Genomic DNA, 142,853 nt, shown 5'->3' with positions numbered 1-142,853 from the left:
AGGCACATGAGCTACAAAGTCTTCCAGAGACTGGGGCTGGCTGGCTCAGGACACAAGGGCCTCTGAGGACTGAGAGGGCGGTGCTGTGCAGTTAGGATCCCCTCCCACAGGAACTTGGAGGAAACTCCAAGGTCAACCTCTTCTTACTCACTGAGCAGATGGGAGACGTTGGCTCAGCTAGAGAAGCTTCTGCAGGAAAATGAATATTCCATGATATTTACTGTGCACCTTCTATCTTTCAAAGCATTCCCAAACATCTTCCCCTTAAGCTAGAAAACCATCAGTATGAACAATATACATTTGTATAGAGGGGGACACAGAAACCTAGAGAAGTGATGTGTCTCAGTATCAGTTAAAACAACTAGTGACAGACAAACCAGAACTGGAACCCAAGATCTCTGATGTCAGATCCCTTATTCAACAGAGCCTTCACCCTTACAAGTCTCTTCAGACAGCCAGGCAACCTTACGATTCTGCCCCCAGTTAGGCGGCTTCTGATGTGTGTTCCATTTCTTCATTCCTATTGTAAAATACCCAAAGCCAAGTATGTTATCAAGAGAAATTTATTTAGCTCACCGTTTTGGAGATCCAAGGGTATGTGCCGGTATCAGCTTGACTCTGGTGAGAATCTTGTGGTGCTTGGCATAGCATGGGAAGAGTGTGTGTAAGGAGTCCTCATGCGCCAAGACAGGAAGTCCCCCGCCCCAGAGAGAGAGGGTAGTCATAAGAACTACACTAACTCCCACTGAGGGTTGGATCCCTAGTGACCTGACCTAGGCTCCATTCCATAAAGGTCTGATGAGGACCAACTGTCCCATTTATGAGCCCTGAGATACCTCTAAGCAACCCTCCAAACTAGTACTGGGCTTTCAGTATTGGTCCTAAGATCCACCAGACTGTAACCCAGGGCCCCAAGATTCTTTTGTCACAGGTCTCTGAGTTAGAGATGGCTGTCATGCCTTGGAGCCCCTTAATTCTGAATTCCCCTAGTGTTGAAGATGGCGGGTTCACGAGATGCAAGGGGCCAAGTGTTCTGAAGTCCCTTGCCACGTGCAGCAGCCCCATCTCACTGCCCTGCAGGAAGCCACACCAGGAGCCAGAATAAACTTTGACTGCATTGAGCAAATGAGACACGGAGCTGATCTGTTGCTGTGGTGTTACTTTCCTAACCGATGAACAGACCTGTGCTCTTTGAAATGGGCTGTGGCTGTAGCAAACGCTGACCAGCATCGGTTGGTGGTGAGCAATAAGGAAACACAGCTGGGCTCGAGTCGTGACAAACCCTTTGCCAACTGCCCACCTATAAACACTTGGAATCTGGAACTTGTATGTTTGAGGAAGTTTCTAAAAAATGAAGTTCTCTTGCCAACCCAGAATATTCTCTCCACCAATATTCTCTCCACGCATTCAATACACAGGACTGACCCTGTGTAATTTGGTAAAAACGTTACAGAGACAAAAAGAAATCCTAGCCGTGTTGTGTTTTTGTTTCTGTGACCAGTACATGAACAGACCAGCTGAGAGGGAAAGACTGGCTTTGCTTATGGTTTAAGAGGGCCTGGTTCATTGTCACTTGGTCCTGTGTGTTGGACAGAGAGCCCATGGTGACAGGAGCCCAATGTGCATGACAGCTGTTTGCTTCATGGCCAACCAAACCAAGAAAAGAAGATACTGTCTATTGCTGGCTTTTTCTTTTCCCACTTTATTATATCCAGAATCTTAGCCCATGGGATGGTCCATCCACATTTAGAGTGGGTCTTTCTCCTCACTTAATACTCCTGACTGGCTTGCCAAGAAGTGGGAAGGGACTATGGCTGCTCCTCAGCTTCTCTGTTCTTTTAGGTTTTATTCTGATTTTTGACTCCTGGCTTTTATTGGTAAGATTAATTAGATTTGTGCTTCATCTGGCGTCCCACATTGGGTGCCATATGAAGACAGAGCTTTCCTATTCTGGAAGCTGCTTCCAAAGTATCACACAGAGGCTTATATTAATTGTAAATTCTCGGCTGATAGCTCAACTAGCTAACTCTTACACTTAAATTAACCCATAATTTATATCTATGTTTAGTCATGTAACTTGGTACATTTTCTCAGTACAGCATTCTCATCTTGCTTCTCTGCATTTGCCGGCAACTGTCTGGCTCCACCCTTTTTCTTCCTGTCATCCGTAGTGTTGGGTGCCCTGCCTATACTTCCTGCCTGGCTACTGGCCAATCAGCATTTTATTATATAAATTTGAGTGACAAATCTTTACAGTGTGCAAGAGGATTGTCCCACAGCACTGAAAGGCCTTTCCAGACACATTCAGATATGTACTTTATGTCTTCCGGCTGACTCTAAACTAGTTGAGTTGACGAAGATGGTTAGCCATCACACCCTCATCTCTACGGCCAGGTAGATGCAGCCGACAGCCCGGGCATGCTCATGGATGAGGCATGAGGACCCGGCAGCATCATTCGCCATGTGTGCTTTCACAGCTTCCCCAAGTTTGCCTGATAAGCAGCTGCCAGAGCACCCAGCTGAAATGCCCTGGTGACGGGTGATGGGATGCTGGAATCGCATGGCTCCAGAACCTGCAGAAAGACCGTCCTGGGTAAGAGGTTTATTTCACCTTTCAAATGAGTCGTTCAGTTGTCAGAGCTTTGTGAATCTGTGTGACGAGCTATGTAGTTCAACTTGCCTTTGTTTCCAAACCCACACGTAGCTGTCCCTGTCCCAAACAAGGACGGTACCTAGCAAGTCTTACATACCGTATCTGTCCTGGGCATGCTGTAGGGACTTGTCAGGGTGAGTACAGGCTTCTGGGGCCCAAGGCTGGTAGTGCAGAAAAACAAAGCAGTGTTAGAAAGTAGAATACTGACTTTTAGTAAAGTGTGGGTCTTAAAGTAATTGAAATCACTAATTCAAGCTAGACAGGCCAGAGTTTGGGCCAATTTCCCCCAAGGCCCACTTGTTAAAGGTTTGTTTCTAGTTTCACGGTATTATTGGTAGGACTTTAAGGCATGGGACCCAATGGGAGGAAGTTAGGTCATTGAGATGTGCCATTGAAGGGGATCTTGGGACCCCAGCCCCTTCTCACTTTACTTCCCCGCCACTGTGATGCGAGAAGCTTGCACAGGTGCCTTCATGTACTGCCTCATCGCGGGCCCAGAGGAGTGGGGCTAACCTCACGCAGAAGCCTCCGAAACTGGGAGCCCAAATGAACCTTTCTTCTTTATAAGTTGATTGTTTCAAGTTGTACTAGTAATGAAAACCAATTAACATGGGCCACCAAAGGCTATCTATGGCAATGACAGTGGGCTTGTTAGAATGGCCCAATATCAGTCTAGAAAATATAAGGCTGAAGTCCTTGTGGGAACCCCACTCTAGTCCTCCTGGGGAGCTGGCTTGTGTGGAAGGCATGAGCTCAATTGGTTTGTTCTTTTCCTTTGATGGTCACATCAGAACACTTACAGGAGCCCTCCCTTGTGTAGAGACAGCCTGCTTTTCCTCCAAGATACCTAACTGTACCCCAAATCTCTGGATTGGTTGATGGGGTGGTGGATGCTTCTCTGTCCTTCTGATTTTATAGTTTAGGCTTTACAGAAAAGAGAGGAATCCTTTAGAACACTGAGCATGATACGAGAGAACTGGGCTAACCAGGGCACAGGACATGGTCTCAACCCATCTTCATAGCTTGCCAAAGGAGAGTGCAATGCTTGCCTGTGGGGTGCCTCTCATCTCCAGCAAGGCTCAGTGGAGTGTTAACCCTCCCAGGAAGAGCACAGGATGGACGGATGGACCCTTGGAGTCTGATTTATCTGTTTCACTTTCGCAGAGGATGGTGTGTGCGCGCAGGAGCACCCAGAATGACCTGCCTCATTTCTGAATGACAGTGCTCTCAGGCCACGTGGGCATCCCATGCATCACAAGAGGACCCAATCTCTTTCCTTACCGTCCATAGCTTCAGTGGAATCCACCTATCCTCAGGTCCCCCGCAAAGCTGGCAGAGGAAAGCCTTTTGTAGCACCTTGCGCTAAGAACCCGTGCATGTCAGGAGACCGGCTGACGGGACCAGGTCTCCTACAGCTGTCATTGGTCGGGGAGAGGTGTTCAGAAAGGTCTCACTCTTTAGCCTAAGCTGGACTGGAACTTGCTGTGTAGTCCAGGCTTGTTTTGAGCTCTTGGCAGTCTTCCTTCTTTGGCCTCTCAAATGCTGAGATTAAAGACATGAGTCCCCCATGCCTGGCCTCTAACACATCTTGGATATGCCACCTGCCCAACATGGTGGGGACCAGTGAGGGTGCTTTGAAAGCCCTCCTGGGATGATCTGGGCATGGTACAGAGGGGCCGGCTATAGATGGCCCAGCTGAGGTCTCTTAGAGCTCTTCTTGGTCCATTAGTTTCCTTTGTGAGGGAGATGAACCAAAGTTATTCGTCCATATTAGAAGTGGGTTTTTTTTTTTTTTAAGATTTATTTATTTATTTTGTACACAGTGTTCAGCCTCCTTGTATGCCTGCAGGCCAGAAGAGGGCACCAGATCTCATTACAGATGGTTGTGAGCCACCATGTGGTTGCTGGGAATTGAACTCAGGACCTATAGAAGAACAACCAGTGCTCTTAACCTCTGAGCCATCTCTCCAGCCCTAGAAGTGGGATTTTAAGTGCGAGGGCTGCCCTGCCCTTTAGAAATGTCGCTGTTTTGCCCAGGTGACTTGTAGAGGCTGTGAGCTGCGAGGCCCCGGGTGGCTTTTATTTTCAGAGACATTTTAGTTCCCTCAAAGTCTAGTAAACCCCTATTTCTCAACTTTTCTCTGTTGCATGATAGACACAGACGTTTATCAGTGAGCAGGTTTTGTCAGTGGTTAGAGGGATGGGAGACAGGGGCACAGCTCTGTTCTGTCTCCCATGACAGCTTGAGAGCTGGGAATTGAACCTATGTCCTCTACAGGAACAGCCAGTGCTCTCAACTACTGAGTCATCGCTACAGCCCCTAAATTAAAGATTTTAACTGATGGTTATTTATGATTCAGGCATGATAAGGAATGAGGCAATTCCTTATTCTATGAATTGCTTCAACCTTTGAAGCTTTGTTGTTCTTTTTTCCTCATTCTTTATCCTCTTTGTGTGAATTTTTCAATACACAAAGAGGATCACTTGCCCTTTCTTCTGCTGGTTCAAATCTGAGTTGTGCTTGTTCCAATTTCAGTTACTGGACTTGTGTGTGTGTGTGTGTGTGTGTGTGTGTGTACTTGCGTGTGCGTACATGTGTGTGTTCTGAGACTGGAGCTCACTGTTTGGGCTAGACTGGCTGGCAAACCCCAGGGATCTGCCTGCCTCCTCTCTGGCACTGGAATTATGGGTACACACCACCACATCTGACTTCCGCGCAGGATGAGGGAACCGGTCCCAGGCTGTCATGCGGGCACAGCAAGCTTTACCCACTGAGTTCTCTCTCTAGCTCCCACACACAGTTTTTAATGTTCATCTTTTCCTAGTCGTGGCTTTGCCTGGGGTTAATACACCTGACTGGGAGACAATTTGCTAGCACCCAATGCCAGCTTTGTCCCCCTTAGTTCCTAAAGGCTTAGTTCCTCTTTTTCTCGCATCCTCTACTTTGGGATAAAAAAATAATCTTTTTGGCAAACTGCTGGACCAATCAGCTATCTATAGGTGAAGAATGCAGAGAAGACAGAGCTGAAAGTTGCCCTGAATGCCAGTATGCATGTGACATCCATGCATCTGGATCCTTATAATGACCATGGCCTGAAAGCCCTGGGCCAGCTGCTGCCTACCCTGAAGAGAGTGCTTCACGGTGATTCCCGTGTTCACAGTGCACAGAGATCTGAAATTCTCAACCCCAAGATGTTTTAAACAAATGGATGCTTTACTTCAGATTTTAAGTAGAAAAACATTCAAATTGGAATTTCAAAAGCATTTTTTTTCTAGAAATAATTATTTATACTTAACTTTTAGTAATCCCTTCCAGCTATTGATGTGTTCTCGGTAGAGCCAGCTTGAATTATTATTTTTTTTTAAATCCTTGGCTGACCGAGTTTGTGTGCAGTGCCTGCCACGCTCCGTTCCAGACCTCGGCTTCTCATCTTGACTCATATGCCACTTGCGTGAATGGTGCTGCAGATCTCCGGTGTCCTTTGTGGAGCTAGTGTCTGAGACAGCCTCACGTTGCCTTCATGAGCTTCATGTGATTGCTGTCCCAGATCTGGGCTTCTGTGCTGGCGATGAGCAGCGAGATGCCCTGTTTTATTTCTTACTTTTCTCATGGCTGTGACAAAATGGCAGGCAGAAGCAGCCTCGTGGAAGAGGTTTCTTTGGGCTCCTGATTTCAGTCTGCCATTGCGGGAAGGTGGAGAGGAGGTCACGGTGACTGTAGTAAGTGGCAGAGGTGCCTCACATTTTAGCAAATCAGGAAACAGAGCTGGGATCCAAAGTAGGGCCAGGTGATGATCCTTCATGTCTCTCTTCTGCTGTGGCCCACTTCTCCAAGCTGTGCCTCCCATCCAAGAGCTCTACAGCTCCTCAGGCAGCACAGCTGTCAGCCACGCCTGAAGCCCTTTTCCCCATGCAACCATCCTGCAAGCCTGACAAAATGAAGTTTAAAGATTCACTCAGTCGCCGGGCGGTGGTGGCGCACGCCTTTAATCCCAGCACTCGGGAGGCAGAGGCAGGCGGATCTCTGTGAGTTCGAGGCCAGCCTGGTCTACAAGAGCTAGTTCCAGGACAGGCTCCAAAACCACAGAGAAACCCTGTCTCGAAAAACCAAAAAAAAAAAAAAAGATTCACTCAGTCTCTGTTGCATTTGCATAAATTATGAGCAAAGCAATTGTATCAAGTCATATTACACATCAAAATAACCAGACTGCATCCTAGCAATTTATGTTCTTATCATTAGTGATTGGAGGTTTAGCCCCCCCACCCCATTGGTAGAAACAAGTATGTTGTGTCACAGAGTACAGCGGAGAAGAGCAAAGACGGCCCCACGAGAGTTAAGTGCACACATTCACAGCTCATAAGAAGAAGGACACACACACTTATCATTTCCATCTTCCTGCAATGGCTTTGATTATGTAATGCTGAGTTTGTTTCTTGTGAGTTTTTGACTGGAGCTATTTGCCATCTGTGAAAGGCCAGCTCTGTTCTTCCTGGTTTATCCGCTGCATGGAATACCAATTTCTGCCCTTTCCCATCCGCCAGCTATGTTCTTGTATTTAGAGTGTGGTTTTTTGTAGGTAACTTATATTTCAATCTGGATTTTAAAAAAAATCCATTCATCTACTCCATGCTTTTTGATTACAGTTTAATCTACTTACATCTCCAGTAAGCAGTGTATGTTATAGACATAGCTTAATGGTAGAGTGCTGTTCTAGCACGCCCAAGGTTCTGGGTTCAACCACACACACACACACACACACACACACACACACAAAACCAATCAATAGGGAAGACTTTTCTATTTAATTATTTTCTGTATCTTGTACAGTTATTATTGTTTCTCTTTTCCTCTTTTCTGACTTTATGCTTTGATTTTTTTCCCCCTTTGAAACATGGCCACACCAGGTAGCCTTGACTGGCCTCAAACTCACAAACTGCCTCTGCCTCCTGAGTGTTGGGATGAAAGGCATGTACTACCATGTCTGCCCTGATTTTTTTTTTTTCAGTGACAGTTTGATTCGTATCCTTTTTCTTTTCAGTATCTTCTAGAGGTATTTTCTTTGTAGTTTCCATGATGACTGAGGAGGAACATTTTCTATTTATAACAATGTCTCTAAATGGATAACTTAATTGTATTTTTAAATTGTGATCCTTTATATTTCCTGCACACTTAGTTATGAGTGGCACAGATCACATCCTTCCATGCGCTTGTACCCACTGACAGTTTTGTAGCTATGGTTACTGTGTTCTTCTATCTTTTAAATCCTACGTGAGAATTAAAACTTGTTTGGCTGCACGGTTATCATGTTGCGGGAGTCTGCACTTGTCTATGTATCTCCTTTTAGTGACAAGCTTTCTCTTTTCATCTTTGTGTGTTGTTCTCTAACAGACGTTGATCTCAGCTTGAAGACTTTTGTATACCAGGACTTGCCAGGCAGGTGGTGATGACAGTGCCCCAGCTTTGTCTGTAAGGGACAGGCCCTCCTCCTCTCTCTCTCTCTCTACATCAGGCTGGCCTCCACCTCCAGATCCCCCTCCCTCCACCCACCAAGGACTGGAATAGCAGGTGTGTACCCCCACACCTTTTCCTCTTCTGCTTTTGAAAGTCTTATGTGGTGCAGTGTTCTGGGCGGAACTTTATTTTCATGAGGTGGGGCGGTTGCACAGAATGCGGGTGAGGTCGGGGGACGAGCTGTGGGAGTTGGCTCTTTCCTCCCACCATGTGGGGTCAGGGGTTCAAACTCAGGGTGCCAGGCTTGGCAGCAAGCGTCTTTACCTTGATCCACTTTACCAAGCCTCTTATAACTTCCCTGTAGTGTTCTGGCTTGATCTCATCTCTGGCAAAGCAAATCTTAACTGGTTTCTGAATTTCCTGTGCAAAATTTGGATGCATAGATCTGTAGATTGTGTTAATCCTGAGCCTCTCTAGAAGAATAAAGGAGGGGTCTCCTGTCATCTTGTTAATTCACCCCATTAGGTACAAAGGAAAACCCCAAGCATCCCTAAAGGACAGGCCTACTGACTATGCCCAAGATGGCATCCTAGGCTCAGCCTGGGCTGAGTGCTGACAGGAAAAACAGAAGGATTGCTGGTGGATTCTGTCAGCATCCCTGAGGAACCTGTGAAACAGTTTCTGTCAGAGATTACTGGGAATTCAAGGTCAGCGTGGGCCAGAGAGCCTGTCGAGAAACTAAAACAACCCAGACAGTGGACTATATTATACAATCCTATTTTCATGTCTTAAGGTTTTGCACAAGGCCTTCCCTCTTGCAGAGATTTCAGTGCAGGCGGCGGCATTGTTAGCTGCAGGTGTTGTGTGATTGACAGATCTCAATTACTCATTCAGCCTGCTAAGTCCCACAGGAGATCAATAGCAGCTTCCACCCGCCCCTCCCCCCAGCACATTCTCTTCTCTGTGCACTGACCTTCCCCACCTCAGAAACGGAGTAAAGCAGCCTCTGTCCTTTTGTCATCATATTATTTCATATTTCCCAGGGGTTCTCTGCGCCACACGGGCCAGCATTCCTTTCTTGTTTACAGCTGTGTGGATCCCTCAGACTAGATACGCCGCTGCAGTTTGAATGGATGCTCGAGTTGCTTCTGCCTCTGGGCTATTGTGAATAAAGCTGTAATAAACACGATTTTGCAAATATCTCCTCTAGATTCTAATTTCACTTCCTTTAAATAAGTGCTCAGAAGTGGGGTTTCTGGACCATATGGTAGTTCTATTTTTATTTTTTCAGGAGACTCAATATGCTATTCTATAGCAACTGTATTCTCTTTCTTTTCAGCCCACAGTGTGCAAGGGCCCTATCTTTACATTTTCACCAGCTCTAGATGTCTTTGTATGTTTATAACACCCACATGTGGATCAATAACTCATTTTGACTTGCGTTTCCTGATGGCTAGGGATGCTGAGCATGCTTTCATGAACCTCCTGACCTTTGAGCAGCATCCCTAGAGAGACATCTACCTGTTTGGCGCTGTTTGTTTTTGCTTTTGAGGTTAGTGAGTTCTATCCAGGTTGTGGATGTGAAACCTTTGTTAAGTTACATGACATGTATATTTTCTCCCGTTCCCATTTCCAGCTGCTGACTGTTCCTGTCGCTGCTCTGAAGCGCTGTGCTTTGACAAGGTCCTGTGTCTGTTTTTCAGTTTGTTTCTCGTGCTTTGTCACATTAAAGTTTCACTGCCCAGGGCCGGGTGGTGGCGCACGCCTTTAATCCCAGTACTCGGGAGGCTGAGAGAGGCGGATCTCTGTGAGTTCGAGGCCAGCCTGGACTACAAGAGCTGGAGCTAGTTCCAGAACAGGCTCCGAAGCTACAGAGAAGTCCTGTCTCGAAAAACAAGACAAAACAATAACCAAAACAAACAAACAAAATTCACTGCTCATTCTGACACCATGAAGCATTTCTGCTACCTTCTCCTTGAATCTTAATATCTTTAATTGATTTTGCACTGATTTTTGTATTGATGTGAGATGATAGTTCATCCACCGCCATTATTTTCCGTGTTCAATATCTAGTTTTCCCAGCCGCATTTGTTGAAGAAACCTTCCTTTCTGCATTGTGTCTTACTGACAGCTTGCCAAGGATCAGATGCTTATTCATGGGTTTATTTCAAGATTTTGTCCTGTCCCATTGGCCGATACACCCACTTTCACGTCGTTATTACGCCGATACCACATCGTTTCATGTTAGAGCTGGGGACTGCTCTCTCCTGGTCTGGCATTGAACCTGGGGTCTTGATTTCCATAAACAGGCACTCTACCAGTAAGCTACATCTTTGGCCAGACCCTTCTTTTACATATTTATTTATTTAGTATTTATGTGAGTGATCATCTCAGGCATGCCGGCTCACATTACACGTGGAGGTCAAGTCTTTCCTTCTTCCATGTGTGTATCAAGGATTCAACTTAGGTCTTCAGACTTGACAGCAAATATCTTTACCCACTGAGCCAACTCACATCCACCTTTTATTTATTTAATTTTTAATCCTAAAACAGAGTTGCTAAGTTGACTAAGCTGGCCTTGAACTTGCAATCTTCCTGCCTCTTTCCTCCCAGGTAGCTAAAATTTCAGGTCAAGTCAGGAAATGTGATTCTGATTTTCACAGATTATCCTCTGACCTCCACACATATGCTATGGCACATGTATGTGAGCCAGCATGTTTGTGCCACGGGGGTGACACTTAGGGACATTATACTAAGTGAATTAAATCAGCCACAAAAGAAAGGCCTGTGACTCACTTGGGCAGCTCCCCTGCATAGCAAATGGTAGTTGGTACATGGCACCCTGCTTTGTAAAGACTGTGAAGGCTAAACATAACCACTCCCGGCTAGTTTGGAGCCTTCTGTGGACAGAAATCTACTCCCAGTGACCTCACCCTCTGCTGCTCTGGGAAGAGAGTCCACTTGAAATGAGCCACTTTCGCCTCTCTGACCTCTAGAGTAGGTAGAGGCTTTCCTGTGTGGGTGATTCTCAGAGTCACCCACACTGTATCTGGTGACTGATCTCTGATGTGGTCTGTGCTAGTCTCCCCTGGCTGATAAGGTTCCTGAGAAGGCGGTTAGTGACAGCGAGGCCCTCTAGAGGAGCGGTTCTCAACTTCCTAATGCTGCGACCCTTGAACGCAGTTCCTCACGTTGTGGTGACCCCAACCATGCGGTTATTTTCGATGCCACCTCATAGGTGTAATTTTGCTACTGTTATGAATCGGCTGATATTCGGCTGATCTTAGGTGCCTGCAAAGAGGTTGTCTGACCTCCGAACCCTCCCGAAAGGAGTCATGACCCACAAGTTGAGAAACAGTGCTCTGGGAGGATTTAGGCCGGTAGAGGCTGCTTAGAGGAAGCCTCAGATGCCCCATGTTCCCTGAGTACCCCCAGTACAAAGGAATCCACACAAGGAGGTGCTGTGTGTGATGTGTGTGATGTGTGTGATATGCCATCTCTTGCCCTTGGCAGCTATCAGGAGCATCCTTCTTCCTGGGCGCAGGCTTGTTATGCCCAGTACTTCCTTTACAGATGTAAATTACTTTCTCAAAGGATTTCTCTCTCTCTCTCTCTCTTTTTTTTTTTTTTTTTTTTTTTTTTTTTTTTTTTTTGGAGAGCTACTCTCAAAATAACCCTTTACCATTGCCAGAAAAGACAGCAGCAGAGTGCTCCAGTCTCCTGCAGCCATGAGATCCTGGCTCTGGAGCCCACACGAGCTTTCCGCACATTTGCTCATGGATTCCCTGGCTCTCCCAGCCTTCGCTGGCTTCCCCCAGTTTTCCCACCTGTCCTTCGTGTTTGGTTTCATTTTGGTTCAGTATCTATGCTTTGAAAGGATAAAGAGTTCACAGGTGACCTCAATGCATTTGGCACTGGAACCCACACCTGCAGCCACTGGCATCCGTCCATGGTGATGCAGACGTGTGGTCACTTTTGTCTCAGCAGTGAAGTAAAACTGGGGCAGACAGAGTGAGCCTTTCAGTTAAAAGGGAAACGGGGTGCGGGAGGAAAGGGACAGCACTGTTAAGTGAGATCTAGGCTGCCCCAAATCAGGGCATGGAATTGGCCCTTTCTTTGGTTGCTGGACAGGGGCGAGGGCTGGTGATTTCCTGCTAATGATAAAGGTGGTGTGTGTGTGTGTGTGTGTGCGTGCACACACATGCGTGTGTGTGCGTGCTCGTGCACGCACGGGTATGTGTGAGCATGTACACACATTCATGAGTTTGATAAGGGAATGTGTGTGCCATGACACAGATGTGAGTTCAGAGTCCGACACTTGAGGATTGGCATTTTGCCGCGTGTGTGTGTGTGTGTGTGTGTGTGTGTGTGCTAGATCCCCTGGAACTGCCATGTAGGTGCTAGAAATCAAACCCAGGTCCTCTGGAAGAGCAGCCAGTGCCATTAACCACTGAGCCATCTCTCTGGCCCTGGCACCTGAGGTTTTACACTTGTTTGAGGCAGGGCCTTGGTTCTTTTGATGACCCACAAGCTTCTGGGGAGTCTCCTGTCTCCATGCCGCCCCCTCCACACCCCATGGGAAGCCAGGACTACACTCTCCAGCCTTTTTTGTGGTTCTGGGAATTCTAACTCGGGTCTTCACACTCACCTGGCAAGTTCTTTGACTGTGTGGCCTCAGTCTCCAGCCGTGGGGGTGGTGTTTTAAAAGAAGTTTCTTATATGTGAAGAAATGTTTTTCCCATGTAAGATACAGACAGAGCTGAGGCCAGTTTGCCTTTGGGGACCTGTGGCACCACCTCGCCCCTGTTTGGTTTTCGTCATCGTGCTGGGAGTAGGAGAAAGCTTTAAAGGACAGATCCACTCACACCACCACCTAAAAAGACTGGGGCTTAGTTCTGCAGGTAGCGAGGTGTTAAAGCCTCCGAGGCTCTCTCCATCTCTTGTCCCCACAGGTGACCTTGCTCTACCTTAGTAGGACAGTGACAACACAGCTTCCTAGACCCCTAGCACTGCAAAGTAGGATGGAAGCAAAGGGGCATCATTCACAGGGCTCTGCCCGGGCTGTGCTTCTCTCCGGCTCAGTGGGCAGTCATTTAAACATGGGAAACGTGACATTGAAGAGAAAGCTCAGCTCTAATAAAAGGACAGGCCTGGTGATGAGGACAAATTGTCCACTCTTCCAGCTGTATTTAAGAGAAAAAAGTATCAAAATTTGTACAACTCTATCCTGAACAATCTGTCAATAGTGAACAAATCCTGAGATTGTGTATTCTGTGTTTTAATACAGAATTTCTTTCTTCTTTTTTTAAATATTTATTTATTCATTTATTTATTATGTATACAGCAGACCTCATTACAGATGGTTGTGAGCCACCATGTGGTTGCTGGGAATTGAACTCAGGACCTTTGGAAGAGCAGGCAATGCTCTTAACCACTGAGTCATCTCTCCAGCCCCTCTTTCTTCTTTTTTTAAAGATTTATTTATGAGCTGGAGAGATGGCTTTGAGGTTAAGAGCACTGGCTGCTCTTCCATAGGTCCTGAGTTCAATTCCTAGCAACCACATGATGGCTCACAAGCATCTGTAATGAGATCTGGTGCCCTCTTTTGGCGGGCAGGGATACATGCAGACAGGATACTGTATACATCACAGTATGTATGCCGTGTTCTGACTACATGTATGCCTGCATGACAGAAGAGGGTGCCAAGTCTCAATATAGATGGTTGTGAGCCATCATGTGGTTGCTGAGAATTGACCTTGGGACCTCTGGAAGAACAGCCAGTGCTCTTAACTGCTGGAGCATCTCTCCAGCCCCCTAATACAGGATTTCTAAGGGGGACATGAGCTGGACTAGACTTCCAGGGAGGCTGGGCCACCCCCAACCCTAACAGCACAGAATTAGGAATTGAATGTGGCTTAGAGCTGGAGTGAGTGCTTAGCAGTGGGGGAGGGAGGGGGAGGGGTGTCTCCCACTCGAGCTTGCAGAAGAAAAGGAAGTTGGAGCAGGAGAGATGGCTCAGCAGTTAAGACCACTGGCTGCTCTTGGCAGAAGTCTTGGGGTCAATTTCCAGCACCCACATGATGGCTTGCAACTGTCAGTAACTTCAGTCCTAGGGTGGTGCAGGAGAATTGTCTGTATTCTGTCAATCATGTTTTGAATAAACGCTGATTGGCCAGGCAGGAATATAGGCGGGTCAACCAGACAGGAAGTAGAGGTGGGGCGATGAGAATAGGAGAATGCTGGGAAGCAGGAAGCTCCCTCCACACTCCTGCACAGACCACCTAGAAGCAAGATGTAATTTGCCCTGCTGAAAAAGGTACTGAGCCACATGGCTAACATAGATCAGAATAACGGGTTAAATATAAGTGATAAGAGCTAATATGAAGCCTGAGATAATGGGCCAATCAGTTTTATAACTTATGGAGATCTCTTTGTGATTTTCTTTGGGGCTTGCTGGCTGTGGGGTATCGGGTGAGCAGAAACCTCAACCAGCAGGCCCCTCATGTTACACTAGGGGATCTTGGGTTACTTCCCAAACGTGGGAAGGCAGGCTGTCATTACAGTGTGCCAGAGAGTGTGGAGGACATAGTGGGCTCTACTGCCAGGGCCTCTGATTCTGTATTTTTGAGGCAATGCAGAGGAGGTAGGAAATACTCCAAGTTGAGCCTATTTGACTTGGGAGAAAAACACCCAATAGCAGGTTCACTGGGAACTTCCTGGACAGAGGACCATCATTTGTGTCGTGACCCTGCTCAATGGTCTAAGTCCCCAGAGTCCAGGCACACTGGCCACAGAAAGGACAACGGAGTTAGAGAACCACATGGTCCTAACTCTATCCTGAACTCAGAGAAGCCTCAGGAGGGGGAGATGTTGGCTATTTCTCGGACCAGCTCAAATATCTGCATACCTTCCAGCCTAAGTGAGAACAGAGGCTGCGCAGATGGACCCTGGAGGAAGCTTCATGACCTGTGCCTCTGGCCACGGGGCCAGCCAGGGAACCTGTGATTCTGTGGGGAGAAGGCAGAGCCCAGTGAACACTGGAGGCCTTGCATCTGCAAGGGGCACTGGATACGCATACTCTTTCTCTGCACTTCCTCCTCCACCGGAACATGTGGATGGTCATGGGTCCCTGGAATGGTTTGCCCCTAGGGAGCAGCCAGCACAGCTGCTCCCCTCCTACAGTACTGACAGTGGTCTTGCCTCTCACAGTCGGTAAGCAGAGTTTTCTCCGCGCGGCTACATCCACATCCCTCTCACTCAGGGGTTCCTCTCATGTGGGTTAGGGTCCTATCCCCACAGTGACCTGCTCTCTCCCTCCCACTCTGAGGAGGTTCTGCCTCTCCTAGTCCTTACCTTTGAAAAACTACACGTAAGGGGAGGTTTCCTCACTAGCGCAAGGTCACGCATGCGCCTTTGCCCAGCTGCCCTCCATCCTTCAGAAACTCGCGCAGTCTGTGCTCCGGTCTGTGCAGCCGGTGGTGTCCTAGTTTGCCTTCTATTGCGTGAGAAAGACCACAGCCACAGGCAGTTTAGGGAGGAAAACATTTATTTGGCAAACTTGTCCTGATCCCACAGCGAAGGGACGCTAGCCCACTCGAACATGTGACTCTGGCAGGCCTTGCCCTCCCCCATTCCCTCTGCCCTGCTAAAAACCCTCAGATTACATTCCTAAAGCCAGACACTGAGGTCTCTTCCCTTATTTTGCCACTTCCTCCTCCTGAGGCCGACTACCAAAGTCCAGCAATCAGAAGCCCCCTTAGGTCTGCCTAATTAACATTCCCAATTAAAATTAAACCCCTCATTCTAACACGGGGTTTCCCCTTTATAAACCGTTTGCCTATGTGCTACGAGTGTACCCCTCTATCCAGAGGGACATCCCTGCGGGACAAATGCCCCTTCCTCCTTTCCCTTGTCTCCTTCCCCTTCTCCCTTGTCCCCTAGCTCCTTTACCATCGCACCCCAGCCCATTCTCACACAGACTTCCCCTTCTCCTCTTAAGACTCACACCTGAAAGGTCACTTGTTGCTGTTTTCTGCCCGAGTCAGAAAGCAGCCACTTCAACTTTTCATTCCTGCTTAATAAAGGATCTGTGAAAACAGTGTTTGGGCGTGGTTTGTACCTAATCTGGAGTCCTCAGAGGAAATCCCCACTGTTTGGGGGTCTCCTCATACAGTCCTTCACTGAGGGAAACCAGGGCAGGAGCTCAAATAGGGCTAGCAACCTGGAGGTGGTAATTGAAGCAAAGACCGCAAGAAACGCTGTTCACTGGCTTGCTTCCAGGTTCCTTATACAGCCCAGGTCCACCTGCCCGGGTATGGCACCTGCCATAGTGGGCTTGACCCACCCACATCAGTCATCAATGAAGAAAATGCCCTATAGACTTGTCTGATAGAGGCAGTTCCTCCATTGGGATTCCCTCTTCCCAGATACTAATAGGTGTGTGTCAAGCTAATGGAAAAACTGACCAGCACACAGTCATTTCCTTTCCGGATGCTCTGAATGAAGTCGCCGTGCACACCCTCGTGCACATCTTTAATGGAGGTGAACGGAGAAAACATGTGGAGATGGCTTTTAGTCATCTCTTCAGGCCTCAAGGCCCCGTGGCAGAACCTGTGCAGGGTCACATGACCAGGCTATGCAGTTAGGAAACAAGTCTGGGTCGCCTGCTGTCGCTCTTTTGCTCCACCCACATAGAAAGCACAGGCCACGGGCCAAAGACCTCAGGGCGTCTAAGCAGCTGGCAGTGGGCAGGCTGAGCAGCTGAGCATGGCTCCCTCTAGCGTTACAGTCTGGTTCAGGCCTCAGGTGCCTGGAACAATTAACAGCGCTCATTCTGAGGTCTGAGATCCTTAGGATCCGACGGATCTTTGATGAGGGCCTGAAGTTTCTGTTTTCTGGATCTTTAAAACCTTTTTATTATTTTCATTTCATTTATTTTATGAGGCTGGGACTTACATAGCCCAGGCTGGCCTTGAACTTGCTTTGTAGCTGAGGGTGAACTTGAACTCCTGAGCCTCCTGTCTCCACCTCCCAAGCTCCAGGAATACAGACTTGGGCTTCCACACTCTGCTCCTTTATCCTCCATTAGCCAGCCCCACCCACTCTAGTCTCCTGGCACCGCCCTCCTCCTGCTTCGGCTCCACTCTGGTCCAGCAGCCTCTTCCTGCTGTCAAGCAGTGGGCTGCCTTGTTGCTTTTTCATCTTGGCACGATGACTGCTCAGCTGCCGCTGTCACCTCTACCATCGCCACTGCTCTCGGTGGCCTCTTTAGCTTCTTTGTGTTACCACCGCGGTTCTCACTACAGAAGTCAAGTGAAGATCACTTATGGCGTCTTTAGAGGAAGTTGGGTGTCTCCCTGCCAACTCATTGGATGAACAGGGTTATATAGCCTAAGAAGGATGTTAGGGCCAATCACAGCTGTGTGTTTGGACCAATCACATCCTGACTCTTAGGCTAGTCTCGGCAGCCCCTCTGCCAGACCTCCTAGGGAAGAACCCTCCCTCTGACCAAGGTGGAAATAGTTGCAGGGTTACTTAGACATGGATTTGGGTCGTGATGATGAAACACTGGGAAGAGTTGTTTCAAACAGTGAGGACTGGGCTGTGCCTTTGGGAGCAAGGGCAGTCAGTTGTGGTTGCCAGATCATTTTCTCAAGGTGTCCCTGCAGTGTTCCAGATGGCTGGTGCTAGCGTAAGGGTAGCCTGCCAGTCTGCTCGACCTCTGGTCCTTTGGCTTAAGGCAGCCATTACAGCCAGGGAGAGCCAGACAGTTGCTGATCGGGGAGTCCAAAGCCCTATCCACACTCGCTGCTTCTTTACAGGAGAACCAGCATCAGAAGGAGCGCTCACAATATAAACAACTCACCACTGATGTGAATAGGGATTTTAAGGGTGCTTACAGCCTGCCCAGTGCCCACGGATAGATAGATAGACACCCCCCCCCCAACACACACACACACAATATTTCATGGAGTCCATTTTGTGCTGTCCATATACTCTTGTTCAGGGCCATCCATTGGTTGACCAGGAGCCACGCCTTTAAAGAAACAGACTCTCCGTCCCCCAGAAAGCATCAGCTGCCAACAGTACCTCAGCTGGAGGTGGGGGCTCATGAGAAGTCCCTCTCCATGCTAGAATGCCGACTGGCTTGATCTTGTGCAGCCACAGCCACTGTATGCATGGGTGCAACAGTCCACAGACACTGTTTCTCTGCTGTCCTCCCCAGTCCCCTGAGCCTTGGCGGGAGTGTCATGTAGATGTTCCAGGTGTGGCTGAGCCTTGGCGGGAGGGTCATACAGATGTTCCGTGTGTGGCTGAGCCTTGGCGGGAGGGTCATACAGATGTTCCGTGTGTGGCTGAGCCTTGGCGGGAGGGTCATGTAGATGTTCCAGGTGTGGCTGAGCCTTGGCGGGAGGGTCATACAGATGTTCCAGGTGTGGCTGAGCCTTGGCGGGAGGGTCATACAGATGTTCCGTGTGTGGCTGAGCCTTGGCGGGAGGGTCATGTAGATGTTCCAGGTGTGGCTGAGCCTTGGCGGGAGGGTCAAACAGATGTTCCGTGTGTGGCAGAGTGCTCCAGCCACTTACTCTCCACACTCTGATTAGCTGTGAGTTTTGTATTGACTTCCACCCAGTGCAGGAATTTCTCTGCTGAGGTCTGAGAACTGCACTGTGGGTATAGAGACGTGAATTGAGAGGGCAGATGAACACTGTGTCCCATTAGCAAAATCATAGTAGGTTCACCACTATGAACTGAACCCTGGTCCTAACCCACTGATCCATCTCTTCTGCTTCATTAGTAAATAGTTCTAGAGAAAAATAAATGCTGGGACGGAGCCTGTAAACATCTGTTACCCTGCGACCCCAGGACCCATTTGCCTTTTTCCGTTTACACAAGAGCATCAGTTCCTCCAAACCATTGTGCTCTCTCTGTCTCCCCAGCCCCTCCCCCCCCGTGTGTGTGTAGGTTCCCACAGAGGCCAGAGGTGTCCGATCCCCATGACCACAGAACTGGAGGTACAGGCAGCTGTGAGGTGCGGGGCATGCATACAGAGAGAGTCCTTTGCAACTGCTGAGCCATCTCTCCAGCCTTGTTTTCCCTTTCTTGAAAAACCCTCCTCCATTTTAATACTTTTCTGTGTGTCCCTGGTAAAATCTTGGGATTTTGGTGAGTGCCCTGGGGCCCCAGAGCCACGCTTTTAAAGTTGGGGCGTGAAGGGTGGGAGCCACGCGGCTCACTTGCTTTGTCCCCGCACTCGCTTTCACCTGGGTTGGTCACGGACCCAGGGCTGCGGGTCCCAAAGCACTGCCACATTCGCGGATCTTCCCTGGCCCTGTGCACTCATTGGCATGCCCCAGTTTTCCTTATGCCTTTCCGGATGCACAGCAGGACGGCAGGGACGCGCAGGGCGGCAGAGACGCAGGGCGATGGGGACACAGACGAATCTCCGACTCACCACTTCCATGAGTGCTGTCCCCTATAGACTCAGAATGCTTCCTCCCGCTGGTTAACTTGGGTCCCCACTTTTAGTGCATTATTCCCCAACTGCTCTCAGTTTTCCTATCCATTTAGCATAGACAGTCCTATTCCAAGAGTATGGAGAGAATTTTCCAGAAAAAAATACACTGCCTTGAACACTGGATACAATGAAAACAGCCTCTCCCATCTGAACTTTTAACCTGACGATTTTAAACTCAAAAAACAAAATACAAAGCTATTCAGATAATACAAAGATATTCACTGAGTCCAGCAGATGAATTCTTGAGGTGCTGTAAATTTTATTTTACGTGTGTGCAGGAGCCACATGCATACCTAAGTATATTTGTATGTGGACCATGTGCATGCAATACCCAAGGACACCAGAAGGGGACAAAAGAGCCCGTGGAACTGGAGTTCAAGCCCGGCTTCAGCTGCCAAATACGGGTGCTGGGAACTGAACCCAGGATCTCTGGAGGAGCAGCCAGTGCTCTTAACTACTGAGATATTTTCCAGGACCGGGTTGGTTTGTTTGTTTATTATGTATTTTTGAAAGCTTCTTATGAAAGAAACCGCTTTTAAAGAAGGTAAAGAAATTCCTTTAGATATGCTCTGAGTTGGAGGCCAGCTTGGTCTACAGAGTGAGTTCCAGGACAGACAGGGCTACCTAGAGAAATCCTGTTTCGAAAAACAAAAGACTATTCCTGAAAAAAGGAATCTATAGCAACCCAGAGAGACCAGAAGAGGGCATCAGATCCCCGGGAACTGAAGTTACAGATGGTTGTGAGCCATCCATAGGAGACACTCTATGTAGGAAGGAAATCATCATTAAAAATCTATGTATCTGTATCTCATGTTAAATCTCATAGTTTGATGAAGTTTTTTTTTTTGTTTTGTTTTTTATCCTAGGCCCCGTGAATGTTGTTTTGGGTAAGCAACATTTTAAGGTTTTATGAAACGTTCAATAGATCCAAAGATATCATTTAGTAGATTTTAAGATGGTAAGAGTACCTCAGTTTATGAGTGTGTATTTATTAGGCCTTTCAAAATATCCAAAAACACATGCTAATGGTGCTGGTTAGGAATTTGCCCTTCGTGAAAATTCGGATACTTTGTGTGCGATCTCTGCACTAGCATACGTACGGGTCACAATCGGGACGAAGAAACAGCACCGAGAAATACTAGTGTTTCTGTTTTACGACTATTCCGCGTGTTGTTCTTTTCTCAAAGAAATGCTTATTTGTATAGCTAATAAAGCTGCGCGCCTTTCCTGCTTGTTCATCTAGCCGTTCGCTTGGGCATCGCCCAGTTTCTCCTAGGGAAAAAGGGACTAAGAACCAGAGCCGGCGCTCGAGTGCCCGCCGGTCCCCGTCATCCTGGACCGGCCGCCCCGGGCCCGGTGTCCCCGATCTCAGCCCTCCCGGATCGGCCGCCCTGGGCCCGGGGTCCCTGATCTCCGTCACCCCGGACGGGCAGCCCCGGGCCCGGTGCCCGCCTGGTCCCTTCACCCCAGCCCCGCCACCCCGTGCCCTCCGCAGAGGCGGCCGCCATCTTACAGGGCGGGTCCCGCGGCCTCCCAGCCGCCGTCAGTCGGGTCCCCCGATCCCACAGTCCCCGGGCGCCCCCTGCTCCCGAGCATCCCTCAGTTCCTCCTCGGCGCCTCCTCGCTCGTGAGTGTCCCCCGCGGGTCGCCGCGAGAGGCTGAAGGGGAAGAGCCAAACGTTTGTCGCTGCCTGGCAACCGGGCGGCCTCCGCGCGGCGGTTCTGGCCGGCGCCGCGGGATTCCGAACCCCTCCCCTGCATCCGTGAGCGCTGATGCTCTACCCCGAACCCCTGAGCCCAGGAGCGAGCCGGTGGAGCGAGGCCTTTAGCGACGCAGAGTCACTAGCTGACTGTGACCTCGTGGCGCAATGGTAGCGCGTCTGACTCCAGATCAGAAGGTTGCGTGTTCAAGTCACGTCGGGGTCAGCTTAGGTTATTTTTTCCACTTCGCCAACAAGAATAAAGTACAGCAAATCCTTAAAGACGAAATTGGATTAGTAGCGGATTAAATCGTCTTTCTTACACCGTGAAAGACAAGCACAACTTTTTCTCTTCTTTGAGATCGTGAACACCCGAACGCTCTGCAAAGCGATGATTCCCGATGACCGACAGGAGGCGCTGCTGCAGCAGCAACTGAATCGAGGTGGGACCTTAGGGAAGGTGCGCTGACTCAGCCTCAATGGTCAGAGTCCTGCCTCGCCCCTCGGGCTGAACCCCCCACCCCCAGATTTCCTGGACCGGTGTGAGCCATCAATGATGAACCTGTGCTTTAAGATAGATCTCTCCCTGTTTGCCTGGAGTTTCATTTTCTCTTGATCTCGCGATGATCATCTCTCGGGAGGTCATGTCTTCAACATCTGTGCCCATCCTAATCCCTACAAGTCCATTTACAACCATGAGACCTGGATGTTTTTTTGTTAATGGCTTTGTTTTCATTCTCTTCCTCTCCCGCAAGATTGATGCAGAAAATAAAAGTATGCTGCATCAAAATTATAAACATGAAATTGAGTTCTTTTATGTAAAGTGCTTGGAACCAGAACTGTATCGGATTTTTATAAAAACTTTTGGAATGTAGACTGTCTTAGGGTTACTATTGCTGTGATGAAACACCATGACCAAAGCAACTTGGGGAGGACAGGGCTTATTTCACTCACAGTTCCATATGACAGTTCATCATCAAAACTGCTGGGGGTAGGAACTCAGGGCAGGGACTTGGAGGCAGGAGCTGATGCCGAGGCCACAGAGGTGCTGCTCACTGGCTTGCTCTCATGGGGTATTAAACCTGCTGTCTTAGAGAACACCTGCCCAAGGTGTCTCAGCCACCATAGGTCAGGCCCTCCTCCACCAATCATTAAGTTGTCTTACAGGCTTGCCTACTGCCTGTCCGCACGCAGGCATTTTCTCTATTGAGGCCCCCTTCTCTTGGATGCCTGTAACTGTTTCAAGACAACATAAAACTAGCCAGGATATTGATACACATGTAATTACATATTTCTAAATTGAAACTCAAATTCAAACATAGGATCCACTTACGTTTCATACTAGGATCCACTTACGTTTCATACATAATCGCTATGTTCACCTGTCCTGCAAAGCCAAGGTGTAGAATTTTTGGGCTGACCTAGGCATCATGTCACTGGTCAGAAGGTTTTGGATTCTGAAGCATTTTGGATTTCCAGTTAGAAAGAGTCAAGCTGTAAGTAATTTGGTACTGAAATGTGTATCTGTACGTAGAAGTGAATGGCGACTCTGTTGTGGTGGCAGGAATATAATCCTAGTTCTTGGGAGGATAAGGCAGGGAACTGCAAGCTCAAGGCTAGCCTCGGCTACCTATCAAGATCTCGTTTCAAGAAAAGGAGTGGATAAGTGCATAAAATATACTCATAAAGTATAATTAAATGTGAAGCTTCTCAGCTTCTATTCAGATTGCCAATTCTAATTGCTCATTGAGTTCTATGATTCTGTTTAATTTTGGTATATGATATTTTTATTTATTTGCGATTTTTTCAAAATAATGAAGTTTACCATAAAAAGGATTATGCACACCAATCCTAGGACAGTGTATCACGTCAGGGAATGAGGAAGAAGAGACTGTGGTGTGTGCAAATGCTCTTTCTTACCAAAAGGATGTAGTCTTCATGGGGTCATGGAAAGTGACTTCTGGGGCTGGAGAGATGGCTTGGCTGTTAGCAGCACTGGCTGCTCTTCCAGAGGACGAGAGTCTGTTCAAGTCTCAGCTTTCACACTGCTGCTCACAACTGCCTGTAACTTCAGTTCTGATGGTTTCAACACCCTCACGCAGACATACGTGCAGGCAAAACACCAATGCACATAAAATAAAAATAAATAAGTAGTTTAAAAAAAAACAAGTAAAATAAAAGATAGCTTAAGTATGACTCACTCAACTTGTCTGACAGAGGCTTACAGAGGTGGAGATAAAGTCCCTCTGGATGAGATGTCACCCTTACATCATGTTGTCTAGCTTTCTCATATAGAAGGCTTCAGACGAAACTTACTCATGATAGAATTTAAAAGACAAGAATATTGAGGGGCTGAGGAGGTGGCTCCCTTGGCAGCGTGCTTGTGTGGCATGCATGACATGCTGGCTTCTGTTCCCAGACAGGATTAAAGTGGGCGTGGTGGATGCCTCCCACAAAGTCTGAACTGAGAACTTACAAAGATCAAAGGAGACAGAAAATTTGAGTAACTGTTGAGATCATGAAAATAGAATGAAAAAAATCTAAGCCTAAATTAAATAGTTTCTCTGAGGAAGATGATAATAGAGCAGGGGAGGGGCAGCATTCATGGAAGACAACAGGAGACCAGAGATGGTGGTTTGTTGCTTTCAGGCCTGACAATATAGAAGACCCTACTCTGGAGAGGTCAATGTATCTTAAGCCCGATATAAGACACCCACCCCCACATTCTGCGGTTTGCATGAGAAATGTCCCCAACAGATTCATGCATTTGAACACTTGGTTCCCAGTTGGAGGTTTTAGAGCCTTTAGGAGGAGGCAGTTCCTTGCTGGAGGAAGTATGTCACTTGGGTGGGCTTTAGGATTTCATGGTCTGGCCTCACTTCCCGTTCTCTCTCTCCTCTCTCTCTCTCTCTCTCTCTCTCTCTCTCTCTCTCTCTCTCTCTCTGTCTTTCTGCCTCCTGTCTGTGGATGAAATTGATCACTGTGCTTCTGACTGCCAGGCTGGCCTCGTGCTCCTGCTGTGATGCTTCCCCTGCTATGATGGACTGTGTTCCCTCTGGACCTCTCCGCTCAAACAGACTTCCCCTCCTCGAAGTAGCTATTACTTGGCATTTTATCACAGCACCAGAAACATAACAAGACACCGTGTAATGGCACGGTGCAATAAAGAAGTATTTTTAAAACATTGCAGATTATCTATAAAAAAAAACTACACAACTATAATTTGACTGAAACAGAATTATTGGCAGCAGCAGAAATGGGAACCAGGGAAGCTGTTCTCACAATTCCTAAATGCTCAAGGAGAACAATTGCCACCCTAGAACCTCAAGAACAGAGACGTTTGACTGAGAGGGTGGTGCTTGCCTTTAATCCCAGAGGCAGAGGAAGGTAGATCTCTGTGAGTTCAAGGCCAGCCTGGTCTACAGAGCAAGTTCCAGGACAGCCAAGCCTATTACACGAAAATATACTGTCTTGAACACCCCCCGCCCCGCCCCTCCAAAAAAACAAAATAGAGACATTTGGAAACAAATATACCTACCACACCCCTTCAAGACAGACTGCAATGGACGTGATTCAGGAAGGAGAAAGATATACAGAAGTTCTGACTGCTGAAGGACTGGTGAGCAAAGGAAATGCAGACTCCATTAGATGAATGCAAACAAGTGAAATACTGAACAAGAATAGCAGGCAATCAAGAACAAACATAACTTAGAAGTAAAGATGTGCAAGGGAGTATATTTATCAGAAGATTAGACTCTTTGCTGGGCTTAGATGGCATCAAGTGTGTCAAAAGTAGGAAATTCACATCGCAGAGATAAGGACTGGAATGAACCTCAGTTGGTAGAGTGTTTGCCCAGCACGCACCAAACCTGTGATCTATCCCCACCTACACACACACACACACAAGAATAGAGGTAGCATTTGTAACTAATTAGTAATTGATTGGCTGACAAAACAGTTAAAGTTCTTGATAACCATGCCAGAGCCAATCCTCAAGAGTTATTCCTTGGGTGCTGTTTGCTTTGCTTTCTATTTTGGGTTTATGATTTTTTTTCACATTTTTACGTATTATTTTGTGTGTCTGTGTCACGCATCAGTGAAGACTGAGGACCCATAGGCAACATTCTAGGGCATATTTGGGCATGATTTTTTTTTTCCCAAGATGGTTCCTGTGGGAGCGAGGGTACCCCTGTATCAATGAATATTCATAATATTCATGACAGGAGCACAGTCACACCAAGGACCCCAGCGCCCATGGGAATAGCAAGTCCTTGCCCTGCTCTGGCAGGGATGTTGACAGTGTGTGCACAAAGTACCTACTACAGTGTCTTCCTCCTTGAGAACCATGGTAGGCACGTGTGTTTACTTACCCAGCCATGGTTACCGGATGTTGTCTGTCAGGGAATTAAAACCAGGCACAGGCTGGAGGAGACACAGCAAGACTGAGGCCGTGGCTGTGACGTGTTTATTGCAAGCAACCAGACTTTTATACCCTTATCAGAAACAGAATATCGTGGCGATATCCAGGATCAAATACAGTTGTAGTTGCTAGGATACATTGAAATTTGCAAGCTATACAAGGTACACAAGACCAATTGTCCTGACAAATTTCTGTATGCTTCATTGATATTTATAAGGGAACATACAGAGAAATGCAAAGTAGCCTAAACGCTTCATTGCCTGAGGGGGTGCCTTGGTTTCTCAAGAACCAAAAGGCACACCGCGCCCCAGGAGCTACAGACTCTAATCTGTAAAACCTATGACACACGCCTCTCAAGGCAGCTAGGCCAGGCCGACTTCCTGATTCCCTACAGACGATAGCCTGAGCCTGCTCCCCTGCAGAGATCCCCTACTGAGATTAGCTGATCCACCTCCTCCTTCCACTGTGTGTAACAAACCCGCTGAGTTTCTCTGATGCTGGTGTCTCTATCAAGGAGCAAAGCACAACCAATCCCAGCTTCTCTGTATGTGCGTCTGTCATTTCTCCATTCTCTGCTGCTCCAGTCAGATCAACCGCCCCCACCCCCCACTACCCAACAACCAGGTTGCAGCGGGGTCTCCTGGACTTCTAGGCAGAAGCCCTCTCTGCCTTCTCAATAGCTGTGCTCACAGGCTCATGCCTCTGAGCCTAGCCGAGTTTTGGGCAGAGAGGAAGTGTAGACTCAATATGCAGCCCCAGGAAACCCAAGCAGTCAGAAAGCCTTGATGAGACAGGAAGAGAACAGTCTTAATCTACAACTGAGCAGCTCAGTTGTAAGTATCTGCAGGAAGCCTTGAGTGAGTGATGTCCTCAGTGCTGTGTATAGTTCATATGAGCACAGCCATGTCAAGGACCTTAGCCTCAGACTCATGGGAAAATGGCAAAATCTTTCCTCTGGATGCAGTTCAGGGGGATGGCAAGACCTTCTGTGTGCAGATGTTGACAGAGTGTGCAGAAAGTGTCAACTGCGGCTTTCTCCTCCATGATGCTCCCCATAGCTGCTCCTAACTGAGATGAGCTAAATTTGCCTTCTTGTTTGCTGTATATACTAACTCTGCTGCTCTGTTTATTTGTACGCTGCAACCCCCCAGCTCCCTGTTCTTCTGTACTCAGTAACCCTGCCTCTCTGTTGAACTGTCTAATAAACACACCGAGCTTCAGAGCGCCTGGTCCACCTGATCCCAGTTTTCCTGTGTGTTTGTCTTTTCTTCATTCCCTTGCTGCCCCAGTCAGGTCTAGGTCCTCAGCGCTGTGCAATTATGTAAGTGACATAGAATAGGACATTCTTGGAACAGGAAGGAGCCCAGAGAAAGGCCATGTAGACAGAGACCTCCTCTGTAGGACTCTGGGCAGGGCACTGTGTCTGGCTTCTGCATACCATTGGTGGCTTCCTGTCCCTGGCCTTGTACCCTGCCTTCCTACTGTGATATCTATTGTGCGATAGTCTTTTTGTACACTGTGAAGATGTGTCTCTCCCAAGCACCTTCTGACTGGATGAATAAAGAGCTGAATGGCCAATAACTAGGCAGGAGAGGATAGGTGGGGCTTCTGAGCAGAGTAGGAGTAAGTCAAATGTCCAGTATTGGGCAGAGGTAATGAGCCAAGTGACAGTATGTAGGTTAATATCAATGGGTTAATTAAAGTTTTAAGAGCTAGCTGGGAACAAGCCTAAGCTAAGGCCAAGCTCTCATAATTAATCAGAAGTCTCCGTGTCATTATTTGGGAGCTGGTGGTCCAGAGAAAGTCTGACAATACTTGGTGCCCAATGCATGGCACATATATCCACACAGGGCCTGAGAAAGCTGAAAAAATAAAGTTCCAAACATAGAGCTGGACATGGCTTCCTAGTAACCGAAGTCTCTCAGGCGGTCCTGGTGCTCACAGCATACAGAGGCGTGGCTCCTTTAAGAGGTCCTGCCTGCTATGCAGCTGAGCATTTGAACAATTGGCACTAGGTAGAAATGCCGGCCACAGTTTGGGCCCACCAACTTCCCAGAGCTGGGGCGGATAAATGCGGTTCCTGACTGGCTGGTGGTGCTGTTCTCCTTTAATTCCAGCACTTGGGAGGCAGAGGCAGGGGGATCTCTGTGAGTTTGAAGCTAGCCTGATCTACAGAGTGAGTTCCAGGACAGCCAGGGCTATACAGAGAAACTCTGTCTCAAGAAAACCAACAACAACAACAACAACAACAACAACAACAACAACAAAAATTTGGCTCCTGACTGGTGTCAGCGGGCATGAGTCTGGGCTCTCATAGAAAGGCAAACAGAGCTTCCAGCTCCGTAGTCTAGAACCAGTAGAGTAGCCAGCGGAATCCACTGGAAGTGGGGGTGGAGCCAGTGCCAGCTCCACGCGCTAAGTGGAGTTGCGTGGTAGGTGGTCTGGCCATTTAAGGTTTGGCTCAGGAAGTCAGAGAAGGCTGCAGGCATGCAAAAAGTCAGGTCCAGGCTGGGGAAAAAAACCTCTGAACAAGTACAATATGCTTAAAAATGTACTTAGATGCTGAAGAAAGAAAAGAAAATGGGTATCGGTAGTCACAGAAAAAAAAATTAAAAATAGCCAAATAAGATCTTTTGAAAAAGAGTAAAGTAGTATAAAAAGAATAAACCACATAAGGATGAGAAACATTATAAAGCAGGGAGCCTGGCTCTTATATAGTGCTTTATTAACTTTAAAATTTTTAAATGCTAATGAGTAAAAATACAACAGCTACTAAGAGACATTGGATTATGGAAACTGCTGAATTAAACCAGCCTATATATTTTAAAGATGTCTTAACTTCAGAATGAAAATCAGGAAATGTGTTGTGTTGGGTGGTGTTGCCTATTTTCTTTTTTGAGGGGCCTGCCACCCATTTCCCAAATAAATCACACACAGAGGCTTATTCTTAGTTATGAATGCCCAACCTTAGCTTGGCTTGTTTCTTGCCAGTTTTTCTTAACTTCAATTATCCTGAATTTTCCCTTTTTTTCTTACTTCTGTATATCTGACTTTCACTCTTACTCCATGGCGGGCTAGGTGGCTGGCCCCTGACGTCCTCCCCTCCTTCTCTAGCTGCTCCTCCTTCTCCTCGGTTCTCCTTTTATTTATACTCTCTGCCTACCAGCCCCACTTATCTTTGTTCCTGCCTACCTATTGGCTGCTTGGGTCTTTATTAGGATCATCAGGTGTTTTAGGCAGGCAAAGAATCACAGCTTCACAGAGTTAAACAAATGCAGCAGAAACAAAAGTCACAGACCTTAAAATAATATTCTCCAACAGTTAGGGGAGAGATTATGCCTTTGTTTCTGCAGGAACTGAAAAGCTATGAATTCCATCAAAATTTTTTTTTAAAAAAAGGACGGATTTGACTAAGGGAAACCTTAAAATCTTGGCTGCAGACATGAAGGAAGAAACCAAGAAAACACACAAGACAGGTGACATATATGCTGATCCCTCTACATGGGAACAGCTCTGAGACTCGATGAGACATGGTCAATTTCGTTGGCTGCAGAGTCCTCATGACTTATTACCACATGCCATCCGTTCATATGCATGGATGAAGATTTATACTACGGTTTGGTTATACAGTCCAAATGGACTTATAAAGTTGACAGATGCCTTTTACCTCAGATATAGAACAGAAAATCATCTTCAGCCGGTTTGTACACGCCACACATTCCATACTGTGTTAGTGCAGATATGTATGTTACCTTCAAAAGTTTGTATGTTTTCAGAACAAAAGGACTAGACACCAATGAAAATAAGTAGCCCAGGTGACCCAGCCTCTCAGAATACCTCTGTTGCAGCTCCTCAAAAATCTGCATCCAGAACAACTTCAAAGCTGCTAACTGAGATGGTCCAGCCTCACAGACTACTCTCCTAAGGTCTTCAGTTAAGCCCTGCACTCTCCCATCACAAAGAAAATGGACAATAAACAACACAGTTTAGCTCTCCCAGGACTTGACCATTACACCAATTTTCAGAGGGTTCCCTAAAGATGCTACACCCAAAGACAATAGGAAGTAATTTCAAGAACACAATGCCCACATTCCTGAAAGGTGGGGTGGGTGGTTTTTGATCATTCGGTGGGTTATGGATGTTTGCCATTGTTTGGGGCAGGGGGGTTGGTTGCAAGTTGCTATTGGTCAGGGTCAGGGAAGAAATTAAGCAAAGGAGGTTCGATTCAGGAAACTCCTTCTGAAAATAAAAAAGGGGACATAGGAATGATAGGATGCAAGGGAAGATTTTTGAATATACTTTTATTTATTTATTTTTTAAATATTTATTTATTATGGATACAATATTCTGTTTGCATATGAGCCTGCAGGCCAGAAGAGGACACCAGACCTCATTACAAATGGTTGTGAGCCACCGTGTGGTTGCTGGGAATCGAACTCGGGTCCTTTGGAAGAGCACACAGTGCTCTTAACCGCTGAGCCATCTCTCCAGCCCCTTGAATATACTTTTAAACAAAAAACCAACTACTTTTCTCAAATATTTTACATTGGTATGAATTTTTGTATATTGATACAAATTTGAGGTTATTTTTGTTACAACACACTGTAATGTATTGTACCTATGAAACTCATTTAAAATTGTAACGTAAAGTTCTAGTCCTTGAAGGCTACTATTATAAACTGTTTAGGATAATTAAGATAACAATCAAACATGTGGTCATGTTAGATATGTTTTCAAGGTCAAACAGAGACGTATTTTGGATAGATAGGTGGGTCTTTAAACACTGCAGAGATCTACAGAATAAGGCATTTAAGATGTTTTAAGCCGGGTGATGGTGGTGCACGCCTTTAATCCCAGCACTTGGGAGGCAGAGGCAGGCGGATCTCTGGGAGTTCGAGGCCAGCCTGGTCTACAAGAGCTAGTTCCAGGACAGGCTCCAAAGCTACAGAGAAACCCTGTCTCAAAAAAAAAAAATGTTTTAATAACACAAGGCTTTTCATGACAATAAGATAAATCTGCTCCTGACAGCACAAATCTATTTCAGGGAAGATGATGGGCATTGAAGAACCTCCATATTGAATTTGCTTTCACTGTGGCAAAGTTAGTCACTGGACAAAAAATTGCCCTTGCCTTGACTGCTGATATTATGCTGTTCAAGTTGGACACGCAGGACACAAAAGAAGGTGACTGCCATGCTTTGCCAAGACAAGCTCGGCCAGTCCTTCAAAACTCCTGCTTCATAAGAAAGTTTGTCAGATATTCTAGGCCTGTACGCTGAAGATGGATGCCCCGATGCTGAGGAAGAACCTTGAGTGACTGACTGTCCAAGCATCCAGCTGTCTCTTTAATTTCTTTTTTCTGTTTTTTTTTTTCAAAGATTTTATTTATTTATTATGTATACAACATTCTGCCTCCATGTATGCCTGCAGGCCAGAAGAGGGTGTGAGATCTCATTACGGATGGTTGTGAGCTGGGAATTGAACTCAGGTCCTCTGGAAGAGCAGTCAGTGCTCTTAACCACTGAACCATCTCTCCAGCACCTGTCTCTATAGTTTCTATAGTTTTGGAAATGGTTTGCTCTGTACCTCCTGTTTACTCAGGTAATATTTTATCCTTCTTGGGTCTCTGATGGGGGTTGAAGACAGAGAGAAGATAGTTAAAGTTTTACCATTTTCTTTGTTATAATATTTTAAAAATCTCACAAAAGAGAAGTAAAGTTTATAAGGGTTGTGGGACATAAAAGCTTAAGTTGTTTATTTAAAAAAAATTTAAAAATGTGTAGCCCAGCTGGCCTCGAACTCATGACTCTCCTGCCTCTGCTTCCTTCAACAAATCCTACCCATGTGCACCACCACAACTGGCCTAAAAAATGTTTAAGGTCTAAAAGGATATTTTTAGTTTGATAGTACAAATTATGATAGAAGGTGGTTTAGGTAAAAAATCTTTTTTTTTTTTTTTTTTTTTTTTTTTTTTTTTTTTTTTTTTTTTTTTTTTTTTTTTTGGGTTTTTTGAGACAAGGTTTCTCTGTGGTTTTGGAGCCTGTCCTGGAAGGTAAAAAATCTTTTGACTCTACAAGATAGGATAGATAATAGATTACTTTCTCCAAATTTGCCAAATTTGAATGGACTGGATATTGTAAATATAATTCTTACTTGGTAATTGTTCTTACTGTATATAGTTTTACTGTGTTAGAGTTAAAACCTTCCCTTTTTATTTAGACAAAAAGGGGAAAATGTTGTAGGATAATCTTTTGTACACTGAGAAGATTGGCTTAAAGAACTGAATGGCCAATAGCTAGGCAGGAGGCATAGGCAGGACTTCCAGGCAGAAATAGGAACTCTGGGAAGAAGAGAGGCAGAATTCACCAGAAAGACATGGAGTAAGTTGGACATACAGTATGCAGGAGAGGTAATGAGCCATGCAGCAGAGCATAGATTACTATAAATGGGTTAATTTAAGCTCTAAGAGCTAGTTGAGAATCAGCCTAAGCTAAGGCTAAGCTCTCATAATTAATAAGAAGTCTCTGTGTCATTATTTGGGAACTGGCAGTCCAAGTACAACAAAAGACCTTCTGAGGGGTCCCATGGATAGCCCCCACTTTGTATCTAGCCCAGTGTGTAACTCAATCAAGTAGCACTTCTGTGGATGGTTGATATCATCTGTGCCCTCCGGCTTCCGTGTCGCCCTGGGGAGTGGCAGTAAGTGGAAGAATGTTAATATAAGACGGGTGCAAAGCTTGTGGCAGTGTGGAGTCAGCTCTAGCTCAGAGATTTGCAGAGCCTGGGCAGTCAGCAGAAGCCTGGAGGATTCCAGGGTTGTCACGAGGCTCCCTACCCCACACCTACCCATGAAGTTGTCTTCTCAGCTGGGTTTGACAGCAAGAGGCAGCCTTCAGGGCTGCTGCTGCGCAGAGATTATGGGTCAGCATTCTATTTTTGTGTCTGGTCTGGCCATTGTCCATTTCTATATTTACTCTCTTAGAGGATATTCCCAACTGCGTTCTTACAGGGTCACTGCCAACTGTGGCCTCAATGGAGGCACAGAAGTCACCCTTCCCACTGGTTACACTTGTCTCATGCTGCTGATAGCCCTTGCCTGCCTTCAGGCTTAGAGGTGTCTGCTGTGCCAGCCCAGACTATGTCAGGAGGTATTTCCCGAGATTCAGGCCTGAGGCTTCAACACTGAAGGACTCCAGTATGTAGTGCTCTGATATAGTGGGTGGAAATACAAGTGTCTGGTGTTTCTCTGAGGTTAGGTAATCTGGCAGACACTAGCAGGTCATTAGGATGGGCCTGCTCCTGCCATAGTTAGCACTGGTGCTCCTTCCCTGGTCATACTGTGATTTTTTTTTTCTTGAGGAAAAGAACATTTTATAGTTGTCCCTCCGTAAATACCACCCACCCAAAGGGAAGAAGGTTGCATTAGCAGAGCTATGTCGAGGCCCCCTGAGGGAAAGCTATTTCTTTCCCATAAACTATGGCTATTTTATAGACGTGGTGGCCTCTTAGAAATGTTTTTCTTAGTATATAGTAGTCTTCCAGAATGAGAATGATGGACTTTGTCATGACATTTCGTACATATGTATGGTGCTTTCAGTCACGTTGGACCCTGGTACATTCTTTTGTGAGTTCATCAATTTCTTCTCCCTTCCTCTATTTCACATCTCTGTGTGGTCCAGTGAGGCTGATCAGGGTTGTTTACAAGAACAAGGTGAGCAGTTGCTAATAGGAGCACAGACATCCTTTTAGCAGATACACTACTGAAGAGCACCCCTATCTCCCCCCTTAGCCATGAACTGTCCACAGATCCTCAGGGAGGTGTGGGGCCTCCCATGTGCCTCCCTGCTTCATGACACACTATTGACAGGTTTAATATCATGCAGCTAACACAACGGCTGTCAGTAAAGAGCGCCACATCCTGTCACGCCTGGAAGACAGTGTTCCACAACACTCCACTCCATCCTCCAGCTCCTACATCTTTCTTCAGAATCCCCTGAGCCTCTGGTGGGTGATATGGATGCTTTATTTATTGATGTGTTGGAAAAGAACCCCAAATTTTTAGAAAAAGTTATTCCCAATGTCTCACAGAGAGACATGGATATAAAACACAATAAACTGAACCGGGCAGGCAGGTACACCAGTGTAAACAGAGACTGCACCTTCATTTCCTGGCTTTCCAGACCTGAATAATCATACAGAAACTATGTTAATTACAACACTGCTCAGTCAACAGCTCAGGCTTATTCCTAGCTAGCTCTTACATTCTTAAATTAGCCCATTTCTATTATTTTATATTTTACCATGAGGCTCATGGTTCATCTTTTTCCTTTGGCAGCTACACAGCATCTGCCCGACTCCGCCTTCTTTCTCTCTGCATTCAGTTTAGTTTTCCTGTCTACCTATTTTCTGCCCTGCCATAGGCCAAGGCAGCTTCTTTATTAATCAATGGTAATAAAACATATTCACAGCATACAGACGGGAATCTCACATCACACTAGGGCAGGAAGTTCAGTTAGTTTTTACCCTAAAGCAGGATGGTGACTGTGTCTCACCCCACTTGTGGGAGGCTTGACCTCCCAATATGACTAATTCACAATTGGTGGGAAAAAGAAAGTTGTAATGGAGTCAGATCTCAGGAATGTCTGGCATCTGGGGCTTGGGAAAACAGGTGGTACACAGTGGTTTACAGGATGGGGAATTTGTAGGCTCCTGACCCTCGGTGGACTGACTATTTGTCTTAGGGTTTCTGTTGCTGTGATGAGACACCATGACCACAGCAACTCTAACACATGAAAACATTAGGGATGGCTTGCAGTTCAGAGACTTAGTCCATTACTGTCAGGGCAGGAAGAATGGCGGCACGCAGGCAGACATGGTGCTGGAGAAGGAGCTGAGAGTTCTACATCTGGATCAACAGGCAGCAGGAAGAGAGAGTGGCAATGGGCCTGGCTTGAGCATCTGAAACCTCAAAGCCCACTCCCAGTGAAATACTTCCTCCAACAAGGTCATGTGTTCTAATCCTTTCAAATAGCATCTCTCCCTTTGAGCATATGGGGGCCATTTTCATTCAAACCACCACACCATCTTTGATTGAAAAAGACTTCCTCATAGTTAGGCATCCAATGGCCACTTATTCTTAGCACATTGGCAGTTACAAGTCTCTGTGGTTAGGGCTGCCTACTACAAGAAGAAGCTTCTCCAACTGTGGCTGATACAGCACTAATCTATGGCCATAAATGTAATTATTTAGAAGGCAATTTAGTGGGCACATTGGGACATGCTGCTGGATTTATTATGCTAAAAAATTCTTTAAAATTTATTCTGTTACCTGGAGGAGAGGCTGTGTCTGTGGGCTCAAGTCTGTGTGTATACCTCCCAGGCTGGGGAAGCAGGGCAAGCAGCGGCAGCCAGGACCTGGAGGCTGCTCAGTTCGAGCCTTCTGAACTGGCTGCTCAGACAGAGAACTCGGGGGTAGCTCACCTCAGTCTCTGGGATGGGCAACTTTCTTACGGGGACCTTAGGTCCCGGGGAGTTGCATGGCTACACCTGAAGTTTTAGGGCAGAAGTCCCGGCTCTGGCTAGCCCCAGTGGGCTAGGCTCAGGCTCCATCCTGAAAGGAGACATGCTATGATGAAAACAACAGGCAAGGGATTTCATCCATACGACTAGCAAGGAAGAAGAGACGAAGTGGTGTCCTGGGGTCTCAGGTCCGTCTCGCGGAACAGTGAAGGCTGAGGTCTCGCTGATGGTTGTTTTACTACTCGTTCTGCAAGGGGGTCCGAGGAAGTCCTTATTGCTTGAGAGGCGCTCGTCCTCAGGAGGTGGATGCGCCTGTTGTCTGGTGTAGCCTCACCCTTTGGGATAATTGCCCTCACAGGGAGAGTGGGCTGTCAGGGAAGGCTCTGCTCTTCATCTGGGGTCTGCAACAGGATTGTGACTGATGCCTTAGTTCTCCTATCTTTGTGCCCTCAGACCGGAAGGGTGAGGTAGGTTAGCTGCCCCTAGTGTCTAGCGTGATTAACAAGCGCATGTGCAGTTGAGCAGGAGACGCGAAGTTCGGAAGGTACGCGATGAAGACAGAGGGGCCGGCCTTTCCTCCCGCTTTTAGGGACTCGTGGGCCGAGTGAAGGGGCAATGCTTCTAATAAAAGCAGCTTCTAAGCACTTGTTTATACAGCCGGCTCCAAGCGTGAGAGAAGGGGTCAGACTCACATCCTTGAGGTGCTTTCCTTCAGGAGGTTAAAATTCTCTAAGACGAATATCAGAAAGAAACCGAGTGACTGCTCCTCTCTCCAGGGTGGACTGACAGGGCCTGAGAACAGAGGCAAAGGGCCCGAGAGGAACCTAGACGGCTAATTTACAGCGCATACAGCAGGTTATGGAACTAGATAGAGAAGGTGTTTGCAAAAACTAAACTGAAGGGCAGAAGCTCACACACTGCCGGACTCGGCAGGCAAGGGACATGCCAAGGTGGCTGCCTCTGAGCCCCAGGGGGCAGACTCGTTTGATTGACTCTTGTGTATGTTTTCTCATTTTTCTCCTGGAGATGATGACGAATGGGGGTGGGTGTGCCGACTGCAGAGTGGATGGCTCCTTTCTAAACTTAGTTGCTGCCTCTGATTTATTGTGTGACCCTGGACAACTTCTTTACGTTTGCACTGCCCAACTTCCTATCTGGATTATGGATGCAATAATGTTTCCGACCTTAAGGGTCCAATGGGAGAGCACACTGACTCTGTTTGTGGAGAGTAAGGTGACAGCAGAGATTCGCCCAGCCATCTTTGCCATTCTGATGCCACTGCCATGTCCAAAGCTAGGTCACTTAGTAACAGAAGGTTCCATACACCCCAATATACACCCAATATACATACATACATGCATACTGTTCAATACACCCACAACTTACATATATAATACATACATACACACTCATACATACATATATGCATACTATCCCATAATCCCCTACATACATACATGCTCCATATACCCACAACATACATACATATATGTTCCATACATCCCCAACACACATGCATACATAATGTTTTATACTTCTCTAACGTGTATTAAGTGTTGCATTTCTGTAGTGCCAGTTACTTGGTAAGTTGAGGCAGGAGGATCATTTGAGTACAAGGGTTTGAGACCAGTGTAGGGAACATAGATATAGCCGAGCTTTTGTCTCAAAAATCAGTGAATAGGAAGGAAGGCTGGCAAGGCTCAGTGGATAACGGCACCTACCACCAAGACTGGCAACCTGAGGACCACAAGGTGGGAGAAGAGAACCATGCCCTCCAGTCGCCCTCTGACTCTATATAAACACACACATACACACCCAAATAAATAAATGTAATACAATCTAAACATAAACCAAACAATCCCCCAATGACAAAAACTAAACAAATAAAATCCTAGAAATGAAAAACATGTACTTGAGAGATGGAAGACCATGGTGAGTTCAAGGTCAATCTGAGCTACATAAAATCCAGTCTCAGACACATAAGATGAAGAACATTCAGAAATTGATACTGAGAAGAGACTGAGAATGCCCCGCTGTCAGCATGACGTCCTGCCGCTGCTGTGCTGTAGATGGAGCTTTCAGACCTACAGCAGATTAAGGTCCCAAGACCAGGGCAGGCAGCCTGACTCTCATCAGGCGAGATTTTGACCACAGCTAGAAGAATACATTGCGAGAAGATAGTGTTTTCAGCATCTGGTCCCCGCCGGCATCGGAACATTGCAGAAGGTGTCAGGGGAGTATCGAAGAGTCAGAGGACAGGATGAAGGCTGTGACATGTTCTCTAAATGCAGCAAAGCTCACAAGACCTGCAGTTACCCACAGTGGGCCTGCCGGAGACTGGTCCTGCCAACAACACGTCACGAAAGGAGAAGAGGTTCACGGGGCCCACCCCTTACTGCTGAACTACTGGTTATTGATAAATTCCGGGAGAGGAAGAACCATCATCTTCAGTGGTGTACGGACTGCCGAGTCCGACAGACTCCTACTGATAGCTGACCCAGGATCACATCCTTGGTTTGTGACTCAGTGGGTCACAAAGCAAACACATGAACGCAAGAAAGGTATGCTTGAAGAAGAGGAGGAAGCATGAAGGAGAAGATAGGGTAGAATGTCATTGGGTCTTATTTACTGTGTGTCGAATTAATAAAGAACAAATTTAACTAACTTTAAACAAGCGTAGATTCAGCCGGGCGGTGGTGGCTCACGCCTTTAATCCCAGCACTCGGGAGGCAGAGGCAGGCGGATCTCTGTGAGTTCGAGACCAGCCTGGTCTACAAGAGCTAGTTCCAGGACAAGCTCCAAAGCTACAGAGAAACCCTGTCTCAAAAAAAAAAAAAAAAAAAAGTGTAGATTCCTTACAAGTAAAAATGCAGTCTACCAGCAGAGGGCGAAAGTGGCATACCAAAGTAGGTAAGGCCTGGAGCATCACCCCTACTTGCTAGCGTAGCCAGACCAGGCTAGCTTTTGAGCTCCTGCCTCAGACTCCAGTGCTAGCCTTACAGGCATGAACTACCACATCAGCTTGTCCATCTGCTCTTATATGTTGTACTCTCTTTCCATCAGAAACGTTGGTTTGGGGTTAGAGAGATGACCCAGCCGCTCAGCAGTTCTGCAGTTCTGCGCTTCCACTCTATCAGGGGACCTGAGTTCGGTTCCCAGCGCCCAGGTCAGGCATCTCACAACCGCCTGCTCCAGGAGGTCTCTGAGGGCTCTGACCCTGTGTACATCTGTACTCACGTGCACACAACCACATACATGTGCACATGCACAAAGTTAAACACGATAGAAATAAGCCTTAACAATGAATTTGGCTTAGCAATCGTGACCCCCCCCCAACACACACACCATTTGCTAATGCCAGCATCCCTTCTGGTTCTGAGGTATATTCTGTCTCTTCAAACGGCTTTTCCTTTGGGTTTGCCTTGTCGCTTTCTTGGAGAAGTGGCTGTGCTGTGGATAGGGGAGTGTTGTTTGATGTCGGAGCCATACAACTTCAGTTCCAGGGACCTGATGCCCTCTTCTGACCTCCCCTGGCACCACGCATGTAGGAGGTGCACACCTGTAGACAAAATGCTCATATGTAAAATAAACAAATCTTGAAATAAAAAGTTGCTGGAGTTTGATTTTTTGCTTTTCACTTAGGATTAAACGGTGATTTCTAAGTTCCATGTCCCTAGGAACCAGAAGGCCACAATGACCCCACATGCACTCTCCTCTAGCTGCCCACGTGACAGCCTGCCCATCATTCTCTGACCAGCCTGAAGGCCTTGCTAGCATGCAGGCTCCAGCCCCCGATCCCAGTGAGAGGATGGTAGGGAAGGGAGCGCCTGCCCCGCCACTATGCAGAAGCTGGGTTTCAACCACTGAAGTCTAGTTTTAGATGAGAGCCAGTTTAGGGAATACAGGTTGCTAGCATTTCACGCACACATGGACTTGACTGGATTTTGTCACTTTACCCTGTATGTGTGTCCCCACACTTTCCTTTGTCCTACGCGGATGGAAATGGCAATTCTGTCCACTTAAGCCCAACATCCAGAAGTCCCATGTGGCATAGCACGTCTTCATTTATGTTCTAAGCCACCTAAGTGCACCACGGATGCTTAGAACAGTCCATTACAGAATAGAAAACACATATGCAGAATAGTGAACACACACATGCCAGTGTTAGAAGCTTGGTCCCAGGTCCCTATGGTCCCTGGCTTCATCCTGTAGAGAGACCTGGGGAATTTGGGAGGTGGGGCCTAGAAGGAGGTCCCTGGTCGCTGGCTGTGTGACTCTGAAGGGAGTTTGAGACTTCATCTCTTTTTTTATTGCACACGGCTGGCTCATGGGTGATGGTGATATTTCACCTCGGAGCCCAGTGCTAGCTAAACAGGGACTGGAACCTTTAAATCCACGAGTCTAAAGTGTTTTTAAGAGCGTTTTATTTATTTAACATCTTTTTTTTTATCTTTGTGTGTGTGTGTGTATGCTGCATGTGTGGGCGTGTGTTCACATCTGTGAATGCAGGTTCATGTGTGACATACCTAGAACGTGGAGTTCAGAGGAGCACTGGGGTGTCTGTCCTCATCTTCCAACTTGTCTTTGGCAGGGTCTCTTGTCTGTGGCTTTGTACACCAAGTGAGACGGCTCATGAGCGGTTGGGAATTCTCTGGCTCCACCCCCAATCTTCTGGCTCCACCTCCAATCTTCTGGCTCCACCCCCATTCTTCTGGCTCCACCTCCAGTCTCTCTGCAGGAGTGCTGGGATACAGGGGGCACCGCCACAGCCTGCTTTTTGCTTTACAGAGGTTCTGGGAATCTGCTTCACACAGGTCCTCACCCTTGTACGAAAAGTGCTTTCCCCACTGAGCCTGCTTTTTGCTTTACAGAGGTTCTGGGAATCTGCTTCACACAGGTCCTCACCCTTGTATGAAAAGTGCTTTCCCCACTGAGCCTTCTCCTCGGTTCCTGTGCCTTTCTGCAGTGACAGAAGTAGATGGGTACAATAGGAAGCTTAGCTTCAGACGCAGCAGAGTTTGGGAGACTCTGGCAAGTCGGCTGCTATGCTGGTGATGGTCTCTGAGTCAGAGGACCTGGAACTGAAAGAGCAGGTGAAGGTGGACAGGGTGGCACACACATGGAAAAAAATCTCACCACTCCAGCGGCTGAAGAAGCAGGATGAGTTCCAGACCAGCCTGGATACACGGGAGCGAGGGTGGGGGGGTGGGGGGGAGTGGGGGGGTGGGGGTGGGCGGGGTGAGGGGTGGAGGGGTGGATGGGGGGGGTGAAGGAGTACAAGTACAATACGTGTAGTCAAAAGACAGAATCGGAAAGAAGGGGAGGAAAGACCCACTCTCACGCAATATCTAGTGGAACATCTAAATTCTAACCGCGAAGGGAATATCATATACCCACAAAGAAGAAACAAAGCAACCTGGGTGAGAGAGTCAGGAGGAAGAGCAAAAGGCAGGTCTCAGAAGGCTGTGGCTATACTTCCGTTAGGGACCGTGACAGATGTGGAATGCTACCAAGTTGGTAAAGTGCACGTGGCGACCACCACGGTGTGGAGGCACCTGCAAATCAAGCACTTTGGACCTTGAGATAAAAGAAACAGACAAGCAAACAGAGTAATGGGGCTTCTGAGGAGAACCAGCTTCAGCACCAGAGATAGCCTGAGGGGGACTCTGAGAAGAGGAATCAGAGCCCTCAAGGCCTAAGTGTGACTGGTTTCTTATCTCAGGTTTCTGTGGCTGGGAAAGGTTCACAGCACAAGACTGCAACCAGGCTCCGGGAAGCGGTGGGAACCGGATATGTGGTCACCAATACCCACGCTCATGTGAACTCACTTCCCCAGGTAAGAAATTCCAGCACCCCAAAATCAGAGCTAGAGACTCCCAGGCAGTCCACAAGGTGTCTGTGGGGATACAGGGAGCTAGGGGCTCTGTGTCAGAGCATTGTCTGGTCTAGATCCTAGCCTATCGTTCTCATGGTCACAACCCAAAGAAATTGGAATATTCCTGTATGCTGTTGAGATTCGGTGCCAAAAGCCCACTCAACTTTTATAATTTGGACATCTGGGAATGTGTCGAGACTTGCACTGCGAGCAGAGGGCCCAGCGCTGGAGCAGACAGCTGCCCAGCAGGCTGTTTGACTGGCTGCCACCTGGGTGAGTTTCTGGAAGCAATTTGGCTTGGCAGTCACTGGTCCTGTGTTTTTCACCTTGTCTGTGTGGATTCTTTCTCTGTCTTACTTTGGAGATCTGTTTCTCAGGAAAGTGTGGTTTTATTACTTTGTTTGTTTGTTTGTTTTGTTTCTCTGACTGACCTGGAATTCTATATCTAGAACAGGTTGCTTTCCAACTCATAGAAGCTTGCCTGCCTTTGCTTCCCCAGGGCTAGGATTGAAGGCATGCCCTACCATGTCCAGCTGTTACTGGAGTGTGTTGGATAAAAGCCAACAAACTAGGTTCAACCATCTGTCCCCAAATGACGATTTAAGAATTTCTCAATAGTGAAAGAAGATATTGGCTGAAGTTCAGGTTTAAATGGAACGTGAGAGGTGTGGGCAGGTCCTGTCCATCATGACCCATTATGGTCTCTCTTCACATCTGTCCTGGTGCTGGTCTGACAGCTGGAAGGAGGGGCACAGCTGTCTCTTTTTAGAGTATCTCTCTTCCCATCAGGTTTGGGTTGCATAGATTGATATATTTCCCTGTCCATGAGTGTGTAGTGGACCATTCCAGGATCTCAGGTGGGCAGGGGGCACCAGGGACAAGGGGTTTAGCTCGTGTACTTCGGGATCCTCAGGGGTGCCTCGGTTTGGTTTTCGTTCTTTCTGTGTTAGTATCAGGTCCTGCCACATATATGAAACATGTTTTTCTCTCCCTGAAGCTGAATGCTGTACTTTGGTGCCTGTAGATCAAGGTGAGCATGTGAATTTGCAAAGCTGCCTCTCTTTTTGTGTGTATCAAGGAAAAACCTCCCCCTCTGCCTGAGATTAGAGATTTGTCTGTCTGAGAGGCCTGTTTCTTTCTGTCCCTCTCCATTTTGTGAATATCCTGACTTCGCCTCCTTCTGATGTCAGCCTCTCCTGGGGCTCGGAGCGTGGTAGGAATAGGCATATGGCTAGGCATGGCATAAAGCCAAGGGTGGCATAAGAGCCCTTCCTGTCTAAGAGTCTTTCTTAGAAACAAGGAAACCTGTTCCAGAAATATTATTTTTTTTTTTGCCGGTTAAATATTTGTGGTTAAAATCAGGCTGTATCTATAAATTTCCACACAGGCCCTGATGAAGAAAATGGGATCATGGAGACTGGCTACAGCAAATGACTTGGTGTGAGAAGAATATTGGGGAATTAACTATTGAAGGCACCATATTTCCTGGAATAAAAGGGGAATTAGAGGAGCCTTTAAGACTTGTCATCTGATACACAAAACTAGGGCACATTGATGTATGGTGAATATGCAGTAAACAAAGATTCGGAAAGTACGTATCATTTAACCTATGGAGACAGTCAATGAAGTCAAGGGAGATGAAGGACCAGGAAGCTGAAGACAGAATGGGAACATAACAAGAGTGAGCTACAGAATAACGCCCACCAAGGGCAACAGAGTCCCCAGAGCCTGGGACCGTGTTACCCTACATGGCGACAGGCACAGGTGGATGTGATCAACTTAAAATCCCGAGCTCTGGCGATCACCTTGGAGTGTCACATGGGCTCAGTAGAACTGTGAGGGCCCTCAGGAGGGCAAAAGGGTCAACGTCAGAAGAAGGAGATGGAGTGACAGAACCAAGGTCAGAACCAAGGTCAGATGTATTTTCCACGATCGATTGCTACAACAAAATACTCGATGCTGGAGGATGTACAACAACAACAAAGATGTATTTAGCTCAAAGTTCAGGAGATTCAAGAACACAGCACCAGCATCTGGTCAGACCTGGTGGGTGCTTTTTGTCTACACTGTCACATAGCAAATGGCATCAGGATGAGAAGGCAATGCTACAGGGAGACGTGGTGTGGCAAGTGACAAGCCAGAGGGATTGGGGGCAGGCTTGCTCTATACAGAACCTGCTGTAGTGGGAACTACCAGGGTTCCTAGTGGGATTATGACTCTCTTCTGAGAGTTACACTCCAATGACTTGATTAGCTGGCCCGAGACCATCTCTTCTTCTTTATTTTAAAAATATTATTTATTTACTTTACATCCCAGCTGCAGTTTCCCCTCCCTCCTTGGCAACACCTCTTAAAGGTTCTGTCTTTGGAAGACTACCACCTGGAGGCCTGAGCTTCCAACACATGATCTTGAGGGACATACAGAAGCCACACTAGCCGGTAACTTCAGAAGACAGAAAACTTTCTATTTTTCTAAAAATCAATTTCCTTCTTAATTTTTATTTTAATTAATTATTTTTTGGCTTTTTGTGACAGTATCCCTTTTTAGCCCAGGTCGGCCTGGAATCAATTCATGGCAGTCCTCTTGCCTCGGCTTGCCACGTTTTTGATTATAGGCACAGGCCACCATGCCCAGTTTATTCCTTGAGATAGGGACTTCGCTGCCTACGCTGGGCCCGAGCTCCTAGGCCCCTGACCTTCCTGCTACAGGCTTCTGGGTACTAGGGTACAGGCACATATTCTCATATCCAGGTGGCTTTGGTTCTTTTAATCCAAATGAGATGAAAAACTGGCAACAGTGAAACATCAAGAACATTCCATGGAGGACACGGGTGACAACCACTGCTCTCCACCCCTCTGCAAGTTAAAACTTCAAATTACCCTAAGAAAATGCAAATTCTGTGCTGGTTTTATGTCGGGAGACCTTGAATTTTCTAGGGTTTATTTGGTTTTGTTTTGTTTTTAACTGTTCATGCCAGCAGCACTGTGTGTCATCTTCAGGAGCTGGATTGATATGGACACATTATTACCAAGGCTGTGAATTCATGTTTTCTTAGTTCGTACCAATGTCCTTTTCCTGTCCCAAGAAAGGCTTGTGACACCACTGCCCGGTGCTGAAATAGAATAAATGCTAAAAATAAAATTATTTACAAAATCCATAACACAAGCCTATGGGGTATATTTTACGGTCGATCATAGCACAAGGGACTGTAAGGATTGCTGGCTGTCACCAGAAGCCGGCAGTGGTGTGCCCCAGAGTTTCTCATATGAGTCAGATTTCTCTGCTGTGAAGTTGTCATTTCCCCTTGCTGTGCCCAGGTCACGTTTAAGAAGCAAGGCTAAGAGGTTTTATCACTTGCTCTTGTATCAGATATTATTTTTAAAATGTTTTCGTGTGAATGTTATCACCAACATTAAAGACTTGCAACATAGAGCTTTCTTAAACCTTCTTATGAATTCTATTTTTTTCTGATGCTGGGGATGGAACTGATGGACTCCCCTCGTGCTAAACAAGCACTGACCATGAAGCTCTCCTGCCAGCTCCCTTTACTGAAGCCATTAGCCTTTTCCCATTTGTTTCTTTGGACAGCCTTGAATTATAAATGTAAGCAGGCCTAATCTCTTCCTTCCTAACATTTACGCGTCACATGTATGCTTCATGTCATAGTACATCTGTGAGGGTTTCCTGAAGCTCCCCAAAGAGCAGCAGCGGCTGTTTCCCTCAGAGCCAGCTGGGGTGGTCATGTCTAAAGCTCTGACCTTTGTTTGCCATGAGAAGGAGCTGCTATAACAGCCGGGCAGCCAGGAGGTGGCACCCGCCCAGCTGCGTATCACCAAAATAACAGGCAGGGAGGCATCCAAGCGCTCTGGGATCAGTGCTGTCTGGAGATTCACAGTCCACATTCTCATCATCATTAACCAAACACAGAAAGTTCCATGAACGCCTGGATCTGTGCCCAAGAAGACTCATGTCTCACACCAACGCTCAGTGAGCCAGAGGACACCCCCGAAGACAGAGATGTTGAGAGCTGTGAACCCCCCAGGTCCTGAATTTCTGATAAACAACTTGTAATGCTTGCAGCTGCTCTGAGCACGAGACCCTCAGGAGTTCCTGATGGCAGAGGAGTGGCTTCTGGTGGGTTTGGCTGGGGTGTGGCTATCAGTTAAGAATCTCTGTTTTTTTTTTTTAATATTTATTTATTTATTATGTATACAACATTCCTTCCATGTGTGCCCGCAAGCCAGAAAGGGGTGCCAGGTCTCATTATAGATGGCTGTGAGCCACCATGTGGTTGCTGGGAATTGAACTCAGGACCTCTGGAAGAGCAGTCAGTGCTCTTAACCTCTGAGCCATCTCTCCAGCCCAAGTGGAGAGATATAAGTGGCTCTGGTACACACTAAGCGGGGCATTCCTGTTTCAAGGAGTCTGACATCAAGATGACTCATGTCTCTGTCTCTCTGTCTGTGTGTCTTTGTGTGTCTCAATCTCCAGCCCCTTGCCCGGTTCATGAACTGGAACTGTGTGATGCACTACAAGTACAGACCCCACTGGGATCAGGAACCAGGGAATGCTGAGAGGTCGCCCTCGGGAATGGTGAGGGTGGATTGAAGAATGGTATGTGCATTTTCATCCCCAGAGATGCTCTGTGGGACACCCTCCGGAAAACAGGAGGCAGGAGGGTGAATTGAAGGCCTCCAAAAGGAAGTTTAAAAGAGTAATATGTGCATTTTTATCCCCAGAGATGCTCTGTGGGATGCCCTCCAGAAAACAGGAGGCAGGAGGGTGAATTGAAGGCCTCCAAAAGAGTAAAATCAGTACAAAAAGATGAGAAAATGACAGAGGATAGCCCCAGAGACGAAGGAAAAGAGTAAATTTAAAAGAGACAGTCAGATTAAAAGGAGTACCCCCAAGAATGCAGCACCCCCACTCAGCAGGAAGCAGCCAGACAGACTGACAATGCCCAAATTCCCTAAAAGATTGTCAAGAAAAAAAGGGAGGTGAGATGCTGGGAGCTGTGAACCCCCCAGGTCCTGAATTTCTGGTAAACAACTTGTAATGCTTGCAGCTGCTCTGAGCATGAGACCCTCAGGAGTTTCTGATGGCAGGGGAGTGGTTTCTGGTGGGTTTGGCTGGGGGTGTGGCTATCACTTAAGAATCTCTATATAAGTGGCTCTGGTACACACTAAGGGGGGCATTCCTGTTTCAAGGATTCTGGCATCAAGGATGACCCTGTCTCTGTCTCTCTGTCCGTGAGTCTTTGTATGTTTCAATATCCAGCCCCTTGCCCAGTTCACAAACTGTATGGTAGCGCATAGAGCACAATAGGCATGGTGCACCGCAAAGAGACAGATGTAGAATTCACTGTCAGGGACTGTGCAGCAGGACATTGATAAAATGAGGGTAGTGTGGGAATAAACTCCAAGAATATGGAAGGAGCATCTTAGTGCCCAGCCTGGGCTTCTGACTTAGAGATTCCCATTTTCTCTGAGGAGCTGCTTCTCTGCTCCACACATGCAGTCCTGGTGAGGGAACCCCAGTTGTGGACACCATCCAACCCCTAGGCACAGAGCTTGGAGAGTAGTTCAGGTGTAAGCAGACTTCAAGACCCCGATTTCCTGGACTAGGTGATTGTTCTAAAAGTAGGCAAGAAATCTAAGGAGGGCCAGTCCCCTCCTCTCTCGTTTTGTGCTAATGGAATCAGAAGAGAAGGGAGAAGGGTCTCAGTAGTTGACCTATAGGGTAGGAGGATGAGACTGCAGGTTGCCTTTACCTGCCCAGGGACCAAGGGGAGAGCCACAGATGGTGTGAAAGGGCAAGGAAAAAACACTAATGGTCTGGTTCGTTTGTGTGCTGGTCTGAATAAGAACGCCTCCCCCATAGGCTCATATATTTGAATGCTTAGTCATCAGGAAGTGGCACTCCTTGGAAAGGATTGGGGTATGCCCTCAGTGGAGGAAGTATATCACTGAGGATGGGCTTTGAGGTTTCAAAAGCCCAAGCCAGGCCCAGAGTCTCTCTCTCTCTCTTCCTGCTGCCTGTGGATCTGTATATAGAACTCACAGCTACCTCTCTAGCACCATGTCTGCCTGTGTGCACCATGTTCCCCACCATGACGATGATGGACCAAACCTCTGACACTCCACGGCAGTCCCAATTAAATGTTTTCCTTTGTAAGAGTTGCTGTGGTGGTGGTGTTTCTTCACAGCAATAGAATACTAAGATGGTTTGTTCTTCATGGTGCTGGAACCTAGGACCTCACACATGCTAGGCAAGTATTCTACTCCCAGTCACATTGATCATGTGTTAAAATCTTGGATTCTTCATGGTTGTAGCTCAGTAACAGGGCTTATGCCCAGCATGTGTGAGGTTGGGGGTGGGTTATATCCTCAATACTGAAAACCAAACCCCGAATCTGGACGCCAAACTCCCTGGTTACCTGAGTGGTGTGGTTGGGTCATTCAATGTCTCTCACAGGCTTTTATATTGAAACCTTGGTATCCTCCTGGTGGCCTCATTTTGGAAGGAGCTAGAAATTAGGGTAACTGCAGAAAGGAGGTCACAGAGGCATGTCCTTGAAGGGTATTCTGTCTCTTTACTTCCTGGCTGTCACGAGGTAAGAAACAATTCTTTCTGTGCAGTGCTTGGACAAGGTTGGAGCCTTCTGAGGCCATGAACAAACAAATCGTCCCTTCCTTCGTCCCTTCCTTTGGTTGCCTTTGGGTTATTTTGTCAGAGCAGCTTGAAGCTAACAGTGAGCTAAAACATTTGTCATGCATGGTCACTTGCATGAAGGGCCTTTGGCACCTCATGGGAATGCTTTGACTTAGACCTAACTCTGTGAGGCAATGCTTGCCTGCAGTGGGTGGTGAGGGAGATGCATCTTGAGTCTAAAGATGAGAAGAGCGAGGTTCTGGGTGGCAAGTTTGTATTTTCTCTGGGTTGCAGGTGTCCCTTGAACCTGCCTATTCCTGCCACAGTGTCTCCTGTCTCTTCTGACTGATGACCATCCAAGAGCAGTGAACACTTCTGTGGCTTGCTTTTATTTCCTGGTAGATGCTATATTCTTTAATGAAATAACTATCAAGAGGGAAAAAAATTTGTAAAGTTCAAACCTCTAACAGAGTGTGTGTTAAGCTGACCGCAAACTGCACAGCAGAGACATTGGACACCCACGACTGCCTGATCCGACCTTTGACTCAGGACTCCGTAAGTCTTTCCAAGCGGCAAATTTCTGAACCTGCCTCTGGACAGCGACAGAGACTGGAAGGTCGCTCGCTGCCCCCGTGAGCTTTCCGTTCACTTACAGCACTTCTACAAACTTCTTAGTCCTGAGTTTGTTCGCCAGCCTTTGGAGACTCGCGGACCTCGGGGTTGCAGGGGCAAGGGGTGCGTCCAAGGTCACAGAGACTGCTACTCACCCAGCCAGCGCTGGGCGGGCTTGGGGAGGCGGCGGAGGGCGGGGACTGGAATCGGCCAGACCTGTGGGTCCCCCTGCCGCGTCTGAGTTCGGGCAGCGCAAGGCCACATGGAGCTCCCAGAGGAGCCTGCTCCTGAGCCGGGAGGTGCGGACGCCGTGCCCGAGCGCCGTGGGCTGAGCCTGCTGCTGTCCGGCTTCCAAAAGGAACTGCGGGCGCTCCTGGCCCTGGCGGGTCCTGCGGTGAGTCAGGTGGCCTCGGCGGCAGGCCGGTCCCCGAGGATTGGGAGCCTAGTTACCTAAGTTGCCGCGTCTGACTTTATTAGTTGGGGACCAGGAGAGCCTGCAGCAGGCCACAGCTGCGCCAATGTGGAGAGCTTGGCGCGCCTCCGCGTGCGCCCTGAAGCTAGAGGGTCCTGAAAGCGGAGACATTCAGACTTGGTTTCTTTGCAAACAAGCGGTGAAGCCTGGGAGGTCGGGCATCTATAGAATCAACCCTGGGGCAGAGTCATGGAGCAGGAAGGTGAACTGTCACGTTGGAATTAGGTTTTCGAAACTATTTGGAATCTAGATCCAATGTCTGACGCAGAGGCATCTTGTGCCAGCTCCTCTCCCACCAAGCACTGTGTTCAAAACCCAAGTTCTTAACCCAGTTCTCTTTGGGGTGGAATGCTCTCATCAGTGGGCTTGGCTTTACTCGTTAGGCAAGGCCTCCTTCATTGCTGTCTCTTAGAAGCAATGTGGGTTTTAAGACCACAGAACGATATCACATGTGATCTTATTCCTGTTCTCTGCCAGTTTGGGGGTTTTCAGTCCTCAAGGGTGAGAAAACCCCTTCACTGGCTAAAAGAATCTGCCAGTGTGTGTCTGAGTGAATATACTATTGGTCAAGAGGCAGTCGTTTAAGCACCTTGGAGCTCCTGAGCGCCGGCATGTGTGACCTCTTGGAATGGCGACCCCACTCTTGGATATGTTGGCTCACACAGTAAGGTGTGGGGTGTGGAGCTGCAGGTCCTCCAGAGACAGAGTAGCTCACAGCCTTCTGCAGACAAAAGCAGCTGGTGTTCAGTCTCCAGACCTGGAATTCAGTTACCTGATTGGACCTTCCCAGATGTGTTAGGGAATAGCATGGGAACACAAGTTCCACCCTCTCCTCTCCAGAGACTAAAGAGCGGCCAGCTTCGCCTCAACGTAATCTCACTTGAGGGGCTGTCAGAAAGACTTCCTAAGAGCCTAGTGTGGTAGCCGTGGCCTGGAATCTCAGTACTTTTCGGAAGAATGGGGCAGAAGGGTTGATCACCCACGAGTTCAAGGCCACCCTGGGCTACAGAATGAGCTCCTGCTTCAGAAATCCAAAAAGGAAAAGAGAGTGGCAGTGTCCGGAGCTCCTGTCCTCTTCTGGTCACCTGATCCCCTCAGGTGACAGAAGGGAACTGGTTCCTTTTCCTGCATGGGAGCATGCATGTATACATGCATGCCATTGATTCCTGCATGGGAGCATGAATGTATACATGCATGCCATTGTTTTCTTACCAACACAATGTGTATCCATTGAAGGGAGAGAAGGAAAGGAAGGAAGGGAGGAATGAAGGAACACTAAAACCAACAGAAGAAAAAAAGGGAAATCTCAGATTGTAGGAGCAGCCAGGTGACCGGATGACTGCTTTGCAAGAGTGCCATCAACATTGGTTTCCCAATCAGCTTAGTCTCTTGTGATGGTGTATGAAGCCCTTCTTGGGTCCTGCACCTCTGTGCCCAGATGCTGGGCATCCCCTGTTTCCCGAGGACTGTGTTTATTGTCTACTGCCCCATCCTCCCAGGCTCCCCTGTAAACAGGTAGGGTGGCTGAGCTAACCTCCTCTGAGCATCTGCCCCGCTTTCTCTCTCTTTACATTAATTTATTTATTCATTTATTGTGTGTGTTGGGGTGGGTGGGGATGGGGATGCAACAACACCAGAGGACAACTTGCAGGAGCTGATTCTCTCCTGCCATGTGGTTCTCAGGCACTGAACTCAGGCGGTTTGGCTTGGGAGGAAGCGGCTGGGCCATCTCACAGGCTGGCAGGATTTTCACTTTCTCATTCACTGACTCTCCTCCAGAGCTCTTCCTAAAATGCTCACTGTAGAGCAGCTGCAGTCCTTTGCACACACGTGTGGAACAAAACAGTGCGAACTGTGCTTAGGCCCTGACTCAGCTGTGCAGTCTGGCCCTTGCGTGGACATCATGCGTTTCCTTCTTTTCACCTTTCTACCCAGCCTGCCTCTGTTCAGAGGCGCGGCCTCAACCTTCTGGCTTCAGGTTCACTGCCCTTCTCCTGTCTGGAAAGTTCTTCACGCTGTGTTGAGTTTAACTTGACACCTCCTGGAATTTTCTTCAACCTCTGCATGTCAGCCCAGCTTCTGGGCACTGACATGAGCTTTCTGCTTCAACAGAGGAAGTGTTAGGGCCGTGGAGACATCGCTGTTACCACACACTGGTCCAGGGGAATCACTGCACTACAGCCAAGGAGACATCGCTGTTACCATGCACTGGTCCAGGGAAGCCCTGCGTTAGAGTCATGGAGACATCATTGTTACCACACACTGGTTCAAAGGAATCACTGCGCCAGCGTCATGGAGGAGATATCACTATTATTACACACTGGTATGGCTGGTTGTTATTCCAGTTCTGGTTCTGTCACATGACTCTGGAGACGTCATCATTCAAGAGAACAAGCTCCTGGTTCCATAAGATGATTGCTCCTACATTTAGGGATGGGAGCATTCCGGTTTCCTTTAGCGGGTAATTACTGTCATGTGAGAGGTTACTTTGTCATGAAGTGCTCAGGAGTGTTATTACATCATCTGCATCTTTTCTGTCTGTGCTATGGCTTCCAAGGTTGGGCGTCAGAGGGAACTCAGACTGGGGACTCCAGAGCTGGAATCCCAAACGCGCTGTGTACTTCAGGAACACTGTTGAGTCAGGCGACTCTGGGCTAAGCTTCCTTGTGTGTACAGGGAAGAATGTCCCCAGTTGATGGCTGTGCTGACATGTTGTTGCTGAGAGTGGACTTGCAGTCCATTGTGGGAGAGGATGAGCCAGGCCCTTCTACAGTTCCTTCACAGTCCACTGGGCAGGCAGTTACTGGCTCTTCCTCTGAGTGCCAGGTCCCAGGCACACCCCACCCCCTTTCTCCTATCTTAAGTTTCAAAGCATAAAGGGTCTTGCTACCAGGTTTCTGTATTGTGGCATGCTGAAAAAGGAGCCATATCACTGGACGAGGAAGGAAAGAAGTGCATACTCCCCCACGGAGCTGCATCCTGCCGCTACATGGTAAACTGTGGTATGTTCGGTTCTGTCTAAGCTATGCCCACTTCAGTTCACACAACAGCCACTGAGCTATATGGGAGAACCAGTCCTTGTCTGGAAGTAGCACGCCTTCCAACAGCATAGCTCAAAAAGCTCTCGGGGATTCCCAAAGTAGGATTGTTGGCCGTATGCATGTTTGCATGGCACAGAGATGGAGAAAATATAGAAATGCAGATTCCTCAGTCCCACAGACCTCCCAAATCAATATGTTGAGGTGGACCAGGGAATATTTATTTATTTTCTTCGAGACAGGGTTTCTCTGTGTAACAGTCCTAGCTGTCCTGGAACTAGTTCTGTAGACCAGGCTGGCCTCAAACTCACAGAGATCTGCCTGCCTCTGCCTCCTGAGTGCTGGGATTAATGGCATGCGCCAACACCACCTGGAGGAACATTTTGAATATCTGCAGGTGACTTACATCTGTGACCAAGTTCTCACTCAAAACCTTGTCACCAAGGGCTGAGAAATCAATAAACTTCTACTCCAGAGCGTTGCTCCTAGAGGTACTGGCTATGTTTAGTACTAACCTGGTAGTGAACAAAGCAAAGGAGCAGAGCTGCAGCCTCCTGAGGAGACGGGGTTAACTGGCCTGGCCTCGGAAAGTGCATCCCACGTGAATTATCCGAACTTAGCTCAAATTCCTGGACTTTTGTGTCAGAGACACAGCATTGTGGAGGAAGTCATAGCCATCATTGGCATGTCGGGCACAAAGGCCTAGTAGTTGGGGATATATTTGCCCTCACGGCGGAGCCATCCTAGGACTAGAGAATTAGACGTCCTCAGTAAACAGGTGCTCTTCATGTGAAGTCTCAGATTCCTCTGCTGTCCAGCTGGGTGATCTCACTTGTGCCTTAACCCCTGTGTTAGTTATATTTCATTTTGATAAAACACCAAGACCAAAGCAATTCACAGAAGAAAGGGTTGATCGTGGCTTATGGCTTCAGAGGGCTTGAGTCCATAACGGTTAGCTTGAAGTACCAAAGCCTTCCACATTCTTCTAGGGAATGCGGTCAGGTTCTTTACAGCAGTAGCCCACTCCTTGGTACCAACTTCTGTATCAGTTACTTTCTGCGATTGTGGTAAACACCATGGCCATAAAAAACACTTGAGGAGGAAAAGGCTTATTTCTGTTTGTACTTCCACGTCACAGTCCAGCGTTGATGGATGTCAGGGCAGGAGTTCAAGCAGGAACCTGGAGGCAGAGCCTGAAGCAGAAGCTGTTGGACAATGCTGCTTACTGCCTTGTTCTCATGGGTTGCCCAACCTGCTTTCTTATAGCACCTGGGACCACCAGCCCACGGGTGTCGCTGCTCATAGTGAGCTGGGCCTCCCGTATCAACCGTCAATCAAGAAAAGGCCCCACAGGCCAATCTGGAAGTGGCATTTCTCAATAGAGTAATTCGTTCTTCTCAAATGAGTCTATCTTGTATCAAATCGACTTAAAACTAGCCAGCACATGCATCGTATGCTATAGTGAAATCGTGTGTTCGTTCCCATGGGTCAACAGTGTCCGTGTTTCTCCGGGGAACTGGACGGGCAGCACCATGTTCTCCCATGCACTAGGGCGGTGGGTGCTCATCCTGACCCCTGCTCTCCTCTCTTTCTAGTTCTTGGCCCAGTTGATGATGTTCCTGATCAGCTTCATAAGCTCCGTGTTCTGTGGTCACCTGGGCAAGCTAGAGCTGGACGCAGTAACACTGGCAATCGCGGTACGTGTAAGACCTTCCACAAAGGCTTTCAGAGCTGTCGACTGTGGCCTCCTGCTGCTGTGGCAGACGACCACAGCCTCGTGGTTTAATCATGCTTTGGGTTTCCTTACAGTGCTGGAAGTCAGGAGTCTGAAACAGGTTTCACTGGGCTAGACTCGGGGTGCCAGCAGGCTGTATCCTTAGAAATTATCGTTTTTAGTGTGATCTTGCAGATTGCCAGGCCTAGTGTGTTGGATGAAACCATCTGTGGAAGGCATGATCTCAGTCTATATCGTCTGGTGTGTGAGTTTGAATATGGGAAAAGGGAACTGTATAGGCTCCTTGAAGTTTGCTGAACTCAGGAGAGGTCGTCTTACCTACACACCAGCATTTCCAATACAAATGAAAGTCCTAATCCAGAATTGGAATGGGAGGGTAGGGTCTAGATCCAAACCAGTATCTGAATCTGAAATTGGGAGGAGCCCCAAACTTTCTTTGTGGTGGATACATTCCATAAAGATGAGGTGATAAGTCACCGGTCTCTGCTAGGGACTGGTAACTGGCCATGCAAGGGTAAGAGTTCCATCAACTTATTTAGTTAGTCATGTGTTTCTTTAAACACGGACTCTGGCTCTTTGCAGGACATATTCCTGTTCTGTTCAGCCCCCTCCTTGTCTTGCCCTCTCCTTTCTTGCCTGGTTTCTAGGCAAAACCTCTACCACTGAGCAACACCACAATTCCTTATTTGAAAATCTGAGGCAATATATAAGTGTATGCAGGTAAGCCTCAAGCAGGTTTCTACTGGCTGCAGTCTTGTGACAAGCCAGCTCTTACAGCAGGCTGAACTCAGCTATTGTCCCAGGTAACCTGCTACAGATTCAGTTCAGAGAAGCAGCTGCATGAGGCCCTTCCATACTACTTCCTGGTTCTAGGGAAGACAGTGAGTGAGCTGGTGAAGAAGTCTCCAGCAGGCTCCAGCTTTGACTATGCATTTGCTTCTGTGTCATTCTTGCAATTCAGGGCTTGACTTGGGGCGGGACACACTGGAGAAATAACCCTTGTCTGAAATGCAGACTGGAAGGGTCTTAAGTTCCTCTGGGCATTTCAGAATACTGACACTTTACCCAGGTGAACATACTTAATCTGAAACTCCAAAATCCGACCCGAGATGCTATGACTTGTCATCAATGTTGAAGTTTCAGATCTCTGAACATTTGGGGTTGTGGAGTTTTGGGTTAGAGATGCTCAACAGGCCCTCATCTCTAGTGGGTAGACTCACCCCAAACTGCTACCGTGTCACACCGTGTTCCTTTAGGAGCTGCTCTGAAGTTGGGGAGCAAGACAGCTAAGACTTCTAAAAAGTGGTGCTACTGTCGCCAGTCTGAGGTTTGGGTGTCCCTCCCTGAGCTCTTGTGTGTCATTCTAGCTGACCGAAGCCGTCTGAGCAGGTGCTCTAGAGGGGGGGCGGCCACACCATGGTCCTGACCTACAGCAACAGAGAATGGTCCTCCATGAACTCATTCGCTGTTCCCTTCCAGGTTATCAACGTCACCGGCATTTCAGTGGGACATGGCTTATCTTCTGCGTGTGACACCCTCATCTCCCAGGTAAAGGGAAGTACACACTCTCGGTGACTCGGCACATCTCTCCTTTGGGGTAGACGGACGAACTCACTACAAGAGGAAGAGCCATGTGCACACAGATGAGGAACTCAGAGCAGCCAGCCCCTGACACCCTTTGACAGCCATAGGCTCGGGTTTCCAGGCTGTCTCTGAAGTGTGGCTAGGGTTCTTTCAGCCCTAACGAAAAGCGTTGCTCCTCGTGACTGCCTTTGATCAGGCAGTGACCGTGTAAAAGTCCTTCCTATGGCTTTCACGTTGGAGTTCGGTGTGGTCCTGGGCATCTCTAATGGAGTCTGCATCAGGGTTATCTGGAGGACTTGCCAAAGCGCAGGTCGCTGCCGCTACCCGGGGCTGTGGGTGTTCAACATCCTCCAGGGGCATAGTATTCCAGCTTGCATAGGATGCTCTTTGACTAGGGTGGGTTATATCTGGATAAATCCGTCCTAAGTAGAAAATACCCTAAAATGAGCATCCATTGACTCTCCCTCACCTAGTGGACATCCTGGCTCAGCAGCATGGAATACAGCTTGGTCCCCTCATGATCCATAATTGGGTGGGAGCTGTGGCTCCCCCTCATGACCCATAAATCAGTGCTGCCCAGTGCCGAATGAGAGGATCACACCCCGCATCACTAATCTGGGGAAGGATCCAAAATAAAACCTCAAGGTTGGTTTCTACCATGCGTGCATTTCTTTTGCACCAACTTGGAGTTGAAAAGTTAATCCAGCCCATCTAAGCACTGGTACTCGGCAGTCCCCCTGGTGTATGTCCCCTCTATAGCTGATCCGAAGTTCCCACATAGATGTTACTGGACAGAAAGCTGAGTCACCGGCACCCTCTGGCTTCTGTAGGTTGGTAGGAGCTGATGCCCCACACTGCGGCCCTTGGTCCAGGTCATGCTTTAGTAGGTCTGGAGTCAGGTCCAAAAATCTGCATTTCTAACAAGCTTCCAGGTGATGCAAACTTGACCTCAGACTAGAACCGCATGGGACCTTCCATATGTCATTGCAGCTCCGGTTCTGTGTAGGATATGTTTGTGATGCTGGGCAGTGCAGGCAGCCCAGCTCTCAATCAGTCACACAGTCCTTCCCTAGAGAGATTAGCTAAACCACCTGCTTTCTAATGAGGCGTGACTGAAGGCTTCTGCATGATAGCTGGGGTGCGCCTTCTGTTTAACGGGTTTCTTTGCCTGTGCTCCCCAGACATTTGGGAGCCAGAACTTGAAGCACGTCGGGGTCATCCTGCAGAGGGGGACACTCATCCTGCTCCTCTGTTGCTTCCCCTGCTGGGCACTCTTCATCAACACCGAGCACATTCTGCTGCTCTTCAGGCAGGACCCAGATGTGTCCAGGTAAGGCAAGGTTGGGGGCAGGGAATCTACTTCTGTAGAAAGATTACACTCAGCCTCCAGGTGACGACAGAAGCCAGACAATCACACCAAGATAAGCTTAAACTGGTCTTGGCTTGTCCTTCCCAGGCAATGATACCTTCTATATCTGGCTTGTGCAACCTGGATACCCTCTTAATACTGACTTCCAGGGTCGAGAGTTTGTGTGGAATTGCACTCATGAACGTCTTTGCTTTGGGATGGCAGTCTGTGGCTTGTTAATACTTAGTGATTTCTGACCATTGTTGGTATTAAAATCACCTTGGTACTATGGATAATTCTCTTGGCCTCCAGTCACCCCCCCCCACCAAGTTCTTAACTGGTACAGGTGAGGTCTGAGGCATCAGTAACTTTCAAATCTTCCATGTGTGAGCTGCCATGTTTAAGACCCACTGACTTAACTGATTAAGACTTTTGAAAAGCACTTGCCACATGCCAGTGGTTCTGAACACACAGGCATTTGACAATAGCTGAAGACATGCCTGGATATCCCGTTGGGTAGAGGGGCTTGGAGTCAGGAAGGCTGAGAGACAGCCTGTGGTGCCCTGGGCAGCTCCCGTAGCTGGGGACTGTCCAGCTTCAGTGTGAGGCTCAGAATCCCTGTCTGAGAGCTTTAGACTGGAAGAAGCAGGGAGCTGAACGAGGGTGCAAGTGGTGGGCTTTGTATAGTTTTCCATTTGCTCCGACAGCCGAAGTCCATTTATTTAGAAGAACCAAGAATGCAGCAACAGTGCCCACTGTTTTGTTTTGTCTCTTCCTGGGAGAGGTGGCCTCTGTCGTCATTTTCACTATTTTCTGTTGTGTAGGCTCACCCAGACCTATGTCATGATCTTCATCCCAGCGCTTCCTGTGAGTTTTCAAGGGGTCAGAGACCCCATTCTTGGGTCCTTGGGTGAAAAGTGGCTGGGATGCCATGAACTTGGTCTGATGTAATTCTCACATGTGACATCGGCTCATCACAGAAGAGGGCTTCTAATTATGTCCCTTAAGGACACACCAGCATTTGTCTCTCAAAGAACAGAAGAAACTCCAGGATGGGGGTCATTGCTTTGACTACTTGCTCCTGACATATCCTTGGGGCATCCAACAGAAGGGTCCAGAATGTGTCTTTAAGGGGTAAAGTCTTGTCCGTCTCAGATCCTCCAAGAGCATCATTATGACCTTTAGACAGTTGTGTGTTAATGTTTAATAACAAGTTGTAGATGGTCAATGAACTGGCAAAGCTAAGTTTATTCAGTTGGATAGAGGGGCTGGATGGTTGCTGGGACTGCCACATACTGGGGGCTTAAACAGCAGGAATGTATTTCCTCACAGTTCTGAAGGCTGTAAGTCCAAGATCACCATGTGGGCCTCAGTGGTTTCCCTGTGGCTGCTATCCTTGGCTCACAGGTGTACCCTATTGTTCCCATGTAACATGGTTGTCTCTTCTTACAAACACACAACTGGGGTTGGAGAGATGACTCAGCAGTTAAGAGTGCTGGGTGCTCTTCCAGAGGACCTGGATTTGATTCTGAGCACCCACAACCGTCTGTAACTCCACAAAAGGGGATCTGACACCTTCATTCAGACATGTATGCAAGCAAAACACCAATGCATGTAAAATAAGAATAAATAAATCATTAAAAACTATGATAAACACACCAATCCTATTGGATTAGAGCCCCACTCCAGTGCCCTTATTTTGATTTAATCACCCTCTAAATCCAGTTGCCTACAGGCCTAGGACTTCTGTGTGTGAGTTTGAAGGACTCAATATGCCCTCATGGTAGCTATTTGCCCTCCTAATTGGCATTGCACTTCTTAGTTCATCATAAAATATTTTCTTTTTCTTTTAACTTTATATTCTGGGGGATAGAGCCCAGTGCTTTGCATGTTAAATGAGTTCTCTATCTCTGAGCTATACCCTCAGCCCTACCCCATAAAACCACTTAAATATGACATTGTTTCATTATCCTACCAAATAAGATGAGAGCTGGGCTATACTAGGATGTCAGTGTACACCCCAGGAGATCATATCTCCCCCTGCCAGACAGGGAGTGGGGGTGCACCTCTCTTGTTGCTGGGATAAAATACCCAACAGAAGCAACTTAGAAAGGACTCGCTTGTAGCTCATAGTCCCACGGTGGTGTGACTGGCTCCTATTAGTCACCTCAGGAGCCCAAGAACGCTTACTTACAGCTAATGCCCCTGCCCCTACCCCAGGAAGCAGGAGTTCATGCCTGTAGTGGAGCCAGGCAGAACCCATGACCCTATATTTCCCACACGTTCCACGACTTCTCCAAAGCAGCCTGCCTACTTGAGGACCACATGCTTGCACACATGAACCCATAGGAGACACTCCACATTCCACTCTTTGGCTTATGTTCATTCCACAGAAGCTGTGTGAAGCCCCTGGACCACAGACACCGCTTGCCCAGGATAAATGAGGTTTTGCAGAGTAGACAGCAGAGAGGGTGGCTGTGGGACAAGCCTGCTATGGTACCCAGATCCCTGATGAATGCTCAGACTGCAGAACTAACTCCTTCTCTTCTCTTGTAGGCAGCCTTTCTTTATACGTTACAAGTTAAATACTTGCTCAACCAGGTAATGTGGACTACTCTCTTTCTTTTGGGGGTGGGCTGATAGAATTGGGGAGACCAGGGTGGAGGGAACTGGCCTGCTTGAGAGTCATTGCAAGATGCTCCCAGGCTTGAGCACACAGGAATTTGATGTGGAGAGATCTCTTAAGTACCATCAAGGAGTGAATGAAGCATTATTCTTGGCTTTGAAAATTTATATCCAGTTCCTACTTGAAATATTAACATTGGCAATGCTAAAGTTAGCATCTCTGTGTTCTTTGGCTCTTTACTGGTACAAGCCTGTCTGCTCCGTAGAGAGCTGAGGGTCACCGTGGCTTGGCTGGGTCTAGGGCACCCACACCTCTTCTCGGTTTGTCTGAAGGCTCCTACTTTCTGAGGCAGAGGGTATAAAAGCTTGTATTGTGTTGATAACAGAGAATAGTCAAGACTCTTCAAACATGGCTAATGGCAAAGGCCAAAGGCTCTGGGAATGGTGGCCTTGACTTGGTGGGGGTGGATTTATGAGGACAGTGTGTGATATAGGGTTGTGGACTTTCTTCTAGAAAAGTCCAAGTAAAGGAGGAACTGGCCACAGATACCCATCACAGAGGCAGGCTTCCTCTAGCATATTTAATAGGGAGGTGTGAACGAGGGATAGGAAGAGGCAGGGAAGTTCCCACTTTCTGGACACTTTATTAACCTTAGAGTTTATGTACTTGAACTAGTTGAACACAGGCGGTATAAACAGCATTTCTGATTGTCCTCCAGGTCCTCTCTTCTCTGTCTAGACTCTTGTATGAACCAGGTAGAATCCTCTGCACTAGGCAGGAGCGCTGAGTGTGGGCAGAAGACACAGCGCACAGTGGCCTAAGAGGAGCTGGCTGGTCTGCTAGGGCCGCGTGCTATATTGACTGGTGATTGGGTTGGTAGAAAACACGATAATTTCTAGTGCAGAGATGAGCATTTTGAAAATGGTGGGCTGAAAAATGCCTAATAAGAAGAAATAATTGCCCTGAAGGAGCAGTACACACGGTGATGGGTGGGCCCTGGAGACTGGGCTGTGGGCTCTAGGAGAGGCAGGAGTGTTTCAGTTGAAGCATACTGCTTGTTTGGAGGAATATACTCCCCTGGAAGAGGGCAGAAGTTAGAAAGGGAGCAGAGGAAAGACAGGGAACATTGAGACCTGCAGCAGAGGAGCGAGAGGAACCGGGCAAGGAAGCGACTTCATTTCTTGTCACTTCAGCAGAATCTTATTTTCCAGGTTCTTTTCTCTCTGCTTACCCTGGTGTCTTTGTTAGGGTTTCTGTTGCTGTGAAGAGACACTATGGCCATGGGCAACTCTTATAAAGAAAGCATTTAGTTGGGGCTGGCTCACAGTTTCAGAGGTTTAGTTCTTTATCATTATGGTGTTGCGCGGGCAGATATGGCACTGGAGAGGTAACTGAAGGTTCTACAACTGGACCTGCAGGCAGCAGGAAGGACAATAACACACTGGCCAGGCTTGAGCACCTGAGACTTCAAAGCCCCCCCCCCCATAGTGACACACTTCCTCCAACAAAGCCACACCCACTCCAACAAGGCCGTATCTTCTAATAGTGCTGCTCCCCATGGACTTATGGGGACCATTTTTATCCAAACCACCACACCTGGGCCCCTCGAAATGCAGGCTGGCAGCTTTTCTGCACCAGAGGTGTAAATCTGACTACAGACTCCCCTCCATGGAGCTCTCCAGAGGCTCACACGGAGCTCACTTGAACTGTCACTCTTTAGCCCTCGTCCTGTCCTGTCAGCTGCATACCACCGGAGACAAAGCTGCAGCTATAGCGGTGTCAGGGGGTCTCACCAGACAAGGGGGAAGCACAAGGGCAAGGCTCTGTGGAAGCAGATGTGGTGTATTGCAGGCCTGCCTGTGATCTCAGCGTGACCTTCAGGGCCAGGGAGGGGAGCTGCTTAGTGCCCTGCTCCCCATGACTCGCTCAGCCTGCTTTATTATAGAACTGGAACACCTGCCCACAGGTGGTACCACCCGCAGTGGGCTGAGCCCTCCCATATCAGCCATCAGTCAAGAAAATACTCCATAGACATGCCCATGGGCCAGTGCGATGGGCAGTGCTTCAACTGAGGCTTCCTTCCAGCTTTAGTTTTTGTAAACTGAAACAAACAAACAAACAAACTGTCGGGCGGTGGTGCCTTTAATCCCAGCACTCAGGAGGCAGAGGCAGGTGGATCTCTGTGAGTTCAAGGCCAGCCTGGTCTATAAGACCTAGTTCCAGGATAGACTCCAAAGCTACAGAGAAACCCTGTCTTGAAAAACAAAAATAAACAAACAAACAAAAACCCAAAACAACAACAAGAAGAAGAACCAGAATCCAGGATGACTTTGAACTCAAGATCTTCCTGTCACCATTTCCCCAATGCTGCCACACAGGCCCCAGTTCTCCCCAAGCCTGCATGTATGTCTGGGCACCACTTGTATGCCTGGTGCCAGAGGAGGCCAGAAGAGGGCATTGGATCCCCCAAAACAGGAGTTACAGATGGTTATGAGCTACTTTGTGGGCACTGGGATTTGAACTTGTGTCTTCTGGAAGAGCGGCCCATGCTTCTACCTGCTGAGCCATCTCACCAGTCCCTCATCTTAAGGTGAGGCAGGAAGCAGGGAGGACATTCTTCCCGCTGCTCCTGCTTCTCAGAGTCAGTCATGAAGGAATCCGCTTTCCATTTCAAAAGAAACAGTTTGACGAGATCCTTGGTCCAGCTTCTGGATTTCAGGTTTGGTGGAGAAAGTGCAGTTTATCTCCAACCTCTTGCAAATGCCACCTTCCACTTTTGCTAATTCCTGCCAGTCTGGGCACAGCAGAGAGGACCTCTGAGTTCCTTCCACTTCCTGTTGACTTCTCACCTCCTACCAATTGCGGTCAGAGCTCTCTCTTACAGCAAAGAGGAGGACCCAGAGGGAGGGGAGAATGGGAAGGCGGGAGGTATCCTCAGCTGACCAACCGCTCCTGTTAAGCCCAAGTCCCCTGATGTTCCACATGTAAAGGTGTCTCCTCGTTCTAGGGCATTGTTCTGCCACAGATTGTGACTGGATTCGCAGCCAACCTTATCAACGCCCTGGCCAACTATCTGTTTCTCCATCAGCTGCATCTTGGGGTGATGTGAGTTGGGCTTCCTCTTGGGCGCGGGGGTGGAGGGAGGACTGCATTAGCCTTCTTCAGGGAAAAGAGAGCAGTTTAGCTGGTGTGGGTGTGGCCTTCTTATGTTCTTTGGAAAGTACTATCAGAGTGTAGGGGATACTGCCCCAAATCGGAGTAACCTCAGGGCCTGTGGTGGAAGAGGGCACAGTGAGGGGTCCATGGCTCCCTAACTCCCTCAAGCCAAAGCAGAGAGGGTGGAGCACAGTGTCCACCCACAGTTGCTGGTCTTCCCAGGGGTTCAGCGATAGCCAACACCATCTCCCAATTTGCCCTGGCCATCCTCCTGTTCCTCTACATCCTCTGGAGAAAACTGCATCAAGCCACGTGGGGAGGTAAAGACTTCCTTTCGATTGGGCTGTGGCTTTTGCCCGAAAGTTAGATATGTTGGAAACCCACCTATTGTACCTGCAGGGTGGTCCTGGGAGTGTCTGCACGACTGGGCCTCCTTCCTGCAACTGGCCGTCCCTAGCATGCTCATGCTGTGCATTGAGTGGTGGGCCTACGAGATAGGCAGCTTCCTGAGCGGTGCGTAAGCTGACGGGAGAATCGGTGGGAACTGGTTGGTGGGAACGGTCTGCCTGGGGCAAGGCTGATATCAGCTGCCCGTCTTTCCCAGGTATCCTTGGCATGGTGGAGCTGGGAGCCCAGTCCATCACCTATGAATTGGCTATCATTGTGTACATGGTAAGTGCGCAAGACCCTGTTGTGTGGCCGTGGGGGAGGCATCCTGTTGTCTATCCCGAGAGTCACACAAAGAGCAAAAGGCATTGGTGGTATTCAGTAATACCATATAAGATGTTCCTGGACATAAAACGTCACCCTGCAGCAGGGACGAGTGATAGGGACATGTAATCCCAGTTGCTCGGAGGGGAAACAGGGGAGTCACAAACTCAAGGCTGGACTTCACCAAGGAATAAGATAATTTCTCAAAATAAAAAATAAAATCAGTGGTAGAGTGTTTGCCTAGTACTCATGAGGTCCTGAGTTCGATTCCTGTCCCCTTCTCCCACAGAATCATCTTAGAACCCGGACAGTCCCTTTATGCCTGGTTTGGTCATTTCTCTCTGTAAGATGAAGGGGGGGTGAGGTGGGCAGAAACCCCAAAAGATCTGCTAATTCTGTCTCTGGCCCAGCTCAGATCCAAAGGAGTTGACTCTGTTCCCACACTGCCCCAGTGCAACGCCCTAGGGGTGGAGGGGTATGGAATAGGTGTCTGGTCACCAAGGTCAGCTATGTGCTGATTCCATCTCTGAACACACTGTGCCTGCTATGTATGTTTATGGGGGACTCAGAAGGATGGGAGACGGGGACTTGGACAGCTATGTGCACACCGTGTTCACAGAGGCGGTACTGGCTGTAGTTACACTGCCTGGGTGTCTGCCCATCAGTGGAGGGATGGGTGGACCAAGTACGTACATGCTCATGGTGGAATGTTGCTCACCCTTCAAAGTGGAGGAGATTCTGACTTGCTAGACAATACATTGCTAAAGGCTTTTCCGTCACTTTGTGTGTCAACCTGAAACTCTGAAGGGCTCTCATATATGCGCGCACCGCTTCAGACAGAGTGCTAAGGGAGGGACCAGGGTGTGGCGCTGTAGGAGGATGGATGCCCACAACACTTGAGGCTCATGCCCAGCACCATGCAAAAAAAATGAACTTTTTTAAACAGAGAGAAAGGGCATTTATAGTTTGGAGAAGGACTCAGCCAGCTGACATTCTACCCTCCATTGTTTATATTTAAAATATACAGGGTATACACACTTCTTTGGTTTTAGTTTATGTTTCAGTTCCCCTGGGGATCCAAGCGTGCTAGGTCAATTCTCCTACGTCTACTCCTTGGGGCATATATTTTTATTATATTTTTAATTTTATTGCCTGTGGAAGACTTTTTTTTTTTCAGATTTTTCGAGACAGGGTTTCTCCATCGTTTTTTTTTTTTTTTTTTTTTTTGGTTCCTGTCCTGGAACTAGCTCTTGTAGACCAGGCTGGCCTCGAACTCACAGAGATCCGCCTGCCTCTGCCTCCCAAGTGCTGGGATTAAAGGCGTGCGCCACCACCGCCTGGCTGTGGAAGATGTTTTTAACCTATACTTCACATTTTTACATTTTACTCACTTCTCATATTTTAGTAATTTTAGTTGAGTACATCTATCAAGGCTTGAAGGCCATGAGCCCATTATCTCTAGTCCAGCCTTCCACTGCCCAATGTTTAATTTATACTATTGTAATAAGATCATCAGCACCTCAGGATACCGCCTGGAACAAATACCTTTATGTGATTTCCGATTTTTTTTCCTGCCTGAAGAAAACAAAACAAACAAAAGATAAATGTTTACACTGCCGGGTAGCGCACACCTTTAATCCCAGCACTCGTGGAGGCAGAGGCAGGAGGATCTCTGTGAGTTCCAGGGCAGCCAGGGCTGTTACACCAAGAAATCTTGGCTGGGAAAAAAAAAATCATAAAAAGATCAGTGCTTACAAGTCTCTATATGTGGTCTTTGCACATCTTGTCCTCTGCTCTCTCCGGGTACAAAGAAGCACACCTGTATTTCTCCCCAGTTAAAAGAAGGCTGCACCCCTTCTCTATAGGTGCACCAGCTGCTCCCAGCACTGCATTTGGAGGCTCCCTGGCTGGCTGCCATCACTTGTTCTAATGATGTTCTCAGTAACTTTCCCCTCTGGCATACAGGAGACACGTCCTGTTAATGTCCTTTAATCATTAATGTCCTTTCATGGGGAACAGGGTCTTGGCCTTTCTTTGTCCCTCTTTTTTTTTTTTTTTTTTTTTGGTTTTTCGAGACAGGGTTTCTCTGTGGCTTTGGAGCCTGTCCTGGAACTAGCTCTTGTAGACCAGGCTGGTCTCCAACTCACAGAGATCCGCCTGCCTCTGCCTCCCAAGTGCTGGGATTAAAGGTGTGCACCACCACCGCCCAGCTCTTTGTCCCTCTTGACTGCGGCCTTTCCCCTCAAAGTGTTACAATTGTTTCATCTTAAGTGCAGCCTCTCCATTTGAGGAGGGAATTCTATGAGAAATTGTGTCGAGTCCTTCTCAGGACACTGTACCAGGAGACGCACCATACGGGCATTAACTAGGGGTATGTGGTCAAGTGGTTGCCGATGGCTTTCTTCACGTCACATTCCTGTCTCCCATTTCTCCACTGTTCCTCATTCTGTGTGTTAGATTTTCCTTAACCCTCACCATAGTTATCCCAACCTGCAAGGCAAACATTCAAGCTCAAATAAGTGATTAATCTTTTAAAAGTTATCATTAGTGAGTCAAGTGGTAAATGTATAGATATTAACGGAAAATCTTTATTGGATATTCACTACATGTGAGACTCTGTTCTAAGTTGGAAGCCTTGTGAGCTCTGTAAAGTCTCCATTATTAGAGTCTTTGTACAGATAGAATATAACATCAGAGGTTCAGCAATTGGCTTAGTGTCACGTCGATAATAAGTACAAATGTGTCAGGATCCAGGCAGTTCGGACTCAGAACCCCCACCCTAGTTACAAGGCAATGCCCCTTCCTGGGATTTTCTTTAGTAACTTTTCTGCTTTATGAATGGAATCTCTCTGTCTTTCAAAACAGACACTAGAGTGGACCTTAGTCAAGCCCACCCTGTATACTGTTCCCCTATGTCCCAGAGGACAAATGTGATTGCGTGGGGGTCCTCCCTCCTGTGACAGAGGCTGGAAACCCTGCAGAAAAGCCTAATTTATTGTGAGAATCCTAACTTGGAGACAGAGGTTCTTCATTAGCCCAGAGCTTCTAGTGAGGCCACAGAGATGTAAAAGTCTTCAGAGCCCATAGGGCCTTTTTAGCCCACACGGTGTGAAGCACAGGCAGAGTCTGTCTGTGGGGTCTCAGTGCACAGTCTTACTGTAATTTCTTTCCTTTTAGATTCCTGCAGGCTTCAGTGTGGCGGCCAACGTCCGGGTGGGAAATGCGTTGGGTGCCGGAAACATTGAACAGGCCAAGAAGTCCTCAGCAGTTTCCTTGATAGTCACAGGTGCTTACACCCCTTAGCCCGAGGCTCCTGGTGCACGCAGGCTGTGCATGGAGCACCCTGACTCCCCACTTTCTGTGACCTCCCTGTTCACTGTGCCCTTTTTTCTGCTTTATCCCCAGAGCTCTTTGCTGTGACCTTCTGTGTCCTGATGATAGGCTGTAAGGATCTCGTGGGCTACATCTTCACTACCGATCGGTGAGTGCTGGGATTTTCTTGACATGTGGAATCTATGATAAAAAAAAAAAAGATTGGGTGGATGTATCACAATGGGTGACTCCCCAGAATAGCTGCATCTTGGTGCGGTGTTCTGAGTCTTTTGCAAGACCAGAAACCTTACTGATTTACTTGAGAAGAACCTGATTACAGAGATAGAGAAACCAATTTGTGATCTGAATCTCAAGCTAGTGGGGACTGTGGTGACAGTATGCTTTCGATGGGCACGATAGTTATGAATTTTTAAAAATTGCTTTAAATTGCTTTTAGTGTGTGTGTGTGTGTGTGTGTGTGTAAGGGAGAGGAGGGGATGGAAGCCAGAGGACAGCTTGCAGGAAGCAATTCTCCCCTTCTACCATGTGGGTTCCGAGGATTGAACTCAGGCCACCAGGCTTCTTGCGCCACCTCAAGAATCCTCCTGTATTTTTTCCTGTTTTAAAGCTTTCACGGCACTGTTGACATTTGCAGACAGAGTTTGCATTGGTTGTTTAGTGGTAGAATTCTCGCCTGCCACGTTTGCAGGTTGGCTGGGCATTCTATTCCCCTAAGTTAAAAAAGTGCTTCAAAATCTGAAAGTATTTGAGTACCATGATACTATAAGTGCATTTGTCAGTTCAGGATTCACAATACTAAATGGGATAAAACAACTTAAAATAGATTGATGCGAGCCAAGCGCTGGGACAGCTAGCTCTGAGAGCTTGTAGCTTAGAGCTCCCAAAAGCTTTAAGATGCCAACCAAGAGCTGCCCCTGACCCAGCGAGGATCAGGTCTGAGCCACGTTACAGCTCTGCACGCCTCCAGAGTGGTAGCTCTATGGGGCGCTGAATGATCTTGGCATGCAGGGGCTCAACACTGTCGTGGGAGCAACCAGGTCCTCCTGAAGTGGGGAGTGGAGTCTTGAAGGCCAGGGCAAGAACAAGTTCCCTTGCCTACGGTTGCAGGTGGAGTTCTGGAGGTTAGCCTAACTGAGCTCCTACCAAGGGGGCCTCTGTCCCAGGTGAGTCTGTCCCAGTGAATCCCGAGGGCAGTTGTCTCTTCTTCCTCCATTGGATTCCAATGCCCCAGAACTCAGAAGCCCAAATGCATAGGGTACTGACTGTGATTGGCTGAATGTCGGTATGAAAATAGGGTCAACAACAGGAGTAATTGAAGAAGAGTGGTCAAACCCAGAGAGGTGGGAAAGAACCCTGAGCCCATGAAAGGTGCTGGAGTTCACAATCAGGTGTGCAGGTCTGTCTCCATAGATACTTGTTAAATAGCCCAACCACTCTGGAGTTCCAGGAAGGAACTGCTTCCTCTTCTTCCTATTCCACCTCCTCTCCTCCTCTTCTTCTTTCTCCTCTTCCTCTTTCTCCTCCTCCTTCTTTTTCTTCTTCCTCCTCCCCTCCTCCTCCTCCTCCTCTCTCTCTCTGTTTTTTTTAGACAGGGTTTCTCTGTAGCTTTGGAGCCTATCCTAGATCTAGCTCCTGTAGACCAGGCTGGCCTCGAACTCACAGAGATCTGCCTGCCTCTGCCTCCCGAGTGCTGGGATTAAAGGAGTGTGCCACCATCGCCCGGCTACCTAGGTGCCCCAGATCTGCCAAACTGCCTGGTTTTTAGAGTTTTAGAATATATTTGTCACAGAGATTAAAGATAAAATTTAGAAATCACGACACAGAACTGATTGCTGAAGAGACAAACCCATTCTGCGCTCTGCAGGGTTTTTTCTTCCTCAGGAAGGCGAGCTCGGATGTTCTTACTGTATGGAAATGTCGTAGAGACACTTGATGTTTGGGATGCCTTTGTCAGTAGTCACCAATTGCAAACTGGCTTTTCCTCCGTGGATTCAGAAAGCGGTTCGGAATCGATGCGGCTGCCTCACTTTCCTCCTTTGCCTGCTTCTCTTTTGTCTTCAGATGGTAGGCTGGTGTTTGCTTTCACAGACTACTCACTTCAGGGCAGGGAGCAAGGCGACCATAAATAGGTCTATTTTTCTTTCTCAAAGGATGGACGTGGAGAATCAGATTGGGGGTTGGGCCAGGCTCAGAGGTATGAGAGACTTCTTGTGCCTCCTGCCATATGAATTCTGTGGAGGGCTGGTGTACTGTGGATTTCAGGTTGGCGTGGGCCTAGTGCCCCAGGTTGGCCTGGAGACCATGCAGCCGGGTGGCTGGCACGGTACTGCCCACTCGGGGGCTGTCAGAGCAGAGAGGTGAAAGCTGGAGCGAGCCCAGCAAGCCGTCCTCTCCCCATCCAGGAATCCGGGGTGTAAAGCCTCTGCAGAAAGAACTGGAACAATCCTCCAAGCTTCTGAAGGAGAGAATCGTGCTACTTGGGCCAGTATGGGGTCACCCTGGGGATTCTCTTTAAAAAGGAATCCAGTGGCTGGAGTGATGGCTCAGAGGTTAAGAGCATTGCCTGCTCTTCCAAAGGTCCTGAGTTCAATACCCAGCAACCACATGGTGGCTCACAACCATCTGTAATGGGTCTGGTGCCCTCTTCTGGCCTACAGACATACACACAGAATATTGTATACATAATAAATAAATAAATATTTAAAAAAAATAAAAATAAAAAGGAATCCAGCCAGGTCAGTTTCTAGAACTCGGGTTAGGTCCCGCCCCCTGCTGGAGGAGTGGGCGGAGGAAGCCAACAAGAAGCTTCAAGAGCTAGGCAAAGGACAGACCCTGGTGCAGGCCCAAAGAAAGAGCAAAGCATTGAGAACCAAGTGAGAGGGAACCTGAAGGCCTCACGTTCCTACGGCAGACCACCCTTACCTAGCAGCTTGGCTGGAGAAGGGTGAGGTTCTGGAAGGTTCTGTGACCCTCGCCGCAGGGCAAACAATCCAGCATTGACTATTCCCAAAGAAAGGAGTGAAAGGCTACAGAGTCTCTTTTCCTGTATCCATTCTTCTGTTCCCAGAACCCCGTTTCGGCATCCCAGGCTGTGGGAGCCTCCACTTTACCATGCTCAGCTCTTTAGTTCCTCTCGTTGCTCTGAGCTCTTCCGCACATTCAAACTGAGGTGCCTGCCCTGCCTAGGGATGGGGCAGAGGGGAGAAGGTCTGGGTGAGGCAGGGGATAGAGCGTGGAGGGTATCCGCCAGCAGGCAGGTCAGGTTCTTTATTACTGAGCAGTAATTGGAAGCACAAGGGTGGGGCCGGGAGGGTGGAAGGAGGTGGTTGACAGGAAAACGAAGCTCAGCGATGCTCTTGTTATTGAGTCCATATCACTCATCACTCCGGTCTTAAATAGAGAAACCTGGACACAGTGAAAGAAAAAAAAATGCATTTAGGGGTTGGAGAGATGGCTCAGCAGTTAAGAGTGCTGGCTTCCAGAGGCCTTAGGTTCAGTTCCCAGCAGTCACCTAGCAGCTCACAACCATTCAGGGAATCTTAGGTAGTCTTCTGGCTGCCAAGGGCACACCAATTACACATGTGCTACACAAACACGTGTGTGCAGGCAACACCCATGCACAAAGAATAATAATGAGCAATTAAAACTACATTTGATTATTATGCTTCATATATGTATATAGTATGCCTTGACCATGTTCACCTCCCTCTCCCCTGTACCTTTAATCACGTACAGCATAGTCTTCCTATGTATACAACATTTGCTGTAGCACACTGCTCGGCCTGCTGTTCCCTCTGTGACAGGCATGAACCATGACCCTCAATCCCAGAGTTTTCTCTCATGTTGGATTTAATGTCATTTTGTTTGTCAGGCCTTAGGAGCAGCAGTCTGCAACAGACAGACAGACAGACAGACAGACCCACCCAGTCCCTGAGTAGCAGGCTAAGCCATCTAGGTTTGGGTGACCTCATTCTGTGATGTCACATAGTGATAAAATTGGATAAAAAGACATTTCTCAGATAGTATCCTTGCCATTCTGTGTGCAAGGCTAACTTAAACTGGCAGAATAAATGAAACAGGTGAAATCCTACCTCACCATGAAGAGAACACAAAGAGAAAGGCAAACCTAATCCATCTGCTGGTGGGACACAGCGGGACACAGCCCAGGCTCTGGTGTCCTTCTCCCCTCCCTCTGCCCCCGTACCCAGCCAAGCAGTTGTTGAACCCCAGCGGCAGTTCTGTAACTCTCACCAGATAGGGCGTTTGAAAGCGAGTTTCTCTTGCTTCTTAGAAGAAAATCATTTTATTTAGATCTTCAGTTTTTCTAGGGCAAATTTTGCAGCTGATAGGCCGGCAGGCAGGCACACACACAAACATGATCATTCAAAAAAAACCCTAAGAGATTAGTTCTCACAATCTATTTTTGTAAGGAAAAATTAAAACCTAGAAGAACAAAGTCAGGCACAGTTTCACATGCCTGTAATTCCCCCCTCAGGATACAGAGGCAGGAGGATAACAGGCTTCAGGTTAGCCTGGGCTACAGAGTGAGGCCCTATGTCAATAAACAGAACAAAACAAGGACAACAAAGACCACAGAAAAAGAAATCATTCTCTAGAATAATAGTTGACCAAAATTTGCTCTAGAAAAAACTAAATAAAGTGGTTCCCTTGTAAGAAGGGGAACTTGTTTGAAAATGCCGAAAAAAAAAATCACCGATTCCAGAAGATTCCAAGGGAGAAAGTTTTCAAATTGTTAAAATATAGATCATCCTAATGATGTTTAATCTTTCAAAGCACAGAAAAGGAAACTGGATTTCTTGTGAAGCAAATGCGTCCCCAGGGCACCTGAATCTGATGGTTCACACACACGCAGATAAAGCTAGGCTGTTCCCAGTCACCAAAACTGATCTAAAACCCAAAATCGGCCTGGAGAAACACCTCAGCACTTTGTAAACTTGAAGCCCTGGTTTGACCCTTAGTCTTGCAAAAATGAGTTACTTATCTATTTTAAAGTCCAAGGAAAGGGCCGGGTGTGTGGCTCAGTGGGAGGGTGTGTATTTAGTACGCACATAGAAGGCCTTGCTTCAGTCTGTGCATCGCCTCTCCCCCGACCCCAAGATAGGAAAGAAAGAAAATAAATTAGAACCCAAGATGACGTAGTAAACAGGATCGAGCAGCTCCGCACTGAAAGTGCATTCCTGTGCACTAGAAGAGAGACGGTCAGGGAGAAAAAGTGGAGCAGGTATCACGAGTGGTAAGAATATGGGGACAGGACAGTCACGGTGTGGCCTGGGAGGCAGTGGCCATTGAACTTGTTTGCATAAACTTCTCATTCGATGCTTTAACAAACAGCTGTGACCCTGTGCTGGCTTGAGGGAAGAAAGCAACCACCCAATCCAATCCTATGCTGGATTCTTTACTCATTCGTTCAGCAAATATTCAATCTAGACAGGGTTCTTTTTTCTTTTTTGGTCCCAATCAGTGCTTCTGAGGGTGCTTCTCCTGGTAGCATTTCCTTTTTTCCCCTTAACGTGCAGACATTAAAATCCAAATCCGTAGCATTAAGGGTAGATCCCATTTCTAGAAATGAGAACCCCAGAATACCTTTGGGAGTCTCACCAAACTTGCTTGATTGGGAAGATCATTTATTGTTTGATGGTGCCAGGGCCAAATGCAGGCCTCACACATGCTAGGCAGATGCTCTGCTGCGGAGCCTCACTCCATGCAGACAGCACATGCATGCTTGCTCTGTCATGTGTCAATCAGACAGCTCTTGAGATGTACATTCAAGTTCTTCCTCAGGGTCTGGGTTAGCAGGAGGGTGGCAGTGTGATCTCAGCTTTGTTTTCGGTGGGTAGATGGGTACTAAACTTTTTCGTTGGTTTTTATTGACTAAATGGATTACATGGGTTCCCCCCCCCCCAAAAGCCATGAACTAAATTAGGAAACTGGTTTCTGATGTGTGTCACACAGCAGTAGACTTGTCCCCACTTGTCACCCCTGGTGTGAGTGCACCAGGGCAGCTAGACAAAGAGCCCAAGCCTTGTTGAGCTAGGGTACATGTGGGGCCTCCTCTCCTGGGGTCCATGCCCTTCGATGCCTTTTTTCTTTTTTATGCCTTTGGATGTTTGCCGTGTGTGTGTCTGTGTGCTGCATATATGTCTGGTGCCCATGGAAACCAGAAGAAACTCTTGAACCTATTAGAATCGGAGTCAGAGGCAGTTGTAAGCTGTCGTGTGGGTGCTGGGAATTGAACCCAGATCCTCTGCAAGAACGAGTGCTCTTAACCACTGAGCCCTCTCTCCGGCCCTTCCTTTCTCACTAATTACCATGTGCTCTTTTTTCCCCGACAGAGACATTGTGGCCTTGGTGGCCCAAGTGGTCCCCATTTATGCTGTGTCCCACCTCTTTGAAAGTCTTGCTGTGAGTATCGAGCCTGACTTCCCTGCCCACTTCCATGGTCTCCATCAGTGATTTCTTCTGATTACGCTAAATTTCAAGTGTGAAGAAGGGCCAGAGTGGTCTAGGGGCTACTGTTTATCGTTATCATGGCCGCTTCTACAAGCATTATCAAAGTCATGTTCAAGTCTGAGGACCACAGAGAGGCTCTCTACGCTTGCGAGGTGGGGGTCTTTAGTAGTATCAGCTGTGTTCACACTGATGGATGTCCCCTGCCCACAGTGTACCTGTGGTGGAGTTCTGAGGGGCACTGGAAACCAGAAGGTCGGAGCCATCGTTAACGCCATCGGGTATTACGTGATTGGCCTCCCCATCGGGATTGCACTGATGTTCGCAGCCAAGCTGGGCGTGATAGGTAAGCCTGCCTGTGGGAAGACAGGCCAGCTGTCCACAGACCCAAGGGGTAATGGCCAGGTGCACGGAAACTTCACTGCTTACCCTGACTCCCCAACACTCCTGTAACTCGTCAGAGCGTGAATGTGCAGGCAAGGGGTGAAAAGTGGCCGTGAGCCCAGGGCTGCCTGGTCACTCCCCTCTTGCCATGTGTCACTTGCCCATGTGTCAACACTGGAGCACAGTAAAGTGTCCTTTCTATTCTTCTCCTTCTGAATCAGCCAGTCCTTAGGACTTGATGACCAGGGCCTCTGAAGTTGTTATGTAGATCTTGCCTTGTTCCTTTAATGAGGGTCTATAGCACTGTGAAGCCCCTGGCATGATAACACAGTACCAAGGCCTTATCCTGGTATATTGAGGGGTTTGGGGTGATGTGGGAGAAGCCCTAGGTTAAGATGATTGGGGCTGGACACAGAACTTCCTAGACCAGCACCCCGTGTACTCAGAGGGCAGGGCTGGTGGTGGGATCCTCTTCACCTTTGCCCCCTTCTGCAGCCTCTGCTCCCCACCTGCTGTCGTCATCCGTGTATCTCACGTGTCCCTGCAGAGGGACAGGTGGGAGGAACGTAGAGCGAGGGATGGTGGGGCAGACTCCTCTGGATGACCTTGGAGCTGAACCCACATCTCTGAAATGACCAGAGTTCATCTTCTTCAAGTAGGGAAATAGATAACTGTCCAGCTTTGGTTTTTAAGATAATAACTGAGAATGCATTGGCAATGAATAAATGGTCAGATGAAACCCAGCTGTTGTCTTTGGGGTAAAGTAACGACAGACTTACGCATGGTTTGTTTGAGTCCATCAGTATGTGGTGGGCTCGGAGGAGCCCAGGAGTCATCTGATAGCTGCCGAGGATTTCCAGTCCCACGTAGTTAACAATGTCACTCCTTTTTTCTCAAGTTCAATAATATTTTAATTAAAAATATTGGAGTTGTTCAAAGAAGGAGAGTGCCAGAGTTCCATGGCTATGAAGGCACAGATAATGTCTGACTGAGTTTCCGGCACTGTTCATGGCCTGGATCTGCCGATGACGGAGCCAATGGAAACACTGAAGGAGTCTAGGTTTTGGAATAGTATTTTTATTTAATACAACACTTCCAAAATATTATTATTGTAACATGCAATCAGTACAAAATACTAAGGAGACACTTCATAGTCTCTTTCATATTTTTATTAATATTATTTTAATCCATAAACACAATTATGAGCATTTATGGAGCACAAAGTGCTGTTTTGCTGTATGCAGACAATGTGGCCTGTTTATGCCAGGGTCATTAGGTTATCTGTCTCCCTGTGAGGTCATCATTTTATACAGTGAATGATGCATCTGGAATTTACTTTTTTTAAAAGACAGTTTTGTTTGGCTAGGCTGGAACTCACTATAACTAACCAGGTTGGCTCTGATCTCACAGAGATCCACCTGCCTCTGCCTCTGGAGAGCAGGGATTCAGGACATACATCAGCACGCCCAACTATGTTCAACTTTGCTTTGTTGTTCCTGTTTTTCTCTTGTTTTTATTTTAGGAAGCGGCTTCCTTTGTAGTCCAAGCAGGCCTTGAACGTGAGATCCTCCTGTTTAGCCTCCTAAGTGCTGGGATTACAGTTGTGTGTCCCCATGTCTGGCTGAGTTAAACGTTAGAAAGGAGCCAACTTTAAATGTAGATACATGGATATCCCAAGGCTCTATTTGGCCCTTTTAACTCTTCTTAGAAGTGTATCTGCTGTGTGCAAAGTGGAGGTCCTTGGAAAGAAATGATGGGGGTCCTGTGGGTGGTGGTGAGGGCTGTGGAAGAGCATGTACTCGGTCCTTCTAATGGCTTCTTAGATGGAAGTGCCGTACACGTCGGCCTCACCCTGCAGTCGCCACCATTAGGGTGTGTGGTGTGTACAAGAGGTTCCTGGAAGCTCTTAAAGGCTGCGGGCTCTCATAGGCAGAGCGACTAATCAGAACAGCTATCAGCTATCAGTTTCCCCAGGGGTTTTCAGACATGCATTCCTGGCCCTGCCCAGAGGATTCTGGTAATCAACTTGTATCTGTTAATAGACATTATGACATTTGTGGAAATAAGTTCCTAACTCAGATTACAGCTAGAGCTAGCTGGGTATTTCTGTCAAAAATCTTTGGAATGAGCTTTGTAGTTTCTGTGCGGAACTGAGTGTTGGAAGGAGGAAGGCTTTCTTGCTCCGTCCTGGGGCTGACTGGTGGTCGCTGACTTTACTCTTGATAAATGAGAGGTGGGGCAGTTGGCACCAAGGAGCGGAGCTGTCAACCTAACCGGAGTAAAGCAGAGATAAGCCTTTGAGCTATGACTGGAGTTTATCCTCAGCCCTTCCGTGGATCTGATCAGAGAGCAAAATCTATGCATTCGGATCCTGTTATGTGAGGGACTCGGTCCCTCCCGTCTTTGTCTTGGCAGAGAGCTGAAAGGCAAGCAGAGGAGTTGGGAGAGCATCATGCAGGAGGAGGGAGGCTCAGGTGTGTCCTGATTGAAAGCAGCCAAAAAGACGTGACCTCGTGTGAAGGTTAAGGCTTCATATTTGACTATGGTCTAGATGAGGGAGATTGCCAGTTGCTGGTCACAGTTACCGTTTAGCTTTCTGGTGGTGGTAACCTGGCTCTCTGCAGGGGCAGCTTCTAGCAGACGGGCTTCCTGGGCTGTGTCACGAGGCAGAGAAGCTCCTTTTCCAGGCCGGTTGCTGCAGTAATGGGTTCCAGAGTTGGAGTCTCATGTGCTGTGGTACACGTCTGGTTGTGTGCTCGGCACTTCCTGACCGGCAGAGCTTTGGTTCTGCTGCTTGTTCACTGTGGACAAACGGCTCATCACCTGTGGTTTCTCATACCCCTCCACTATGCAAGTTTATTAGATAGACTCACCAGCACCTGGGGATCCACTCTGTGTGCTCCCCAATCCTTCCTATAGTGTAACCTTCTGTGGAAGCAAAGTTTGTGTCTAAACAAAGTTAGGTTTGAAGGTCGAGCAGAAATCTCTGGGGGATTTTTAAGCTAGATTTCTGCCAGGTGTGGTGGCACGTATCTTTAGTCTCAGCACTGGGGAGGCAGAGGCAAGCGGGTCTTTGTAAGTTTGAGGCTAGTCTGATCTACAGAGTGAATACCAGGCCAGCCAGGGCTACATAGAGAGACCCTGCCTCACACAAAACTAAACAATGAAGAAATTGGGGTGGGTCAATGCGTGGGTCCTAGTTTAACCCTCCCTACTCCACATGTCATCTCCATATCCATGTAAGGCAGGAGCAGGGCTTTACAGGCAGAGTTTTGGGATGCAGAGGTTGATTTTTAAGATGGTCCTCTCCAATGAGATGCAGTTCAGTACGGAGTGCGTGCCAGACACATACAAGGCCCTGGCTTCCATCCCCAGTACTTTGTTTCCTTTTTTAGGCATCAAGGATGTACATAAACTTTAGGGATTTTTAAACTATATTTTAAAGTTTTTTGAGATTATTATTATATCATTTCTCCTTCCAGGGATTTTTTTTTTTTTTTTTTTTTTTTTTTTTTGGTTTTTCGAGACAGGGTTTCTCTGTGGTTTTGGAGCCTGTCCTGGCACTAGCTCTTGTAGACCAGGCTGGTCTCGAACTCACAGAGATCCGCCTGCCTCTGCCTCCCAAGTGCTGGGATTAAAGGCGTGCGCCACCACTGCCCGGCTCCAGGGATGTTTTTAATGGGAACTTTGGTGTTCTGTTTTGCTACCTTTTTAAGCTGACAGCCACACACAATAATTAATTTCCAAATCAAAGGCCTCTACAAGAAATATCCAAACTTAAAAGTGAAATATTTAAACTCACTTATTGGCCGTAAAAATGTTAGTTTTAGTTGACAAGATGGCCCAGTAGGTAAAGTGCCTGCCACACAACCATGAAGACTGGAGTTTGAATCCCCAGAGCCCAGGTGAAAACTTGGCTGGGTATAAAACTAAGTAATACCAGTATAGGGAGGCCAAGTCAGGGAAACCCCCAGAACAAGCTGTGTAGTCGGATTGCCAGAACAGTGAACTCTGGATTCAGTGAGAGACCCTGCTCACTATTTAAGGTGGAGAGAGCCCCTGCTTTATTATATAAGGCGAAGAGAGTCCCTGCCTCATTCTATAAGGTGGGGAGTAATCAAGGAAGATGCCTGACATCAACCTTAAGCCTCCACAATTATGCAAACACATGCATGTGTACCCTACCCACGTGTCCACACACACGCAAGCGTGCACACACACATATACACACATACACACACATGTAGACCACAACACAAGCGTGCACACACACACATACACACACACACATGTAGACCACACACATACATATGCAAACTAAGAAGTTAGTCTCCTCTTTTGAGGAGCACAAAGCAGTGATTTTTCTGGAAAAGTATTTCCTTACAGCTGGCCCGTTTCTTAATATCCTATCACCATAAGCAAAAAGGACCCAAATAGTCTCCTGGAGCTGTTGCTCTGACATTGTGAATCATGGCAGGTGGTCTCAAGGAGTGCTGGGTCTCTGCAGGTCTCTAGCTCACTGTGGACTCTCTCTTGCCCACAGAAGCTGGCTTAGGATGGCCATTGTCTCCTTGAGCTAACCTGTCAAATCTCCCTGCGCAGGTCTGTGGTCAGGGATCACCATCTGCACTGTCTGTCAGGTTGTATGTTTCCTGGCTTTTATTGCTCGGCTCAATTGGAAACTCGCCTGCCAACAGGTAAGCGTCCTCATTGCTCCCCAGTCTTCCTGCAGATGCCAAGCCAGACCGGATGTGGCGTGCATTCCTTCATTTAGGGAGGTTCTTTTTCTTATGCTATTTTTATGCTTTTCTTGTTATTATTGGGCTTGTTTTGCTTTAGTAGGGTTTTGAGGTGAAGGGCTTCATGACCCTGGCCCCATTCATTCCCCTTCATTTGCTCAGTGAATAGGAAAACAGGATTCCATTTTGGGTCTCTTGCCAGGAAAAGCCAGTTTCAGGAGAAAAATTGGAACTGGAGAGATTTTCTCCAAGTTCATCCTAGGTGTGTGTGTGTGTGTGTTTGTTTGTGTATGAAGACACTGCCAATGCAGGGTCTGGAAATGGGATGCAGAAGCGGCAACGGAAGTAAGATGAAGAGGGGTGAATCCTTAGCAACCTTGGTTGATCTCCCCGCGGATTAGCCTCCTTGGAAGCCCGTTCAGTTCTGGAAGAGAAGCTTTAGCTCACATGTCAGTTCGGACATGGCTTCTAAACCAGGTGGCCATGTTTAGCACCATTACCTGCTGATACCTGAACTTAACTTGGAGTTTCACGCACTTTTCTAGGCTCAAGTACATGCCAATTTGAAGGTAAATGTGGCCATGAATGGGAATTCTGCTGTCTCGCAGGAGCCGGGTCACACAGGTATGCTACAGCTCTCAGCTCTGGGGTAGACCTGGCCCCACAGGACTGGAGGGGTTTGTGGGACGCATCTAGGGTAGCTGCTGTGTTCTCACGGAAGCAGGGCACTAAAGTTTCAGAAGCAGATGTCAAGTTCCACCCACTTGAGATAAACTGGCCTACGTTTGTTCCCTTTGATTCCACACATTAACACACTGTTGTGGACAGGTCAAGCTTCTTCAGCCCTCTGCTAATACTTGGTACTTCCTCAAGCCTTCGACAAGTATTTCTTTTCTTTTAAAAAATGTATTGAAAATTTTTGGTCCACACACCCTGAGACTTGCGGGAGGTGGGGACATCTTTAAATCCTCCATGTGACCCATGAGGGCTTTGATCCCAGACACAGGAAGATTTAGCAGGCTCACCCTCACCAGGTGCTGCTCAGTCCTGAGCCACATGTCCTACACACAGAACGGTCAGGGCAAAGCCAGCTCTGCCTCCCCCCACCCCCAACCCCGGGCTGGCTCACCCCCCAGGCTCCCAGCTTGCTCTGGGAACTTTTCTTGGCATCATTAGTTCTCTGCTACCTTCAAGATGCTCTTTTTAATTCATTTTATCCTGATTTAACAATTATCTTGAGAGGAAGGGCTAGTTTGTGAAATTTGGGACATAATGACACTTAGCCTGTCTTGTTACTGTGAGGCTTGCTTTAGGAACTGGCAGATGCAGCCAAAGTATTTTGTAGCTGTGACCTGATATTAATTTTAAAAGTTTTGTTTGGTTTTGTTTCTTTGACACAGGATCTATATAGCTCAGGCTAGCCTTGAATTGGCATTTAGTTGAGGATGACCTTGAAGTTCTGACCCTCCTGCCTCTACTTCCTAAATTAGCACTACAGGTGTGCTCTGCCCTGCCTAGTAAACCTGTATTATGATGTTCCAAATTATTTTGTCAGGACTCTGAGCCATTGTAACAGTCTTAGCACAGGTGGAAAACCCCTAATCTGAAACATTCTGACATCCAAACCCCTGGAATATGAAATATTCCAGGCATTTCAGCTAAGGTGTACTCAATCACTTATGTACCCTTATGCTTTTTAAGAAAGCTGATGCCCATCTTCTTAGGCTGCTAGGTAATCTGCCTTTATTTTTCTCTTGGAAAATTTCTAATGTGTTTTCCTGTTAGTTGTCTCGTTCTACAAGGCCGTGAGACGTGAGTCTTCGTGTAAGTCATTATCTTGCTTAGTACTCAGTGGGTCCTTGGGGTGACAAGTCCCATATCCAGTTCTGTGAATGTCTTGAGTCATGTCTTAGTTTATCTGTCCTCCATCTGTCTTATCTTCAGTATGAAATCCCTATTAGGTAGGTATGGGGCCCCTTGAAAAGCCTAGGAAGCTCTCTGGCTCCCCACACTGGCTGGGTTGGTGGAGTGAAGAGAGGCCCTTGAAGATAACGGACTAAACATGGGGCTGTTACCAGCATAGTTAGGGGTCAGAGCCTGGGCCCCGCAGTCTTGCAGCCCCCACAGCCCTACCCCAGGCTCCACCCCTGTCCTCAAGGGGCCACCTGAACAGAGAAGTAATGCTGGGAAGCAGAGAGACGGGATTATTATTCATTGTAGCCACACTGGAAAGAAAAACAACTGAAAAGGTCCAGTGACACCTCTTCCCTTCACCTTCAGGGTCCTGACATGAGGTTTAGGTTCAAGCAGAGGGCATAAGGAATACCTCGGTGTTGGTGTGCAGTCCTGGTGAGACCCGTCACTGACAGTCTTCCTGTCAGGACTGTGAAATCTCTGTGGGAGGCAAGCTCCTCTCTGACTGGCACCAGGCCTTGGCCTTCTCCTTCTCTTAGCAGGAGATTTCTGGGGAAATGCCATATCTTGGGAATCATTGTTGTACTAGTCTGGTGACTGAAGGAAGGGGCACAAGTGTCTCTTCGAGTAATCTTCACCTCTACTTGGATGATTCCAGAGTCATTTCTTGATGAAGTACAAAGCCAGTAAGCACAACCCAGAAATAAGAGCGAAGAGTGTCCTGGAAATCCCTCCTTCAGCAGTACTGGGGATAGAATTTAGTTTTTTATCACAATAAACAGAAACAGGGAATTGAATCTTAGTTGGCTCTATTCAACATGCTGGGAGATCTGGGAAGCCTGGGGGAGACCCGCCTACCTACGTCTTCTCTTACTAGCCTATTTACCAAGAATGGGGAACAGCGGTGTCTTAGGGTTTCTGTTGCTGTGAAGAGACACCATGGCCACGGCAACTCTTATACAGGAAACATTTAACTGGGGGTTGGCTTGCAGTTCAGAGATTCAGTTCATTATCGTCATGACAAGAAGCATGGTAGAGTACAGATAGACATGGTACTGGAGGGGGGCTGAGAGTTCTGCATCGGGATCTCCAGGCAGCAGGAAGGAAGACTGAGCCACTGGGCCTAAGCTGAGCTTCTGGAACCTCAGTGACATGCTTCCTCCAACAAGGTGCTCACCTCCTAATGGTGTCACTCCCTATGAACCTCTGGGAGCCACTTTTCATTCAGACTACCATGTTCCACTCTCTGGCCCCCATAGGCTTGTGGCCATATCATAATGCAGAAATGATTCAGTCCAACTTCAAAAGTCCCCATAGTCTATCACAGTCTCAACCCTGTTTAAAAGTCTAAGGTCCAAGGTCTCTTCCGAGATTCACTGTCTTAACTGTAATCTCCTGTAAGATCAAAACACAAAAGCCGATGACATACTTCCAACATACAATGGCACAGGTTATACATTACTGTTCCAGAGGGAAGAAAAGGGAGCATAGTGAGGAAACATTCAAACCACAAGAGGCAATAAATAATTTTAGAGTTTAGTCTTGGCCCTCTGGCCAGGTGTTTGGCCTGTCTCTGAGATTCTGTAGCAGGGGAGGGCTGGCCAAGGTCACCGAAGCTTGCATTTCTCCAGAACCAATTTGGACAACATTCAGATTGAAAGTTAACTTCGAACACACAAAACATTAGCAGTGTATGCTTGCAAGCTGCTGACAGCGTACACTCACGGATCCCGTCCTAGAGAATGGGGTGCAAATGTGGTCTTGTAAGTTATATTTCTAACTCAAAATGAAACATAAATGTACCCTATTTGTCCTCTGTGAGTATCTCCTGGAACAAAAGCAGTAAAAAGATTAAATTGGAGCCACTTATGCCTATTCCTGTGGGAGACTTAGCACAGGTCAAAGCAGGGACACCTCTGAGCATGCACAAATCGTGCCTTGCATGGGTAAAATGGTGGACAGGAACTTCTGGACAGAGAGTGTCAGGATAATGAGGCTGTAGCAGACAAAGTGCGAGTCAGGCAGAAGAGTACGTCAGAATGGCTTGGCAATTTTGATGGCTTTGTTAGGGTTTTCCCTGCAGAGCCTTATCTGAAACAAAGGAAAACTTGAAGGGACATTAATAGTTATTTAAAGCAGCAGGTGCACAGCCCTAAGATCTCTTACCTAACAGTTAACAATTGTTTATTTATTGATTTATCGCAACAACTGTTTTTTGAATCGACCCTCTTCTAGAAATAATCACGAATGATAACCACCATTTGTACATATGAAAATAAAAGTCCTTCCACACTGCTCACTAAGGTCCTTTCCCCCCACAGTAGGTCCAGAAAGCCATGGAGAAATTATGATGACAGATCTCGAAAAGAAAGACGAGACTCAGCTGGACCAGCAAACGAACCAGCAACAAGTTTTGCCTGTCTATCCGAAGGCCAGCAATGAACTGTCTGGGATACAGCTGGTCCTAAGGCGAGGGCTCCTGCTCCTCGCAGTCATTGCAGTCTTGGTGGGGGGGATTTTAGTGAGAGTATATGTCAGAGTTGAGTGACGTGGAAGAGCCAGAGATCAAGCTACACAGTTACTCCCCGGTTTATGAGATTACATACTGAAAATATTACATCCGGACTGGGAGAATTGCTGTGGTAGACAAACACATGCTTAGTGTGTTCAGGACCCTCTAACAAGTAAGCTCTCTCTCTCTCCCCCCACCTTCTCTTTTTCTCCAGTACACACAGACCCACACAGAGAGAGAGACTGAGAGACTGAGAGTCACAGACACATACAACACAGACGGAGAATCACAGACACACAGCACATACACACAGAAACAGAGAGATGGAGAGTCACAGACAACAAAGAGAGAGAGAGTTGGAGAGTCTCTCTCTTTCACACACACACACAGAGACAGAGAGTCACAGACACACAACACACACAGAGACAGAGAGATGGAGAGTCACAGACACACAGTACACACACACACAGATGGAGAGTCTCTCTTTCACACACACACACACACACACACACAGACTGAGAATCACAAATACATACCATACAGATGGAGAGATGGAAAGTCACACACAAAAGAGAGAGAGAGAGAGATGGAGAGTCTCTCTCACACACAGAAACAGAGTCACAGACACAAGACACACACACAGACACAGAGAGATGGAGAGTCAAAGACACATAACACGCACACACAGACAGAGAGATGGAGAGTCTCCCTCACACATATACACACATACACATGGAGAGAGAAAGGGGGACATGCACTGTGAGTGGACAATGTATGTAATACACTTAACCTACCAAACACCAGTGTTGAAAATACTGTACTAGCTAGAATGTTCATTTTTTTCACCCCTGGGGGGCTGTAGCGCACTGTCACTGTCCCTCATCTCTAAAGGATTGTGTCACACACCGTGAACCCAGGGAAAGATCCCAGTTCAAAATACTCTCTGTTAAACGCGTGTTACTTTTGCACCAATGTAAAGTTGAGCCGTTGGAAAGGGAAAGTCTGGGACCACATGCGGCTTTGAATTCACAAACAATATAGATCTGGCAGCCAGTGGCCAGTCATTTGAGCTAACAGAATTCAATCGTTCTCGTGGGTTTTATGAGCTGAAAATTCAAGATGTTTTGCTAATAAAGACTAAGGTGAACACCATATTGTGGCCTAAGACAATATGGGGAAGATGGTGGTGAAATATTAATCCATCCACCACTGTAAAGTGTGGACTTTCTATTTCTTCTGCCTATTGATGTCTAAGATAGAAGCCTATGTTCAAACTCCTATGTTCTTACTGTGTAACTTCTATTAAATACATTTTATGTCTCTGGGTTGTAGATTATTATTTTGTGAGCAAACATCATCAGAGGAAACTCAGATTTCCTCCAGGGTGTAGTCAGGGGAGGTCTCTGGAGCTGCAGAGCAGTGAAAACAATTCCTGGTGGTGGCCAGAGGATGAAGCTTTAACAAATTAGCCCAGCTCTATTAGTCTCTAAAGGGTTAAGTACACACTGATAAAATAAACAAAATTAGGAAATGCAACTATCTATGGTGAGTAAACCGGTTCAATTTATTCTTTTTTTTTTTTTTTGGTGAGTGGGGCTGGAACTCGGGGTCCGCTATAGGCAAGCGTTCCTCACTGAGGTTCTCACAGCCCTTCATTGGTTGGGTTTGGTTGAACCACCTAAAGCATCCCTCAGAGATTTTGCGGGGGGCGGGGGGGTAAATAGCCCTAGCTGATCTAGAACCAACTCTTATAGACAAGGCTGGGCTCGAAATCACAGAGATCCACCTTGCCTCTGTTTCCCTGAGTGCCGGGATTAAAGGCGTGCGCCACTACCACCCTGCGAGATTCATTCTTGTTGGGTAAATAAGATTACATTTTTCCAGCCACCCAGATGGAAGCTTGCCCTGCATGCTGCGTTCGGTGACGGTTGGACTTGGATGCGTCGCCCGCCCGGGGCGGGGTGGCACGTGGGGCGGGTCCCGCGCGACTGCCCTGGCCCGGCAGTGGCCACTCCGCCCTCGGCTCCACGTGCTGGTCCCGCCTGCATCAGAACCTGCACATGGAGCCCGCAGAGGACAGCTTGGGCACGGCCATCCGGCTTTCGGAGCCACCTGTCGTCCCGCAGTGGCGCAGCCCCTGGGGACTGCGGGGAGCGCTGTCCCCCGACGTGCGGCGGGAGGCGGCTGCTCTGGCGGCGCTCGCGGGCCCGGTGGTGAGTCGGACCCCGAGCTGCGGGCGCGGGGTGGCCCCAAGAGGGCCGAGGGTGACCGCCTTTCTGCTCCTCGCAGTTCCTGGCGCAGCTGATGATCTTTCTCATCAGCATTGTCAGTTCCATCTTCTGCGGACACCTGGGCAAAGTCGAGCTGGACGCCGTGACACTCGCTGTTTCCGTAGGTTTTAACTTTGTTTGGGCTGATGACGTGGGTAAAGCCTCCGGAGTAAAGCTTTAACGTGTTTTTATTTGTTTGCTGGAGATGAACTCAGGTGCGTGCGCGCGCGCGCGCGCGCGTGACCGCTCGGCACACCCCCCAACCCCAAGCTTCAAAATTAGAAGTGCAGGGACTGGGTCTGACCCACCAGTTACCATGATGATCTTCTGATTTGGGAAGAGAGTCTGAGCAGATCTCACAGGCACTGTGGAAGGAGTGTCCTAAGCAGAGGCATGGTGCATAGCTACCCTAAAGGAACGGCACACCCTCTCCACCTTCTGAAACCAAACCACCAAAGCTATTAGTTACAGGGTTCATTAAGATTTCACTATTTGTCTTGTAATGTGTCTTCCTTAGCATCACACGTCCTTAGAAGCCTTTCTCCATCTGGTAAGGGAAGGGAGAGCTGCTTTGCTCATATTTGGTCTGCTCTTTCAGATGTCAGAAAAACTCCTCCTGGTGATGGAAAACTGGGTCCTCCCCTATTTCAGAAAACGTTCCTTCTATCCCCTAGGATGTTGGAATGCAACAATGGAGGCCTGCAGGTTCTCTGTGAGCATCATGGTAGAGGACCTGGCTATGAAGAGTCGCTGTATAGGTCTATTCTGTATTGGCAGAACTAATGTCTTCCCTCCCTTCCTCCCTCCGTCCATGTGTGTGTATATGTGTGTGTGTCCCCTGTGTCTTCTCCAGGGAAGATGAGTTTGGTCACTGCAAAGCACTGGACAATGTCGACAGTGTCCTGCTCACCTAGTGTGAACAGTGTTGACAGCGTGGCCTTTAGAGACCAGGTGTCTTCCCAGCCAGAAAGCTCCGTTTTGGGCATCCCATCCCATCCTGTGCTTTTCCTCTTATCCAGTCAGCCACCTCAATCCCTGCAGCCTCTCTTCTCTCCCACCCTTTGGTTTTTGGGGGTGGCTTGACCCCTCTCATCTACCTCACTGACCTCCAACTCTTCTGCAGTCTCCTTCCAGTAGAAAAGAATGCTTGGCCTCACATTTCTGGGCTCTCCTCAGCCCCTTGTCCTCCAGCCCTGTCAGGTCCTCACCCATCCTGCCTGTTCTTGACCCAGGGGTCCTTCTAGCAGGACTCCTTAACCTTGGACGGCTCCCGAGGCCCTGCTGGGTTCCTGGCCCACACCACTAAGCAGGCGCTCACCCTCCTTCCTCTTTCCAGTCTTTTGGGCACCCAACCCAGCACGCACCTTCCACCACACTCTGGAACCTTGCTTTCTCCTCCAAGCCCATCTTCTGCTCATCCCCACTCTTGGCAGTAAAACATCCCGGGTTTTCTACGAACATATCCCCCACCTCTGCCTTCTCTCCCCCTACTGTCTTCGCCAGAGTCTACACTCAGTCTTGCCTCCTGCAGTCAGCTTTCCCCTTTCCCACTGACTGCCAGTTCACCTGTACTGGGCGGTTTTGTGTGGACCCTCAGCTGAGGAGATGCCTCCTTGAGATCTAGCTGTAGGGCATTTTCTCATTTAGTGATCAATGGGGGAGGGCCCAGCCCATGGTGGATGGTGCTATCCTTGGGCTAATGGTCCTGGGCTCTGTAAGAAGGTGGGCTGAGCAAACCCAGGGAAGGAAGCCAGTAAGCGGAGCCCCTCTGTGGCCGCTACATCAGCTCCTGCTTCTGGGATCCTGCCCTGTTTTGAGTTCCTGCCCTGCCTTTCCTCCCCGACTTGCTCTTTGGTCATGGTGTTCAGTGGCAGCAATAGTAACCCTAACTAAGGCATCGCTGGACTCTGCCCATGGTTGTCAGGAGAGTTTGCCTTTGTGCTCTCCACCATGTCTCCCCCACATCTGGCCATACTTCAGGCTGCCACTCCTAGGAACTGCCCACAGTGTTTCAGCACACGCTCGGCTTGACTACGGCCTCTGATAGTTGTCCTTTTTATTTCTCTGCTTCCCACTTTCTATTTCATTTAAATTAACTGTTAACTAATGCCACAGTGAGCAGTCGAACCCAGGACCTTGCACGTGCCAGGCAAGCACTCCACCACGGAGCCATGCCCCCAGCCCTCTTCTTTCTGTTCTAAATGCCCTCCGTTTGTGTCTCTCAAATCAGTGTCTCCATCCTTGACAAGGGCTTCCAGTCCTGTGGTGGTATGCAAGGTGGACCAGCTGGAGACCAGAGGCAAAACCAAACCAGAACTTGCTGCAGCCGCATCTCCCTGGTGATGTCTTTGATGTCTTCGTAGGGGAAAGGATTAAACTCTGAGCCTTTCACTTGCACTCTCACGCCCCTCACCTTACTCCCTCTCCATCTGCCTATGTTTCTTAGAGCCACCCCACCCCCATTTCTTCTGCATCCCATATTACTCTCTTTCTGCCTCAGTCTTTCTGCCTCCCGAGGCCTGGAGGGTGTCCTGAGAGCCTTTCTGGTGTCCCCAGGAAGACGGTCTTGGCTATGGTCACGAGAGCCTTGCATTTTTCTCTCCAATTTTTGTGAAGCTTGAGTCCTGCCACAGGTCTGGCTCAATCAAATGTTTTGAAGTCCTGCAGCCCTGCTGTCCTGCCTGCACTCACCAGGCTTCCCCTTCTTGTCTCTTCCTGCCCCCCCAGCCTCATCTGGCTGGACATTTCCATCCCCTGCTTTGGGGAGGCTTCCAAGCCTTGAAGTTTTGTGTCTGCATCGCCTCATGAGGCTTTTTGTTATTTTCCTTGTTTCATTAAAATTATTTTAAGATGTATCTTTTGGAGGAAAGACAAACTAAAATAGTGTGTGTGTTGCTGTTGTTTTTGGCAATTTCCATTCCTTTCCCTGTTGATACCTCTAGAGTTTTTGGTGTAAAAACAACAGGAATAAGTGCAGCCCCCAGTGAGATGGGAGGCTTGGCAGTGGCCGTGGGAAGGCTGGTGTGGTCCGCAGGCAGGCTTTCTGCAGATAAGGCCCCAAAGAGGGAGAGCCACTGCCAGCCCTTTGTAAATGGGTCAAGGAGATGTGTTCCTTTTAATGGATGCCAACTTGTAACTAACTGTTGGGAAGATGGGGGACTCGATGGCACCACGATTAGATATGTTAACTTTTATACATTTTGTTTTTGAGACAGGCTCTTGCTCAGTAACCCAGGTTGGCCTTGAACTCTCAATATTTTTTACCTCAGTCAAAATTACAGGCCTAGTAATTTTTGTCTCATCTTTTATTAATGTTATCCATGGTAAGAGAGAGCTCTAACTTAGCTCAGTCTGGAAGAAACTTGAACAAACGTGAGCTAAAGAGAGTGACTCGCATTCTAAGCCAGCAAAGGCAGTTAGTGTACAGCAATAACAGCAGCAGCAACAACAACACAACAGAACAAAGACCCTCTCATGTCTTTAGAAAAACAAAATATTTATAAAGTGAATTACCTCCCCTTTGCTTTTCCTTGATTGGTTCGTAGTAGTGTGTACCTTGCATCTGGGTCCTCGTTGTGCCACAAGCCCCCTGGGTTTCATGTCTGGTAGGGTAATTTTAGGACACTCCACATGTGACTTGCTATTGACCTCTTTGGGCTACAGAGTGTAGATTCCAGCTGTCTTGGTTCATTACTACTATCTCAAAGTACTGGGCCCTGTATAGAAAAAAGGTTTCTTTAGCTCACACTTCAGGACACTTAGGAGCATGGCACCAGTTTCTGCTGAGCTCTGGTGGGGACCTCTTGGCTCCCTCATCACATGCAGATGGTGTCATGGCTCATGAGAGGAACAAGCAGTCACACGGCAGGAAGCAAGAGTGATTCTGGTACCTGGCTGGCTCTCCTTACAATTCATTCTCCCAGGAGCAAATTAGATACCAGGAGAACTTTATTTATTTCTGAGATGGTCTCATTGAAGCCCAGCCTGACCTCAAACTTGCTATGTAGTAAAGGGTAGCCCTGAGCCTCTGCTCCTCCTGCCTCCACCTCTCCAGGGCGGGGGTTACAGGCACATGCCAGCACGCCCAGCTCATGAAGTGCTGGATTTCACATTCTAGGATAATGCTCTATGTAGTAAGGAGGCCATTAGTTAGTTCCCAGCTGCTTAGCCCCAAAATAATCACACAGAAACGATATTATTTAAATATCTGCTTGACCCATTAGCTCTAGCTTCTCACTGGCTAACTCTTACATCTTAATTTAACCCGTTTTTATTAATCTGTGTATCACCATGAGGTTGTGGACTACCAGCAAAGTTTTAGCACGTCTGTCTCTGGTGCGACTCTATGACTTCTCTCTGACTCTACCTCCTTTCTCCCAGCATTCAGTTTAGTTTCCTCCATCTAGCTCTGTTCCTCTATAGCTCTGCTATAGGCCCAAAGCAGTTTTTTTTATTAACCAAAGATATCCACAGCATATAGAAGAGAATCCCACATCAACTCTATCTACTGAGCTACATCTTCTGCCCCCTGTGAGAACTGTATTAGCCCCATCTGAGGCTGGCATCCCAGTGACTTAATCACCCTCCATTAAATGTCATTTCTTGAAGGTCCCACTACCTCCCAACTACACCATACAAAGGACCAGACTTTCGGCACATACACCACTGAGGACCACATTCCATTAGCCAAAACACTGGGTCTTGGTAAGCAAAGCTGTTAATTTACCTGAAGTTGACATGGGCTGCTACATGTGAGACCCAGGATGAAGAAGTGCACTGCACTTTCCCTCTCTTCTCTGCTGGCCTAAACAACAGCACTCTCAGCCCCACCCCTCAACCTAAGGGCTAATCTTTGGGTAGTGTGGAGAGGATGAGTTCTGCTTGCGAGGGCGGCATAAACCCAATCCTTACCAGACTTCTAAAGCCTTAGGTCTGCAGTCAGACTTCCCAGCTTCGGGTCACACCAAGGCACCTAGTTTACTATATAGTGAATATATAGTAAGTTTTCTGTCACCCAGGCTACACCTGAAATGGGAAACTATAACGCTATGTACATGTGACTTAGGACAATGCCTGGCACTCAGTACATGTTCAATAAACACTGGGTGTTCTCTGTGTGTGCACGTGTATGCAGGTGCAGCACCCCTGCATGTGCATTCGGAGTCCCGAGGAGAAGGTGGGTGTCCTGCTCGCTCCCTCTCCCTTACTCTTTTGAGGCAGAGTCTCTTACCAAGACCGGAGCAGTATTTCAGCTAGGCTGGAGGGTGGGTGAGCTCCAGGGTCTGCTTGTCTCCATAGCACCCCCTGCCTCACACACCAAGTCCTGGAGCTGCACGTGCATGCAGCTTTTACAGGGGTTCCAGGGATCCAGACCCAGGTTCTCATGCTCCCATAGCAAGCACTGCTACTACTGAGCTCTCTGCCAAGTCTGGATTTTTAAATAGATATTTTTCTTTCTATTTATGTGTGTTTGTGTGTGTGTGTGTGTGTGTGCATGTATTCAACACCATAACCCTGTTACTTTTGCATGCATATCCTCTGGCAGATGAGGTACATGGCCTTAGACAATAGAAAAATCTTTGTTTATTTTTTAGCTTTTTAAGGTGGGCTTGGCTCTGGTACTGAGACTGGTCTTGAGCTCCTTGGGCTCCAGTGATTTTTCTGCCTCCATCCTTCGAGGTGTGGGGACCACAGGACATGCCACGGTTCCTGGCTTTACTTTCCTAATACAGAAGCTCTTACATGCTATATTAAGAAAATCTAGGGATGGAGAAATGGCTCAGCGGTTAAGAGCACTGACTGCTCTTCCAGAGGACCCGGGTTCAATTCCCATCACCCACATGGCAGCTCACAACTGTCTGAAAAATCCAGTTCCAGGGGATCTGACACCTTCACACCAATGCACATAAAATAAAGATAAATAAATCATAAAAAAATTTAAAAAAAAAAGAAAATCTAGGCTTGCTGGGTACAGTGATACTCACCTTTAATCCCAACACTTGTTTGTAAGAGGCAGGAGAATCTCTGTGAGTCTGAGGCTAGCCTGGTCTACAGAGCGAGTTTCAAGCCAGCCAGGGCTACATAGAGAACCCCTGTTTCAAAAAGACAACAAAAATAGTCTTTAAGCTCCCCTGGTTGGCCTAGGGTGGCTGTGGCCCTTGGCTAGAAAAGGCATTTTTGTTTGATAAGCCTCAAGGATCTGTGTGGCCATCTGAACCCCAAGAGCCTGGGCATTCATGTGGGCGTGCCTGCTCTTTGGAAATGAGTGGCTGAGCTGGTTGCAGTGGCTTGGGCTTTTAATCCCAGCACCTGGGAGGCAGAAGCAGGCGGATCTCTGTGAGTTTGAGATCAACGTGATCTATGTAGTGAACTTCAGGACAGTGAGAGTTACATAGCGAGACCCTAAGGGTGGGGTGGGGTATGGGGGACAACAGCAACAACAAAAAAGCAAAAACAAAAACCAACTAAGTAAAAAAAGGCTACACAAGGTAGGTGGCATATGCCTTTAATTCCAACACTGAGGAGACAGAGGCAGGTGGAGCTCTGTGGGCTCAAGGGCAGCCTGGTCTACACGGAGAGTTCCAGGACAGCCAGGGCTAAATAAGGAGACCTTGTCTCATAAAACCAAAAGGAGCTGCTGGGGCCCTTGGCTCTCTGCAGCCGCTGCCTGCCGCACTCGGCTGCTTCTTTCCCTGCAGGTTGTGAATGTCACCGGGATTTCAGTCGGAACTGGCTTGGCCTCAGCTTGTGACACACTGATGTCCCAGGTGAGAACCTTGTTGCTGCCTAGGGGACCGCACACTGGGATTTGGCAGTCCTTTATGTATGGACTGCACAGTTAGATTTACCAAATCATGTGATCAACAGCTAACTCAGCTGTGACTCTCAGGAGGCTTCGTTTGTGACTTGTGCTAGGGGACAAGAAGGCTGCAGCTCAGGCTGATGGCAGAGCAGTGAGTGGGCTTTGAGAGGTGGGGACAAGGGGAGCACAGTGAGAAGCCAAACAGACAGGAACAGGACCTGGGTGGCACCAGGTTCCTTCAGGTGGTTTTGTTTTGTTTTGTTTTGTTTGTTTGTTTGAGACTGGACTTCTCTGTGTAACAGCCCTGGCTATCCTGGAATTTCCTCTTGTAGACCAGGCTGGCCTCGAACTCACAGAGATCCGCTTGCCACTGCCTCCCGAGTACTGGGATTAAAGGCATGTGCCACCACTGCCCAGCTCAGGCGATTTTTTTTTTTTTTAATCCAACAATTTAAAGCAGAGAAACTTATTAGCCTGACTAGGAGGCTGGGACCTCTGTTTTGGGGGAAAACAGTCTGTTTGGTACCCTTTGGCCTCCTTAAAGTTTCAGTTTTCATGTCATTTAGCAAAGGGACTCCACTTTTTGGTTGGGTTTGGTCTGGTCCTGGGGCGGGTCAATGGTTCCCATTGTGTTTGGCAGACAGTTCTGCTCCCCCCAATCTGCACAGGCGTCATGTTTTCCTTGTCCCTCACTCTGAGTTCCGCTGTAAGCGTCTTAGAAGACCTGGTGGCATATGCCTTTAATACCAACAGTCGGGAGGCAGAGGCACGTGGATCTCTGTGAGTTCAAGGCCAGCCTGGTCTACAAGAACTAGTTCCAGGACAGGCTTCAAAACTACAGAGAAACCTTGTCTCGAAAAACCAAAGAAGAAAACAAAAGGGGAGTGTCTTTGCACTGCAGGTCCTCACCCCAGCACTGGGCTCCATCCCCAACACTGCCCTTTCTATCACTGCTCCTCCCACTGGGCTTAGCCTTTGCTGGGTCTCCTTGGGGCTTCAATAAAACTGTCAAGTGAACACAAAGCCACCCTTAACTTTCGGGGGACCTCGGTGCAGTGAGTGTTTTTCTTTCTCTGCACCCCTATTCTGTGCCTATCTCCTTCTCAAGGCTTCATTCTGCTCCTCCACGCTCCTTGTGAACAGCCCCAGTTCCCAGAGCAGGGGACAGTTGTCCTATGGCACATACAAAGCCACAGTGGCGGTTGGCTGTCTGGGACCTGGCAGCTGTCCCCTGCATCTCCCCCATCACCTTCCTCCTGCCCGGTCCCTTGGGCAGTGCTGCCGGGAACATGACTGTCAGAGCTGCTGGACCTGCTGGAAGTGGGAGACCCCGGTCCCCACGTTCGCTGAAATATTGTTTTTCCAAGTCCTTTGGAGGCAGGAACCTGAGGCGCGTGGGGGTCATACTCCAAAGGGGCATCCTCATCTTGTTGCTCTGCTGCTTCCCCTGCTGGGCCATCTTCCTCAACACAGAGCACCTGCTCCTGCTCCTGAGGCAGGATCCGGAAGTCGCCAGGTGAGCACTGACTCAGAGTCCCTGGTCACAGGAAGCGGCCGACATTCTCAGCTCATTCGCTGGTTGTGAGCACTTGGAACCAGAAGCTGTGGCTGACCACAGAGTAACACACAGTGCCAAGGCAGCACACACTGGTGCACTGGGCGGTCCTGTTCACGTCCACACAGTTTTCTCCCATAGGGAGTCCAACACACAGCTGTCTTCACTGTTGTGTTTAGGGTTGTTTTTTTTGTTTTTTGTTTTTTAATAAAATTTAACAGTCTAGTGGGGTTGCTGCCCTGGGCTTGGTTCTTTCCAAAGATTTCTGCATCACATTGTGCTCAACTTGTAACAAGTTTTCCTCCTAGGTACCACCACCACCACCACCACCCCCCCCCCCCCCCCGCCCGCTCAACCTTCTCCCCACTGAAAAGTGTCTGCCGCCACTCCCCCAACTTAATGACCCACTCTGCAGCCTTTGGGCGCTGCTGGCGCAGAGTACGGAAAACTGCTGTGACCTGGTGTCTTCCCAACAAGTGTTTAGTTTTAACTTTTAGAAGATACCCCTGAGCTGGACCCGAAGGTAGGGTGACCAGAAACCACTTCATTGTTGCCTGAAAACTGTCTTCTTGTTCCAGGCTAGCCCAGGTTTACGTGATGATTTTCATCCCTGCTCTTCCTGTAAGTTTCACAGCTGCTGTGCTTCTTTATTAGTGTGTAATCATAGAAATACTATTAACAATAATATTAATTAAGTGATGAGTTCCACGGGGACATTTTCATACATATGCACGATGTACTTTGATCATACACATTTTCCTTTTCCCTTCTTCTACCTTGTCCTGGTTCCTGTGACCCTTTTCATCTTCCCCTGTTCTAACCCCCCGTCTCAAGTCAAATATGAGAGAAAGTATGTAATAATTGTCCCAACTGCCTTTCTTTGAAGAGGGAGTGAAATGTTCCGCTGATGCAATCAAAAAGTAGCCATGGAACTCCTGGACAGGGCAGCACTGTCTGCGACCTGCATTCAGAAGGCTCAGGTGGAAGGATAGAACATTTTGAGCCAGCCTGAGCTACATAGAAGACAGTTTTTAAAAAGAGAACCCATGGCATAAGGACCCAGCAACAGCACTGTGACAAATAAGAGGGATTGGAAGGCGTGAAAAACCACACCCTGAGCTGCTTTACGGCTCCCCAACACCCGAGTAGCCCTGAGCTAGCCGGGGCTCCTCATCATGGCATGGCACATGTATGGAGACCAGAGGACAACATTTACCAATCAGTTATCTCCTTCCCCCATGTGGGTCCTGGAGAGCCTGGCGCTCAGATCCCTGTACACAGTATCCCTGAGGATCATGCTTACACTAGGGCACTGGGACTGAGCTTCCCGTCTTTTGGGGGCCCAGCCAGGCTTCACAGCTGCAGCTGGGAGAATTCTTAACAAAGATGGCTACAGACCATTGCTTCTGCCTCACCCCTCTTCAGACAGTCAAGGCTGGGGCATTTGCTTCAGCCACTTAGAATCTACTCTTCTCTGCTCTTCAGCAAGTGAATCTTTCAGTCACTCATTCTGGTATTTGTTTAGGGTAAATCTGGTTTTCTGGATTTTGACGTCTAAGAATCAGAAAGAGAATATTCTAAACAAACAAACAAAAAAAACAGAGTAGGGCTGGAGAGATGGCTCAGTGTGCTTTTTCAGAGGTCCCTAGTTCAATTTCCAACAACTACATGGTGGCTCACCGTCATCTATAATGAGATCTGGTGCCCTCTTCTGGCCTGCAGGCATACATACAGACAGAACACTGTATGCATAACAAATAAATAAATCTTAACCCACCTGTCCCCCCCCAAAAAAAACAGAGCAGACAATGATAGCATAGAAGACCCAGAAATAATCCCGTGCAAAGCCTTTCAGTCCTTGACAAGGGTGTCAGAACCCACACTGGAGGAAGGGTGGCCTCTCTGATGAGTGGTTTGAGAAAGGCAACTCTCCACATGTAGAGGAATCAAATAGATCCATATCTCTCATCCAGCACTGAAATCAGTTCGGGAACTGAGTGCACAAGGAAGACACTGTGAGCCAGCACAGGCAAGGGCTCTCTAAAAAGGTGGACAACAGCAAAGGAAAGAATCCCAAGGCTTAACAAACAGGACAACATGGAATTAAAAAGCCTCCAATCGGCCGCGGAAATGTCATCAGAGGCAGCACACAGAGGGGAACAAGTCCTTGCCAATCGCACATCCCATGTGATATTAATGTTTAGAATATACAAAGAACACCAACATTCAAATATCTCCCACATCAAAATGGACTAATGGACTAAATAAAGGAAGAAATAAAAGTAGTCAATATCTTTAGCTATCAGAGAAATACAAATTGAAACTCCCTTGGCATTTCGTGTGAGCCCAGCGAGACTAGATCTCATCAAGAAAACAATGACAACAAATGCTGGTGAGGATGTGGGAGCATAAATCGGCCTGGTTGCCATGGAGATCAATAGGGAAGCTCCTCCAAAGCTAAAACTGTATTTACTCCAAGATCCCACTGTACCACTGTGGCTGCATAACTGAAGGACACCAGCATGCAACAGGCATGCTTGTATATCTTTATTTCATTGCTGCCAAGATATGAAACCAGCCTGAATTTCCATCAGCAGATGAGTGGATAAAAAGGTATACACGTACACAGTGGAATTTCATTTAGCTATGAAGAAAAATGAAATTATAGGACAGAGGAGATGAGTGCTTGCTGCTAATCCTGATCTGAGTGCAATCCCCAGAGACCCACAGGCTGGAAGAGAACCAGCTCCTGCCAAGTGTTCTCGGATCTCTACCTGTGTGCTCTGGCACAAGCATGCACACACACACACACACACACACACGACAGATAAATACAAAAAGGAAATGAAAATGAATAGAACTGGAGACCATTTATTAAGTGAAGTAAGCTACCAGACTCAGAGAAACAAATATCACATCTTTTCTCTCTTTTGCAGGATGTAGATTTACAGTTGTGTCTGTGTGTGTGTATATATGTGTATATACGTGTGTGTGTGTGACACAGAGGTAGAAAGGGCACCATGAGAGGGAGGAGATCAAGACAGGGAGGTAGAATGCATACCATCAAGACAGAAGATAAAGTTGTGGGAGGAAGGGGAGCAGGGCTGGGAGGATAGTGACAGATGATGGGATAAGAACGAAGTGCATTGAGATGTATAGGGAATGCCAAGTGAAGCCCATTCTCTTTTTGGACAGCATACAGGCCAAAACTTTAATAAAAAAATTCAGAACTTGACATGTGTGAAAATATTGTAATGAAATCCATTGTTGTGTAAAACATTCAAAAGAAACTGAGCTGGGGCATAGCCTTGTGGCAGACATTCTGCCGACTGCAAAGTCCTGGGTTTGATCCACAGAAATATCCAAACAGCAGCAAACCCAGAAGCAAAGTCAGCTATCCTGTTTTCTGTTTCATCCTCTAGGCGGCGTTCCTATTCCAGTTGCAGACACGGTATTTACAGAGTCAGGTATTCTTTTGTATTTTTACTGCACACTACTGTGGGAAATGGGGAATCAATGTTCTAAAGGGATTTTCTGCAGTAATTTGCACCTCGTTTCTCTTTACTCATCTCTGATACATTCACGTACTTGGGCAACATGAGACCCTGGGGTTTCACATACTGAGATGGCCGCCGTGTGGACTCATCTGTTTAGATTCCTCTTAGTTTTTCCTCGGTCCCTCTGCGGCCTTCACCCCTAACCCTTCCCCACTCTTGCGGCTGACTGCTGGCTTTGCATCTGACCTGGGGATCTGGCCCCATTTTGATACTGACTGGGAGGGTCTAGGGTTTCTACAGCGACACTTGGAAGGGTGGGTAGGACACTGTGTGCTGCACCCTGGGCAGAAGGGAAACAGAAGGAGGAGAGAGCCAGAAGTGGGTAGGCAGAGACTGGTTCCCTTTTTAGTCAGTGGCCTGTCCTTTGTTGCCTCCGTACACCTTGCTAGCCTTTAACTATAAAGGCCTCATCCCTAAGCCAGAGGAAGTTGCTCTGCTTTGACAGCCATCAATTCTGTTTGATTGCTGGGAGAAGTTTAATGTGTAGAAAGGGTTTATTTGAGGACGGAAGTATAGACAGCATAAACAATAGGAATGTGCGTGGTCGGGCACGGTGGTTGTACGTCTTTAATTCCAACACTAGGTGTGCTCTGTGAGTTCGAGGCCAGCCTGGTCTTCATACAGAGTAGCTGGAGGGACGGACATTTCCCCCACACTTGCTCTGAAACAAGTGTTTCTGGGGGCTGTGCATATGAGAAGATCCTCAAGCACAGGTCTGGGCCCCAGCCCCCCAAAGCCTGTGTGTTCTTCCCGAAACCACACCCTTTTCCTTGTTGCTGTGAAGAAACTGAACAGGTTTTTGCAAACAGTGACCGTAGGCTTCATCAAGGGAGGGGACTCATTTGCCTTTCCTGACTTTTCTACTAGCCTTGTATGACTTCACCGCCACCTGTTTAACTATGAGTTCGCTTGACAGCCTAGCCAACTCGCTTTTGAAAATAGTAATGTTTTCCTATTTGTTTGAGAATTTTAGGGCATCATTATGCCCCAAGTTATCGTTGGGGTCGCAGCAAATGTTGTCAACGTGGGAATGAACGCCTTCTTGCTGTTCGCCTTGGACCTCGGAGTGGTGTGAGTGGAAACCCATTCATTCAACAAAGACTGCAGCGTGTCCTAGGGCTGGGGATAGGCCAGTGAAGCGGGGAATGTGGACAGGTAAGCAGGCACCTAGCACTCTGTGCTCCGGTGCTCTGCATGGCAGGCAGGCTGGTGAGAGCTGACCCGTGGGCCCACAGGGCAGCAGCTAGCTCATGTTGCTGGGATAGCAGGGAGCCTTGGACAGGATCTGGAGGCGTCTGAGGTTGGAGAGGTATTAGTCCAACAAGCAAGCTGCTGCCACCTGGAGGCTGAGGTGGGTGACAGGCAGAGGCCTGAAGGGCTTCTCTCAGGGCCTCTGAATTTTAAGTGGCTGAGCCAAATTCCTTCTTGAAGCTTGAAGCCATGAGGGCCTCATACAGAAATAAAGAAGTTAAGGGTACCCCAATAGTGTCCCGATGGCCCTTCCTCACACCAGAGGATGCTCTACCTCCCTAGTTCATAGCTAACCTGCATATGTGGCGAGTCACCCCAGCAAATGGAGACTGAGCCCCACAATTTGGGCATGCTTCAGGGCACTATGTTATTTGGCTAGTGGGTCATGACTGTTACATATATATATATGTAACAACAATTAAATAAAAAGAGACCATAACTTTGAACGAGAGCAGGGAGTGGGTGGAGGAAGGCAAGGTAAGGGTGGGAACTATATGTGTATAAAAGAAGTTAATATGTTAGGAATTAAAGAGAAAAAACAAGAGTATAAAATATGAGTTATGTCAACTGCTGAATATCTTTGCCGTGATTCTTGGTTTCCATTCACATGTTAATGTGGGCTCTGAATATCAATGAAACCATAGCAGCCCTCACTAAAGAGAAACATGGGCAGGGATGCAGCTGAGGGGGAGAGAGCTTGCCCAGCATGTACAAGGCCTGGTTCCCATGCTTTCTCCCTCATGTAAGATGGAGGAGGTTGTATCAGTCAGTTCCTGGAAGAAGGAGGAGGACGGGAGGAGGACAGGGAGGAGTAGAAAGGAGAAGAAAAGAAGAAGAAGAGAGGGAGGGAAAGAGAGAACAGGCACACACTATGGAAGAGGACTTCCGGAATGGACTTAAATGGTAAGAGCTGGGTAGTCTAACAGGGCCATATACACATTGAAGAGGCAAGAAGTTAGAGGCCTCAGCTGTCCCAAGCTGGCACTGAAGGCCTGGAAGCTCCTGTAGAGTCTGTGGTAGCAGGCCCAGGTTGAAAGTCAGAGGAAGCCTGTCTTAGTGGGGGTTTCTGTGGCTGAGATGAAACCATGGCCAAAGCAGCCTGGAGAGAAAAGGGCTTCTTTTGCTTACACCTTGACATCACGTCATGGAGGAATGTCCGAGTCAGAGCTATGCAGAGGCTGCGGAGAGCACTGCTTATGGCTGGCTCAGTCTGCTGTCTTATACCTCCCAGTATAAGGCCACTTGCCCAGGGGTGGCGCCGCCCACAGTGAGCTGGCCCCTCAGACACCAGCCACTAATCAAGGCAACTTCCCATAGATTGTTTACAGGACAGTCTTGGGGGCATTTTTTCACCAAAGAGTCCTCTTCTCAGATACGTCTATGTGTTAAGTTGACAAAAGTCAATGTCAGTGGGTGGTGATGACATGAATAAACACTTTCACCTCAAAGGAAAGGGGCTTGCAGACGCTGGAATGTTCCTTCCCCTGACTTCTTTGTGTCTGGACCACCAGCTTTCTGGGTGGTGTGGCCCACATTTGGGGTGGGCCTCCCCTCAGTTCCTGCCTCCTATGTTCATCTCTAGGCATGCCCCACAGACAGAAGTGTTTTTTAAAAAACTATTTTTAGACATCTCTTAATACAGTTAAGTTGACAACCAACGACAATTGTCATCCAGGCATTGGTCAGAGCATAGAGAGGGCCCATAAGGGAAGGGGAGGACCAGTGGCCCAGGATCCCCTGTGAAGGGTACCTGAGAGGCAGAGTCTTGGACTTTTCCTAAAGAGATATGCCCAGGGTGGTTGGAAAAGGAGGAGTGAATACAGGGGTAGGTTAATAACGACCAAGTGTGGAGTGCAGACAAGAGCATGAGAGGGGAAAGTAATCAAACCGGCTGAGAGCGGCACTGCGCAGGCCCAGCATGGTCGGGGGTGGGGGACGGCTCCCACTGATGATGCCCAGTGCTCTGTTGACAGAAAACAAACCCGCTCTAATCCTGTGCAATAAAACCATGGCTTGGATGAGCCCTTGAGTAGAGGAGCTGGTTCAGCCGGTTTGAACTAGTCGTCATCTAAGAAATGCTTAGTTGGGGTTGGTTAAGGTTGGTGGCTTGTGGGATGGCAATACAGCTCAAGCCCTTTGGTGTCCATCTCCATCTCTGAGGAGTCAAACAAGCCTATCACACATGGATTCAGCCAACACACAAAGGTAGCCGGCACAGACACTGCAAGCTCGCTGCCAGCCAAAGCTTGCCAGAGGCAGTCTGTGGCTCGTGTTTGGAAGGACACACTCAAGCTGACCCTCACCTTTTCTCCTGCAGGGGGTCAGCCTGGGCCAACACCACCTCCCAGTTTTTCCTGTCTGCTTTGCTTTTCCTCTACGTGTGGTGGAAGAGGATCCACGTTCACACCTGGGGAGGTACGTGACCCTCCTCGTTCACACCCGGGGAGGTACGTGACCCTCCTCGTTCACACCCGGGGAGGTACGTGACCCTCCTCGTTCACACCCGGGGAGGTACGTGACCCTCCTCGTTCACACCCGGGGAGGTACGTGACCCTCCTCGTTCACACTTGGGAAGGTACATGACCCTGCTCAATAGAGGTTCCCAGGTACAGCTCTGACTTTTGAGTTTCTTTCCCTTGTAGAAGTTGGTCTTTTATTTTTATCTTCTAGGAAATCTCAAAATATAGAAAACATTTGTTACTGGAAATGCAGAAGTTACTAGGGACAGTGTGGCTTTGTGTTTGTGTGGTTACCAAAATAACCTTTTGTTTATAGAACATGGTGGTAGATACTCAATTTTAAGGTGCAGTTATATTTTTAATATTTAATGAATTGAAACTACTAACATGAGATCCTGTTTCTGGAAAAGCATGCTATTCAACTGAAGGGCAGTTAGATTAGTGTCCTATCAACTTAAGAGAACAGCCGGGACCACTCACAGCTAACTGAGGAGCCCAGAACCCTTGAGTAGACACCCACAGGCTTAACTGGATTTGTTGTTTGGCTTTCTTTCTTCCCTTCCTTCCTTCCTTCCTTCCTTCCTTCCTTCCTTCCTTCCTTCCTTCCTTCCTTTCTTCCTTCCTTCTTTTCTTCAACTTTACTGAAGGCTTTAGCTAATGATTGAGAGGAAACAGTCCGTCATGGTGGGGAAGTGACGGTAGCTGTGTGAGGCGGCTGGTCACATCGCATGTGCAGCTGTGTGAGGCGGCTGGTCATAATGTGCAGCTGTGTGAGGCGGCTGGTCACATCGCATGTGCAGCTGTGTGAGGCAGCTGGTCACATCGCATGTGCAGCTGTGTGAGGCGGCTGGTCACATCGCATGTGCAGCTGTGTGAGGCGGCTGGTCACATCGCATGTGCAGCTGTGTGAGGTGGCTGGTCATGTGCAGTCGGGAGGCAGAAGAGATAAACGTGGTGCTGACTAGCTCTCTTCTGCACTGGACAGACACATTCTGTCTTTGTGACTAGGATGTGATCTGTAGGAAACAGAGAACATTTGAGCACCTGGTTCCCCAGTACCTTTCCATCCAACAGCTTCAATCCCCAGTAATGATTCTCCACTGAACCAGTGATTGCTCTGAGTCTCAAACGCTCTTAGGCTCTTTTTGTGCATATTTGTGTCAGATATGATGCATTCAGAAATAAGTTGAAGGAAAAAGGGGCCAGGTAAGCCTAGGTGAGCTGTTAAAGGATTATGTAAGTGGCATGAGTAACTGGAATCCCAGAGTAGGTGTTTCGGTATTAGTGCCCAAAGGAAAATTAGGCAAACCGCACTCATCACTATAGTGTAACACAGTTCTTACCTCTGTTCTGTATGACACACCTTGGTTTCCTCTCTCCTGAGCCTTATATGGTGTGTGTTTGTGTGTGTGTGTGTGCGCGCGCGCGCACATGCATACACTATGAACATATGTGCAGAGGCCAGAGAAGGACATTAGGGGTCCTGCTCCACCACTCTTTGAGGCAGGGTCTGTCATTGTACCTGCAGCCAGGTGGGCAGCTAGCCAGCCCCACAGCCTTCCCACTCTGCCCCTCACAGCACGATGTCACAGCTATGTGCAGCCACACTTGGCCTTCTAGCTGGGGACTCAAGCTCAGGTCCTTGTGCTTGCACACCAGGTGCACTTACATATTGAGCCACCTCCCCATCTCCTAATGATAATTCCATTGCCTTGTATCCTTATTTAGCTTCTGATTCATTGCTTTTTAATTTCAACGATTATGTTTTAATTTCTTAACATTTGGTTTGGTTCTTTTATATATATGCCCATCCTTATTATAAAAGTTCTTGACTTTGAGTATTGTTTTAGATTTTATTTTTTTATAATTTATTTTATTTTACATACAGTGGTGCTCTGTCTGCATTATGACTGTGTAAGAGTGTCAGATCTTGGAGTCATAGACAGTTGTGAGCGGCTATGTGGGTGCTGGGAAGTGAACCTGGGTCCGCTGGAACAACAGTCAGTGTTCTTTTTTTTTGGGGGGGGGGCGGGTTTCGAGACAGGGTTTCTCTGTAGCTTTGGAGCCTGTCCTGGAACTAGCTCTTGTAGACCAGGCTGGCTTCAAACTCCCAGAGATCCGCCTGCCTCTGCCTCCCGAGTGCTGGGATTAAAGGCGTGTGCCACCACCGCCCGGCCCCAGTCAGTGTTCTTATAACCGCTGAGCCATCTCTTCAACCCCACACTGCCTTTTTCTTCAAGACAGCGTTTCTCTGTGTAGTTCTGGCTGTTCTGGAACTCACTCTGTAGACCAGGCTGGTCTTGAACTCACAGAGATCTGCCTGCCTCTGCCTCTCAAGTGCTGGGATAAAAAGCACGAGCCACCATTCCTGGCTGACTTTGAGTATTTTAAAAAGATACTTAGAATTAAACATTTTAATTAACTCTCTGAAAATTTCATATGCTGTATTTTTATCATCGTTTCCCCCTAATTCCTTTCTTTAGCTCATCCCAGATGCACTCCCATCTTCTATCCCTCCCCAACTTCCTGTCCTTTGTTGTTGTTGTTGTTGTTAATTTGATGGCTCATTGACTCCAGTCTGTGCTGTCTATATATTCTTGGCATGGAGCCATCCACTGGAGCATGGCCAAGCTACCAGGAACCACACCCTTAAAGAAACTGACCTTCCTCCCCCAGAAGCCATCAGCTGTCATAGTGCCTTTGTAACGGGTGGGGGTTCATGAGATCTTTCCCTACTTCGTGCTAGGATGCTGACTGGCTTCATCTTGGGCAGGTCTTGTGCAGGCAACCAGAGCTGCTGTGACTTCACGAGCACAGGCAGTCCCGTCTGCCCAGAGGACACTGTTTCCCTCCAGACCTCCCCAGCCCCTGGCTTACAGTCTTGCCAGCTCTTCTTCCATGCTGATCCCTGAGCTCTGGGGAGGGAGTCTGATTTGTGCCCGAGCACACCACGGTCACTTAATCTCTGCAGCAGTTCCGAGTTTTTATATTAATCAACATCACTGCACAAAACAACTTCTCTGATGAGGTCTGCGAGCCAAACTAATACACATAAAGAGATATGAATTTAAATTTTGATATTATGTTCATTTAATAAATGAATAGTGGCAGATAGATACTGTATATCAGTGGTTCTCAACCTATCAGTTGTGACCCCTTTGTGTGGGGGTCGAATGACCCTTCCACAGGGGTCGCCTGAGACCATCAGAAAACACAGATGTTTACATTTCTATTCATAACCATAGTAAAATTACAGTTACGAAGTAGCAATGAAAGTTACTTTATGGTTGGGGTCACTACAATATGAGGAACTGTATTAAAGGGTTGTGCAGCCTTAGGAAGGTTGAGAAGCTCTGCTCTGTATCTTTTAACTGAAGGTCAAGACCACTCACACTCAGGGTTGTTGTTTAGAGGGCTTGCTGATTCCTATAGCCGTTTTCTTGGTAGGGCTGGGTGTTTATTTTATTCTTTTCTCCTTCTCATGAACATCTTATTCATGTGTTCATTTTTGGGGGCTGGATCCTTTTTTTTGAATGGGTCACAATTATTTCCCAGTTCTTTGTTTATCTGTCCATTATTTTTTTCCCTGTGGTCTTGTGTTAGAGATGTCTTTCTCCTTTGTGTGTAGGACTCCTTTAAGTATCTTCTACAGTGTTGTTAGTCGTCATGAATTGCTTTAGTTTGTGCTTCCCTCAAAATAGTTTTCTTTTCCTATTGATTTATTTGGAACAGAAAGTCATTGTGTCCTAGGAAGCCCTGAACTTGATGTGTAGGCAGGGATGACCTTGATTTTCTGATTCTCCTTGCCTCCCTCCACCTCCTGCTTGCTGGGATCATAGGCAGGCATCACAATGCCTTGTTCATGTGCTTCTGGGGGCAGAATTGTGTGGTCTAGGTGAGCATGTAACCAACTGAGCTATAGCCTCAGCCCTTATTCATTGGTTTTAAAAGATGACCTTGCTGTATGTAGAAAGCTTGTTTGGTGGATAGTTACTTTCTCATGGGTCTCTCTCTTTCTCCTCTCCCACCTGTGTGTGTGTGTGTGTGTCTGACTGACTCTGTGTGTGTGTCTGTCTCTCTTGTTCTGTGTGTGTGTCTGTCTCTCTCCCTCTCTGTGTATAAAATCACTATACTTTCCTGACTTTTAGGATTTTTACTGAGAAGTCCAATGTTATTCTGTTGGGATTGCCTTTGCAAGGTGACTTTTTTTTCTTACAGACTTTAAGATTTCTTTATTTTGTAGTCTTAGCAATTCCACTGTAAAGTGTGGAAGGGCTCTTCTCAGGTATGTCCGTTTGGGGTTCTAAATGTATCTTGTTCTTGAATGGCTGCCTCTTTGCTTACATTTAGGACATCTCCTACTGAAACTTTATTGAATATTTATTGTGCCTTTTTTTCTGTTTCATGTGTTTGTATGTGGTGTGTGTGTGTGTGTGTGTGTGTGTGTGCATGTATTTGTATTCAGATGTGCTTGGGCACAGTGTGTAAGTGTTTGTGAAGCTCAAGGTTGAGAATTTTACTCCATCTTTCAACCACTTGGAGAGAAAGGGTTTTTTTCAGCTTATGCTTCGACATCATAGTTCATCATTAAGGAAGTCAGGACAGGAACTCAAACAGGTCAGGGATCTGGAAGCAGGAGCTGATGCAGAGGCCATGGAGGGGTGCTTCTTACTGACTTACCCTTTATGGCTTGTTCAGCCTGCTTTCTTATAGAACCCAGAACCACTGACCCAGGGATGGCACCAACTGTAGTGGGCTGGGCCCTCCTCCATCAATCACTGATTAAGAAAATGCCTACCTACAACCAGAGCTTCTGGAGATATTTTCTTGACTGAGGTTCCCTCCTCTCAGATGACTAGCTTGTGCCAAGATGACAGTTAGGCCGTGGTGTAATGCTGGTGTGAACAGGGACATACAAACTGTTCTTCTGCACCTGTTATTCTTCTGAGTCCCATTGAACTTTTGGTTCTATACCCAGAGGCAAAATGGCTGAATCATGCAGTTTATTCCTGGTTTCTAGAGGAGTCTACCTTTTTTATGTTCTTGTAACAGTATACAAGGCTCTCCGTTTCTCCCCGTTTCCCTGTATCTATCTTGTAACAGTATACAAGGCTTTCCGTTTCCCTGTATCGATCCATCTTTGTTAGTTTCTGCTTTGTTGTGGGTGAAGGGTGCTGTCGGTCACCTAATGGTTAGTGCCAGCTGGTCACTCACTGTGGGTGTTTGCTTATGTATTTGGTTTTGGAGACAGCTTCTCACATCACCAGTTTAGTTCCTTCCTTCTCAAGCTGCGGTCTTCCCTGACACCCTTGTATCCTGCTGGGGAACAGGCACCCCTGTCTCCTGCTCTGTGTGATGGCCGTTGTACAGTACATGTTTGCTTTCTCACCTGTTCTCCAGGTTGGACGAGGGAGTGTTTCCAGGAGTGGAGTTCCTACAGCCGCCTGGCCATCCCCAGTATGTTCATGGTGTGCATCGAGTGGTGGACCTTCGAGATTGGGACCTTCCTTGCAGGTCTGTCTACACCCAGGGGATCCTGCACATAGCCTGTGCAGTCCCAGTCCACACCCAGGGGATCCTGCACATAGCCTGGGCGGTCCCAGTCCACACCCAGGGGATCCTGCACATAGCCTGGGCGGTCCCAGTCCACACCCAGGGGATCCTGCACACAGCCTGGGCAGTCCTAATCCACACCCAGGGAAGCCTGCACACAGCCTGGGCGGTCCCAGTCCACACCCAGGGGATCCTGCACACAGCTTGGGCGGTCCCTATCCACACCCAGGGGATCCTGCACACAGCCTGGGCGGTCCTAGTCCACACCCAGGGGATCCTGCACACAGCCTGGGCAGTCCTAATCCACACCCAGGGGAGCCTGCACACAGCTTGGGAAGTTATAGTCCAGAATTTCTCAGAAATGGAAGCTCTGCTCCTATTCTCTGGCATTTTGTGGGGTACATGTCGGGGCTTGCACTGCAGGCATGAGCCCTGAGCCAGCTGTAAGCGCATGCAGTGGCATGGCTTTCCCTCTGCTCTGTCCCCCTGTGTTTTGTGAACAAGGAAGGTGGCTCATGGAATGGGAGGACAAAGTCCCCAATTCAGGTGTCCTGATCATCTGAGCACCTTGTTGACTGACAGGCTTCCCGCTGAGCGTGGCTCTGTTTCTGCTGAAGCTATAATTATTTTGGTCTTACTCTGGTAATGTCTATAGTTCAGACAGTAGCAGTGACGTTCTGTGGATGCTGCTTGCTTCAGTTGTCCCCAAAGCTGTTCATGCTGTCCTGCCTCTTTTCTCCCGGTGTGACTCCTGATACCTGCATCCCCAGGAGCCTCATCCTACATCCTCAGGGTGTCTTCTGTGATGGAGCAGGGGTTTGTAGAGTGACCACATCAGTCTCCATGCCTGAGATCTTGGCAGCTTGCCAAGAAGAGATGGCTAGGATTTTTGCATCTGGGTTATTCTTTCTTAACTAGCTGGACTTCTCTCTCTCTTTTTTTTAAAATATTTATTTATTTATTATGTATACAATATTCTCTCTGTGTGTATGCCTGCAGGCCAGAAGAGGGCACCAGACCCCATTACCGATGGTTGTGAGCCACCATGTAGTTGCTGGGAATTGAACTCAGGACCTTTGGAAGAGCACACAATGCTCTTAACCTCTGAGCCATCTCTCCAGCCCCTGGACTTCTCTTAAATGAAAGTATGGGTCAGATACTGGGGACACAGTACAGTTGCATCCTTGTAACACACACACACACACACCTATGTATATATGTATAAAATATATGTGTTCTAGTTTCATAAAGAAAATAGTTCCTCCGGTCTACTATTTGACTTGTATTATCTGCTGTTTCAGGCCTTGTTAATGTGACGGAACTGGGGGCCCAGGCTGTCATCTATGAACTGGCTTCTGTTGCCTACATGGTAAGAACATGAGTGATACTTTGCACCTTCTTTTGTATGAATCCTACGGGCCACTGTCCTTGCATTTAACAGAGATGAGGCGGGGGAGGGAAGAGGGAGGGAGGGAGAGTTGGGTTCTGACCACATTGTTTCCCATTGTGTGGCATGGGCTCCTTACCCAACTCCTTTGTGTTTCAATTTGCTTGGCATATGAATAGGAGGGAAATGTAGCCACGTAGCTCCACACTGCAGGTGAAGACTGAATGACATTCTGTGTGTCACACGGCAGGGCGCCTGAGGAAGTCAGTTAACCATTGTGCAGTTAGTGTTGGGACTTGGTTGTGTAAGGGATCAACTCCTGTCCTCCCAGGGCCTGTGACTGGCTCAGGAGACAGTGGTTGAGGAACACATGAGTGTCTCAGAGTCTCACCTGGGTGTGACAAGTTAATAAAAAGCAAAACAGGCTCTGAGATGTGTAAAAGCAGAGATGGGCACCTTTCAAACAGGGTCGTAGGGAGTGTTTCTCTGCTCCCTAGTTTAAGCTGAGCTTCATAGGATGAGAGCAGCTAGCCCAGGAGCCCAGGGTTGCCTGGAGACTGTAGAACCTGGACAGAGTTCTGTGTTGAGAGCTACTTGGTGCTGCTGGGGACTTGTTAAGAGAAAGGGTGGCAGGAGGGTGGGGCAGAAGACAGCCCCGTTTGCTCCCAGGGAACAGAGGTGTGTGGGCCTGGGGAGGCAGGAGAAGGCTGCTGGAGTCACTCAGGTGAGGAGCTCAAAGGCTGCCAAGGAAGACAGAAGTAGATGGGCAGGGTGTGTGGGGAGGCGGGAGTGTGGCTGCAGAATGAGAGACAGACTGATACAGCTTAGCTGGCTTGAACATCTGCCAGGTCGCTCCTGCTGTCTTTTGATGCTTTTCAAATGTCCTAGCCCCATGCTGTCACAAGATGCTCTGGTTGCCTCTCGTTTTCATAAAGATCACATAGGCCATATGGACAAAGGGTTTATGAGCCATTTTGCACACATTTATAAAAATTGTAATGGTGAGGGCAGAATGTAGGGTAGTTGAGAATATTTATCATACCAGAAGCTCTGGACTCAATTGCCAGCATCGTACACACCTGTAATCTCGCACTCAGGGTGTAGAAGCAGGGAGGGAGATAAGGAGTTCAAGGTCATCTTCTGCTACTTAGTTTGAGACCTCGACAAGTAAATAAATATAAAATTGAAAAAAAAAAAGAATTGGTTGGTCATCTTGGAATACAAAAGAAGACTGTTGAAGAGCAGACCCAGTGAACAGAAGGTAGGAATAGAAGGAATCTCAACCACAAGCCAGGAGGAAGCGAGTGCAGAGGCCAAGAGACTTGTGCAGAGGGAGCCAGGAATGGAGGAGGGACGGTCGGCGGTGCTAAGGCAGGTTCCTTTGGAATGGCTGTAGGAAGGGAAAAGGGGAGGCAGCTAAGGGGATGAGCTGCCTGAATTTGGGGGATGGTGGGTACGTGGAGGGAGAAGGATGGAGTTGTATGGCGAACAGTAGGCCTGCTAATCGTCTGTCATGTTTAGGTTTCTGTTTTCCCACCTGTTATGTCACAGACTCCCAGTTTTTTATGTTATTGTTATTATTTATTGTTGTTTTTCTTATTTTGAAGAAGGGTCTTGCCATGTTCCCAGGCTGTCTTGAATTCTTGAACTTACATGATCCTCCTGCCTCAGCATCCCGAGTAGCTGGGACTACAGGCATGTGTCATCATGTGATTTTTACTTTTCATTGTGGTAAACATAGCTAATATGAACTCCCCTCCTTTGCCACTTACAGTTTGCAGTTTACTGACATTGGTGACACTCAGTGTTACACAGCCGTTCCCAGAACCTGTCATCTTGTCAAAGGAAGTCTGAATCCATCACATCCTCCCATCTCCCATCCCATCTCTGGCTCCTGTGGCCATCATCCACTACCTGTTTCTGACACACACACACGGAGACTCAGTAATTCTTTATGGTTCTCACGGTAAACAAGACCTCCAGGTGGTTTTGTTATGGATGGATCTGAAGTCCTTGCTTCTCAGCAAACACCCAGGAGCGAGATGTGGGAGAGTCTCATCTCTTAAGAGCTTTCAAAAGGAACATGCAGGGGCTGAGCCCAGGCAGGGTCTGGCATCCTGGATTTGTCTGCTTTCGGGAGGCCCTACAAACATTAAGCCTTCTGGGGCCTGCGAATCCAAGGAAAGATCTTGCAGTGAGCACTTTAAACATTGACATGTAGGCTAGCCTCCAACTCACAGAGATCCACCTGCCTCTGCCTCCCACGTGATGGGATTAAAGGCGTGTCCACCACACTCGGCCCATAGCTTTCTCATTTTGTACAGTTCAGGGCCCCAGACTAAGGGCTTGTGCCACCCTCAGTGGGTAGATCTTCTCACTTTGATCTCATCAAGAGAGCCCCCTGCAGGCATGCTCAGAGTCTGGTTTCCCAGGTGGTTCTAGATCCCATCAAGCTGACAGCTGTACTTTGTCTGTTCCACCGTCAGTGACATTATGGAGTTCAGTTCCACCAACTTTCACCGAGTCCCACAGGAAGAGTTCTCAGTGCTTTTCATATCGGTGGTTCAGTCTTTAGAAACTATTTATCTCCTGCATTTAGATAAATATACCTAAATCTGATCTTGTAGACTGTATTTTAAACTAAGTTATGATAGTGTTTGTGTGTTTGCCAATAAAGGAAGCCCCACCCCCTGACAAATCCAGCTGTGCTCTAGCTTGCTTGGATTAAGGCTCTATGGGGGGCAGGTGTGAGCCACACTGCTTACCAGTGACGAAGTTGGGTTTCAAGACAGTTGAGCCAATTGTTCTTAGTCACACAGCTTGGATGCAGCAAGAACCCTCTCTAGAAGCTAGATTGTAAAACTGTCTGAAGTCTCCATGTGGTTGGACCCTACTGCATTAGCATCAGGTTTCTTTCTTTTTTTTTTTTTTATTTAACTGTGACTTCTGATTGCTAATTCCCAGGTGCCCTTTGGCTTTGGTGTGGCTGCCAGCGTCCGAGTGGGCAATGCTCTGGGGGCAGGGGATGCTGAGCAAGCCCAGCGTTCCTGCGCCACTGTTCTCCTGTGTGCTGGTGAGCTGTCTCTGTGGTGCCCATGCTGAACTGGGTGCAGTGTCAGAGTACCTAAAGACGAAGTTCATTTCTCACAGAATTTGGGGCCGATCAAGTCCTAGATCTAGGTACCACCAGGTCTGGTTATCTTCTAGTGAAGTCAGACCTCAGCTTTCAGGATCTGCTCCCCACCCTCCTACCCGCCCACTCCGCCGCCCCAGTCAGGCCCTTTTAGAAAACACCTATCCCACGCCTATTAGCATGGCCCTCATGACTCAGTTACCTCACTTTTGCATTGGGAATGAAATTTCACCCTGAGAACTAGAGGAGCAAAAACATTCAAAATGTATTCTTCATGTTCCCAAGGTTTCGACTCTGGGCAACAGACTCCCTTGGAAGGAATCAATGGCAGCAGATCTTAGTTGGATTTTTCATAGAGAGTGAGAGGGAATTACTAGTTACACAGTAGCCCTAATATGGAGGCAGGGTTTCACCATGTTGCCCAGGCTGGTTTGGAATGCCCAGGTCACAATTTAAGCAATCCTCTGCTGCCTCAACTCCCCCCATAGCCGGCTCTGCAGGTGCGTGCCCTTGAGCCCAGCTGCATCCTTAAATTTCCTGGTAAATGATGCAAATCTCCCATGAGCTTTGTCACCGTCTGGAGAACTGTTCTTTCCCGTGACTCCTTTTGTGTTTCCCAGGTGTCTGTGCGCTCCTGGTGGGAATTCTGCTTGCAGCCTTGAAGGACGTGGTTGCCTACATATTCACCAATGACAAGTAGGTCGTCATCTGTGCTTTCTTCCTTGCCTCCTTCTGGTTAGGAGGGGGCGTTGCCCTTGGCTTCCCAGGAAAGCTTGCAGCATAGCCAAGGAGAGGCAGGCAAGGAGGAGAAACAGGCTTGAATGATGCAAGCCTGTGCAATTCCACCCTGCTCCTGCTGTTCCCACGCCATTCCTCAGACCTGAGTGGAGTTTTGCTCTGAGAAACACAAGAAAGCCTGTGGGTTAGTCTCAACCCCAGAGGCGCCTTAAGGGGCAGCGCTCTGTGGTGGCCAGCCCCTCCTTTGAGGCTGTGTTTGCAAAAGTCACGGACTCAATCTTACACGTTTATTGTGTTTTCTGTAACAGGAATTACAGAATGATTTATGTATAAGAAATCATCTATTGAATAAAATAGACCATTATCAACCTGGTCTGGTGGAACAGATCCGTAATTGCAGTTATTCAGGAGGCAGGGACAGGAAGATTGCAAGTTCAAGGCCAGTTTTGCACAACTTAGTGGGACTCTGTCTCAAAATAAATAATTTTTTAAAAGAAGAAAAACTCCTCTATAGTGTCAGAACTTCTATATATTAGTAAAATTTAATGAGTATGGTTTTATCATATACTTAAAATGTAATGTTTGCCCTGGATTGTTAGACTTGTTAAAAAAAATAGTGTGTGCGCGTGCACATGAACACATGCTCGTGAATGCGTGTGCCACAGTACGTGTGGGGAGGTCAGAGGGCAACTTATGGGAGTTGATTCTCCTTTCACCACGTGAATCCTGGGGCTGGAACTCAGGTCATCAGCTTAGCTGAAAGCACCTTTATCCACAGAGCCATCTCACCCAGGGGTGTCTAAGTCACTGACTGCTGTCCTCCTCCTGAACAGGGACATCATTTCCCTTGTGAGCCAAGTGATGCCCATTTTTGCTCCCTTTCACCTGTTTGATGCACTTGCAGTAAGTATGCAGCGGTTTCACACTGATATCTGAAAATCGCGTGTTTGTGACTTAATGCTTGCACGTCTGCCAAGGGCCCTTGCCTGGCTCCCATCTAACGGAATGCCAGCCATGACACGGTGACTGCTGGATCCGTCCAAGCAGGCGGGGTCGTGGTGAGCTAACTCTGACCTCTAGGTCTCTCCCTGGTCTTCTGTGGACCTGTGGCTGCTTAAAGACCCTTTGGCCACATTCCAGAACCATCCCTGGAGGCTTATTCTTAGCACGAGCCGTTATTCTTTGTGGCGTGACTTACAAGCGGCACCCACACTTGGCTTTCCTTCCTGTGGGGTTTCCTTCACTTCTTCCACACTGCTCTGGAGGTGGGTGCCCATGGGTGAGCACAGCAGTGGTGCTCTCTGTCACTGTGACAGAATCCACGACCGAAAGCAACTTGGGGAGGACAGGGTTTATTTGGCTTACTCATTAGGATCCAGCATTAAGGAAGCCAGGCAGGAACTCTAGCAGAGATTGTAGAGGAAGGCGCTTATTGCCTTGCTCCCCTTGACCCTGCTGCCCAGGGTTGGCACCGCCCACAGTGGGCTGGTCCCTCGCACATCAATCATTAATCAAGACAACGCCCACAGATACGCCCACAGGCCAATGAGATGGAAGAAACTCCTCTTCCTAGGTTCTCTCTCCTTAGGTAACTCTAGTTTGTGTCAGTGGACAGTGCCCAGTACACGGCCTGGCAGCTCTGGAACAGAAGCTGCTGCGCTCCTCTGCGGTCTTTGAAACAGGACGGTTTCCTCCATCTGTGACACCTGCTTTGGGCAGCGTGCTCTGTGGGGCAGCGGCACTGTACTCTGAACTTGATGTGATGAGCTGTGCCAGGCTGCAATGCCGCTGTCGGTTTCCTCCCTGCAGGGCACCTGTGGCGGGGTCCTGAGAGGTACAGGAAAGCAGAAGATAGGTGCTATCCTGAACGCCATCGGTTACTACGGGTTTGGTTTCCCTGTCGGAGTGTCTCTGATGTTTGCTGCTAAACTTGGGATAATAGGTATGCAGTTGATTCCTTAGCGAGTCACCAGATCTCACTGTTGTAGTCAAATCATTCACTTGAGGTGTAAAGCGCTGGCTGGAAAGCTGGTCTGTGGGAAGGGAGGCATTCCTGCACGATGCCTGCTGCACCAGGAATGAGCCCTGGCAGTGGCAGTGGAACTGAACTATTGGTTCTCATGCTTTCATGATGCTCCTAGTGTTTCTCCACTAAAGGGCATGATGGATTTGGAACTGCAATGTGCACTTGTGCATATGACTTTAAGTCATGCCCAAAGAAGTGTTTGTGGAGGCACTAGCCATGAGCTCATGACCTCGTTCAGTCCCTGGAATCCACTGGGAAAGCAGAGAACTAATTCCTAAAAGGTGTCACCTGACATCATAGTACATGTGCCCACACTCTCACACGCACATCGTACACCCATATATTGTTACATGCACACATAATCATATATATTAGATATGCACACAATCACACACACACACCACTATTCATACATAATCATAAACATACAACCATAATACACAATTATATATATACTTAATCACAAACACAATTATGCATATGTAATCATACATAATTACATACACAAATAATTAAAATTGAAAAGAATTGACTGTAGAATCTGTTTTATGGAATGTTTTTAACAAAAAATGTCTGAAGATTTGACAAATGCTGTTTTGGTGGAAACAATTCTGTAATTTTTAGCCTTAGATGGAATATGAAGGTGGGGATACTGTCTTTCTTGTGATCATCCTGATTAGGATATGCTAATTGAGCTGCTAGACGTCTATGTTTATTTATGTAACTGTGGAAACTCACTGTAGTTTCACTTTTTGTGTATTTTTGTTGGGTGTGCATGCTTGAGCCCATGGCCTGGCGTGAGCTAGCCGAGTGTTCTGCCACTGAGACACTCCCTTGTTAGAACCTACTACTACTAATATTGCTTACTTCATAAATAAGTTCAAACTTTTTGTATGCCCCAATGCAAGTATCTATTTTTGTAAGCATTTAATGGAATTCTTCCATGGAGCTGTTTTACCTGGGATTTTTAAGGAATTTTTTGCATCTGAGAGCAGCTCAGTTTCTGTTTGGACTTTTTCTTGTGTCAACATGAATAAACTATGTAATTATTAGAAATACTTTATTGAGGATCAAAATGTGTAGAATTGTGCCAAGTAATTTAAAAGCTGTTTTGTGTATATATTCATGCTTTTATTTTCTATATGTTTCTACATAATAATGCATTTCTAATAATTACATAGTTTATTCATGTTGACACAAGAAAAAGTCCAAACAGAAACTGAGCTGCTCTCAGTTTAAAGTAGCAATGAATTTTCTTTCCTATTAAAAGTAGTGCAGTTGGATCTGGGGATGCCTGTCACGCATGATGCCCTGGGCTACATCCTCAGAACTGGTTCTTAAAGTCTGGCTGGAGAATGGCATGACTGCCCCAATATGTGTGGAAAATCACTCTTCCCACTCTTTGTTCAAGCAGCACATTTTTTTATCATGTATCAAATTTTATTTCTCCCATTTCTTTGCAAAACTCAAAATGGCAGCTGGCAGAGGAGACGTGTTGCATCTTCATTCCTCTGGGGGGCGTTTGATTGGTTCCTGTTTACAAAACACAGGGGGAGGAGCATCCAACATATACACACCACTCACATGGTCCTCAATAAAGTCACATCTAAGGATGTACACCGCCACCCCATCTACATCTTGGCTGTAGGGATTACCCCAGCCTCCGCCTAATGTCTGCAGGAGTGTGAGAATCCATGTCAGCAAATGACTGAAGAATGACTCGGGAGACTAAGTCCCAACTTAAAGTGTATTTCAACTCCTCACAGCAGGCTCTGCTGGGACTGTTGACTTTCAAGTGATTAAAAATAGTTTCTTCTGGAGAGATGGCTCTGAGGTTAAGAGCAGTTGCTGTTCTGACAGGGGACCCTGGTCTGGTTCCCAGCACCTATATGGTCACTCACAACCAGATCTAGCACCCTCTTCTGTCTTCTCTGGGCACTGCACACACATGATGCAGTTACATGCAGGCAAAACACTGATACACATAAAATAAAAATCTATAGTTGTTTCTCCTCATACATAGTCTTTTATGTAACCCTCTTGGAGTTTTAATATTTTTTAAGATTTATTTATTTAATATGTGTGTACCCGAGTGTATATGTGTGCAGTGCCTGCATATGCCAGAAGAGGGGGTCAAATATCTTGAAATGGGAGTTACAGACAGTTGTGGGACTCAAACCTGGGTCCTCTGCAAGAGCAGGAAGTGTTTTTAACCCCTGAGCCATCCCTGCATTCCCAAATGCTCCATAGTTTTCATGTAAAGTTAGAGGAATGTATTCCAAGCGAGCTCCTTCTTTCCTCCCTCCGTCTGCTTCCCTTTCTTTCCTCCTTCCTTCCTTCTTCTTCCTCTTCCTCATCTTCACTTTCCCTCTGTACCCCCAGACTGACTTGGAACTCACTATAAATCCTGGAAAAGCCTCAAACCTTTAACTTCCTGCTTCAGCCTCTTAAATGCTGGGATTGTCGGCATGAGCCGCCATGCCTGGCATCAAAGCAAGCTTTTGAAAATACCAGACCTCACACCCATCCATGCAGACACCAGTCCGAAACCCTTTCATGGGTCCCAATTACCATGGACAGACAAATAGTAACCCTTGGATATTACTGTGGCTCACACGTCCTCCATGGTCTTCCATCTATCTTGTCACTTCCTACCTGGCCTCTCTGCTCCCGAGGCTCCCGAGCTGGCCTCTTCCGGTAGCATGCTCCTCCGGAAGCCCTCCCTAGGCCCCGGTTCAGGTCTCCACCTCAGAAGACACCTGGCCACTCACTCGTACGGCGTGCAGGTCATCGTTAATGACCCAAGAGTCACATACCTGGCACTCTTTATATTTCTAGCGTTTCTTTGCTCATCGTCTGTCCTTCAGTGTCTCTAAAAGCTCAGTGACAGACTGCAGTCTATCCAAATTTTTTGAGAAGTTAATTTAACTGAATTTTTGCTTCACTGACTGGGAATTATTAGGGAAGAATTTTAATGATTACTGGGGCAGAACTGATGACCCTGATGCTCATTTTGTGCCCACAGGCCTCTGGTCTGGACTGGTTGTCTGTGTTTTCTCCCAAGCTGTCTCCTATTTAATCTACATCAGGAGGACGAACTGGAATAGAGTCGCAGAGCAGGTAACAATCTCCATGTTGTTTTAAAATGCATCAACGCTTGATCCTGTGGTTGGCAAAGCATCTTTTGGGGTGAAGTGATAAAATCCCACCAGTTTCAAGACAAACAGTGCATCATGAACCACATTGGCTACGTGGGGAGGCCAAAGGGAGACAGAAAGATGGTTTCTCTTAGATAGAGTTGACTGGTGTCTCCAGACCATAGGACCCAGCCCCAGAAAACTGAAATTGGCAAGAGTATATTTTTGTTTTTCTATAAAATAGTGTTAGAAAATAGTAATCCTGTTTATGCCAATTAGCTCTTCTAAATGCTTCAATTAAAAAACTTTTTATTTTGGTCCATTCTTACAGAGTTAAAATTTTTTTTAAAGGCTAAATATTTGTGATTTGTGGGACACGTGGGCAGGGGTGGTGGCCCACATGAGTGTGTGAGCAGAGATGGCTCATCTCACTGTGGGGAGGCCTAATGTAAGACACGGATGGGTGGCCAAGAGGAAGAACTCTTAATTAGGAGGGGAACTCAGGAATTCTGGCTGTTGACTTTTAGTTTTGTGATCCCTCTGGCTTTGCTTAATGGTGATCACGTTGGTTTGTTGATGGAATGGACTATGTAGAATATTGACTTGGGGGCTGGAGAGATGGCTCAGTAGTTAAGAGAGTTGACTGCTCTTGCAGAGAATTCCTCTTTAGTTCCCAGCATCCATATGGTAGCTCACAACTGCCTGTAACTCCAGTTCCAGGGGACCCAGTGCCCACTTCTGGCCTCCATGGATACTGTATAACCTGGCCCACAGGCATACAAGCAGGCAACCCCCATACCCATAATTAAGCCTTAGGAAAAATTGCTATTGACTTGGTCAGTAAACTAGCTTTTAGATGGTGATGTCATTGACTGTTAGATTTGGTCCTTTTGTCCGTATTTGGAGACACTAAAGAAAGAAGTGCACACATGTTAAACTGTCAGCGGAACACTGGGAGATGAGTCGTTTTCTGGTGTGACATTCTCATGGCCAGGGAAGGCTGTGTCCGGTATTATAGCCTTTCAGCTCTAGGTTTAAATTGAATTTTAACAAAAAGCTACAGCTGGACTCCATCTCTACTTCATTTACTCATATAGCCTTGGTTTTAGGCACAAGTTCGAGCTGGGTTAAAAAGCGGCAAAGAGACGATACCCACCCCAGCAGGTAATGGGCCACTCTCTTTACGGTTCTGTTTCTGCTCTAAGTATGAAGCTCAGTTGTCCAGAGAGGTCGAGTCTGTGAGTTCGGGCTCTCGTGACAGTAACGATTGTCTCTGCCATAACTGGCCAGACCAACTCTAAACTCCCCTGTTAAATGTTTCTTATGTAATTTCATATATACTAACTGACGATTGAGGGTCATTTTTTTAATACCACAGTGACAAAGTGAATGTCCCACTGCCCTCTTCAAACAGATCTGCCCATCTTGGAAAGAGACGCTATCGATGGAGTGATTTTGCCAGACATCGTCAGACCGGAGGTCCAGACGGGTCCGCTGGTAGCAGAAGAAAGCCAGTATGCAGTGCCCACCGTCGGGGAGATCTTGACGGGGAGACAGCTGATCGTCTATCGTGGCATGGCCCTGGCTGTTTCCATTGCCGTCCTCATAGCAGGAATCGTAGTGCGAGTTCTCAATGATGGTGGTTAAGATAGGCTTCTCATCGGTCTGTGGACTGGTGATAATTGTGTACCACGTCCTGAACATGGGTGGGAGCTTGTTGTTGGAACAGAAGCCTTCTCTTAACTGTGGGTAGAAGGGCTGCCAGCAAGCATCCTTGGTTACACTGAGAGACCGCCCCACTCTACTGCAGGTCAAGAAGATGCAGTATGCTTGCCTAGTGTTGGATGGTCAGCACTAGGGTTTGGGGGGGGGTCAGCACTAGGGTTTGCGGGGGGGGATGGTCAGCACTAGGGTTTGTGGGGGGGGATGGTCAGCACTAGGGTTTGCGGGGGGGGATGGTCAGCACTAGGGTTTGCGGGGGGGGGGATGGTCAGCACTAGGGTTTGTGGGTGGCGGGGGAGAACGAACAAACGAATGAATGGCTATCCAAACTGGGGGACGTGCTAGGGATAGAGTGCACAGACTTCAGCACCTGCTAGGCAAGTGCTCCACCATTGAGCACTCCCACGTCCCGAGTGCTCCACCATTGAGCACTCCCACGTCCCGGAGCCCTGCCTTTAAGGATGCTTTCACGTTATCATGGTTTCCAAATATGTCAGCTTGATTTTCCCTACTGGAAATGTACCTTACCCACCATGCATCCTCCGCTGCCGGATCCTCACGGTGAGTGAATGTCAGGTCCCCTTCTCCCTGTCTGGGTGCCACAGAAGCACTTAAAAAATAAATACCTAAGATTTACAAGGCATGCTGAGAATATTTGAGGACATGATGTTATTATAAATGGTAGCTTTGGGGTTTTACCTTTAAACAATTTTCATACTAATTAGAAAAGATACGGATTCTTGTTTGTTTTGCTTTTGTTTTTGTTGGTCCTTGACTCCCACAATGCTTTGGTTTGGTTTCACTTTCCAGGACAGACATTTTTATAGCTTAATCTAAAAAATTTAGTCAATCCTAAGATAATTTTTTTAAAACTATATACTAAAAGCGAAACAAAACAAAAACAAAAGCAAAGAGCACTAGGCATTTCCCAACACAAAGCTCCCGAGTTGCCCACAGCGGAGTACAGAGCCCTGCAGTTTTAGTCAGCTGCAGTGACTGTACCATAAACCTGGTGAGACTGGCAGACACAGGGAAAACATTTTATTTGTTTTGGAATCTTCATCCGTGGTCAGCTGCTGGGTTGTCTTGGGGAGTCTGTGATGCAGCAGAGAGGCTCCCTTCGTGACCTGGAGACAAAGGAAAAGAAAGAGGCTGGGCTCTGGCTATCCATCTCATGGCCAGGCTGCCAGGGACTGGACAGCCTCCCATTAGACTCCACCTCTTAAAGGTTCTCAGTCTCCCACGAGCGCCGTACTGGAGACTAAGCCTTTAACACACGGTCCTTAGTGAACACTTCGCTTATTTGATTTGCTGTCTTAAGGATGAGAAGACAACCCAGGATCATCAACTCTCTCTGAAGAACTGATAAAGAAACCCATAATAAATAGTGAGTTTATAAGGATAAAAACTTACATCCCCAAAGAGACAATAGAAAATATTAGAACCACATCCCAGAGCAGAACGCTATAGGATAAAACATTTTGAGGTAAATTTAGACCGAATACAATGTGCCATATTTGAGCGAGGACCTCAGCGACATTCAGTTCAGGTGTGCGGGCATAACTCTCACCTAGTTGCAAAGCCCCCTCCCCAAAACTTGCGTTTATCAAGAGGGCACTCAAGTCCCTTTCCCCCAGCCCCCAGCAAACACCAGCCTGCTTTCTGTGTGGATTTACCGCTGGAGTACTGAAGGACCACATTGGAGGCTTTGATTCTGCTTCTCGAGACTCCTCCCCAGAGCCACACCCATCTGGCCCCTCCTTTCCTGGCTGATAGATACATCTAGGCTGCTTCCCTCTCAGCTGGTGTGAACAGTGCTGGTGTGATCGTTCACGTACAGGGTCTCTGTATACACACCTGTCTCACTCCTTCCGAATACATCCTGGGAATGGGTTGAGTTATACTGCGGTTCTGCAAGTTTTAGGGGCACTACAGCAGGACAGACTGGGAAACTACGAGGATGTGGGAAAGAGAAAGGACCCACGCTCCAGAGCTTTCCAGTAGAGAAGCAAGAACCCCAGCATTCACTGTGAGTGCTGCCAACATAAAGAGAATATTTCTTTCACATTTAGCTATTGAGATGCCAATGAATCAGGCTTAAAGCCAGAATGCAGTGATCTTGAGTAGGGCCTCGCTTTTCTCCTAGCTCAGCTGTTCTCAACCTGTAGGTCACGACCCTTTTAGGGGTCCAACGACCCTTTCACAGGGGTTGCATATCAGATATCCTACATATCAGATAGTCACATTACAATTCATAACAACAGCAAAATTACAGCTATGAAGTAGCAATGAAAATAATTTTATGCTTGGGGGGTCACCACAACATGAGGGACTGTATTAAAAGGTTTCAGTGTTAGGAAGGTTGAGAACCACTACCCTAGATAAGGCTGTTTTCATTTTCTGTGGAGACAGCCTGCCTTCCTGCACCCCTGTGATCTACACTTGAACATCACAGACTGTAAAATCCCGTCAAGTGGCCCTGGGGACTGTCTGGTGGTCTCACTCAGGTTCCTTAGCAACTCTTAGAAGATAATAGCTTCAAAATCAGCACTTGTGAGGCAGACGCAGGTGGATCTCTGTGAGTTTGAAGTAAGCTTTGTGAGTTCTAGGGCAGCCACGGCTACACTGGGAGACCCTGTGTCTCAGAAACAGTGAAGACAAAACCCCAGCTAAAATGGTAACAGGACTGTTGTAAAAGACCGTGGAGGAGGGCGAGTCCCTTCAAGAAACCTGCACGCATGCTCATGGGCGTGTCTTACTTTCGGAATGCTTCTCTTCCTCTTAATCCTTATGCTTAAATTCTTTCTTAAAGTCCCTTTTAATAAACCCAGCCTTTCTTTATACTAATTTGTCTTCAAAGTCTCCTACACTGGCCCTAGAGTCACACGCAAAGCAGATGGTGTTCTTCAGGAGTGGGACTGGATTAGCTGTGCATGTGTATTGCGAGCCCCAGGGCAATAACTGTACAAGGAAAAGGTGAGCTGACTGGTATGCCAAGAAAAAGGAGCATCTCAAAAAATTTCTCAGTTAAAACAAGGAGGGCAGAGGCAGAAAAAAGAAAAAAAGCAGAATAACAAACAGAAAAGGTAACAAATATTACGCAGTCTCAGCAGTGAGGAGCACTGACTGCTCCTGCAGAGGACTCAGGTTCGATTCCCAGCACCCACACAGTGGCTCACAACTGTTTCTAACTGCAGTTCTAGGGCATCTGAGCCCTCTTTGGGCCTCCATGTGCAATGCAGACATATGGTGCACAGACATGCATGCAGGCAAAACGCCCATACATAAAATACAAATAAATAAATCTTTAAGAAAAGAATATGCGCTGCAGACAAAAAGATACCCTGTGAATTCTCCTTCCCATCCCTGAGGAGTGGATCCTTTTATAGTTGCTGAGAATCAACAGTTGCTCAGTCCATGAGGCTGGACATCTCAGCTGTCCCACTCCGGCTCTGAAAGCTTGGAGAACTCCTGGAGAGCTGTTGTACTTCAGCCTACGCTGAAATACCAAAGAACTCGGTTTTAATATTGGAGAAAATATCGCGGCAATAGGAGAGATGAACCTGCCATCGAGAGTGAGGGTGAACAGTTTCCTTCGTCCTGTTCCCCAGCTGTGAAAGGTGCTTCTCTCATTTAGAGTGTGTCTGCCTGCTTCAAACAGGAAAACCCCTCACAGGAGGGCTGAACACCTTGTGTTTATTCCAGACGCAATCAGGTTGACAACCTTTAGAGGGCCTATTGTCTCAACAGTCAGGTCTCCAAAGAGATCAACAAGACCAATGTCCTTCCTGTCAGGCCATTCCTCTCTCCCTCACCCCTTTTCCCATGCATGCCACTGTTCTCAGAGCAGAGGGAGCTGAGTGTTTGCACCTGCTGTTTTCCTTCTGCCAGGTGTCCTGGCCAGAGAGACTTGGCTTTCTCTAGGATGATGAGTCCTCCCTCACAGTTGGCTTGTGGCCATTTTCAGCTTGTGAATAGGTCCTTCAAGGTCAGCACCCTGAACAACCAGACAGGCTAAGCTCGAGAGTTAGGCTGGGAAGGCCGTTCCCTTAGGGATGCCCAGAAAGAAAGCAAGTCTTGGGAGTCAATGTGGGCAGACTGGGGTGTGCTCCTTGCACACAGGACCCCTGTCGCCCTAAGTGAATCCTTTAGCACTGTAATTTTAACAAAACTCACAAAGGGCCTCACATTGTCCTCTCTGACTCACCCCACCATGTATTAAAAGTGAAAAAAAAAAACTAGTCTAAGTTTGATCCTCAGAATCTTATAAAGAACAACAATAAAAAACCCAAACAAAACAAAAACCCCACATTTTTCCTTTATAAGAAAACCCAGCCTTTATGCATGTTTCTGAAAGGGAACACTGGCTACCTAATGGCACACTGAGCTATAGCTGTCTCCTGCAGTTAGACTGCTCTTGTAATTTAGGAAAGGATTCTGAGATTTGCATGAGGACCTGTGTCCCTCACGAGAGTCACTCTCCAGTGAACTCAGCCCTGAGGACATTTTTGATAGTGCCTCCTTCCACAAGGCTCCGCTCAGCCTCCAGTGTTTCCAACACCAGCTATGTCTTCTCTTAATAACTCTGCTCCCGTCTTCTCTCAGACCTTTCTTCCCCTTCTTCTTCCCCTTCGCTCATCTCCATCCACAAAGCTTTCTCTAGCCACTCCTCAAGAGGGTCCAGAGGCTCCTGTGGTGTCCATAACACTGACTCTCCTGTTCTGTGATGGCTGGGCACTATCTGGGGCCTGCTAGCTGCCCTCCCCCCATAATCTCTGCTATAGGCCCCCACGTCACCCAACAAGCTTCTCCTCAGTCAGGGATAACTCAGTTCCAGGAAACTCACTGACAGCCACATTTTCCCTCAAGGGTCCTAATGGTCCTAATGTCCTTTAAAGGCTGAGGAAATGCAGCCTCATGGTAAACTTCTGATCACTGGGCTATTGAAACAGTCCTGGTAATGCTCCATGCAAAGCCCCATCTGAGCAGTAAAGAAGTCAAATGGAACCCACAGACTATTGCAGGACCTGAAGACCATAAATGAGGTGTTCTGGTCCGCCCTATAATTCCAAATCTTTACACCTTTTGGAAATAGATATCCCCCAATGCCTCCTGGCTCACAATGTTAGGTTAAGGATGGTTCTTTTGTGTTCACATCCTCCTAGACTCAGTTCCCATCTGCTGTAGAATACTGAACCCCAACACCCAGGTTACTCAGCAGCTTTTCTGGATTGTCTTATCTCAGGGCTTTTGAAATAGTCCCCACCTCTTCTGATAGGCACTAGCCAAAAACATGTCCTCTCTTACCAACCCTCCCTTCCCCACCTCACGCTCCCAGGAGTAGACCCCTTCAGTATTAGCTAACTAAAGAATCGAGGACCAAGAAAAACCTATTTCAGATCAAACATCACAAGTGTGCCTTGTGTGGTTAGGTTTTTCCTTCAAAGGCCCAAATCTCTCAACAAAAGGTCCAATTACTGGGCCTTATATTAATCAGAGGCAAAATGAGGCTTTTCCGTCACAGTAAGGACAAACTATAGAAATTCCAAACTACTAGGAACTACACAAAACGTGGACATAGCAAAGCTTTGCAGGATTGAGATTCTCTAGCTTAGGCCTTATAGCTAAACTTCCTGAGGCCTTGCAGTCTGTCCGACTGTGCGGTGAAGTTTGCATGCTTCCCATGACAGCTGTCAGTGTGGCCCAGTTCATCCCCACAGCAGCTGTGGGCATGGCCCAGCAAGAAGACCACACACTTACTTAAAATGTCATGAAGATTTTTTCATTTTTCCCCCAACCTGATGACACAGTTCTCAAGGGAGAACTTTGTAGATGACAGTATCAAGTCAATGTCGAAAGGTTGGACACATCTATGAGGGACAAGAGGAGTTATCTATTAGATGGGATCTCTGGAATGGCACAGGCCCCAGGCCTCCTAAAGCGGACACTCCTTTTGGTCCCATTGCTAGCGCTTCCTAATGGTTCATCTTTTCTCTGAGTATACGTAATCAAAGGGGGGGACTTGACCCAAACCTTGGGGGCTCCCTGGCACCCAGTAGCTTCTCTCTATGAGTCACTAGACTTGGTGGCACTGAGATGGCTCTTTCCCATTAGGAGACTGTCAACTATGGTTCTCTTGTTGAGACAGCAGCTACATTAACCCTGGGACTGACTGGGAAGAGTCACTTCCCTCACTAGATCCTTGAAGCCACTAGATCACAGATTAGTTAGTAAATACCAGACTCAGGCTGGGGATGTAGCTCAGCTGGCAGAGGGCTTCTTTGGGATGCATGAAGCCCTAGATTCATCCCCGGCACTGTATACATTGGATGTAGAGAGGCATGGGCCTGTAATCTCAGCACTCATGGGTGGTGGCAAGAGGATCAGACATTCAAACTCAACCCAGAGTCTGGCTACTCTTCCATCTTAGGTGGTGTGCTACAGACATCCACCACAGCCTTAGGGAATGGCTGTTAGTTTTAGAGAAGTCTGGGGGTAGGGCCTGGCCACTCTGCACATATTGAGGGGTCAGACTTAGCCACCAGAGTAGTTTGGGGGTAAAGCCTGGCAGCTGGAGGACTCCAGGGGTGGGGTCTACAAGGGAAGTCTCTGAGCTAGGCAGGGAAAACTGACTTTGGCTGCCAGATTCTGTGTAAATAGCCAACACCTACCAGAAACCACCTGGCTTTCACCTCAGCTGCAATGGTGCACTACAGTGCCCACCAAAGAGCCACTTTGACATTTCTCTGCATGACCACCAAGCTCCATCATCTGGACAGACATCTTTGCTTCCGGTCAAGGCTGCCTCCGTTCCCAAGGTCACTCTCCTTCGTCCTTACCACGTCTCAGGGAACCCAGCATGCTCACATTACCAAAAACAATGGTTGCAGAGTCCGGGATACAAGCTGTTGCTTCCCTCATCCTCCCAACAGACACTCTTAACAGTATTCACCAGGCCACACCACCGGAAGCCAAGCCCGCCACACTCTTAACTGAGCCCCTTCAGTAGCCTTCAGTTCTTATGACTGACATTCCAAGCCAAACTTGAAGGCGTCCTCAGAAACCTCCCCTTTACAGCCCGTCCAGAGGTGGACAGCTCTGCTGGGGAAGATTGGCAAATAGATTTCGCTCCTGTTTGCTGATGCAAGGGACTGAGATGTAAAAATTATTAGGAGCTGCCTTCACTGAGGAGATCCAGGCATCCTCCCCAAAGCAGAACCTGCCTCAGAGGCAACGGCTGTCCTCTTGAAAGAGGATGGGGACCTTACACTGATCTGGGAAACAGATACTGGTCCCTTTTAGAAGGGCTGCACCTTGCTGGGAGAGGTGTTCCCCCCCCCCCCATCGCACCTGTTACAAAGTGCCTGGCAAGGAAAAGAGCCTATGCAAGGGGCAAGCCGGGTGTGGTGGGGGAGGGCCCCGGCGGGACCAACCAGAGGGGAGAGAGAGTCTAGAGCAGGGAGCCCACTCTATCCTGACCAGCCTATAAAAAGTCTGACCCAAATCCTGAGGACAGACTCATCTCTCCGGGGCTCTCCCGTTTCCCTCGATGGAAGCAAATCCTGCGGCTTTATTAGGAGGGTGAGTAGCTGGGGGAGCGAAGCCTTGCGCTGAAACAGGCTTTGGAGTTTAGGGTAGAAGAGGAGCTGAGAGGGGCCAGAATTCTAGTGTAGGGGCTTTGAAGTGTATAATGGGTGCCTGTGACTAGAGACTGAGGGGGCCTGGAGGCCAGCATGGGCTTTGATATGCAACCACAGGTATATATTAATGGAGAACCCTATGCCATCCCACCAGAGGCAAGGGAAAAGACTCCTTTTGGCACTGGAACCCATTTTACAGGTTCCGGAGGAATGCTGGCTTTTTTCTAACTACCAGAAACCCTCTGTGGTTCAGGTGGAGCTCATTTCTGGACATATGCACTTCCTGAAGCCTAGCAGTTGCAATTGAGATATTGTCTTGCGTTTCAAGGAGCCTGTGGACTTTAAAATGATGTTGAGACTATGAAAGACTATGGGGAATTTTAAAGTTGTACTAAATGCATTTTGCATTATGATATGGCCATGAACCTATGGGAGCCAGAGAGTGGAATGAGGTGGTTTGAAAGCCTCATGGGGACAGATACTACTTTCTCTGTGGCTCTGACTTCACTACAGCCCTCGTGACTGGGTGGTGCTAATGTGTGGTGGTGGCTGTCTTTCAGATTTCCCAACACGTGCACCCTCCTTCGTGAAACTGGTGGCTTCTGCATCAGTACTTCAGGACAGTATTGGAAGATCGCTTAAAATCAAAACATCAAAATACTCGGAGGCCTAAATTAAGCAGGGATGGCTCCTGTTTGGTCGAAAGCATCACCCCAGCTCCCTAACAGCTTTATACAAAGAGCCTGGAATATTATACTCGGGGCCTCATCCCAGCCCCTGGCACCCAGCTTTGGAATACTGGGCAGGAGCTCCATTTCAAGCCCCTCCCCTAGGAGTTGTCTTAGTCCAAACTCCACCCCCTAGAAAGCCCTGCAAACAGTGACCCCTCCCCAGGGAGGGTCAAGAAAGCCCACCAAACTGTAACCCTCCCCAGGAAAGGTCAAGACCACTCCCACAGGCTACTTAAACTGCCCCCCCCCGAGAATGTACACGTGGTCTCCCCTTCTCTCTCTTCCCCTCACCATGCTTGCCCGGTGCCACCCAAGAGCATTGCATTAAACATGGGCATCTTTTATCCAGTCTAATTCAGTCTGAAATTATTTGCATCAGTGGAGAGGCTTGTCTTAAGAAATATTCGTAACAGCTCCTCCTTTAGACTTTTTTCCTATAGGCTGCTAAAGACCTTATAGCTTTCCATTGGTCTCTCTAATTTTTAATTCTGCTCTGTCTTTAGCTTTCGTCTACTTAACCTTCTGTATGATGCTGTCTTTTAGATTGCAGTCCATTATCTCCAGATGCTGTGGTCTCAAGAATGACAAGCATTATCATTAACACCAACACTGAGCTCCCACCTTTGAGGACCTCTTGACCTCCAATCACTGCCTCAGTTCAGACTCCAACCTCCTACAATAGCCACACTCTCCCCTCTCCAAAAATGTGTCCCAAGCTTTTTATGCCGTATGGTCTGTGGCAGTTAGCACTGTCAACTTGATAAAGTCTAGAGCCATCTGAGAAGGGAGTCTCAATGAGGTATTATCTAGATTAGGTTGGCATGTGGGCATGTCTGTGATTAAATTATTTAAGGTGGGAAGACCTAGCCATTGTGGGTGGCATCATCCCCTAGGCAGGCGACCCTGGACTCTATAAGAGTAGAGAAAATGAGATACATAAATGTATTCATTCCTGTTTCCAAACTGGGGCTATAATGTGGCCAGCTGTTTCAAGCTCTGGCTCCCTTGACTTCACAGAGGTGATGGACCGTGCCCTGAATTGTGAGCTAAGATAAACTGATTCTTTTTTTTTTTTTTGGTTTTTCGAGACAAGGTTTCTCTGTGGTTTTTGGAGCCTGTCCTGGAACTAGCTCTTGTAGACCAGGCTGGTCTCGAACTCACAGAGATCTGCCTGCCTCTGCCTCCCAAGTGCTGGAGGCGTGTGCCACCACTGCCCGGCCCAAACTGATTCTTCTTTAAGTTGTTTTGACCAGAGTATTTTATCACAGCAATGGAAAAGAAACTAAGACATGGTCCTATACCCGTGACAGATTAGTAATGCCAACCAGGTCTCCTTGATGCCCCTTCTCGACTCTAAAACAGTACCGGAAAGGATACCTCTGTCATTTGCCACTGATTTGACCTCACTGATCTCTTGGAGGAAAGATAAAGACAAAAAGCCCCAATTTCTAATAATTAGACTCTCGCCACTGGCTTGCGTAGCTTATATAAGTAACTATGGCCTTATACCTAATGACAGCGGGCATCTTACCCCAAATGGCCAGTCTCAAAGAACAAATGGCGTCATAAAACGTATTGCCTGTTAGAGCTAAAATCTGATGACTCATTTTCAAAGATGCTTCCAGTCAGCTTAGGCCCAGGTACAAATGAACAGAAACTCCTAGAGTCCTGCTCATGCCTGCTAGTCCAGCTCTCCCCAGCACTGTCAAACTACACCCCAATACCCACTCTGTGGCTTTAAAGTAGAAAATTCCTCACGGCCAAGCTTTAAAGTTTTAAAACAAGCAAGAACGGTAGAGATGAACCCTCACACTGTTTTTATTGTAACAAACAAGCCACGGAAGGAAAAATAAGGCGTGGATGACCGTAGGGTTGTGCCTTCCTGATTACACAGGAACAGAGGGACCAAGGGTTTACACTGCTGTCTGCGCTCATTAGTCACCTGTTTGTCATTCTAGGCCAACACCTGACTTTGCAAGGTCGTGAAAAGAAACTTCCCTGTTTGGCTACACTGGGTGTCAGTGTTCCTATTATGAAACGAGCGCGTTCCTGTTACAAATGGGGGCCACCGTTTCTCACGCCATCAAACAAGCCAGTCAGTAGCTCACTTATCTACCCATAAATTTATCCCTTCAAATGGCCCACAAGATAAGACTGAATGCCTTCTAGGAACAGAGACAAAGTGCTCCAGTTCCCCTCAGGGCAGTCAGTCTCTGAGAGGTCACCCACTGTCAGCTCTATCTCTCAGCAGTGAGAGTGGTGTTCATTATTCTGAGATTCATCAGCAGGCTGAGGGTGTCACACCGTTGGGTGAGCCCTAGCTTGCCATACACAAAGCTCTAGGTTCCATCCCTAGCACCAGACGGAATCAAGTCTGGTGGCACATGTCTGTGAATCCAGCACTCTGGAGGCAGAGGCAGAGGCCACCCTTGCCAATAAAGTGAGTTTGAGGCTAGCCTGGGCTACGGGACACCCTGCTTCCAAAGAAAGAAACAAAAAAACAGCAACAGCAATAACTAAACCTTTTACACTCATTCTGGTTTTGTAAATATGTCTTTCCCTGCACCATGGAATGTTTGTGCATCTGTTGCTAGCTCGACACATTGATGCTTCTCATCCACAAATGCGGATTATCTCTCTTTGATAGCCTCATACTTTTGTAGTTTTCCTCCTGTGTAGCCAATACTTTTCTCCATCTGTTAACACATACCTAAGTATTTTGTTTTTGGAGAAGCTGGTGTACATAGTGTAGGTATTATCAGCAATGAAGGGACAGGGACACAGCTCCATGCTGCTACCCTGAACTGACTGACCTTTAAGAACCTTGGCTCAGACTAAACTGGGGTTTATAGCTTCCATGCTGGGAAGAATTTCCATTACAAAGCAGGATCTGTTATTTTATTAACAATATATTAATAGAGGTACAGGAGTTAAGAGAGGTAGGTGTTCAGAAGAAAGAAAGACATATCCAGTTGTGTGGGGGGGATCTGAAGGGAGAGTGGGGGGAAAACATGTTCCCAAGTGTGGGCTCGGGCTTCTCCAATAGAGGGTAGGCAATTAGTTGTCTTAACTTTGGCCACTGTGTGTGTGTGTGTGTGTGTACGTACATTTAGATTTCTCTCCACCCCACACTCATCTACTAAGTGAAATGCCTTATACAATTATAATCTATAATTTGTTAAGGTAAAACCAGGATCCACTAGGGTTGCACAAGGGTGAAGTCCCTTTGCTGCAAATGGGGTTTCTAGTGACATTCCTAGAAAATGGCTGGGAAGGGAGAAGGGTCTAGAACAATTGCCAACTATGTTGAATTCTTGCTTTGCTATTGTTCAACCAGATGCCCAGAAAGGGGCTTCTCTTCCTTCCGTGAATGAAAAGTCTTAAAAAAGAAGCCATGCCTGCATAGACTCACTGATTAGAAGGTCAGTATTGTGACGAGGGGGTGTCTCAGGTTCAGATAATGATGACCTTAGCCTGGGCTAGCTTTAGCCCTAACACCCCCGTAGCCATTCCTTGCTCACCTCTATGGCAGAACTAGCGTCCTGTGACTAACATGTAAACCCTTTGCAGTCCACTGGCTTTGTGGAGCACTAACTTCCACCAGCGCACAAGCTAGGGGTGTCAGTAGAGAGCATCTGGGGTCTAGGGAAAAATCTTCCGCCATTCCGCTGCGGTTGCCCTGATGCACCTACTGGTGGATTTTAAACTCTCCTTAACTTAAGACTCTCTTTGTTCTGTAAAACTATAAAGCTTTGTGAAACTGCTTCCACGTTAAAGCACGGAATTTGGGGTGACCCGAGTCTGTGTTCCTCGGCCTAGTCACTAAAATGGCTCGAAGATAAACTCTCTCTTGTTCCCTTTAAGACGAGAGCTGTAGTGATGCTTCTCGTGTCCCCATTTTTCTCTGCCTTTCTATCCCACCTCATTCTAATTTCAGTTAGTTTAATGCCGATATATGATTAGTGGGTTTTCTATATTAAGGTTGCACCCTTGCAAATTTGGGTAATTGTCTATTAATTCCAGAAAGTTATTTTAGGTTTCCTCCCCCTCTTTTTCTTTTTAGAGAGAGGATCTCACCAAATTGCCCAACCCCGAATTCACCATATTCCTGTCAGGTTTGGGCTGGGGGCTACTCGGGCCATGCACATCTGCAGTAGCCTCTTTCTCTCCCCTCACAGATGCTGTAAAAGAAATGGGAAAAAAAGGAAACCGCCACCATGCTTTGGTTCCGAGACTCTGTAATCCCCACTCTTCTGGAGGAAGTTTACCAAGTACTTTAGGCTAAGGTAACACATTCCACATGATAGACGCACACCCACACCCCCCCCACACACAAAAGAAGCAAACCTTTCCCCTTTCCCCTGCCACCTGGGAATCAGACTGCCTAACTGCAAGCATGTACTATGAGCAATTCATCAACTATATGCTATGAGGTCTCCATCTCCGAAACCTTTAAGAGGGGACCCCGTGGTTCTGAATGCTCCTCAGAGTCCCTACCGTGTTGCCTTTCTTTGGTGTTAGCCATTCACTTACCCCAAAGGACAGTTCACCTCAGTGTCCCTTTTGAACACTGAAACTTGAAACCTTTCACCTTTTTCTTCAGCATCCCTGCTAGTTGGGACAACAGGCTTTGCGATTTCTACACCGCCTATTATGCGATCTGCAGACAAAGGCAGCTTTATTTCTTCCTTTACAGTTTGGAATAATATTACTCCAGCACTTGCTGGGGTTTTTTCCAATCCTTCCTCTTCATCTGGGGTCAAGCTGTTGCAAATGGAAGGCATCCAAAAATGTACCTTTTGTCCCCTCATGATTGCCAAGAGCATAAACTAGAGTTAAGGTCAGAGCTTGTGGCTCTGGCAGCCCTAACAGTCACTGGACCTCAATAAGTCAATTAAAGGCCAAGTTAGCTGTGAACCACAGCAAAAGGTAACTCACTCAGTGTGACCCTACTGGGAAGGCAGAAAGGTCCAGTGACCTACTTCCCATACCTAAGTCAGCTTCAGGGTCTTAACACGGGGTCAAGTTTAAATGTAAGGCCAGAAGAATGCGTAGTTAAGTGATCCTGGTCCAGGTGCGATCTGGCTCACCATTGACCCATTGTGGTCTCACCCCACTCTTTCCCCTTTGGCTGGTCCAGGCCTTAGTCTTTTCCCATTACCAGCATGTGATTCCAGGAAAATTCCAATCCCTTGGGGGTTGAGGGGTACACGGCTGTCTTTTAGAATACCTCATTCCTTCCGGGTATCCCAGGAACAACACGTTACTTTTCCTGTTACTCAGCACTCAGATGGTCAGTGTCTGGATTCGGGAGTCCACACGTATTTGCGTCCTCACTTCCTCTTCTCGGTGTTACCGAAACCAGAAGTGTGTGCATGCCCTTCTGTGTGGGTGCCTGTGTGCTTGTGCTGGTGGGAAGGGAGTGGGCGCCGGAGACTGAACTATCAAGGTTAGCAGCTGGAACCAGTGGGCAGAGGAAGGCTGGAAGCTCTTCCTCACCTGGGCTCCATCCACCAAGAGCGCGAGCAAGAAAAGCTGGTCATATGCAAATGAGGCCAATGCTGTGGCAGGTGAATGTCCTCCTAGACAGGGTTCTGTTAGGCTCAAGGTCAGCACTTGGGGACCTCTCCCCACCCGTCCCCAGTTCATAGGCCACTTCCGTTCTTGGGAATGCCTTTCCTTTCTTTTCCTTTTCACTTTTCCTTTTTTTTTCTTTTACTGAAAAATAGACTTTTTTCATACAATATATTCTGATTATAGTTTCCCCTCCCTATATTCCTCCCAGTTCCTCCCTCCTTCCCCTCTCATCTAAGTCCACCCCCTTTTCTAGCTTTTGTTAGAAACCAAACAGGCATCTAAGGGATAATAATGAAATAAAATATAATGAAAGAGAAAATGAACTAATTGGAATAGGACAAACCAAACAGAAGGAAAACAGCCCAAGAAAAGGTACAAGAAACAGAAATAGACACAGAGACACACTTGTTATATATTCAGGAATCCCATAAAAACACAAAACTATAAGTTATAATATATATGCAAATATATAAATATATATAAACATACAAGAAAAAGATAAAATAAGAGTGGTTATCAACTGGAGATAGCGTCTGGGTTAGGGATGGGGCATGCGTCCATTCCTCTTAGCTCCAGACCCTAACTGGCACAGACCTATGCTGTGCATGCTGCCATTTGTAGCTGGGCTGGTGTTTACATTTCTCCTGAGTTATTGGAGGATTCCCATGGGACCCCTTTGGCCAGCAAATCGATTAGCTCTAACCCATTCCCGGTAATGAAGCTTTGTTTGATGATGAGAGATGTTCAGCTGGGTCTCTCTCTTCTCCATTATTTGTTGTTTTCATTTGATTACCTTTATACATGTCTATAGTTTAGGAAGCTTCTATATATTGTTTGCATACGGCCCCTCAAATGACTCTTAATTCAGCTGTCCATCCCCATATTCTCGCTTGTCCCCCTCTTCCCTTACTCTCCCTGGTTTATCCTCCTGTTCCATTCCCTACCCGCTCGTCCAGCCATAACTATCTGTTCTATTTGTTATTCTCTCCCTAGGAAGATCTGTCTCCCCCACCCCGCCATTCCCTTACCCTGTACCTAACCTCTGTATTCTAAGGACTGTAGCTTGCTCATCACTGACCTAACATCTAACATCCACATAGAAGTGACTACATCGTTTTTGTCTTTCTGGGTCTGGGTTACCTCACTCCTCCACTCAGGATGATTTTTCCTAGTTTCATCCTTTACCTGAGAATTTCCTGATTTCATTTTTTAAAACAGGTGTTTAATAGTTCATAGTGTATATGTACGACATTTTCTTTATTACTCATCCATTGACAGAAATCTAAGTTGTTCTAATTTCTGGCTATTATGAATACAGCAGCAATGAACATGGTTGAACAAGTGTCTCTGTAGATGCTTAAATTTGGTTTTATCTTAAATGGCTTTCTTTCTTCGTTTATTGTGATTGACAGTTTCCTGGGGATAGTAGTCTGGCTGGTATCTGTGGTCTCCTAGAGTCTGCAGCACATCTGTCCAGGCTCGTGGCTTTTGGAATCTTCATTGAGAAAGCAGGTTTTATTCTAATAGGTCTGCCTTTATATGTTACTTGGTCTTTCCTCCTTGTATCTTTTAATCTTTTCCTTGTTCTGTAAATTTAGTATTTTGATTATTGTGTGCCATGGAGATCACTTTTCTGGTCCAATCTATTTGGTGTTCTGCCTGCTTCTCGTATCTTGATAGGCACCCCCTTCTGCAAGAAAAACAAACAAACAAACAAAAAACAAAACTCTACAATTTTGTTGAAAGTACTTTTTGTGCCTTTGACCTGGGCTTCTTCTCCTCCCTCTTTGCCCATTATTTATAGATTTGGTATTTACATAGTGTCCATTATCCTGGATGTTTTGTGTCAATTATTTTTAGATTTAATATTTTCTTTGGCCAAGATACCAGTTTCTTCTCTCTTTTTTCTTTCTCTTCTACTCTTTTTCTGACCTTTATGGTTTTTATCACTGTATTGACTACTGTGCTGGCTGGTTTTTATGTCAACTTGACATAGGCTAGACTCATTTGGGAAGAGGGAATCCCAACTGAGAAAATGCCTTCACCAGACTGGCCTGTGAGCAAGCCTGTGGTACATGTTCTTGATTAATGAATGATAGAGGGGGACCTAGCTCACTGTAGACAGTATCACTGCTGGGCTGATGGTCCTGGGTGCTTTAAGAGGGCAAGCTGGGAAAGTTGTGAGGAGCAAGCCAGTAAGCAACACTCCTCCATGGCCTTTGAATCAGTTTCTGCCTTGCTTTCCCTGGATGACAGACTAGAAGCTGTAAACTGAAATAAACCCTTTCCTTCCCATGTTGCTTTTGGTCATGCTGTTCCATCACAGCAACAGACACCATCACTAAGACAACATTTTTTTCATTTCTATGACCAAAGGCTTGACAAGAAGCAATGTAGAGGAGGAAGAGTTGGTTTGGCTTATGATTTGAAGACACAGTTCATCATGGCAGGAAGGCATGGAGGCAGAAGAGGTTGTAACTGGCCTTCTCACACTGATGAGGAGGAAGAAGGGAGCAGTGAATGCCGGGGGTCCCAGCAGGCTTACCCATTTTCCTGCAACCTGCAACCCAGCCCCTGGGACACTACCACTTGTCCCAGGGAACTCCAGCCCTGGGACACTGCTGTTGGTAAAAGGCATCACCTCAGCTTCCTAACACCCCTTTATTAAAGAGTCTGGATTGTTGAGTTGGGGGGCTTCACTCCAGCCCCCTGGCATCCATCTTGAAATGTTGAGTGGAAAGTTCCATTTCAAAGCTCCCTCCCCTGGGAGTTGTCTCAGTCCAAACTCCACCTCCGAGAAAGCCAGTCAAGCAGTGACCCCTCCCCAGAGAAGGTCTACTTAAACTGCCCCCCCACCCCCAGAGAATAAACATGTGGTCTCCCGGTTTTATGAGGTCTTTCAGGTCTCTGTTTCCCTTTCTGTGTTTTCCCGGTGTTAGTAGCCATTAAACCTGAGTATCTTTTAGTTTGGTCTGATTGGAAATTATTGCGTCCGCAGAGAGGTTTGTTGCTTAAGGAAAAACACTTAACATTTGGAGGTCCCACTGACGGGGCAGTTTTTCCCACTGGCCCGGGGCTACGTGTTGGAAAACCCCCCTCTCGCCTGTGCTCTCCGCTAGGCTAACATCGCTTCAACTAGATGAGTTCCCCTTCTTTTTCAAGTACATGTCTATAGGTCCGGGACCCATTACGTTTATGTTTGTCGGTTTTTGGGCTATCCTGTTGGAGTCTCAGTGTGTGCCAGGTGCCCGACACAAGCAGCAAGGCAGACCTCACTGAGGCGGGAGTGGATACAGACGTCTGCCCACTCATTCCTCACAACCCCCTGTTTTTGACTCAAGAGTCTTGTCATGGTGGACACATTGTCACAGGCATTGAATCCCGAGATTTGGCATAGACTTGTAAAATGGGCTCTTGTGAGTCAAAGCCTGATCTCCAAACACCCTTGGGCTGCCTTTTACAAAATTCCTTTTAAATTGGGGTTATCTAACACCTAACCAAAAAAAAAAAAAAAAAAAAAAAAAATCAAGGCTCCAAAAGCACATACATGGTTTCTGGATGCTGTGCTCCTGCTCCCTCTTCCTCACCCCTCCCTGCTTCTCTGGCTGTTTACTGCTTTGTCTCTCACTATTTGTTCTCTACAAGGGACCCATTTTCCCATCCTTCCACTCTAAAACTGTATCGGTGTGCTGTCTTTTGGTTCTGTTCCCTCTTGCAGCATCCGCTAATCGGGTCCTTAATGGGACCACATGTGTGCTTCCCTGGCTTCTGCCGCTTGCCTACACCAGGACATTTAAGTTGGTCAGCTGACCAGGATCCTAAACAAACAAAAAAGTTTTATTTGTCTGTCTGTGAAAATAATGTGGCCACAGTATGCTTGTTTTATGTCTGTGTGAGTATGTGGGTGTGTTATTTGGGTGCTTGTTTATTTCTCTGTGTGTATGTGTTTTAAGACCTGTAAAACTTATAACTCCAGATTACAACAGCTCTAAAAAAATGCAAACATGTGGGTAATCTCCATTTTGACCTCACTGCCATCTTGGGTAAGAGTACCCATGTGTGCTCGTATTCTTTAACTTATTAAAATATTTCTTTAAATCTTCTTACATTTACTACCATTGGTAAGCTGTAACTAATTGTGTAAAATACATGTCTAAATTTAACTTATATATCTAGTTTAAATATAACTAACAGGTAATAGTACCCAATTCTCAAATGCCTAAATAGATCTGAGAGTATGGCATTTAACAAAAGAGCTTATAACACAGAGATATGCCAGCTCCTGCAGCATCCTATAGCTCCTCCAAGAAGATGCGCAAGGTTGCAAAAGACCTTCTGCTTTAAGCCTTGCCTTTGGGCATAACAAAGTCACCCACACAGCAAAAAGTAGCCTTCCACCTCATCAGCTTCCTGGATGCTACACCTGAGATCCATCTTCTCAGCCTGCCAAGATGGTAGACTAAATCCTTCTCCGCCACAGGAAAATCTTCAGGCCTCTTGTACTCAGCATCTAAGGGCAAGCACTGTTTCTAAGGCTGGTGTTCTCCAAGGACTAAGGAGAGACTTGGGATTGCCTGAGTAGCTTAAAAAGCTGTCTCATTTATCCCTCTTAGATCTGTCTAACAGCATTTGATGACTTAGGGCACTCATAGCTCATTGCTTCATTTGCTAAGTTTCCTGCTAAAAATACAGACAAATAAACCTCTTCCACAGGCTTTATAGTCCAGGATTTGCAGGTTTCAGATGTATCTTAAAAGATCCAGAGTTCCCAATTCCCTTTAGTTGTCTTCTAAAATGTTCCTGTTCCAGCTATCTTACAGATACCTGCAGGTTTCTGAAAAAGTTCTGCTGCTTTATCAAAAAATCTGGTCTGGTAAAAACTAAGAGTCTCCAGAGCCTACTTTAACACCACCCATTTTCAAGCATATTTTACAGGTCACTCCTGCTGTCTGGGCCAAGACCAATTTACAAATTGTCAGGAGCCATTTCAAGCTTCTCCTTTCTCACATCTCACAGGGCCTTGAAGTAAAAAATCTTGAGACAAGAAAACTTAAAGTTAGCCAAAACATTACGTACTGCCAGTGGAGACTCAAGCTCTGGAAAGCACCACAGAGGGTCTTCACGGCTTGCTGCTTATCACTAACAGCAGGTGTTCTAGCCACTGACCTTGTAACTGCCCTGCTTAGCTGCCAGACTGCCCCACTTAGTTGCCTAGCTACCGAGCCTCTCCTTCCCATCCCCCTTTCTTCAGTCCCCCCTGCCCGAGCTCCTTTCTGAGGAGTATTTAAGACATGAAACTTGCTTCAATAAACGGGATGCCTTGACAAGGAATCCTGCTTGGCGTCCGTTTCTCCCCTCCCCCATGTCTTTCAGATAGTGCCTCCTCAAAACCCTGGAGTAACTTAGGACCTGCTGGGTAGGCCAACAAATGGCCCTCCAGCCGGATGGTGGTGGCGCACGCCTTTAATCCCAGCACTCGGGAGGCAGAGGCAGGAGGATCTCTGCGAGTTCGAGGCCAGCCTGGTCTACAAGAGCTAGTTCCAGGACAGTAACCAAGAGCTACGGAGAAACCCTGTCTCGAAAATTTAAAAAAAAAAAAAAAGAATTCAGAATATAGCAAATGCAAAATTTATAGAGTAATGAATGGCCTTCATGTATGTTTTTGTTACTTTTCAATTGCTGTGAAGAAATAACCTGACCAAGACAACTTATGGAAGAGTTTATTGGGGCTTAAAGTTTCAGAGGGTGAGTTCTTGGCCATCATGGTGGGAGCATGGCAGAACGCAGGCAGTTATGGTGCTGGAGCAGGAGCTGAGAGCTTACATTGGTCAACAAGCAGGAGGCAGTCAGAGAGCTAATCAAAGCCCACCCCAAGTGACAAACTTGGTACAAGACCACACCTCCTAATCCTTCCCAAACATTTCCACCATCTGGGGACCAAGCATTCAAATATATGAGCCTATGAAGGCCATTCTCATTCAAACCATCGCACTGTACAATGTGAAATAAAAGACTAGGGGCTGAGGGTAGAGGTCATTGCTAGAGCACTTGCTCAACATGAGTGCTTCCCTGGGTTCTAATCCCAGCACTGAAAAAAGCACTCACAAAAAGGGCTTTCTTAAGCTCCACCCAACATGAGTAGTGAGCAGAACACAAAGCACAGTCAAAAAGGAGTAGATAGGCCCCAGCCAGGTTTATCTTATTTGAATGATACTGCACAGGTGCTTACTTGAAAAAAATCCTACTGGGAGCCTATGACTGACTGAAGCTTAGCTGTTTGTGATTGGCCAAATTCTGGCTCATTGTCACAAAAACGTAAATTGTTCCTTCATTAATATTTCTAAGTTTATTTATTTGTGAAGCTAACATCACAGTTAGTGAAGAACTCAAAGCACAAAGGGCCTCAGAATAAATTGCTTCTTGCTGACTTGGGAAGAGATTATAAATGGAAGGGAGGGTTTCGTCTACACACAGAGGCTTTATGAGTACAATGACTAAAATATGCCTGTTCAGAAGCTGGCATTTCGCCGGGCGGTGGTGGCACACGCCTTTAATCCCAGCACTTGGGAGGCAGAGGCAGGCGGATCTCTGTGAGTTCAAGACCAGCCTGGTCTACAAGAGCTAGTTCCAGGACAGGCTCCAAAACCACAGAGAAACCCTGTCTCGAAAAACAAAACAAAAAACAAAAACAAAAACAAAAACAGAAGCTGGCATTTCATCAGCTATGAGGAAACATTGAGAAGCACCCATTTCCTAAGAAGCTGGCTTGCTGGGATTGGCCAAGATATTAACAAACAAGTTTACCTACTCCTATTTAATTTCAATGATTTTTATTGGTTTTTTTTTTTCCCAATTTCTTTTAACTTCTAACTTCTAATACTATACTGAGTTCAAATTTATCTTGACCCCAACTTTAAGAAAAATCTTTCATCTTTTGGTGATTTTTTTCTTGAATTAAAAAAAATTAGATGTATTAAATTTTATGTGTGTGCGTGTTTGCTTGCATGTGTGTATGGGCACCATATATGTGCCTGGTGCCCAGAGAAGTCAGAAAAGGGCATTGGTTCCCTGGACCTGTGGTTACAGGTGGTTATGAATCATCATGTGGGTTCTGGGAACTGAACCCAGGTCCTCTGGAACCACTGAGCCATCTTTCGAGGCCCAGTTTCTCATAAACGCCCCTTCACCGTATTGAAGAATCTTCTTCTACGCTTTTCTTTACCATTTCATTTGTTATTGATAAAATTCTTGGCTCTGTGTGGCATCTCTGCCTTATAATCTACAGCACTAAGAGGTGGGGGGGGGTTGAAACTCAGGGTCAGTCTGAGCTACAGAGCTAAAGCCTATTTCCAAAACCAAAACTCAAAGTAAAATAAAACAAACAAACCACAAAATAGACTTTTATATCCATCGTAAGTGTAAACTTCAGTGGCCCTTGGGACATTCTGGCCAAGTTGCTATCTGCTCCCACTACTATCCAACTCCTGAACTTTTTCATTACCGAGAGTGCAGCTCTGAACTTTGTAAAAAGACCTCATCCTATAAATGCCCCAGCCGCTGGGGACCACTTCCTTCTGTCTCTGTGTCATCACAGAAGTGGAGCGATGGGACGCTCGTCTGGCTTTTGTCTTCAGCTATTTTGTTAAATGTCTTTTCATGCCTCTTGCTTCCTTTATCTCTCCGTGTTTCTTCTCTGACTTTTATCTCTCTTAATCTATTCTTTTCCATTTCTTTCCTTACCTTTAAGCCTCTGCCCCTTCCTTATTGTCTTATCTATTCTTCAGTCTTATCACCTTCCTTTGGGGTTTCCTTATTTTCAAAGATTATGTTCATGAAAATTATGCCATCTGCCATCTGAATGCTTTTTTTTTTTTTTTTTTTTTTTGTAGAAGACTTGTGTCTCTTTAGTTACCCGAGTGTGCCCTTTTCTCACTATTGTTGATATGTGGATACAAACAATATCAAATATCAAAGCTAGGATTTGCTAACAAATATGATGAGTGCGAGGAAAGGCATCTAAGGTGTCTAAGACTCCAATTGAATCTGACATCTTCAACACTACTCACAAAATCTGTTAGGTTTTGTTGTTTTTCATTTTTTGCCCGTTTTTTTTTTTTTCTTTTTGGTTATAGGGGTTCTCTGTGTAGTCTGACGGTCCTAGAACTCTCTCTGTAGTCTAGGCGAATGCAAGGATCCACTTGCCTCTGTAACTCAACTATAAAATTTGTTCTTTTTTGTTTTGTTTTGCGGAACAGGGTTTCTCTGTGTAGCTTTGGAGCCTGTCCTGGAACTCACTCTGTAGGATCAGCCATAGAAATACCTGCAAATGAAAAAGGCGTCCACTCTCGTTATTCCTTAGCGAACTACAAGCTGAAAGCCACAGTGAGGTATCACTATACACCAACTAGGATGGCAATTGTAGGACCCTGACATGACCAAATGCTGGAGAGGCTGCCAAAAGTGACTGATGAGGACTATAAATTGCTATAAACATATTGAAAATTTATTTGGCTACAAAAGCTAAACATGCATTTGTTATCCCCTGGGAATTCTGTAGAACAACTGAGTAGAGGAATAAAGACATATATATATACATAGGTTAACTTCGTAAGAATTTGTTTATATTTAATAATAAGATGAAACCTTTGTTACAAAAATAGTGTATTTCCATTTCCTCAGTTTCTGGCAGAGAAAAATTTCAAGGGCAGGTAAATAGAGTTGAATTGCCGTAACCTCTGAGGGCTGAGTGTTCTCTGCCTCCTTTGGGGCTGTGCGTCCATGTCCTAGGAAGCTGGGTGTGATTTGCTCAGGACCCATTTCTCTGCAGGAATATAGCTACTGCTTCGAAATCATCAGCAGTTTCAGCTGTTAAACTGTCTAATTCCTATCAGACAGAAAAAGAATATCATAATAACTTTTAAGATGTTTGAATTCTTCCTGACCTGTACTGGTGTTAACATCAAGTTTATTATTATAACAAGTAACAATTCAAACTTTGCGTCCCTACGATTTGGAAGTTCATCAGCTCATGAACTGATGAGAGCAGAAAAGTGTATTTAAGCTTCAAGCTCACTGTTGAGTACATCTTATGACGCCACTCCCTCCGAGCTCTGCCTTCTTCAGCACCAACTTTATTCTCAGGGACTCATTTCCTTTGGTTGTCAAAAAATTAGCCAGAGTGTGCTCTAGGGTCAGATGCACTTCATTCCTCTTTCATGAGAATCTTAACAAAGGTTCAAGGGGAACATCTGGGAAGGTTTGGGTCACCAGGCACATGGCTGATGTAATCTGTGTGCTGAGGGTGGATTTCTGTCCTGGAGAGGCTCTGAGGTTGTGGTGGGGAGGGCAGCAATGAGTCACCCTCAATAAAGTATGTTTTATTTTCACCCTCCTGAAAAGGGAGGGCCTTCTTAAATTATCAACTTGCTGTCTTTCATGGAAGAAGTTTGTGGGTAGCTACTCCACACCCCTAATCTTGAAGTGATGATTTTCTGGTCCTTAGCCATTTAAGTCAATGAATATTTGACATTCAAAAACTAGAAGGGAGACTATTTCAGTTGGGAATACATATAATTCTAGTCCTTTTTTAATTCCATAACTATACTGTTTTGTTGGGAGTATTTGGATATATTTTTAAAATATATTCAACAAAATGCTCTCAATTGCTATGCTGGCTATTTTATGTCAACTTTACAGCAGCCAGAGTCACTTGGGAAGAATGAACTTCATTCAGTTGAGAAAATGTCCCCACCAGCTTAACGTGTGGGCAAGCCTACAGTTCATTTTCTTAACTGATGATTGATGGAGGGGACCCAGCTCACTGTGGGAGACGCCCCTCCTCCTGGGTGCCATAAAAAGGTAGGCTGCACAAGCCTCGAGGAAGAAGCCAGTACAGCACTCCTCCATTGCCTCTGCCATCAGTTTCTGCCTCCAGGTTCTTGCCTTGTTCGAGTTCCTGCCCTGACTTCCCTCACTGATGAATTGTGATGTGGAACTGAAAGCTGAAATAAACCCTTTCTTCCCCAAGTCGCTTTTGGCCAAGGTGCTTTACCATAGTAATAGAAACCCTAAGACTATTGGTTTCTCCATTATAGAACATATTTAAGAGACAGCAAAGACTTATCTTTCAGTGGTTGGGCACTCAAGAGTTTAAAATTGGTCACTCTCTGATCAAATAAAAAAAAGGTAACCAAGCATTCTCCTGTGATGAACTTTGAGCTAATTTCAATATTGTAACACAGAACTAGATACTGACCTTGGACTGTGGCTTGCTACACACAGGTAATACTGGGTTGTGTGTGCGGAGGCTACTGATCTGTTTTGTAACATTAGGAGCCTGCTCCTCCTACACTTTCTCAGCTGCAGTCCCACGAAACCTCCAAACAGAATGTTTTGCTGTTTGTTTTGAAGCGAGGGCAAAGCAGAGGTCTGGAGACAGTGGAGTGGCCTTGCCAATTGTCTTGCTTCACCAAGAAGGGCCTCAGATAACTCAACTCACAGGCTATTGTGAAAGCTACAGGATTGAGAAAGCTAGCTGGGCACTCCAGACAGAGGACGCAGAGTGCCAAAAAAACAACAACAAAAAAAAAAAACGCCGGGAAGGGAATGTGCTCAAGTGCTCAGTGAGCAGCAAGGAAGCCACTCTGGCTTGAACTCAGTGTATGGGTGAGAAGAGGCACACCCAGAGGGCAGGACATATAGGGCTTACAGAGGATGGCATGGACTTTGAATTTTCTTCTCAGTGTGACAGGATCCTGCTGGAGAGATGTGAGCAGGGAGCCAATAGAGGTCCGCATATGTTCTGAAAATACCAGTGATAGCTCAGTGAGGAACAGGAAATAACAAAACTTTGCAGTCAGGAGAGAGAAACCTGCCCAGTTATTTCACACAGGCGGGA

The 142,853-nt window shown here is 47.2% G+C and overlaps 2 protein-coding genes and 1 non-coding gene across 3 annotated transcripts; all 3 read left to right on the top strand.

The window, feature by feature from the left end:
* Positions 1 to 21,476: 21,476 nt before the first annotated feature.
* Trnaw-cca (transfer RNA tryptophan (anticodon CCA)) lies at positions 21,477 to 21,548 on the top strand. Its single transcript has one exon. It is a non-coding gene; the product is annotated as a tRNA-Trp (tRNA).
* Positions 21,549 to 48,659: 27,111 nt separating this feature from the next.
* Positions 48,660 to 83,653, top strand: Slc47a1 (solute carrier family 47 member 1). The gene is made up of 17 exons (XM_057775341.1): positions 48,660 to 48,792; positions 53,504 to 53,605; positions 55,123 to 55,191; positions 56,409 to 56,557; positions 57,400 to 57,442; positions 59,132 to 59,176; positions 62,209 to 62,306; positions 62,580 to 62,677; positions 62,757 to 62,870; positions 62,962 to 63,029; positions 66,246 to 66,354; positions 66,474 to 66,549; positions 72,755 to 72,824; positions 73,083 to 73,215; positions 77,856 to 77,950; positions 78,538 to 78,616; positions 82,228 to 83,653. The coding sequence occupies exons 1-17, from the start codon at positions 48,661 to 48,663 to the stop codon at positions 82,452 to 82,454; spliced, it is 1,707 nt and encodes a 568-aa protein (XP_057631324.1). The 5' UTR covers position 48,660; the 3' UTR covers positions 82,455 to 83,653.
* Positions 83,654 to 84,478: 825 nt separating this feature from the next.
* LOC130878483 (multidrug and toxin extrusion protein 2) lies at positions 84,479 to 117,934 on the top strand. The gene is made up of 17 exons (XM_057776473.1): positions 84,479 to 84,631; positions 84,708 to 84,809; positions 91,387 to 91,455; positions 92,858 to 93,006; positions 93,624 to 93,666; positions 96,468 to 96,512; positions 97,576 to 97,673; positions 100,171 to 100,268; positions 105,713 to 105,826; positions 107,167 to 107,234; positions 110,217 to 110,325; positions 111,006 to 111,081; positions 111,957 to 112,026; positions 112,933 to 113,065; positions 116,175 to 116,269; positions 117,396 to 117,450; positions 117,701 to 117,934. The coding sequence occupies exons 1-17, from the start codon at positions 84,479 to 84,481 to the stop codon at positions 117,931 to 117,933; spliced, it is 1,710 nt and encodes a 569-aa protein (XP_057632456.1). The 3' UTR covers position 117,934.
* The last annotated feature ends 24,919 nt before the right edge of the window (positions 117,935 to 142,853 follow it).

The sequence above is a fragment of the Chionomys nivalis genome, chromosome 7 (assembly GCF_950005125.1).
Source record: "Chionomys nivalis chromosome 7, mChiNiv1.1, whole genome shotgun sequence".
In the NCBI taxonomy this organism is placed as follows: Eukaryota; Metazoa; Chordata; class Mammalia; order Rodentia; family Cricetidae; genus Chionomys; species Chionomys nivalis.
The sequence above is the reverse complement of the archived record's forward strand: the minus strand, read 5'-3'. Positions and strand labels throughout refer to the sequence as shown.

Bases quoted from the DNA above. Each gene is read 5' to 3' on its own strand.
- Slc47a1 (XM_057775341.1), top strand. From the start codon at position 48,661: ATGGAGCTCCCAGAGGAGCCTGCTCCTGAGCCGGGAGGTGCGGACGCC. The intron at 62,307-62,579 runs GTGAGTTGGGCT...TGGTCTTCCCAG, and splicing joins CAGCTGCATCTTGGGGTGAT to GGGTTCAGCGATAGCCAACA. The intron at 62,871-62,961 runs GTGCGTAAGCTG...CGTCTTTCCCAG, and splicing joins GATAGGCAGCTTCCTGAGCG to GTATCCTTGGCATGGTGGAG.
- LOC130878483 (XM_057776473.1), top strand. From the start codon at position 84,479: ATGGAGCCCGCAGAGGACAGCTTGGGCACGGCCATCCGGCTTTCGGAG. The intron at 107,235-110,216 runs GTAAGAACATGA...GCTAATTCCCAG, and splicing joins TGGCTTCTGTTGCCTACATG to GTGCCCTTTGGCTTTGGTGT. The intron at 112,027-112,932 runs GTAAGTATGCAG...TCCTCCCTGCAG, and splicing joins ACCTGTTTGATGCACTTGCA to GGCACCTGTGGCGGGGTCCT.